Below are 143,419 nucleotides of genomic sequence, written 5' to 3'. Positions count from 1 at the left end.
TTATTTCAATTTCCTGACTACGTAGGGCTCGGCATATTCAAAAGAACAAAAACTAGAGCTCCATGAAAATAAAATCGTTTGCTGAAACTTCTCTACTTTTCAAACAAAGAAATGCTCTAGCAAACACAAATCTTATTTATTGAAGAACTAACATGTGATAGGATCTGCAGTTTGGTTAAGTGGCATCTAACAATTTTATTTTGAGAAAGATAGAATTTTGACATGTCTATGTATTTTTACGTATGTTGCACAGAAATACGTTTGCGTTAATTTTAACGTTATTTACGATGATGACGATGACCATCTTCATCAAATGGTTGCCTTGAGCAAGAAATAACCACTTTACACATGTTACATTAACCCCAGTGTAATCGATTTTCACGCTGACTGTGATTTACGTGGTTTCCAATACCAATTATCAAAACAAAAAACCAATTAAATGGTCGTAGATGTATCCATTTCTAATAGGTATGCAGCTTTCAATAGATAGGTTGTGTCGAACAAATCTTTACTTATGGATTTTACTTTTAGTAATCATAGAAAAATCGGGTAAGTTTTTATTTATTGATCTCAAGAAATAACCAATTGGTATATCTACCTCATCCAAATACGGTTCGCATAGCAAAATAATTTATCCGTATCCTAACCTTCCTGTCCTATCCCGAGGCGCTAGTCGTAGTGTAAGTAATACGATTTGCATCAGTTAGGAATCCTCCTTCTCGCCTCGATTACTCTGCCATCTTGTCAAAGGTTAAAGGTCGCGATTGCGTTCATATCACATAACGTTTGTACCTTTGTCTGCAACCAAGCAGAGCACTGAAGGCTGGCAAGTTAGCTCAGCGATGAGTGTACGCGCCAAGAGTCGTGCTTCTTCTTTTCAGTCAGACAGAAGTTGAAAAAATTTCCAATGTATTTGTGGACATTCCAAATCTTCGGGTACTTAGTACTAGCTGTACCTACAATTAAAAGTTCTCCAGGCCTATAAGGAGAAACATGTCTGAAAGTCTTAGTTTTAAGTTCCAGAATCTAACACCACTTCATTCTTTCATGTTTTCTACTCGTAATCATCTATGTATTTTTAATAGCCATTACTCCAATTTGTTGTATTTATTATTCAAAGAATACTCTTCTTCCCAGTCGTTACACTCTTAACTTGTCTCACTATCTTTGCCGCCATCTACATCTAGTATTCTTTGATATGACGTACTAATGTGCTTACCATTCCAGATCAAAGCCACTTAACTGGGTACATACTGAACGGCGTGGATGTACCAATATCGATGTACCCGTACATGGCGCTGATCGGCAGGTTCGGGCGCGTCCACTGCGGCGGCTCCGTCGTCAGCGACCGGGTGATCCTCACAGCAGCACACTGCCTCTGCTCATCTACAGGGCACATATTACCAGCCAAGACCTTTGACGTCTATTTGGGTAAATTAAACTTCATTAGTAGTAACTAAAAACGACAGCTAAGGAGGCAGAGGGAATAGTAGACCGAAGACAGACCGAAGAAATCGCCAGATTCGCGTCCAGTGCAGCGACTCCGTCATCAGCGACCAGTAATCCTCACAGCAGCACCTGTCTCTGCTCATTTACAGGGTGCATACCTCCCGAGACTTTTGAAGTCTATTTGGGTAAGTTAAACTTTGTTAGTAATAACTAAAAACGTCATCTACGTGTGAATAAATGGGGAAATGTTAGCAAGTGACATCCGTCACGTAGAGTAGCCTGCTTCATCCTAGGATTCCTCTACCCTGCCCTCGCCGAAGTATTAAATAACAATACCAAAAAAAAACACTAAACAATAACAACTAAAGAACTGAATACTAAATCAGTTCTCTTCCTTAATTTGAATATAGTTTTCACGGTTCAAGATCTATTTCTACACATTAGATAATTAAGATATTAGAGATTATTAGATAGTAGCAATCACGCATTTTTCGCAGGTTCAGCAAAAGCATTGGATGGCACAAAATATAAGGTGTGCAAAACCCTTCCGCATGCACGCTACGGCACAGTTTTATATGGATACGACTTAGGATTAATGTTACTCAACAAAAACATAAAATTTGGAGCAACTGTACAAAAAATCGCGCCCGTCTCTAACAGCCAATGGAAAAAGAAAGCCAGCATGTTGACTGTCATAGGATTTGGTGTAACATCGGTCAGTAATAATTAGATTTTCATTTTTATTTTACCACTTATTAATATAATCCCTACTATCTCTTTACTTCAATAAAATTAATATTATAAATGCGAAAGTAACTCTGCCTTTCTGTTACGCTTTCACGCCTAAGCCACTGAACCGATTTTGATGAAATTTGGTTTTTATCCCGGTTTTTTAAACAGGTAATACGCATGTGATAAAGTTTTTCTATGACTGACAAAAAATTCGCGTGTTAGTAATAAACCAAGCAATTAGCTGCTTAATTAGAGCATCTTCTATGTGGCTGAGAGAGCGACCTGTCAATGAGATCATTGTTTCAGAACGCAGGAAAATTGCCGGAGACTCTTCAGATGACTAAAATGTATTACATCAACGAAACGGAATGCTTTAACTCACAGCACGGCATGCCGTTCCCCATAGTTCTACCTTCGCATATGTTCTGCATGATTGGTGAAAGGTGGACAAGCGATTGCTTTGGGGACTCTGGTTCCCCAGTTATTTGGAAAAGGTATGTCCTGATATATTACATAACTGACTTTTGTGGACAAGATAGAAGTACATAAATAATCCAAAGACGCAGTAGGGCTAATGTCATTACATATTTTCGAACCCACTTGTCTATGGTCACCTCACATTCAAAGCTAATATCTGGCATGAATAGATACCTAGAAACATGGAAAAGGCATTAGGACCCTGCAAGAGGATTGGCCACTCTTGATACTTGCTTACTATCTAATTGAGATCATATTTGTGTAAAAGGTACATAACTTAATGACAGTATAAGACACGAACTAGGCGATAATAATTTATTTACAATTACACGCAAAAATAATAATCACAAGCTTAAAACTTTACAGGAACATCGTGGGTCTTGTATCTTCCGGCAGAGATAATTTTTGTGGTTCAGACATGATGCCATCCATGTATACAGATGTGCGACATTTCAACAAATGGTTAGACGACAATGTCAAAGATTTGGAAGAAAACACAGCATGTAATATTGAAGAAAAGCAAGACCCTCAACCTAAGGATATTAGAACGTATGCAAACGACAGATATGGAGAGAAACTAGCAGCTACACGTACAAAACAAACCATTGAATTAGTATTGAATTTTGATTAGAGATGCTAACATGTGATAACTGTATAAATATGTTTTCAACTTTCCTACATAATGGTCTCCTGAAATATTGCTGTGATCTTGATAGCTAGACAAATAGAAGTCATACCTATGTAATTTAAACAAAAAATAAAGAAAGATATTAAGGTATATAAAATTTCATAAAGTAAGGACCTATATTATTGAAAAATATTTTACATGTATTGAAGATTTGCTGAAAAAGTGTTAAACGGCAAAAAAGTTATTTATCTGTCTTACCCGGCTTCCATTTTCCGGTTAACCAGGTGGATGATGCGGCTCGCCCAGATTATTATAATCCCCGGTTATCAAAAACAACCCTCATAAATACCATTACTCTTAATATTTTGGATGAATAAATAAATACGGTACGCTAACGGACCCAAATAATTTTGACTGGATTTAAGTAATATGGAATTTTTGATGCGTTAATATTTATGATAGCAAAGTTATTGCTTAAACATTAACCTGTTAGAGCCAGGATCATAATTTTAGTGAAGTCACGTATCTAATCTATTCAGTGTTATACAAAACTTGTACGAGTATAAGAAAAAATTAGGCTCACATGAACACAAAAGGAAGCTTACAGAAATTCTAGAAACGTTAAAATTAGAATGACAAAGACAACGCGTATGAGCTTACAACAGTTACTGTGTGTAAAGTACCCTCGTTTCTGTCATGTGGCAAATTGAACTCTATTGCCACTGCACCAAGACTGTAGTTTCGTAGTGTCCTGTATATTTCTCGAATGAGACATCATTTCTTGGCGGAGAGGTGCCATTATTACAGTTATTCGCACGACTCATTGTTATTCTCTGCACTGTGCAGGAAAAATGTCTGCCACCGAGGAGTTTACCGAGGAGTTATTTTCATTACCCTTAACAAATTGTACCTTTCCACTCGTAATAAATTCAAATTGGGGTTAAATCGTGCTTAAGTGGCAGGTACTTTGCTTACTTCCCTTCTAGCTAGAGTTGTGCCTATTGATTTTCAATGCAGCTTGTCGTAATTTATAATGTAGAGTAAGCTTTGGAAAACACGTCATAATTTGTAGTTGGGGTGGTATGCTTTTAAAATTTCAAATAATAATATATTCGCTATGTTAAGGATATAGGTACTCCCACTAAAGAATCCAATCACTTCGTAACTCTCTTATCTTTGTAATTATAATCGCTAACAATAAACGAGTAACTAATGTACGAGTATATTAAGGCTTGTTCTCATCTATATAATAGCAGCACATTATGCCATCCAGAAGGCACGTTCCGTCCGTCCACTAAGGGAAATCGCCGGCGTTCTCCAGGGGACGCGGTAAGTGCAACACATGCGTTATACCACGCTATCACAGAGGTAACAAGCCGAGCGCTTACGCGTCTGACGACCACTTAGACAAAGTGGCCCCAGAGCGCTGGAAGCGCTTGGATAAATAACGCTTTGTGACCGACTGACAATGGCTTATGCTGTCCAAAGCGTGTTCTCGTCACGACACTTTGCTTCACAAGGGTATCGGAACTTGTTCATTCAATACTCGTACCCATTTGCTTTATAAGGATGCACATGGAGTTGAAACGGTTAACATGCTTTTCAGTTTTGTAGCATACAAAAATATTGTTTCTCTAAAATACCATGATGTAAACAATTAAAACATATTACTCGTATAAGTACCTCATCACCGTCGCTTTGAACATATTTAGATCTACAAAGGATATATAATAAGGTTTAATTAAACCCTTTTCTAGCTACTATTACTGCTACTATTTTCTTGGCAGATATTCTAAATAAGAATACTTACCATTATGGTTGTTGTGAAGCAAAGTCCACCTTTGATAGATAAGATTAGATATTAGATAGGTACCTACGTCATAAGTTTTATAGACCAACACAGGAGTTACTAAGCAGTCAAAAAACATTAAACTGTCAATTCATCATATTGATAGAGATAAATGCCTCTCAAAAATGTAAATAAATAGTTACTATCCACTTCAGATAAACGAAATAAAAATAAGATAAAAAGTCTCTTCTTAAAACAGTCGTATTTGTATAATAAATACAAATGTTTGCGTAAACAATAAGCCTGATCGTTCAAACATTCACAATTATTTTCCAATTACAAATAGCAGCTTGTAATTACACAAAAATACGCCGTGTTTAACGTTAAAGGTTGAACGAAATGCACGTGCGATGGAAATTCAACATGCTAACGTGCAATTAACTTGTTGGCGCATCAAAAGTAGCGTTAATAATGGCCGCTGTGTCGTTGTGAATTAAAAATATTGTTTTAGTAGAGCTGTAGCAAATCGTTTGTTCATCGAATGCCCTCAAAATAAAGAAAGGTTACTTAGAAATTAATTTGTGTTTCGACCGCAATCACACCAGTTACATTGGTGTGATTGCGGTCGAAACCTACCTTTTGTTGTTAAAAAGCGGCCATTATTAGCGCTTCTTTTTTATGACAGAACATCAAGCTTTAAACAATGTGCCATATTATGTATCTTAAAACAAAAATGTAGTCTAGTGTGCTCGACTGTACGTACATTTCTCATTTTTTCAAAATACAAACATTATTCTCTCACAACTCGAAGTGATGCTCCATTGTGATTGTAACGAGAACACAATATCTCGCTATGAGTACTTAGCGCTCCTGCACACGCGCGACGCCGCCACCGCGCCGCCATTGCGCCTTTGCCGCGCCGCCGCCGCGCCGCTACACTGTTCATACGCGCCGCGTGAAGCCCGCTGCCGCGCCGCCGCCGCGCCCTGGCAAAATTATGTTTTAATGGCGCGGTTGCGGCGCGGCAACAGCGCGCGGCGGCGGGCTTTACTCGGTGCGTATGAACAGTGTAGCGGCGCGGCGACGGTGCGGCGGCGGCGCGGTAGCGGCGTCGTGTGCAGGAGCCCTTATTATACAGATCTAGTTCGGAGCCCGGACTCACTTTTTGTTTCCATGGCAGTGAGCAATTACAGAATTTTGAATAGAGCTGGCGGATCCGGTCCGGTTGTTCAAACAACTTGTTAGGCCGAGCCCTTTCTATGCTATTCACCTCCAGTATTTAACGCTTCTACAAGCATGATTAAATTAAGTACCACTTAAAAAATACGCGACCCTCCGTTGAGAACTGAATCCAACATTGCGAAAATTTTGTTAGGAGTTCTGAAAGGAATTTGCTCAGATTCAGATGGGCTTTAAACTTTTCATTTACAGATAATAATTCTGACGAATTCAATGTTACATTGTGTGATAATTAAGACTATTTCAGTAATACATTAGTTAGATTATTACTTACATCATGAATGCTAAGAACATATTCACAGAGGAATGCTACTATTAATTAAAATTAGTTTTGTGTGAGACGGTGCAAACTTAACCCGTATCATCCCAGTGATCCATTTTTGGATCGGTTAATTAAATATTTTTTAATTAAAGTTGCATTAACGCAGCCATTGTTTTTTCTTTATATTGGCAGCACTGACAGTTCTACCGCTCTAATCAATCTGTCAAATTTTTGTTCACGCGCGCAAATAATTCATTTTTATGAGCTTAATTTTTTGGTTTTTCGTGAAAAAATGTCTCATCGACAAATGTTAGTATTTTATAATTTCTAATATGTTGACAGCTTTTGTTTAATCGAGATTTTATCAAATATAGGTTCAGATACCATATAATAATGCAGTGAAATATAAACATAGGGTATTCGCCAATGATATTAAAGAACTATAGATATGTTACGTTAATAGTCACATTATTTTTATTTTTGTTTAGATGTTGATAGTTAGATTTTGTTTGTAATTAGTTGTACACTCATTATGTTTAAATAATTTAAATTGAAATGTTTCTCAGGAAGTGAATTATTGTTAATTCTTATGAGAAATAAAGTTCTTAAACCGTATAGAAATTACGATTTGAATCCGTGCCGAGCTATTCCAAATCGCACACATTGACAAATGTAACTGATAAGTGAAACAAAAGATACGAAATAGCACGCAAATGAAAGAGATAGCTATAGTTTTAACGATTCTGCACTAACTAATCTATGTCCGCAGCGCACGCATCCTTATCGCTCTAACGTCAAAACAAGATCGCTTTCTCTTTCTTAACTTGAACATGGCGCATGGCGTCTTGATTGTTTGCATAAATAATTGAAAATATAAATACTAAATAATTTTGCATAATCACATGTGGTAAGAGATCCCTTGTATTTTGTTTACTTTAGAGTCATAATTGGTACACTTTCGAAACACACACGATGGCATTTTTTATTTATTTTGGTAAGAACAGGAACTTACGGTGTGGTATGCACGCGATTGCGCACGACGCAGGCCTCTCGAAGACTAAACACAAGACGTCCCAATTGGGACGTATTTGAGTATTCACAGCGCGAGCGCTTATAACATATCTGCTTTTGTTTTTATATAATATCATTGGTATTCGCATATAATTTTTACATTTTACTATACCGATCCATTTTTGGATCAGTAGGATAATATGGAGATGGGACATTCTATAAACTTATGTAATTGTTAGTAATAATTTTTCATTTATTTTGTTGTAGATTGTCGGTAAATGAGATCGTATCATATCTAGAGAAAGTCGATGATGTGTTGTCAGCGAATGTTTACATAACACCCCCAGATCATCTATCTAGACATAAACTTTTAGCACAGGCTGAATTTAGGGCTATTGTGTCATCCCAAAACGATTTAGATGCCATAGAAGTCGTTCCGAATGAGCTATTATCAGATACACCACTACAACCACCTCCACCGAAAAAGAAATGTCCTGCTTCCCGAAAATGGAGGAAAACAGATGTCCCTGAAAAGGCAAAGTGTCAGGTGGCTCTGACTTTTAGAACATCTTGATAGTCCGGTACAATTTTTTGATCATTTTTTTGACGCGGAAGTGTTTGAACTGATTCGCTCTGAAACTGAAAATAATGCAATTCAAAAAGGGTATCATCGTTTCAAAGTTACAACTGAAGAAATAAAGCGTTTTATTGGGATTCTTCTGCTGTCGGGATACAATAGTGTTGCAAGATATCGCATGTACCTACTGGGAGCAAAGTGTCGATTGCAATTTTCAAGGTGTGGCAGCTGCTATGCCTAGAAACAGATTTGAAGAACTGCTGCGATTCTTTCACGTTGCTGATAACACTAACTTGGCCCCACAGGATAAGTTCGCAAAAATTTGTCCTTTATGGAATTTACTCAACAAATAGATGGCTAAAATATTACCCTGGTGATAGAAATCTAAACAAGTATTGATGAGTCGATGATTCTATATTTTGGAAAACATGGAACAAAACAACATATTCATGGAAAACCCATTAGATTCGGTTATAAGAACTGGTCTCTTTGTACTCGTCTTGGATACTTGATTTATCAAGGGGCAAGCACAGGAAATATCCACCCAGAACTCGGTGTAGGTGCTTCTGTAGTTTTAGATCTCATATCTAAATGGCCACCTGTAACTTACAGCTTTTACATGGACAATTACTTTACGTCTTTACCATTGCTGGATAAAATGAAGGCATTAGGACACGATGCGACAGGAACCATAAGTGTTCTTCTGCTTTTCACTCAAAATAATGTATAATAATATATTATTTTGATATGTATCTTACTTATAATATGTAATTTTATTGTTTAATAAAAATATACGATTATAATAATACGATTTTTTATAAAAACCTTGTATTATTTACAATCATCTTCCTAACTAATGCAAAATTAATACAGTGGCATATCTTCCTACTGTTCCATTTTTGGATCGGTACTGAAACTGAAAGACAGAAAGCTGATTATTTTTTTCTTATACATATTATTGTTCAGTAGGTTACTAACATGTAGTACTATGAATTTCGTTAAAATCGAATCAGCTTTTAGGTGCTTGGGAAGATACGGGTTAATACGCGCATTATTAACAAAACTCCTAACATGATCTTTGTGTGCATTATGTTTGCATAACTAATCGTATTATTCGAGGTAAATACCTATTTATTCGAATATTAAATTGGATGATGAACTATTTACATTAAAATTTCTGTTTTTATACTTCTGACAACCCCTAATCCACAGGAACTATGCAGATATAAAAATTGGCACATTTCTAACGAATCCAAATCTCAAGTAAACCTCGGCTGAACATTGGCAACTTGCAAAAGAAACTCCCAAATTCTCGATTTTATTGGATACTCTCAACATGCACGCCTCATCAGGCCCCAATGTATTTCCAACTTGAGATGGAACATCCACTCTAATATAAGTTCTATCACGTGGTCGTAAGGTGCAATAGGTTATGTCTACTCAGGGCTGCCAGATAAGTCCCAATATTTTATGAACTTGCGGCTCTGGCTACCTACAAAATGCACGTCGAACGTTCTCCTACCTACCTGTTTAGTATTTTCTAAAGCAAGGTAAACCAAAAATTGATCTTAGCTTTAAGATACTTTAAGATACAGCTTAACTAAACATGCGCATAGCCAAAAAATGATCGCTTGTCCAGGCATAAACCTTCTGCTTCATGTTACTTTAAAAGTTAAACACAGAGAAGATAGTATAGGAAAATAAGAAACTACAAAATCACAGCTAGTAAAATAAAACGTGTTTAATAAAAAAAAAAAGAATTAAAGAGCATAATTCGTCATTTTTCCTCAACGCCCCTAAAGTAACAAAAACCTGTCATGATGTCCAAATGACTGACAACCCTATAATGTATCCTGTACGTGTAAAGAAACCGAGATCTTGGACGAGCAGTACAGGTCCCTAGAGAACCGCTCGTTCGTAAATCCAGAACGAATGTTTGTTTATGCCCGATGCGGACCAACAGGATTCGATTCACGCGCCATTTGCGAAAAGTGAAAATTATGGGTCCATCCTCTAGCCTACGGGCATCGAAAGGGTTAAAATACAGATGCAAAGAGCGCACGTAACAAACCCTATTGTTCTTTAAATAGGTCCCGAGGTCCGAACATATTGGTGTAGTATTTTCGGAGACAAAAATCTATAACTACCTAATAGAACTCTGTCTCTTTTGTTGATTACATTTTCATACATAAATGTCATAATTAAGGCTTCTAGGTTATGTAAGGTTTTCTAAAGACTGATCCGTTGAGATTAATACGAAAAACAAACAAAACATTATGAACACTTATGTAACACACTACATCATGATACGATTATCTTGACATCTACTCGACTGACGTAATGGAAATACTGTTTTCCCAAATTGTTATGATGATGGTAAACGATATTTGTATAAACACTGTGAAACGTGGCTGGGTAAATTAAGCCGGTCACTCCCGGCGCTCCCATGAATCAAAGCAGGCACAATTTATAGCTTTCGCCCGACGCACTGTGCCGACGAAAACATATTTTATTATATCATCATTCGCTTCGTGTGTGACCCGCAGCCTTAACGCGATATATTACCAACACCGCTTTTATTTCTTATTTATTTACTCGTACTATTGATATAATAGCCATTTAACGCTTCTATGGTTTAGTGGTCTGAGAATTGGACCCTCTGGACTCGTAGATTCTGAGTTCGATTCAGCTGTAACCGACCTAGTTTTATTTATTATAATTCGCCTTTAGTAAATAGAGATAGCCGTACTGCTGCTGAGGATACCTGATAATGAATGAATCTGGCTTTCTGCAAATATTCCTTTTTTTGTGTGCTTAAAAACTACATTCACGCATAATGTTAGGACGCAATTCCGGTGCTGGAGCTATTTATGCAGAGGTAGATAGGTTCTGTGTGGTACATACCTATACAATAACGATAACGCTGTCTGTAATGCCTAGTTACAAGAAAAACTAGAAATTTGCAAAATCTGTTTTTCAAAAATTTTATTCCAATACTCGCGAGTACCTACATTGTTTGCTTAATTCAAAACTGAATAGAGAAATTGTTTAGAATCGGCTAACCCTAATGGGTACCCTTGGTTCGGATAATTATTCTTCAGCTCAATTTTAAGCTAGATTAATGCGACATTTGCAAAGACAGATCGCATTCATCGAGTTAGGTCCTCTTTTGATAGATAACGTCAGATTAAGCTCTAAATATCCATATTACTTTTCAGTCTATTATGGCGAGGTTCAAAAGTAATTTTAGGGTTTTGTCTTTGTTTCTTCTCTCTGTCCTTTTTTGAACAACAGTTTTGGGATAATTAAACCACTGTTGATCGTTGTGAACCGATGGAAACCGCACAACTTTTCTTTTCTTACACTAGCTATAGTAGTAATGTGTAGTTATTATTAGATATTAAAATAGACTAGATAGGTACGTGGAATATAAATAAAATAAAATATTCCTTCCATATATTACAACGCTAACAAAACTTCGTCATTCAACGGCTTTACATGGCGTTGGGTTTGAATTTCGCTATACCTGAGGGGATCGTTGCCATTCACCAACTTTAGCCGCTCAAAAGGCTAAACAGAAACAACCATACCTGCACCAATGCAACTATTCCTTTCAAACTTTGTGGAAGCCCAAACTTCAATTCCGTCCGGACACTAAACACTAACATTGAAAGGAAATACAAAAGTATTGCTTGTATTCAAAATAACCGATCAACTGCGAGTTACACTCGCATGCACAGGATTCCGTAGATTTTCATCAGTGATTTCAAGTATGTAGTTCAAAATACTTATCATGAGAAAATTCTGAAATTTCTCTTGTCTCATGCTGTATCCTCACATGTAGCGGCGACCAATCTCTAGTTGTCGAGTACAGATACCACGAAAAAGCGCGAGTTTCGTGTAGGTAGACTGTTTTCATTGACCAAGTCTCTGGAAAACCCAAGCGATACATTAATTTTGTCTAGCAGCCATATTAGTAAAGGGCAAATTGCCCGTGTCTGGTCTACAATAGCCCAAAGGACTAAGCCTAAATATTCGTAACTATAAGTAGGTGGTAGGTAACCTTCGCGTCTGGTGCAAAACTCAGAGCACACTATCAAGCAGATGCTCTTGAGATAAAGGCAAGATTGTCTGGTACAGGTAAACAAAAGTATATAAACGATGGGGCTAATATCTATCTATATCCGTATGTTTGAGAAGCTGGATCGAAGTACTTTAAAATGTTGCTTCTAAGGAGATTTCCGTAAGTATCCTAGCTGTTAATATGGTAACTAAATTAACTGTAATGGGTTGCTTGAAGTTATAACCACTAAATACAAGACTATCTGATTCTACATTACATGACTTATTTGTTGTTTTTTTGGTTTGTTGCAGTACTTTCACACTAACGTTGTTTTCGTGTATATTGTTATGCGAAAGCAATACCCTCAAAGCCAGACAAACTGTGAGAAATTTCCCTGATGGATTTTTGTTTGGTACAGCTACTGCTTCCTACCAAATCGAAGGTGGTTGGAATGCAGACGGTAGGTATAATTTAGGTTTATTGTTAATATTTTTAATCTGACATGCTCATTGTAATGATGACGATTTTTATTTATTTTTTCACAGGAAAGTCCGAAAACATTTGGGATCATATGACTCACAATAACCCCTGCGTAACAGATGATTGTCTGAACGGAGACGTCGCCGACGACTCGTACAACCTCTACAAGAGAGACGTAGAGATGGCAAGAGAACTTGGCCTCGACTTTTACAGATTCTCTATCTCTTGGTCAAGAGTCCTACCAACTAGTTTCCCAGACAAAATGAATGAAGCAGGAGTACAATATTACAATAATTTGATTAACGAATTGTTGAAGTATAACATCGAACCAATGGTTACAATTTATCACTGGGATTTGCCCCAGAAACTACAAGAAATGAGTGGCTGGACTAATCCTCACATTGTGGACTGGTTTTCTGACTACTCTCGTGTACTATTTGAACAGTTTGGAGATAGAGTTAAATATTGGATAACCTTGAACGAACCCCGTGAAATTTGTTATCAAGGATATGGGTCAGTCACTATGGCACCGCAGTTAAACATTCAAGGTACGGCAGAGTATATGTGTGCTAAGAACCTGTTAGTTGCTCATGCAAAAGCGTATCATATTTACGACAAAGAGTTTAGAGCAACACAGGGAGGCACCATCGGTATCACTATCAGTGCATCGTGGATGGAACCTGAAACTGAAGATCACGCCGAGGCAGCGGAAGTAATGAGGCAATTTGAGGTAATAACTTAATTTTTTGCTTACTCCTTATTTTTTTCTCGGCTTTGATTTTAATAACATTATAATTATTACAGTGGGGACAGTATGCTCATCCAATATTCTCAAAAGCTGGAGATTTCCCCCCTGTGATGAAGGAAAGAATAGCAGCAAAAAGCGCAGCGCAAGGTTTCCAAAGATCAAGACTGCCTGAATTTACTGCCGAGGAAGTAGAGATGGTTCGAGGATCATCAGATTTCTTCGGGCTTAATCATTACTCGTCAGTTATCGTTTTCAAAAACGAATCATCACTGACCTATGACGTTCCATCGTACTATGATGATATCGAAGCCAATGGCTATCAACCTAGTGATTGGAGTGGAGCAGCCTCAAGTTGGTTGAAGGTAATAAAACCTGAAAAAAATATGTTGTTGTTGCTTTTTTCAGTTTGGTCACTTTTCTCATCTCAAGTTAAATCCTATTTCAATCTCTTATTAATTCTTCAAATAAGCTCACATAAAACAAAGCTACAAACACACATTTATATTGGAAGTTGTACTTCCGAATCCGTTAAAAATTGTGTAATGATATGAATATTTTTCAGGATGTTCCTTGGGGATTCTACAAACTTCTTACGGCGATTAGGGAAAATTATGATAACCCTGTAGTATTTATCACTGAAAATGGTTACTCAACTTACGGTGGGCTCGAGGATGAAGATCGTATCACCTACTACAGGGGTTACCTCAACGCAATGCTGGACGCCATGGAAGATGGATCTGACGTCAGAGTGTACACTGCCTGGAGTCTCATGGATAACTTTGAATGGATGCGTGGTTACACGTAAGTTTTCTTAAGTTATTCATTAATCACACGCTTAATACTGACCGGTACTCAAATATCTGTTGAAATTTAGATTCTAGATAATAGCTATGACACTAGTTAAAACAAACTCGTACATATACCGCGCCGTCCAGTCCCATATCCAATCAAACAGCTACTTACTTTTGATGAATACTTTTTGTTACAAATAATACACACAGAAAATATCGGAAATAAAGCGTAATAAAATGTACTTACTTTTTCAAAATCTTTTGTTGTAGATCTTGCATGTAGTCCAAATCTTCATTGTCGATTTTTATACTTACAGTGAACGTTTTGGACTCTACGAAGTGGACTACGAGAGCCCAGAACGCACGCGCACGCCGCGCAAGTCCGCCTTCGTGTACAAGGAGATCGTGCGCACGCGCGCCCTCGACTTCAACTACGAGCCCAACACCACCATCATGACCATCGATGAAGGACATTGAACTCACGCTTGTTTTTTAAGTTTAATAAAGAAAATCTAAAATCACACCTTACCTTATTTGACTATTCTGTACACGTATTACCTGCCTGAATTTACAATTTGACTAAGTAACACTTAAAAACAGCAATGGTAGCTCACCTACCAAATTTTGAAGCATCTTACTGAACGTGTTAGATGTTAGATATCGGATAAATATAGTACGAGTATTTGATTTATCTATGAAATTTCCATGACGTCTTTTATGCCAAGTTAAGGTAATTCAAAAATAATACAATCTGATTCTTGTTAACTCTTTGACGCAAAGAGTTATTTTTCTCCAAACTTGGCTTGACGTATTGCTGTGTGGTAAGATAAAGCTCGTCAGTTCAAGAGCCTACACAAGATAAGATCAAAGAGATTTATCTCCGCGATACAGCAACTGATATTTACAAGTATATAAAGAAAACTTTGTTTTGTTTTAGTGGTGTATAAGCCAACGATCCAAACAATGTTGCGTAAAGCTCCGTAAGTAAATATTTTTACTAATATTATAAGGAGAGTAAAATATGTATAATATGAATATCCTTTGAAATTTTATCCATCTATGTCCCAAACTGATAAATTTGCCTCGAAGGGTCAATTAATAGTCATAACATGTTATTATGAATGAAGGAGGGTTAATGTCTTGATAAAATATTCTAAACGTATTATTTCAGGACACTGTTTCTAGCCCTTCTATCATGCCTGCTATTGGCTGAAACCAAGGTACTAAATGGAGCCAAACAAGACGTGAGGAAATTCCCTGATGGATTCTTATTCAGCACATCAACAGCTTCGTATCAAATAGAAGGTGCCTGGGACGCTGATGGTAAGTGTGTAATATAAGGTGTAAATTCCGAGTGTACTGCAGTGAAAATTTCGAAGTCTTCTTATTCCGTTTATATTTCAGGAAAGACCCCTAGCATTTGGGATCACGTAGCCCACGCTAGGCCCTGCTTAATTGACGAATGTCACGATGGAGATATTGCCAATGACTCTTACAACCAATACGAACGAGATGTGGAGATGATGAGGGAACTCGGACTTGATTACTACAGGTTTTCACTGTCCTGGTCTAGAATTCTACCAACAAGTTTCCCTGACAAAATCAACGAAGCTGGAGTACAGTATTATAACAATTTAATAAACGAGATGTTGATAGTGTCCGACCGAATGTTCGGTTTCGGTTTCGTTTTCGGTTGAGTTTCGGTAAAAACACGAGTTTCGGTTTAGTTTCGTTTTCGGCGGTAAACTTGCCGAAACTACGACCGAAACCGAATGTGCATTCGGGAGTTTCCGCGCTGTTATCGGTCATGTTCGGCGCGTTGAATGAGTGAATGAATCCGATCAGAGCCAATGTCGTGATTCGCTCGCTTGTTTGTTTGCTGTTAGTTTTGTTTTGTTGTGGTGGCGAGTTTTCGAGTGATTTATTTTGAATTTGGTAAGTTTTATCTCGTTTTATGTCGTTATAACATAAGAGCGGGTGTAAACATAAAAAAAATGGTATTCAATATGACTGATAAAAGTATAATCAAGTTATACATATAAACCTATAATTTTTTTTTTTTGGTTCGCAAATGCTATTCGTAAAGAAACATTAGTTAAGTAGTTGGTAATGAGTGCATTTCATGGTGATAATATTATGGATTCAGAGTTTAAAAGTTCATTTTAGTATTTATCACCAAGTTATCCAAGTGGCAAGTACATAGATACTAACTTACGTACTACCAATTATATTTTGAGAAATTATTAAGGTAAAAGACCAGACCATGGGACGGGTTATGTAGATGTCCTGAATATTGCGAGTAATTAAAAGAAAATCTAGACTATAAATCCTTCTTTTTCTTTTTAATACATAATTTGATACATAATTAGAGTAAAAGGGCACTTTATAAGTTCAATTTTAATGCAATTTAAAGAGAAAACAATAAAGACTGACTGATTATAATAACGTTTTCTTTATTTTTCCCTCAAAATATGAGCCTTGTAAGGAAGTTTAGGTTTCGGTTTCGGTTTCGGCCGAAATAGACACCGTTGCCGAAATTCGTTTTCGGTTTCGGTTTCGGTCGTAAAACTAGTTTCGGTCGGACACTAGATGTTGAAGTACAATATTAAACCAATGATCACACTTTTCCATTGGGATTTACCGCAAAAACTGCAAGAAATGGGTGGATGGACCAACCCCGCCGTTATTGAATGGTTCACTGACTACGCACGCGTGGCATTTGAGCAGTTTGGAGACAGAGTAGACATGTGGATCACCTTCAATGAACCCCGAGAGGTTTGTTACTTAGGATATGGTAGTGCTGGACTAGCACCTCTGCTAACGATAAGTGGCGTAGCAGATTATATGTGCGCCAGACATTTGCTGTTAGCCCATGCCAAAACATATCACATGTACGACAAGGAATTCAGAGGCGAAAAAGGAGAGCTTGGTATTACACTGAGTGCAAAATGGATCGAACCTGAAACTGAAGCTGATGCTGCAGCTGCTGAAGAGACGATGCAATTTGAGGTTTGCATTATTTTAGTAATCTATCATAAAATAAATCATTTTAAATGTTACTCAAAAATCAATACCGATTAGATCAATAATTCATTAATGTTGAAGTCCCATGAAGGTCATTATAAAGATAAAAGCCAAGAGCAAAGCCATAGCTAAATCCTCAAAGAATAAAAATATAGGCAAAGCTTGATACGAAAATTATTATATTAGGTATTTATGACAGCCTCTTTTTTCAGTATTTCCAATACGCTCACCCAATATTCTCCAAGACTGGAGACTGGCCTCCCATCATGAAAGAAAGGGTTGCAGCTAAGAGTGTTGCACAAGGCTTTAAGAGATCAAGACTGCCAGAGTTCTCCCCTGAAGAAGTAGAATTAATGAAAGGAACTGCTGATTTCTTCGGATTGAACACTTACACCACCGAAATAGCCTATAGAAACGCGTCGGTAACGGATTATCATCCTGTTCCGTCCATCCATGATGATATAGAAGTCATTTTATACCAACCTATCGAATGGGTTGGCTCAGCGTCGTCATGGTTGAAGGTTGGTATTAGTGTTGCTCTAAATATTTCCATACATAAAAGGACTGTGTATTTTGGTTTACAGATGTAGGTATACATATGAGTATATAAAAAATTGATATATTTCCAGAACGTTCCCTGGGGATTCTACAAATTGCTCACAAAAATTCGTGAGGACTACGATAACCCTCTAGTCTACATTACTGAAAATGGAATGTCAACCCGCGGTGGACTGGAAGATGATGACCGCATCAGCTACATCAGGTCATATATGGATGTCATGCTGGACGCCATAGAAGAAGGCTCCGACATCGGAATGTATTCTCTGTGGAGTCTTATGGACAACTTTGAGTGGATGAGGGGATACACGTAAGTTCATTGATTTTCACGGGTGTCTTTGCTTAATCTATTCATTAAAGCTTTTGCCCGCGGCTTCACCCGCGTGAAATTTCGTTTGTCACAAATCGTCATAAATTATAGCCTGTATGTTATTCTGGGTTATAAACAATAATACTGTAAAGTTTCATCAAAATCCGTTCAGTAGTTTTTGCGTGAAAGAGTAACAAACAAGTATTAAGTAGGTAATATTAGTAGGATTTGCCAAACATTGATGTGATGAGCAAATAAATAATGAAAATGCACAAATATTAGAGGAGCGGAATGTCTAACCGATAACCTTTTCCATTACAAATTAGGTACCTATATCGTATTTACTTTACTAGATTGAACAAGAAGCTAGGAAAAAAAATATTTCGAATAATTATTCATTATCTTTTTCTACAGCGAGCGTTTCGGTATCTACGAAGTAGACTACGAGAGCCCGGAGCGAACGCGCACGCCGCGCAAGTCCGCCTTCGTGTACAAGGAGATCGTGCGCACGCGCGCCCTCGACTTCAACTACGAGCCCGACACCACCATCATGACCATCGATGAAGGACACTGATGCTCTTACAAACTGAAACTTGACTGAAATAAACAATAAAATCGCTTAAAAACTTAAATATATGTTTTTATTACAAACCATTATTCAACTTTGATGTCAAAACCCAAATAACGCACAAAAATCACAACTTATTGTAAAATCAAAATTAGATTCTATTTTATTGATTTTTTAAACAAAATAAACGTCATAAGTGGTATGAGTGGCATAGGTAAATGCATAATACTGCTGATATTCTAATTACAACTTACTCATGATGCACCTACTGTTAGATGGACCAAAAATTTGGCCGTTTGAAGTCGATAAATTATAAAATTGGTATTTGGGCATTATGGCATGGGTGACATTACGAATTAGTTCGGTTCAGCGCGAGTAGAAACTATCTAACTGAAAGCTAATTCTATTCCAAAGTTAAAGAAACATGGCATACTTATCTATCCCTCATCTTGTCTCCCGATCCTATCATTCATCATAATGACAGTTTGCTCACAGCTGAAAAATATTATTTTCTTCTTAGGCAATTATGACTAGACATGAATCTACACTTTCATAAGAAGTTAATAACACCCTAGTCCCTACATGTAGACAGTTTGTGCACTTTACGACCACCTACCACAAATACTTTTAAAATAAATAAAATTTTCTAATAATTTTGTCGAAAAAAAGGTATAATCTTCACTCAAGGGGGTAAATTGCCTTAAAAAGATAAAAATAGAACGTAGGTAATTTATCATACTTATATCATTGCAATATTTTGTACGGTGTCATATTATTATTATGATTATCCGTCAAGTTAGATTGTGTTCAGATAAAGATGAAGTGACATATACTCGTGTCGGTGAATTTACCAAAGCAATCATAGAAAAGCATATCATAATATTAAGTGGCGTAGGATTTTTTTTAACGCATGATACTTATAGGTACAATATACAAATACCAACTCGTATTAATTTACTGGTTGTTGCCAACTGAAATCTGCATCTACACTTAAAATTTTATAAGATTTTTACTATACACAATATTCTGCCTTTAAAAAATAAAAAAAAACGTCCGTGCTGAATATTTGCCAATTAGGTATACCAACTCTCACGTCCGAAATACCGCAGTTCAGTGTGTGTTGCCAGTGATAAGTACGGATCCGAGAGGTGGTCGCTTACTATGGGCCTCATAAGAAGCCTCAAGGTCACCCAAAGGGCGATGGAGCGTGCTATGCTCTTAGTTTCCATGCGTGATCGAATCAGAAATGAGGAGATCCGTAGGAGAACCAAAATGACTGACATAGCCCGCAGAATCGCTAAAATCAATCAATCAGTGGCAGTGGGCGGGGCACATAGCTCGTAGAGCCGCTGGCCGCTGGGGCAGGAAAGTTCTTTAGGGGCGACCACGAGCCGGAAATCGTAGCGTAGGCAGGCCTCCCACTAGATGGACCGACGATCTGGTGAAGGTCGCGGGATGTGCCTGGATGCGAGCGGCGTATGGTTCGATCTTTGTGGAAATCCTTGGAGGAGGCCTTTGTCCAGCAGTGGACGTCTTTCGGCTGAAACCAATAAACGAATACCAACTCTCTAATAGCTCTCTTTTTGTAGCACAAACTATGAATTATTGGCTGTCTGGTTAAAGATTGTCTGTATTTTCATTTGACTACGAGTAAAGAGAGGTCGTATCTTAATTTTCAACGGCGTTAATTTAGCTTTCATAGAATGTATTTATCATCTTCAAGGATAAATGTAGAATTCTAATGGTGAAAGAATTTTTCAATTCGATCCAGTAGTTTCGGAGCCTATTCAATACAAATAAACAATAAAATCTTTCCTCTTTAAATAATATCAGTGAAGATAGTGTAGACAATAGAAATTACTTTTAAACACTGTCATGGTTTTGGATTCGGCCTATAGAAAAATAGTGTCTTAATTGTTATTACGAGAGCTAAACAACAACAACAAACGTGTGGCAAATTGGACCGAACAGATGACAATATCCGATGACATTATCTCTTTAAGATATTCCTTTGCCGATACAAGTAGATAGGTACTTGAGATAAACACAATAGATAGAATATTCACGTTAAACTGGACGAGCTATATAAATGATTAGAATACCGTTACTACAACTCGCAGTGTTGCCGACACTGAGCGAAAGAAGGCCAAAATGCTCCTACTGAGGAGAGCTCCGTGAGTACTAAGTAGCTGCTAAAATATCATAGCGCATACACTCCGAAATCACATTTTATGTACCTATCAATTTGATAATTATGTAACTTTTTGATATTATTATTGTTTTTTTTGGGCCTTCATTTACGCCAGCTCGACCAGGTTTGATCTATTGTGGCAACCCTTGTGTTTAGAGTTCACTGCTTAGTCCCGTTGAGTCTATAAAGGACATTGTCAGAAACCGCCTAAAAAACCGCCCAAAAACATTAACCCATCATAATTATTTTCTATTTTTTTTAATACATTAAGCACCCTTTCATTCTAATGGACACTTAAGCATTGAAAAATTAAATAAATAAGTCTTTTAACGTTTATTCTATAATACTATTACAACTTCCGGACGTTTTGGTGCGTGGCATGGTCTAAAACCTATCAAGTTCCATAATTTTTGCCGATAAAATCTGTACGAGGCATTACCGTACTTTATTGCTGGGAGTCCATGTATAGTGATGTTCCTGCGGCCATCATAGACAATAAAATATCGATTTTGAAAATAAAATAAATCGATTAAACTGCTTTGAAGAGTAGATTTGCGTTAAAAGCTAAAAAGATATTGACAGTTTGACACTATTACAAGAAGATAATTATCTAAAGTGTCCAACTGGTCGAAGGTCGTAAATAAAATAAAAATAATTAGGACCATAAACTGATATTCATGGTATCATAACTGTAAAAGTGTCAGAATCCGATGTTGAATCCAATGCCAGTTGAAGTGTGAGAAACATATATATTTTTTTTTTATGTGACAGGAGGCAAATGAGCAGACGGATCACCTGATATCAACCTAGTATAGTTGCCAGTCTCTCATAATCTATGCCAATGAGGGTTTTCGCGATTGAAAAATCCGCCAGATGGCAATACGTAGACGTGAGGTCCAAATGCTGCATGATTGGTTATTTTTGACATGACATTGACAGATATCCACCAATCATGCAGCATTTGGACCTCGCGTCTACGTATTGCCATCTCGCGGATTTTTCAATCGCGAAAACCCTCATTCATAGCACATGTATAATAATAGACCAAATGAACTTTTATAGATTGTGAAAGAGAAGATAAAGATTTTATTATTTTATTAAAATCTTGCCACGAGGTAGTTTTTCAGTAGAAACCAGGATTGGATAATCGCTACAGGCAAGTATCAGAACATTTTATAAATATTTTTAATCGATTATATCCATGTGAATCGTTTTAATAAATTGTCATTTTACTTTTTCAATTAAAACTTTTTCAATCCCTAGTCTTGTCAAACTGTCATAATGTCAACAAATTATAAATGTCACGTCAGTTGACTCAATTTCAGTCTTCTGTGCGTTTATTGTATTTTTATTTCAATGAAATAGTGCTAAAGGGTTAGTACTAAAACTGAAAGCCTTTTTTCAGAAAGAAAACCAATGTGGTGCCCTTATTATTCATGCTGTTTGAAAGTTACAAGTCAGTGATACAGAGTTGCCGACATTATAACTCCGTAGTGATACCATACCAAAGAAGAAGTTTTCCTAAACACTTGTGTTGTTTTTATATGTGATCGAATAAAAAGGATTAATTCTACTGCTCAAATGGAATAACTTATCCCAAGAGACCGAATATAAAAAAAACCTCTCCATAGAAATTATCACCATCACGAGGATGTGAATTTTTTTGAGAATTTGATATTGGTCCTGTAAGAAAAGTAGTTGTATTTCAGTAGTAGAATCAACCCTTCTTGTTTCATCAGCAAGAGTAACTATAAAAACGCCCTGTAGGTAGGTATTATTAAGCTGAAGAGTTTGTTTAGTGTCAAAGACTGTCACACAGTGTAACTTAAATTGGCATATTATGATAATGAACATAAAAACTTAAATAAATATTTATGTTAATATTTTTTCTATTTATTTATTTTCCCAAAGCTTCACAGTGACAGCTGAAACAGCAATACTGTTGTAAAACTAAACTTGGAACAAACTGTTACAAATATTTTACAAATTAAAATAAAACCGCATGTTGCTTTACTTTCTCGTATCCCAACTAATATTATAAATGCGAAAGTAACTCTGTCTGTCTGTCTGTCTGTCTGTCTGTCTGTCTGTCTGTCTGTCTGTCTGTCTGTTACGCTTTCCCGCTTAAACCTCGCAACCGATTTTGATGAAATTTGGCATAGAGATAGTTTGAGTCCCGGGAAAGAACATAGGATAGTTTTTATCCCGGTTTTTGAAACAGGGACGCGCGCGATAAAGTTTTTCTGTGACAGACAAAATTCCACGCGGGCGAAGCCGCGGGCGGAAAGCTAGTAGGTAATAAATGTAATTAATGGCTAGATTATTAATGTTACTTTGTTACCCTCAATAGTGAGGAAATCTTATAAAATGGTAACCCTGATTTTTATTGTCATTCAAGTGCTCTTTCTTCGCATAGGCTTCTGTGATTTGGCCAAGGGCCACACACATTGCGATAACATTATGCGACATTGATTTGACAGCAGCGGAGTGAAGTCTTGCGACTATGCAAAATGATACCCTGTAATCGTAGCGCATACAGACATAGACGGGGCGGGGCACATAGCTCGTAGAGCTGATGGCCGCTGGGGCAGGAAAGTTCTTGAGTGGCGACCACGAGCCGAAAGACGTAGCGTGGGCAGGCCTCCCACTAGGTGGACCGACGATCTGGTGAAGGTCGCGGGAGGTGCCTGTATGCGAGCGGTGCAGGATCGGTCTTCGTGGAAATCCTTGGGGGAGGCCTTTGTCCAGCAGTGGACGTCTTTTCGGCTGAAACGAACGAACGAACGATACGTATTACCACTATTTACCAGACATTACTATTTATTGCATACTCGCCGGATTACACGTAGGAGCACGCGCGTAACAGCTTCGGCCTTGCATTATTATAAGATCTTGTTCCGCCCTTTTACGAACTTCCTCCGTGAGGATATCCCCGCCGAATTCTATGATGAACCTATCAAAAGTCATATTCTGCAATGTCAACCCACCACAAGGTGGACCGACGACCTGATAAAGGTAGCGGGAAGGCGCTGGATGCAGGCCGCTACCAACCGTGCGATGTGGAAGTCATTGGGGGAGGCCTATGTTCAGTAGTGGACGTCCTGTGGCTGAAATGATGATGATGATGAAGAAATGAATGAAAATGACAAATCTTCGAACGTGTATAATACCGTGCCAAAGTAATCATATAATTTTGGCACCTTAATAACTATTGCCGTTTTTGTTGTAAAGATCATGCAGCGCTACTTGCGGATATTATTGGAAAGAAAACTATGTGGGCTCTAGATCTGAAGCCGCTTTAACGAACACGAAGTGCTCATACAATGCGGCGTATTTTCTTCCAGTCTTTAGTCAGGACTTTAGTCGAATTAAAACCCCGGTTGAACGTGATATAGCCGCACTAGAATACGATGCTTTTTTGCATAATCGCAAGACTTCGTTCCGGTGTCGACCGAATGTTATCATGATGTATGTGGCCCAGGGGTTACCGTAGCCGCTAAGGTTTGAAACTTCTTGCTTAAAATATTGTAGTCTTTGGCATAGACTACGATGGTAGTCATGGAGATAGGAGTTTGTTATCTCGTGTCAGATGTAAATGGTGAAAAGAAAACTCATGATTCGTGGTATTTTTATGTAATATGTAGGTATTTTATAAAAGTGGAACCCCGAGTGATCTCCAAAACCCATTCTATTATTATATACGATTCGGCTTCGATATCTATAATACAATAGGAGTTTATTTCATGTGTCAGATGACAAGGGTGGAAACAACCTACGATTCATGTTGTTTATTTACGTGCAATATGTGGGCATATTGTAAAAGTGGAATGCCGAGTTGTATTTCTAAAACTTGTTCTATTATTTTATACTATTTGGCTGCGACTCGGCGTGACGACAATACAAAACATTTTTCGCGAATCGGTGTTCATACATTCACACAATAGGTACATTAGACGCCATGTTGTCATAAACGACATATTATAAAATCGCTGTGATTTAATATTCTTAATCATTAATTTTATGGCAAGTGTCCATCAGGAATCATTGTTCTTACACACAGAATCGTATTATTTCGCTTTCGGGTAGTAATATGTCAAAATTGTTGGTTCTTTAGGCGAACAATGTATGGAGAACGAACATTGTCCTTTGATAACTATGTACATATGTATACTTAAGTTTAGAACTTTCTAGTCAGTTTTGGTTTTGTTCCGATGACTTGCTTAATGGTATTAAATCTCTCTCATTATCCGACATTTCGAATTTTCGATCGGTCACCTACAAAACAGGTTGGATAACTAAGTAGTATTAGCTAGAATTATAATTACTAACATAGTTGTACGAGTATAAGGCAATACAAACCATGTGGATCATCGTTATCTTTAAATAATAAAATTTATATAAAAATCGTACAGTTGACAATATGATCACTTATGGATAACGTTACTTTACGAGATTTTGTAGTGGGTAGTGTTTTATGAATGCGGGGATCAAAACATTATTATCACGACAAATAAGTATCACAACAATTCACCAGCTTATATCTGAAACTGTTTGCAAACTAACCAAATTTCGGTGCAATAGTAACGTAGATCGAAAGCTCCTGCTCATTAAGCACAGCCGTCCCGTGCTACGAGCTTAGTGCGTGCAATGCTACAACGCTCAGGGGCGTTTGTTAGGCTTTGCATTGTTTGCAATTCGGAATCGCACCCTAATTGCGGATGCATTGGACTACGTTTACTCATACAAAGTTTGGTAGCATTAAATAAAATAAGGTTACATAAATAATAAATAGAAAACGATTCGTTTTTGTTTATTTACCAAAGCTGTTTGTTTCTTTTAACTCGTTTTTGCTCGCTCAGTGATATAATGTTGTTTCTATCTGTTGCAGGACCGTGATACTAGTCTTATATTCATGTATATTACTTTGTGAAAGTAAAACTGTAAATGAAGTCAGACATCATGGGAGAAAGTTCCCCGATGGCTTCCTGTTTGGAGCAGCCACCGCCTCCTACCAAATTGAAGGCGCTTGGGACGCAGATGGTTGGTACACTTCAAGAAACCTTACAAAAGAGAAATATTATTAAAATTTATATTATGTATAATTTTTAAAATTATATGATATAAAAATAATGTATTCTTTCGCAGGAAAGACCGAAAATATTTGGGATCATATGACTCATAACGACCCCTGCTCAACTGATGATTGTCTAAACGGAGATATCGCCGATAACTCGTACAACCTCTACAAGAGAGACGTAGAGATGGCAAGAGAACTTGGACTCGACTTCTACAGATTTTCTATCTCTTGGGCGAGAATTCTTCCAACCAGTTTCCCAGATAAAATAAATGAAGCTGGAGTACAATATTACAACAATTTGATTGACGAATTGCTGAAGTACAACATCGAACCTGTGGTAACAATTTATCACTGGGATTTACCCCAGAAACTGCAAGAAATGGGTGGCTGGACTAATTCCTTCATTGGGGACTGGTTTGCTGACTACTCCCGAGTATTATTTGAGAAATTTGGAGATAGAGTTAAATATTGGATCACTATTAATGAGCCCCGCGAGATTTGCTATCAAGGATACGGAACAAACACAAAAGCTCCACGATTGAACATAACCGGCATGGCCGAATATATGTGTGCCAAGAACCTGTTAGTTGCTCATGCCAAAGCATATCACATTTACGACCAAGAGTTTAGAGCAACACAGGGAGGTACTATTGGTATCACTCTCAGTGCACAATGGTATGAACCTGAAAATGAAAATCATGCCGAAGCTGCAGAGACACTCCTACAGTTTGAGGTGATTGAAGTTTTTTTTAATTTTATTCATAATCTTTCTTATGTTCTTATGCATATGCATAAGGCCAGAGTTGACAAATTATCCAATTTGCTTCAAGTCAACTAAATTCTGTAACGATTATAATTTTTCGAATGGTTGAAGTGAAGACCCAAGCTGAAGTCCCAATATTCCTTCTACATACCTATATTAGCTTGTTAATAGTAAAATATTCAATTTCAGTGGGGAGAGTACGCTCATCCAATATTCTCCAAAACCGGAGACTTCCCTTCAGTAATGAAAGAGAAGGTAGCGGCAAAGAGTGCAGCGCAAGGTTTCCCAAGATCAAGACTGCCCGAATTCACTGCTGAAGAAGTAAAGATGGTTCGTGGATCGTCAGATTTCTTCGGACTAAATCATTACACAACGTACTTGGTATACTCAAACGAATCGTTGGAATATGACGCACCATCATACTACGATGACATTGAAGCTAAATCGTATCATCCTAGCCATTGGAGCGGAGGAGCATCGGTTTGGTTGAAGGTAAAAAATATTTTATTTAATCACTCGCACTGTGCTAAATATTCAAATTCAAAAGCTAATCATGCATCTTACTTACTGCAGAATATTCCCTGGGGATTCTATAAACTGCTGATGAAGATTAGGGAGGACTATGACAACCCTCCAGTTTACATCACTGAAAACGGCTTTTCAACTCGAGGGGGCCTTGATGATGATGATCGTATTATTTACTATAGAGGTTACCTGAATGAAATGCTGAACGCTATTGAAGAAGGATCTGACATTAGAATGTACACTGCCTGGAGTCTCATGGATAACTTTGAATGGATGCGTGGATACACGTAAGTCTCGTTGTTTATAAACACTTTGAAAAACTTGTATGCTATCTAAGCTTCACTTAGAACCTTACCGCAAATCAAATCGTTAGTTATTTATAATACTACCGAAAAAACTTATACAATTTTATTTATACTTTTTGGGAAAACATCTGTACAAATCTACTCTGGAAATGGTACTCTTTATTGCCGTGTTTAGGCTCAAGCCAAGGCCAAGCTTTACAGCTTCAAGTTTGAAGTGTAGGTAACTTCGATAAAACATATTTGCTCCGTCATGACATGATGATGATGAATATATCTTGATGGGTTCGTTGGTGGTTTAGAGTATTGCCAAAATATGCCCATCAAAATTTTGTGCCGTGCCTTCTGCCTATCTTATCGTTTATCTGAACAAGTAGAACTTAAACGTCATTTAAAAGCCAGATAAAGATATTTTTATGTAAGATTTTGACAACTTTGGTGAAGCAAAGTGAAGTGCCTAAAATAAATAAACTAGCAGCTGTTACCAATCTGATATAGGCAGATCTCACTTGACATACCTATTCGTGAGCCGAACGGAGCACATAATAGATTCAAAGTAGATTTACTTATTATCTATACTTATAATAAATCTGTAGAGAGGTCAATTCTGTACATGAAATATATTTTCAAAATAACTATCAGGGGGTGATTAGTGATCGATACTGATGCCAAAAATGCAATCAGTAAAATTTTTGTCTGTCTGTCTGTCTGTCTGTCTGTCTGTATGTTCCTTATAGAAACAAAAACTACTCGACGGATTTTAACGAAACTTGGTACAATTATTCTTCATACTCCTGGGCAGGTTATAGGATACTTAGGAATTCCCACGGGAACGGGAATTAGCGGGAAAATCCTTAAGTATGAAAAATCTAAACCGCTTAAGCTAGACGCTTGAAATTTGGCATGGTGGTACCTTAGTAAACTTTAAGGTTAGTTACAACAGGATATTGGAAAATTCCCACGGAAACGGGAGTTAGTGGGAAAAACATTTGTATGAAAAAATCTAAACCGCGTAAGATAGACTCTTGAAATTTGGCATGCAGGTACCTTAGTAAACTTAAAGCTTAGTTACAACAGGATATTGCACAATTCCCACGGGAACGGGAGTTAGCGGGAAAAAACATTTGTATGAAAAATCTAAATCGCTTAAGATAGACTCTTGAAATTTGGCATGCAGGTATCTTAGTAAACTTAAAGCTTAGTTACAACAGGATATTGCAAAATTCCCACGGAAACGGGAGTTAGTGGGAAAAAACATTTGTATGAAAAAATCTAAACCGCGTAAGATAGACTCTTGAAATTTGGCATGCAGGTACCTTAGTAAACTTAAAGCTTAGTTACAACAGGATATTGCAAAATTCCCACGGGAACGGGAGTTAGCGGAAAAAAATATTTGTATGAAAAAATCTGAACCGCGTAAGATAGATGAAGGGGGGGGAAAACGAGATTCACGCGTACGAAGTCGCGGGCGGCCGCTAGTTTGATATAAATTACGATACAAGTTTCACATGCAATCAAAATTGAATCTACTTATACTTAGTTCTACAGTTTTCATTCCCAATCTCTGTGTAAGGTGACAGTTTTCCCTACTTTCAGAATAAACTAATTTACTGTACTCTATTGGTGCTGTCACTTCACCAAACCATAATTTTTGGTTATAAGTATATGTAATCTGGTTATTTTAATTACTTTCAATACTTGCAGCGAACGTTTCGGACTCTACGAAGTGGACTACGAGTGCCCAGAACGCACGCGCACGCCGCGCAAGTCCGCCTTCGTGTACAAGGAGATCGTGCGCACGCGCACCCTCGACTTCAACTACGAGCCCGACACCACCGTCATGACCATCGATGAAGGACACTGATTAATACAAAAAGACTTGTAAATACAACTTAATATTAGTTAAATTTTCTGATTAGGAAATAAAAACAATGCTCACTTTTAATTTCTATTTACTTTCATTCGTTCGTTCGTTTCAGCCAAATGACGTCCACTGCTGGACAAAGGCCTCTCCCAAGGCTTTCCACAATGAACGGTCCTGCGCTGCCCGCATGGGCAGGCCTCCTACTAGGTGGAGCGACTATCTATTTACTTTTAGACAATTTTTGGAACAAAGAACAACTAGATGATTTAGAAAGCTAAAGCTTCACTATCTATTAAAAACCAAAGCTTATAGGGACACAAACACACATTGGTCACCCACGTAATGAACCCACGAAAAAAACGTAACTTTCGATTAAAACTTAAAACCAGACCTTAGAAAACAGCCACAAAGCCGGTTTTTATGACCTAGTTTGTCAAGAGCGATAAGAGAGTAATAAAAATAAGATTATACCAAAGGGCATACTCCGTACAAAGTAAATAAGCAAGTTCCGAAAATTGACAATGTTTCAAAAGTTATACGCGCATTATCCCTCCAGTCGGGCGAGGACGAAAAATCGAATGTCAAAGTATGATTGATAGACTGTGCGTCCCCTGGCTAGGGTTGCCAAGTGTCTTTTTCGTCGTTTGTCTTTTTACGGATGTGTCCCGCCAAATATTTTTTTGTTCGTCTTTTGGTTTTTATGGGGTTTTTATGTGGCTGCCGCGCTAGTCGAAAGTCCAGCGCACAAGTAAAGCCATGAGACGCGAGTTTCTACAAGCTTTATTTATTATATGTTTCGCCTTTTAGTACATAATATCAGGACGTTTAAAAAGCTATGATTAGCAATAAAAAAGTATATCCGGCTTTTAGGGTTAAATTTTCGGGCAAATTAAGCACCGAGTCCGGCTTTTGTGTTTTTGGACTTGGCAACCCTACCCCTGGCGCTCCGGAATTTACGCGTCCGGGAAACAAAGGACACCATGTCACTTTGCTTTTCCATATCCATACATTTACGCCAGGTTATCGATATTCGTGAAATATCCTCTTCGTGTCTGATGTCTACTTCGATTATTAAATTCTTGGAGTAATTACGCTGCAATATTTATGCTGTTCCATTATTTTCTGAATTTAAAGTTATGAAACAGATTTTTAGTAGTGCCAGTGAGTGAGTTCAATATTGGGTAGTTAGTGAAGTCTACTTACCCATGATTATTTGAGTTACTTACAAGTCTTAATAATTTTCATCACAAAATATAATTTTCTTCTACGTGTAGACACTTTTCAGAACACAAAAATATATTTACTATGTATTCCCTTTTTTCGAATAGTAAATAATATAGGTAGAATCGCGATCAAAGCCTTCAAAAACACGTACACCTAGGAGGTGTCGATTACCTCAATAATTCTCGCCGCCTCAGTAAAATGTCGCAATAAAAGGGATGCCTATTCTGGATATCAACGACTTTACGTAAGTCCGAACTATGTATTCATTTGTTTTTTGTAACCTTAGCGACGTTCATTTCCTTTCATTAATTATGTTCAGTTAGGCCTTTTGTTTTATTTTTATTTAGTTTAGGAATTATTTTACTTACATGACCTGAAAAGATCTTGAGGTATAACGGTCTAGGTACGTAACAATGATACCAAAGAATACTTAACTCATTGCAATTTTGTGTCGCTAATCACCGATATTATTTTACCTAATACCTATAATATTAGTCTATGCAATCTCGTACAGAGTTTATTAACATTGCATCAAATTTACGTTCAAATAAAAGTTAGTACATACTTGTAAAATAAATTCAATAAAAATATTATATTTGACACGTCACTGTCGAGCGATGCAAAGATAGCGATTCGGTAACTTCGGCGCGTGTCCCCCGATCTCTTTGTGATTTCGCCCTTTGATCTCGCCTATGAGGCACTCTCGCGTATTCCAAATACCTTCCACCTTTGCTTTGACCAATCGTTTCCATAGATCGGGATTTTTACTCACGACTTATACTTTTCGTTCGATTTCAGAGTGTTACATTTCGCTCTTATATTTATTTCAGCCTCCATTTTGCCGACTGTGAAACGGATTATGGTTTCTTTTGTACGAAAGGTACTTAATGTATTGATGAAAATATTCTTTTGGAATTTTTACGAATGTCTGGAACTGTTTTTGTGGATTTGGATTTGACAAATATGATTTTTAAGTTTAATTTACATGTGCAGACATGATACAAAGATTGTGACTTTGTGACATTCCAACGCCGCGACGGTTCACCTTACTAACGAATGGAATGTCACCTTACATTACTTGCGATGTTACATTACATTTACTTGTGATGTTCAAAGAAATACCATATGTAGCAAGAAATGATCCGCAAACCCAGCTTGAAGTCAAATTACATGAGCACAGCGCATGACTATAACAATTTCCACTTCGGAACAGTTTGCGGCTATCATGAGTCGGGTTACCAAGATATCTTACTTGCTTGGGATATTTAAATGAACATAAACTTTCCCACTAGGTTCTCACTCAATCAAGGCAAAATAAACGACGTTTTGAACAAAAAATATCTATTACGTAATGTATTTTCCTAAGATTTGATTTTATTCTTATGGTGTTTTTTAAGTACCTAGTTAAAAAATTGAAATCATTCCGAAGGCATGGTAAAAACTGCTCATCCATTGCCGTAGCATCGCAAATGAACAGACCACTGTATCTGTTGTTGTTGTTGTTGTTAATTTTGGTTATTTTTTGTTTCAATTTCAAATCAAAACCTAATTCATTTCACTGAAATATAAAGTTTACAGCTGTCTCCAATATTTCTCATCTTCAATTTCGTTTTTGGTGATCCTAGCGTAGAATTGCGGGATGCGTCAGCTAAGACGATGTGGTGCAGACAATACCTACCTCCGTGCTCGTTCCAGTGACAGCGCGATCTGCTGAAGTGCTGAAATAGAAGCGCTATTCCGATAACGACGCCGATGTATTCGTCAGTCATCCATCTCTCTCACTTACCTTGAGATAAAGGTATGCGTGACAGTGATAGATGTACGCGTTTTGCGAAGTAGATTCATAGTTTTGTGATAGTGGTAAATAAGAACAAATATAACCCATTATAATAATAGTATGGTTCATATACTTAATTATCAGTATAAAGCAATATTGGTAAGCACACAATTACAGGCATAAAGACCATAGCTTACCAAAATATTCGGCCCAAACTTTCGTAGTCAGCCACAGTCGCTACGAACGGAGAAGTGCTACGAGACCACAAACTATTGCTACGAGATACTTCGTAGAACTACGAAAGCTACGATACCGTTAATCGAGCTATTACCGAAATAGAAGTTTTAATAGTTCCCGTTATGCAAGAGCAGTAGTTTGTTTAATAACGGTGGGGGGTTCAGAAGCGCATTTGGGAGGCTGCCACGTGCCGCAAAGCGGACTTGAAGACCGCTACACTATTCCTGCTCTGACTTCGCAAATAATCATTTTACTATGCACGTCTGTACTTACAACTTTCGTGTTTATTTTCAAGAATTTACTACATTTTTTTTATGATATGATATCATTGGACAGCTGAAAAAATACAGATCTAATCTATTAAGACCGCTATAAACCCGAAGCTTTGTGTCTAGTTTATGTACAAGAGTAATAAAACATACACATTTAACAGCAGTGAAGATATCTTACACCGCATATTCTTGTTTTATTTTCGTGTTTATGGATAAGCCTATCAAAACCCTTATTATTTCGACCTACTAATCTACCCAGAAAATAATGAGTTTTTGCAACACAACATGATCAAGTTTCACAAAGGATCGGCCTTTCAAATCACACTGCCCCGCATCATCACTCGATCTAGTGGCGTATAGCCACTTTGTGTGTACTGTGTACAGACGACAGCAGAATACAAATTGTTGTTGCAAATTCGCTCCTATTCCAACTGCATAAGACCCCACATGGTTTACCTTGACGTGCTGTCGTCTGTGCATTGCCTGGAGTCACCTTTATTACGTTTTTCCACTAGTTTTAAAACTGAGCGCACACGAACGCCGCTAAATCAACTTTATACGCGGGCCAGAGTGCAGCATTATTTTTAAAGTGAAATTAAGTTTTGGCCTCTGTAACTTATTGTCCTTGGAACGTGTTCGTTTTTTAGGGTATTTGTTAAACTAGGTACTACTTTAAAAGCAAATGGTAAATATTAATTTACTTAGTAAACAAAGTTTAAGGTAACATATTCGAGATACCTATTTGAACGAAAACTTTTAATTTAGTTTGCAAAGAGTAAAAAACACTTCTAATACGGATCTTAAACCTTTAAATTCCTTCTAGAAATGAGGTCAAAACTCACATTAGAGAGGCATTATCGTCTTGTCCTTGTTTTTTTAACAGATTTTCGCGTTTTACGATCGAAATAAAACAGTTATACACCTTTAACATTGACTGTAAAACAGCCCAAATGCCCCAATTCGCCATTTTAGTATCCAGATAAAGTCATTGCGGTTATATGGTATATAAATCCGTTTTATTTCCCGCCCTAGTGTGATTTAAGCGCACTCAGATATTTTTCTAATAATAATAAAGTAGCTATAAAACTCGCCCATACCAGAATTTCAATCTAATAAGTAGTTTGGGTTATTTACTAGTAAAAGGACGCTACGAATTCGTGTCGTAGTCACCCCTATGACGTTCGTTGCACCTATGTGTTGCTTGTTTTTGGAATTCAGGCAACGATGCTGAATAATATATTGTTACCTGGTGTTACCCACTAGCACTTGAAAACGTGGCTGCGCAAAAAGTAACTTTGGTGTCGATGCACCACACCGTAAATTAAGCATTACAACCAGACAACTTAGTCCCTCTTGCTGCATAATATAGGTACGCTTTACCGAGACAAAAGCTGAAGTTTGTCAAAGACCACCTCTTGTGTATTATTTAAAGACAAAGAACCTTGAAAGAGTGATGAATATTGAAGCGGCTATGATGCTAAATAAAACATTGCGGCCTGAATATTACAACAACAGCGCCGGACCCCTCGCCGGAACAATATGCGGTCTGTGAATAAAATTAAAAATATTACAATAATAGGATTTTTTCGTGAAAGGGGTCGTCATTCGGGGATTCTTTTGTAACAGCATTAATGTGTTGAGCCATTATGAATACAGACTATGAGCTATTCATCATGGCGTTTACTTTGAAAGGCGCTTACGATAGAGTACACATCAAAATTTTAAGCCGGAAAATGTTATTTTAGCACTATTTAAGTATCGTTAATTTTTTTACGGCGTTTGAAAGATGTTACATAATATCAATCAAATGTACCTGATTAAAATAAAATTTGACACGAAGTTAGAAATAGTTTAATCTAATAGTACCTTACCTAAATGCACTCTCACGAATACGACCCTGTCAATAGTAAATAGACTGTGTACTAGATAGTCAATAAGTCAGTCTCTGTCAAGATAGTCAAACACATTATTGATATAATTTCCCCACAGTTAGCGATAATATTCAATAATTGCATAGAGAAGGGAATCTTCCCCGACCTCATGAAACATAGTAGACTAATGCCATTATTTAAGTCTGGTAGTAAAACCGACCCTGGCAATTATAGACCCATTTCTATCTTGCCCGCTCTGAGCAAGATTTTTGAAAAAATCATACAGGAGCAACTTATGATTCACTTTGGCTCTAATAAACTATTTCATAGTGAACAATATGGTTTTACCAAGGGTCGTTCCACCACCGATGCCGGGGTTGCACTACTTAAACATATCTTCGAGGCTTGGGAGAATTCTCAAAATGCACTAGGGGTCTTCTGTGATCTCTCAAAAGCTTTTGACTGCGTAGAACATCAAACGCTAATTCGCAAACTGCACTTTTATGGGGTGAAGGACTCGGCTTTGGATTTAATACAATCCTATTTAAACTTTAGAGTTCAAAAAGTTGACATAAATGGTGTTTTGTCTTCTGGGTCACCTGTGAAAATGGGAGTTCCGCAGGGGTCAATTCTGGGTCCATTCTTGTTTCTTATATACATTAATGATCTACCATATTTTGTTAAGGACTCTTGCGAAATCGTGTTATTTGCTGATGACACATCTTTGATTTTTAATATTGATAGAAGTAAAAATAACTTTGACGATGTAAATAATGCACTAACAAGAGTTTTAAGTTGGTTCACTACAAATAATTTACAACTTAATGCAAAGAAAACAAAATGTATAAAATTCTCTTTGCCTAACGTAAAAACAGTTAGTACCCAAATAGAACTTAATAATAATGCCATCGATCTGGTAGACTCTACTGTTTTTCTGGGAATTACCCTGGATTCAAAACTCCAGTGGGGCCCCCATATAGAAACTCTGGCGGGAAAGCTCAGCTCAGCGGCTTTTGCAATAAAAAGGATACGGTCATTAACCGATGTTTCAACAGCTCGCTTAGTTTACTTTAGCTACTTTCATAGCCTAATGTCATATGGAATCATGCTATGGGGCAAAGCTGCAGATTTTGAAACAATATTTATTTTGCAAAAACGTGCGATAAGATACTTGTATAAAATAAAAGCAAGAGCGTCCCTTAGAGAATTGTTTAAAGAAATTGGCATTCTCACGGCCGCTTCACAATACATCTTAAACTGTATTCTATTTATTCAACAAAATATTAATGAATTCAAAAAGAAAAGTGATATTCACCAAATTAACACTAGAAATAAAAATAAATTGGCTATACCCGCTTTTAGACTTAATAAAGTGTTTGCCACTTTTATGGGACAAGGTATCCATTTTTATAACAAAGTCCCTGATAAATATAAAGAGCTACCGTATAATAAATTTAAAGGTATAGTTAAAGATCACATGCTTAAAAAAGCCTATTATACAACTCGAGATTTTCTTAATGATAAGTCATCCTGGGAGTAGGATTATGGTCCTCTCATGCTCGCACTAAAAATAATTAAAATGGAAAGTAAATTATAAACTAATAATAATTTCTCAAATGTTATAGTGTCATGCTTCTCAATCTGGACTGTTACTTAGCTTTATTATTAGTTTTTTTTAAAGAGATAACTTGGAATTGTCATTCTCACTAAAATGTCTCTGGGGTGGTGGCGTAGTGAGGCGGGTCGTTACATTCCCTCCAATATGGTCGAGTGAAGCGATGGCTGGTTCACTCGTCATGTCTGTGAACAGGCGCTGCTTTCGGGGACTGGTCAATCCAAGTTATTCAAATTTATGTATGCGAGTCATTTCTACTAGTATCTTAATATGTAAGTCTAGATATTAGCACGTCACTACCTTGTTTAATATACCACGCAATCTTGTATACCCATTCTTATAAGATACACCATACAAGAATGCATGGTAAATTCAGTGAACTGCTCCTGAATCGAATGTACCTACTACTACTATTTCTATTTATTTATATTAACCGGCAGACAGTGGTGACTGAGTTTGTTGCGGCGCTTCTTCTCAGCACTTGCCAAATGTTGGTCTCGAAGCGCTGGTAGGGTAAAAAGATTATGAGACATGTAGAGGCTCCTTAAGAGCAAAATGACGATTTGTAAGAACTATTTATTAGTCTAAACAAATAAAGAAATTTTGACTTTGACTTTGACTTTTGACTTTGACAAAATACATTCAATAAAGTTTAAAAATATCTTAGTCAATATGTGATCTGCGACCGACTCAATGAACCGCGGATTTTCAAAGGCACTCCACCTTTGAGATCGCTTCACTTGGAGCCCTACAAGTGCTGTTACCAGCCGTGTTCTGGAACGAATAAATCGCGCAGTGAAGTGTGCGTGATGTAGAAATCGCAATATCCAGGCTGTCTATAGAGTTTTAACAAGACAAGTCAAAAACGTCAAATTAATGATACCAGCCATGTTCTGTACCTCTAGCATGAACAACTTTCGTCTTCGAATCGTTTGCGTATTCGATTAAATTCGATACTCAATCTTCGAATTAAACGATAACGTGACAATTTTGATTCTCAAAATAAGTTTCGTGCAACCACATCTCATACTAAGTTCACTTTACAACACGTTCACAAGGGCGCTGTTGTAGTTTTCTTCCTAAATCTTTTGATGGCAATTCGAGTACGCAAACGATTTGAACTCGAAAGTTTTTCGTGCTAGCCGTACTGGTACGAATAAAACACTCAGTGAAGTGTATTCCTATCTCAGTATACGGGTCTATCATGTTTCAAACCCCTATTGAGAGACACGTTGAGAGATTAATTGAGTCTACAAAATCTAGTCTACAGATTAGAAATCTGTAAAATGTCTAGATGTCACTGAAGAAATACCTACGCTTCTTATAAATTTCCCTTTATTAGAAACGAGGTTTTATTTCAGTGGCACTGATTTTAATGCTGGAGGTATGATTGCCGATCGAAATCTTAAATATGATTGCTTAATGAAAAATTCTAAAGGCCAGCTCCCTTAAACTTCATTATAAAATTAAACGTTTTTCATATTTTAATTGGCGTCATTTATACTAAAAGTTATAAGTCGTCATCAAATTTCAAAGTTCTGATATACTCGTATCTACATCACGGGCTTAGATACTTTATATATTTTCTAAACCGGTGTATGGGACACATCTTGATTAATTAGTTAATTGCTACCCAAACGGCAAAATGTTACTTGGGTTACTTTGCATAAATGAAAGCAACGTAGAATCCACCTATTTGGAGAATGCTTGATGGAAGTAGAGATTAAGGAATGGTACGCAATGAGCGTAAGCTAGATGGAAATTGCAATATCCCTAAGTCGAATTTAGGCAACAGACATAATATAGCCCTGGATATGACGACGAAGAGACAAACAATGTGTTTTTTTAATTTTATTACAAAATATAAATATAATATGGTTAATATGTTTTATTAGCTCAGATGCATGAAACAAGGCAAATAATGGGTGGTATGAGAGGCTGCTGAATTTTTTTTGTGGGGTAATTGAGAAAAATATTCCCTCAGATTGGTCAAGCTATTTTGAATTCTTCTTTATTAATTTCTTAGATATGTCACTGTAAAAATGGCTAGATAAGTATTGTAAACAGAGAAACCCGCGTCCTTTTCTGCGTTAATAAACGTAACTTCAATAAGTAATATAGTACATCAACAGTAAATAAGCTTTAGTGTCGCTTTCAGTAAACACATACATCCTTGTGTCGAGCGGTCGGGAGATTGGATCGCACGAGCCGGCCTAACTAAACTTCATTAGTCAAGTTTGGGTAACAGCGCCGTGATCGCGCTAAGTGTAGCGTAAGCTGCGCTTGACACGGTAATAAATGCAGCTTGGTTAGCATGCAGCTAGTAAACTTTAATGCTTATGTAAACGAAGTAATTATAGAATGTGTACATAATATGTATTTATTTTCAGAAGCTTCTTGCTGAAGGATAATACACTATCGGGACTAATCCCGCCTCTCTCATTACTTAGCTTTCGTGTACTTATGTTTATTCCACCTGGGATTTAAACCCCATTTCTCTAACCACTGCACCAAGGAGTTATTTAGTTACTATAATGATAACACGTTACTTTACTCCAACTTATATATTTTTCTATTTTATTTAGTGGAATCTTAAATTCGATATGAGTCAGCAACAATAATGGTCGTCACATGCACGTGCATGTTTCTCGCGTGTACCTACAGACGCTATAAAAAAAACAGTTTTTCTGCTTTATTTGTTTCGTACCTACTTATTCTTAGGCCCAGAACAGACGGTGAAACGCAACTGCAACGATACTGCAACTGCTAGTTACTTTTGAATTGCATCTAAGTTTCTGCCATAGCGTCCGTTGAGAGACCACACATGACGCGACCAGTTTGAAACTTTCAGTTTCAGTTTCATTCATCAGAATCATCACAAAGTTGCAGTTGCGTTTCACCGTCTGTTCTGGGCCTTAGAAACAGATATTCTAACTCTACTTTTTACACTTTATTTATCAAACTCAAAATAAATGTTTGTTTTTCCGTTTATCAAAGCAAAATCACTTTGTATGCTTGAAACTCGAATGCACGAGGCTGCAGGCTGATGCAAATTGTATTCCTCGATGCACAGATTCAAATAGCATCGAGATTAAAAATTGAAGTGGCAATCATTGAATCCTTCGCAAAAAACTCTACAAAATCAACGTGGAAATTAAATCGCACATCACGAGGATAGTAATTTTACGATAGGTCTCGTTGATTTATTTTTTGAATAAATAAACACCTGAACATGATCACTCGTTTTAATGTTTATTGGATTTCAAACTTTAGTTATATGTTTATTCATTATTAATTCGTTCGCTAATATTAGCCTAAATCTAGATTCCCATCGGATGGTCGTGATCATCGTGCTCTGCATTTACGGAGTACATCTGGACTCTTTACAGTGCTGTTCTGTTCTGTGTCTGTGAACTGCAGAAACTAATAAGTCGATTGATGGGACCAGCCCTTTTAATTAAGCCCTACAGTCCGCTGCTCTCCAAGTTAATATTCTGTCATCATTAGGTGTTTGAGATTGCGTCTGTCATAGTTTAGAAAATAGTTATGGAAAATGTCAAAAGTCATAGGTTCTTAAATTGCGTAGCTAGATGGCGATGTGCTTCGTTAAATCGCGATATCATTTGATTTTTTCCTGACTATTTAAGTTAAAACATTAAGGTTCAATATACTTCACTTTACTTGGATCAGTGTTTTATTTTACAACCACGGTCCGAGCTTTTTGGGACACTGTACATTGTTGTGGTCCTTCGGTACGCCGGATATAAGGGCTACGTGGAGGTTTGTACAGCTGGCCACTCTCTCGTCACACCGACCAAGCGGTGGACTGCCGCTTATGGTGTGCTTTGCGGAAGCGGAAAGCGGATTCTGCTGTGATGACGTCAGCGCAAAGCAGTTGGGTTGGATTTTCCACCAGGCGGCGCTAAAAGCAGTGCCACCCACAAGGATCCTCCAGATGGCGCTAAAAGCAGTGCCATAGACAAGGATTCTCCAGAGGGCGCTAAAAGCGGTGCGAGTTTATGGAGTTCACGAGGAGCAACCAGATGGCGGTAAAAGCAGTGCAAATCGGAAAAGTCGTGAGTCACAGTGATCAGAGACAAAATCAAAATTGACAGTTTGGACTTTGAATTTTTTATGTAGTTAGCAGTTGTCAAACACTTGTAATTTATTTAGTTTCGTAGCTAGGACTTAGAATAATCGGCGAAAAAGTGAACAGACGGGGAACCTATGCCCGATTTTTTATAAGTTCTATTTTTTCAAACACTTAGAAAATTTTGCATCTCAGGACTTATAATTTTTTTGCTATTTTGGACTTGGTATTTTCAAAGTGTAATGTTAATGATTTTTTAATTAACTGTGCGGAATTAACTAACTTTAATTTAATTGCGATCTTGATCTAGGTAGGTAATTAACTGTTGATCTAATATTTCCATGCCTAGTGATTTTGAAAAGTCTTTTCACTCAATGGATCACTCCTCAGAGGTCAATATGGAAGCTTTAGTTAAGTTACAGGAGGATGTGAGGGTTTCGATTAGCAAGGGTCATGTAAACTTTAAAAAGTCCCCTAAATCCCGAATTTCCCAAGCGTACATAGAGACACGGCTGGAAACATTAGAGGAACAATGGAGGTTGTTTACTGATACGCACCGAACTATTATTTCAGATATTGAGACTGACGAGTACAGGAGCTCTAGCTATTTCACAGATGACGTTATAAGACCAACTTAAAAGAGAGCTTGAGTGAAGTTGTTGCTGTAGCCTCGAGCAGTAAGTCTCCCATCCCGCAGTCCGGTACGTCAGTTAGTATGCCACAGGTTAAGCTACCCAAAATTAGTATTCCCACCTTCAGTGGAAAGTACACTGAGTGGACCACTTTTAAAGATTTGTTTGAGTCCCTGGTCCATAGAAATGATAGTCTCGAAAATGTTCACAAGTTGCATTATCTTAAAGCCCACTTAACAGGAGAGGCAGAGCAGCTTTTGCGTCACATCCCTGTTACCGATGCAAACTATACTGAGTCTTGGTCTCTGTTGAATAAAAGGTTCAGCAATAAAAAGTACTTATCCCACTGTTTATTAAAGCGCTTGATTAGCCAGACAAATGTTAGTTTCGACTCATCTGAGCTAATTAAATCTTTACTAGATACAACTTGCGATTGCCTAAACGGGTTGAAGAATTTGGGTTTAGAAACAGATTCATGGGATGTTATCGTAATTTATTTGATTAGCGCAAAATTAGATCCAGAATCTCGCAAGTTGTGGGAGGCAGAAATAAGCACCACTGACGACCATCCTACAATGAGCCAATTTAAGAACTTTTTAGAACATAGGTTCCGGTCGCTAGAGTTTTTGCCTTCCCGATCAGTAAAGCCAAATAATGTAGTCCGCAATAACATTTCTGTCCATCACACTGCTGAAATTTCGTGTCCATTCTGTTCAGAGAGTCATAGGTTATACATTTGCAAGAATTTTGCAAAAGAACAGGTGGACGCACGACGTAGTTTTGTTCAGTCCAACGGATTATGCTATAATTGTATGTGTTCCGGTCACTCCGTATTTGCTTGCCGTCAAACTTCCAGGTGCCGAGTTTGTAAAAGGAAGCATCATTCTCTTTTGCATGTCAGTAGTCCCAAATCAACTGATCAAAATGTTGAGAGCTCATCAGTTGATAATAGTGAAGTCATTGTAGCCACTTCGTTGCCTAGTAACTCCAGTGTTCATAGTGAAGTCCTTCTGGCCACTGCACGTGTTAGGGTAGAATCGCAGTCCGGAAAAATGCGAACTTTTAGGTCTCTGTTGGACCAAGGTTCTCAGGCTTCATTTATCTCGGAGTCAGCAGCACGATCACTAGGTCTAAAACGAGTTTCATGTGATGTAAATGTGTCAGGTGTAGGTGATAGAGTTCAACCTGTAGTATCGAAATCATTGGTAAGCTTTAAGCTCCAATCGACTCTTGATCCCACTTTTGCCACTCCAGTTAAAGCTTACGTATTAAAGAAACTGACATCAGTCATCCCAAAGCGGAAGGTCAAGATTCAACTGAGTCAGAGCTTGATACAACTCAAATTAGCCGATCCCAAATTTCACACTCCTCATAAAATTGATTTGATTCTAGGAGCCGACATTTACAGCCAGATTTTAGTTGAAGGAATAATCAAGGGTTCTCCAGGCTCTCCTCTAGCGCAGAATACAAGGCTTGGATGGATCCTATCTGGCCAGGTTCACTCAGAACCTGTAGACGGTTCGCCGTTATGTCATAGTAGGAGAATCATCAGTTCGCACGCCCACAACTACAAGTGAGCCGTTGTTGAGGAATGGTCTCTCTTGGTTGACAAAAGAGCTATCGAATACAGTCCACTAGGTTGTAACCAAGATACCAATTTAGGAAAACATAAGCATCAATTGTGGTTTGCAGGGTTTAAGTAGTCTTCGGCGATGGCAACTCTCTCAGAAAATACTCAGCTCAGTTTCTACAGAGACATCACAGGTAGGTCTCCACAGGTACCCAAAATAGGTAACGTAGGGCTAGTGAAAGAGAATGATCTTCCCCGGCTCGTTAGCTTTATGACATCTTTGTTGACAACCATCCCTTCGCTGGACAAATATTACACGTGTTTCCGTAGGCTAATGTGTGCAAAAGCTCTAACAAAAAATGACCTGTTTCGAAATTGTGTCTTACCTGTGGCAGCCTAATTGAGTCTCGTTTATTATTGTAGGTTTTGAATATTAGGATTTGTTGAAGCCATAAGCAACTGTACTCGTACAAGTCTCACATAGCATAATTATTAGATGTGTTATGTTTTAAGTATTGAAGTGTCAACTATGTTTTGTTAGTGTCAACTCTTAAGTTATTTTAATTGTTTTGATAGTTTTATACAAGCGAATGTTATTTTAACGTACAGTCCAATCAGGTATCAAGTACACTACTTTATAACTTAACTAATAACTAAGTTATAGGTATTTTGTCGAAGTCTCATGTACGCGATACTGATGTTAATGATGAACACCGCACGGGGTTCATGGTGGGCGGTTATGTTTGAGATTGCGTCTGTCATAGTTTAGAAAATAGTTATGGAAAATGTCAAAAGTCATAGGTTCTGAAATTGCGTAGCTAGATGGCGATGTGCTTCGTTAAATCGCGATATCATTTGATTTTTTCCTGACTATTTAAGTTAAAACATTAAGGTTCAATATACTTCACTTTACTTGGATCAGTGTTTTATTTTACAACCACGGTCCGAGCTTTTTGGGACACTGTACATTAGGTGTCAGGCTTATTTATTCACAACCAATTCTAAATTACCAAAGTCAAATGGAATATTTGGATACACTCCTCTGGCCAGACCAGAGTTACGCTTCAACCACACCAACGCGTGCAGATCGCAATCCCGGTGCGATCATAGGCCAATGACAGGTCGCGCGGATTGTCATGGATCGCGCGAACTGTCATTGGCCTATGATCGCGCCGGCGATGGCGATCTGCATGCGTAGGGAGGCAACAAATATTATCTAGTAAACAGAGAATATATCGATCGGCATGCGAGCTCGTGCCACCTGGCAGCAAACAGAGGCGTCCTGTACCTCTAGTACGAAAAACTTTCGAGTTCGTTTCGTTGCGTATTCAAAGTGTCATCGAAAAATTTTGTATGAAAAATTAAACAGCGCCCCCTAGGGCGGCTATAATATAGGGGGCGCTGTTTAATTTTTCATACAAAATTTTTCGATGACACTTTGAATACGCAACGAAACGAACTCGAAAGTTTTTCCTACTAGAGGTACTGGTCGAGGCAGTCCTGTGCCCGCGGCTGCACCACCTTGTCCCAGGGACACGCCGAGCTTTGGATGCACACGCCTTGGGAGTTCTCGCAGTTCTTCAGTAGTTCTGAAAACAAAACCCATTCTATCCATTTTTATCGAGTAAAATAAAGAAGGTCCAGCTTTACCATGAGTTTACACCCAACGCACGAGTGCGTGAAAAAAATCTATAACGATTTTAGTTCTTGAAAATACACAAGCTGCTTAAATTTCCAATAGGTAAAGCCTTTCAGAAGCAGAATAAAGCTAGCTTTTATTTCAGTTGTTTGCAAAACCAATACTAAGAATAGGCGATTCAGATTCAGTTCTCTTAGACTCTTCAGTTGTCGACGTTAATAAAAGGATCCCGTACTGAGTACCTAATTGAAAGCAAATAAAAATCCTTTATAAGTATGAAAATTCAATAAAATGTCGAACATGAATCATATTTTTGTCCAATTTCTACGAATACGAGCACAAGGTATTTCAGCCGCGCTTAGCAGGAATCTGAACGGCCAATCTTCCTCTTTTTGAACGTTTTTTACTTGCCTTTGAATTAATACATGTTGGTTTATCGTCCAGGTTGTATGTAATTATAAGAGGAAATTAAACTGAAAGGATTCAGATAAATTAACAATTTACGGGTTATCATCAAAAGTTGTGAAATAATTTTTGAACTCAACCTAATATTTACCATTTGGGTATTTTACAGACTTTACAACAAGGATTGCTTGTCTACCAGTTACTAAAATAATGGTAACTTTTACGTTATAATACCTACCTCTTTTACGCAAACACTTCCAGTAATCTCTCTTTCTATATTGAACACAACATTTATGTTTTCTTATAGTACAGGGGTGGCCAACCGGTCGATCGCGATAGATCAGTCTATTAGTCCAGTCGACCGTGGCAAGGCAAAAAATACTACATGATTGTGTACTAAACTATGCTGTTTCATTTAAGATTTCAAGAAGTACCTATGTAAGTGGTAGATCGCCCAGGGTTTCGTTAGTAAACAGTTGATCTTATGTCTAATCAAGTTGGCCACCCCTGTATAGTATATTAACGTAACAAAGTTTACGTCGATGGTAATGAGTGTAATGTAGGTAACATCACATTAATTCATCTTACTTAGAGTTTCTATTCAAGGTCGCTCACCAAACACGTGTAGGTTGGATTTCGAATAGACAAAACAAAGCCGTAATAAAAATAAATGCAGTTGCCGCATGCATGAATAAAAAGCGTAGGGAATGCAGTATTGCAGCGCGCCGAAAATAAAAAACACGAAAAATTAACGGATATTTCCGTGCATTATGAATGCAGCCGGCCGGCACTAATTACCGACCCGTAATTAGCGAGTTGGACCAACATCTTTATTCTGGACAGGACACAGTGGTGAAGAAGCTGGAGTAGGCTTACTCCAAAAATAGGTGATACTCAACACAATACACCATCTTTTTCTTATTTCTCCATGAGAAAATGTTGATAAGGCCAAAGATTGTGACTATTCAGAATTCACAAATGAAACCTTTGATGATCACGCTCAAGGAAATTTAGATACTGAACCGCTAGAGTTTCAAACGTAAACTCTAAATATCAATACCATCGACTTTGCCCCGTGTAGGTTTCATCCTAAAGAAAGCAGAATTATTTTTACGTTTACTATCCTTCACGCTCAATGAAAGCAAGCCCACTATTTTATGGCCACTGTGACTTAAGACCTGCTGTCTGTAGAATTACCCCTCTTCCCTCAAGTATGAATTAAGCATCAGCTTCCTTTTTCATACATTGAGGGAGTCTGGCTTAAAATGGTGAAATATTACGAAACCAACCGCATTCAGTTCGAACAAAAGCGCATCTATTTAAACAATACACAAAACTTAAAAAGCTCTATATTGTATCAATTTAAACTCACTTTTATAATATGTACTTCTAATATTAAAGCAGCAAATGGGCAAGACACCAAAACAATACAGCAACGTTATAACCAACTGACTAATAATGCACCACTTCATTTTACCGACTGATTAAATTACTACTGGCTAATACTGAAACTGAATGGACTAAAAACAATTAAAAAGGCAATGACTTATCCGTGAATTAACCGATAAGAAACAATCTTTACGCACTTTACTCATATAGGTACATAGTACTACTATACTTACATAGATTATGTACGTACAACTACATTATGTAGGTAGTAGTAGGTTTCTTATTTCAGGAACGCATCTAAATAAAAAGGTTTTTCAAGAAAACAAAAAACTTGGATCATGAAGAGTCGATTTGCTAACATTATTCCAATGGAGCACCCATTTGCATAGATTAGATTAGCATACCAAGCAGCCTAATCTGAATCTAACTATTCTTAGGTATACCACTGTATCTTCAATCAATGTTAACGGCTACTAAAAACTCATTTATTTTTGCAAATAGCCTTTTAAAAAGCACTTTTACACGTCCCAGTATTAGATAACCCTACCACTGCTTCGGGGCAATAAACGGGGCTAGTGCTGAGAAGAAGCAGCGCAAGAAACGTCTACTAATTGAACCCGTTTGCAATTCCCGTTATTTTAACAAATTCTGAAATGTTGTATATTATATCTGAAACCCATAATTTCGGATTCACTGAGCAGAGAATTAAATAGAATAATATAGTCCTACTTTATCAGAGGAACGGTCGTGATTAATAAATACCTATTTAATTAATTTAAACTGTGTGCTGACTGTCGCACGTGACATCGGGATTTAAAAGCGATTATAAATCACATCCAACGATAATTAGAACTCGCTCCCGGAAAAACGAATCGCTTCCCAAAATATTCAATTAACGGGCTAACAAATGCATTGGGGCTTTATTTCATTGGATCTGTTAAATACAATTTGGGAATAGCGACATCGACATGCAATGGACGTAAGGGATCACACTGAAAATAACATAATACGCGATAATGTGCCCTAAATATAAAGAATATGTACTAAAGGTGAGAAATATAATTCCTTACACTTCACTACAGTTAAAAGGAAATCGATTGTGTGGCCACCTATTCTTGTTCTTTGACAAGATGTTCAATGTTGATTTAAGTGTGACATACTTACGAAGAAAAATACGGAACCATTAAGCATTAGTAAATTAAGTTTCCGATGTTGAATCTACATATTAAGAGTGAGAGGTAGAGAAAAATGTTTCCTGTATAAATATTCCATGCAATATTTTATAAGATTATATTATTTTTGTAGTAAGTAGGTATTCTCACTGCAACTTCAGAGTTGACCTCCATTTCACTTCGCGATTAACGAGAGGTTTTGTCGCCATGTCAGTTGGCCATATTTGTTTACGTTTCTGCTGAATTCTAAAGAATTCGACTTTAATTAGGTATTTGGTTGGTTTATTTTATAATAAAAATCAACTCAGATTCGCATTGATCCGTCCGTTGATTGACGTCATTATACTCGTACCTGTAATTCCATTAGCTCATAACTAAATGTTGGGCATCGCAACAGCGTATGACAGAATTTTCCTAAACGAAACCAGAATCTCGTTAATTCAACGCTTATACTTCACCATGTTTTCCCCCGCCAGAAAGTTGCTAGGCGTAAAGTTTCCGTATTAAATTGTGGTTAACACCGCGCTCCAAATCTAAGTTTAGGCAAGTTCATCGAGCTTTTGATACGCTTCGATGAGTAGTTTTATCATACTGAATACTAATGAATCGATAACGTAGTCCTCCAACCTTGTTGTATAAAACTCCGTATAATATGAAAGCCTCTAAGTTGAGTTTGATGTTGGTTTTAGAATATTTTATATAAATTTTGCGAATAAAGCTACCTACCTATCTAAAATGTTTTCGTTATAAAGCGTGGTTAGTGGTATCTCCCATGCTGTATGTATAATTATGTAGGTACTTTTAAATGAGGCCTATAAAAAATTAACATTAAGAAGTAGGCGAACATACCTTTATGCCATTAATTTATTAGGATTAAATAATTAATAGTTGCAGATCTTTATTTTAGTGTAATCTCAAAATTATCCAAGAGAAACTTACGAGTACTTATCTTGAAGTCCTAGCTAAAAACGAAAACAAAGATTTGATTTCGTATTTCACATTTGTTATGAATGTTCAAAACTATAGAGATGAGATACCTACACCCGAGTAATGTTGAATGTTACTTATAAATTAAAACTTAGCCCATTAGTAAAGTTAAACACGATAATACATAAGCAAGATCTACACAAATTACAAATGTTGCCTTCCAGAATAACAAACTACTGACTATTATTCATAATACAACATAATCTCTTGGAATATTCAAGCTAGCTTTGTAAAAGAGAACAGAATAAAAATGCCTCAATTTTTACTAAAATATAAAGTATCTTGGTGCTCGCAGTAATATTACTTATACTACGACTTCTACGAAAAGTTTTATATCTATAGGTAGGTACCTACCTAGCACTGAAATTCTATCAGCGTATCTCTTTAGTTGTATATAATACTCAGTCCAAGTATCATCATCATCAACATCATCTCAGCCAGAGGACGTCCACTGCTGAACATAGGCCTCCCCCAATGCTTTCCATGTTACCCGGTTGAGTCCAAGTATACCTGCATAATATTAGGTTTGATCTTAAAGTCATTTGATACGTTAAAACGCGTCTTGCACCGTTCAATAGGTCTCCCATTCACATATTCCATTTCGAAGCGACTTAAGCCTGAGGTACTTCTCGCTAAGAGGCGCCACCTAGTGGCAAGCGAAGCAGATGGAAAGCAGCGGAGCGTTTTTTAGATTTTCCAGCGCCAGGAAACGAAGGCTCACGAGATCGGCGAGCGACGTTAAATAGCAAAAAAAATATGACAAGTGCGAGTCGATTAAAATGTTTAATAGTACCTATTTGAAGTGAAACTTAGGCGCATCGAGGATTCGAGATGCGGGTTTAAAAAATTGAAGTAGATACTTCTCAAAAATAAAATACCTACCTACATACTACATGTGACTTCTATGATTTATGTTCATATAATGTTAACTATGCATGTGAAATGATGTTATTAAATTGTTGGTGAATCTCAATAAATACTTAATATGTTACAGGTATGTTTAGTGCGTATTGTACTACCTACTTTACGATTGATTTATATTTTAGGTATATTGCATGGTACCTCCTCGAAGAAGTCTTAGAAGGATATCCGTAAGAAAAATTGGTCAAAAGATTTAAGTTTTTGACTACGGAACCCCAAACTTCGTTTATCGCTCAGCTGGACTTGCTCAATGCAGGGCGAGCTATGTTCGTTAGACACCTAAATGTAGAGCTTTTATTCTGCATCGTGTGTTTGAACCTTAGATTTAGTCTTGATTTCTTGGTGAAGGAAATCTACGGACAATACCATTTAAAGTTTGAAAGAACATTTTAAGTAGTCAATCAAAAATGATTTTGAAAATCCACATAATCTATTAACATTGAGGTGCTATCGTCATTTAATTTGCTCATTAATGCTTTCTTTTAATGTTATCACATGCTTTAACACTTGTATGCCGACAAGGCTGTAACTGAAAGTACACCATACTCCTTACCTGGGTTTCACAAATAAATTATTTGTAACTATTTGTATTTGTATTGCCCTTACAAATTCTCTCTGACAGATTCTTATTTATTTATTTATTATTTTTACTAGTAGTTTCATAGCTCGCTAACATTTTAAACATTGTAAAATGCTTATGAAACACTGTAAGAAAAATAATTGTACGGACGAGAGCCCATCAAGCTGAACACAGTAGCGTCTTATCACGTTGTAAAACAGGCTATTTCGCAACAAAAATGTAAAGTGTGATATGCTGTCGCCTCTACCCAAAATCATAACATCTTTTCCTTCAGTCATTGAAATAATTATGGAGGAGAAAATTTTGCCGCGTCCATTGTCCTATATTAAAACAAGGTCAAAGAAAATCGTCGTCTCAAAAAGCAAATGTTATTAGAGACAAAAAGAATTCTTGAGACTCAAATTACTTAAAACTGTGACAGGAAAAAGAAACCGCATGAGAACAAAGGTCATGATTAAAAGAATAGACATTAATGTCAATAATTTAACTTTGACCGTGTTTACATTTTAAATAATTGTCGTAAGCCGTTTTTTTAAACCGTAGGAAGTTTATTTTGGACTTATAAAACTTCTTTGGACATCTCTACAACTTTGAAGAAGTAGGTATAAGTGAGGACATGGTGCTACAAGAGCCGTAGTATCGTAGTCGTCAGAATAATTTGTGTTATTGTATACAGCCAATTGTTAAAAGGATAAATGTGTATTACTCGTAGGTAGGTACCGTTTTATAACATTTTGACATTTGAAAGTAAAAAACGAATGAACACTGTTTGGTTCATCTCCGCCCAGCCAATGATTTTATTATATGATAGCGTGTTTTAAAATTCAGACGGTGTTTCAAAGTGAAAATAAAATCAAGCGTGAACGTGGCATTTAAATAGCCCGTAATTTTGGTAGGTCGCTCTTTGTTCTAACTTCGCCGAAATAATGCAAATCACCTTCTGGCTATCTCAAACCTGCTGCACATGTAAAGTTAAAAGCAAAATTTTGTTGGTCATTTAAAAATACCTACTTGAAGATAATGTTTAAAATTAATGTAGGATATAGCTAATCTATGTTTGACTTGCTTGGTTGACTGGCCGAGAATGCCCGACAACATTCGGTCAAATATCTATCTTATGCTGTAGGTATTGTCAAATAAAATGTTTAAATTCAATTTTTAAAATGGATTAACATCGACGCGTTTTAAAATTGTATTTAAGTACCTATGTCAAATATTATTCTTCTGTGTGGTTCTCCGCGTTAACCATTGTTAAAGACAACATAAAGACAGTCTGTCATTTGTGATTTGTTAATTGATACTAATCTTTTCAGGTAGTCTCAGCAGAGGCACATAAAGTGAGCCTCTAAGGACGGGGGCCACAGTGAGCGTGAAAAATTCACTTTGGTAGGTACGTAGCCATGTTTTATTTAAGGCTCAGCGCACTGCGGCCTTCTCAAATATTTAGCGGCGACCATTGAGACGGTTACCTTCGCAGACACATAGCGCTATTTTGTCTCAGACACACGCATCTATTTACTTTCCACCTATGAAATAAAAATAATACAAAGCCAGAGAAAAAACTCTCTAAAGAAGAGCAAGAAGAGAGGACACGAATGGAAGATTGTTTGGCTAACTAAAGAAAAGTCTTTTTCAATTATTGGCAGAGTAAACTCATCGTTCCGTGTATTTCTACAAAATAGGGCATCAAAATAACTTCAGCTTTTTCGGGCTGAAAGTACAAAGTAACAGACAGACTAAGTACTTAGTCACTCCCATAGTTATTAAAATTTTCTAGGGTTACTAAGAGTCGCACCTCAAACTAAATTTTATAGTCACTTTTACATTATAGGTAATATTCATATCAATAGGTGTGGATTTCATGACTAAACAAAGGATCCCTAGTTCCTATCAATATATTGGATAGATTCATTACTTTTTCAAAACACTTAATAGTTCCTCAAGTCCTTGATAGAAAACGTTACAAAACATCTTCCCCAAAAAGCATTTACGGTAAACGCGCGCTATCTGAAAGGTGGGTAATAAATATCGCACTTTACGAATCCGCTAAAGGGTGTAAACGAATGATAAAACGACAGTCTGCGGCTGCCATCTGACTTTTATGGCGCGTGTATAAAATGCCAATGACATATACAAATGGTAACACTGGCGCTGAGCGGTAAAAGCTCCATGGGAATATTTTGCAGGTAAAAAGTTGTGTACAGAAAACTATTGTAACACATTTACAAACAGAATGACAAGTCATGTTTTCCTATGTTGTGTATGTGATCAACATTTTCAAAAAATTGCTGGGGCATGGATCCAAGTTACCTTCCGAAGTTCGAAGATCCTAAGCGTGATGATCGGTACACTTAAAGGAAGATAATTTGGTGATCTCAACTAAACATACCACCACTGCATCAAGCTCAGCAAAAAATATTCAAATATGATACCATAGCTCGCATAATTTTAAAACTTTTTCTTATCATAGTCCATTCCCGTGACTAATTGGCGTAAGTTATGTGCATGGCTGGGTAGCCAGGCTAAGCTCCGTGCGGGTTACAAAAATATCTCGGGAGTGAGGCAAATCTACGCTCTAGCGTACTCCAAAACCAATCATGCGAGTTATTGGGCACCGACCTGTGCCATAACGCGGTATCGCCACACCGAATCAACAACGTGAGGTAGGATACTGCCTGCATTCTATTAAATAAGTTTGGTTCTCTTTACTCGAAATTGGTAGAGTACTTTACTTACCTACCTAAGTGTCTTTAGGTAGGTAAGTACATTAAGCTCGAAGTACCTACTTTACGTCTGTTAAATTAGGTAATTAAGTCTTAAATACTAACTAGGTATTTAGCTTCCAGGCAGCGCTCTGCGGTGTTGTAGCCTACCAATCGAATGGATGAGATCATCATGTTCTACCACCAGGCAACTCATTGTTGATCGTTCGTACCTAGTATAAGTAGTCTTTCTTTTCTTATAATATGTATAACATTTCTGTCCATACAATTAGCCCCTCTTACTTACCTATAAAGTTACTTTTGGCAGTTTAGTGCAATAAGTTTCCTACTTTCCCCACTTGGCAATGAGCCCAATCTTGCAAAAATGAAAATGTTAGGTACTTACATCAGCGTAATTTATTCCGCAACATTGAAAAATGTATGGAGTGAACTGTGGAGTGAACACACTGTAGGTAATCGCCGGGAAAAACAATCACATTCCACTCAATTTGAGAGCATGCAGAGTTAACGTACCTAAGTGTAGAGGTCCACTCATAAACGCTTTTTATGAGAAAACTCAATGCATTTCCTATATCAATATTGCATTCATAATGCTGTCAAACTTTATTTTAGCTCTTGATAAGCCAATAGTTTACTTAAAGTTACAAACAAACAACCCGAAGGCTAAGAAAGCTTCTACTAAGAGTTTAGCTTATCTCTACGTGTCTTATCTCTACTAGTTACACATTAGGTGATATAAGCTAATGCTCATCTAAATGAAGGTAATTTTATCCGGAATAGAGAAAAAAATTGCTAAGGTTGCTAATTATTACTTTTTACATTTCAAGTTTTTAAATTAAGACATTTTTCTATTACACGCTAGACTCTAGCGTTAGAGAGGGTTCTAGAGGGTGTTGGATAGATCCAACGAGCTTTTGAGTGTGAGCTTTAGGCCATTAAAATCTATCATTTGATCTTAAAAATCCGGCTTTAGGTAGGTAGGTATTCTAAGTTAGGTAGGTACGCAAAAAATGTGCCTGATCTACTAGGAGCTGAAGAAAGTTTACCGAGTCACTTGACGATACCTACACGTGGAAAAGTGACAGTTTCGTACCATGCGAGCGGGTTGATTAAATAACGCGTTGCAGCGCTGGCCGGCTGATGACCGGCGAGCGAGGGTTATTGCATTTAGCGCGCCCGCCCGGCTAATTCGTCCACCCTGCGCCACGAAGATACGGTCGCTTGCCGTCATTTGTTGCTCATGGCTCGATGTTCGTAACGACGTTACAAAGGTCTGACGGGCTTTTTGCAACGTGCGCGAAATAACGGATCATTTCCGTTCTCCTACAACCTGCTGGTTTTAGTGTCACGCGACTGTCAGTGCGGATCGCTCCGCACAGCCGATCTGTATGAACTGCTAGAGAGCGAGCGGTTCCTCCGGACCGCATTACTCTAAAACTCTCCCTAGAAGTTCATACAGATTGGCCGCGCGGAGCGGTTAATTTATAAGGGATAGTAAATAAAACATAAGTGGATTACTTGTTATTTATTTTATATCTATTTTGTAATAAAATAATTCAGTTTATATTGAAAATAATATACACGCTCTCCAGGATGGATGGACCTGGCCATCCAGGTTTAGGATAGAGCTTTATTTACCAGAAAATAATTAGTTAGCAAGTATGACGATTTGTCAATACAGCATTTATTGTTAAAGAAATTAATCCAGACTTGGGAAAAATATACACCCAGCAAAAAAAAACAGAAAACTTGACTTAATTGAAATAAACAACAACAATTATTTCTAACATTCATCACTCGATTTTTTATTCGAATCAGGATATTCAATTCATAATAAAAAAATGTTTGTGGCTAAATGATGCTTTCTCGCTTAATATGAATCAAGGAGTTAACTGCTCGATTTGACTATGCTTTTGCTAAAAATCCAAATCGAATAAAAAATCCACAACTATTTCCCAATACAATAAGGTTAATATTACACTATTTACAGTAAAACTTAGGCGCGTATTAATGAAACGACTCGAACAGTTCAAAACTCTATTAAATCTAATCTAAATGTATTATAAACTAACTAAACAATCGAATCGAGTTTTGACTTTGAGTTGATCATTTTGTGATAAGGGCCTTATACACTCGTCAAACCATAACATCACTGAGGGTATGTGACTGAGGAAATACAAATATACCTAATTCTATATTGTCGGTAAATGAAATATTAAAATTATGTTTCAGAAAAGGCACAGGTCTGGCAGCATTTATGTTTATAAAAGTAAGTAAGGCGCTAAAAGCTTACAAGCTTTTGAGCAAGTCAAGTATTAAACCAATAGTCAGGAAAATATTTACTAAATAATGGTTTAATTAATTTACATAGGTACCTCTTAATATCTGACTTCATAATAAAATTCATATTACAACTTAGCCTTCTTTACCTCTTGTCCATTTGTGCAAAAACAAATATACAATGGACTTATACTTAATCATAAGTCAGTTTTCACAATTCCAAACTATTAACTCTTCAAAAAATTAATAAACATGAGATTTCAAACTCAAATTATATTTTTGTCTGTTATAAATACTAAGTATACATACTATAATTATATTATATTATAATATAAATACTATAATAATACAGGACAGACAGACAATTTCTTATGAAAATAATTAATATTTTGGAATTGAGCTGTGTGTTGTACTTCATTATACCAAGAGATGAAGATCTCTATGAGCCCGATTTCTTCTTAGCTAATTCTTCTAATGCTGTTGCAATCCTGAAACATTGTAAAATTAGTGGTTACTATAAGTTATATAGACAAGACAAGACACAAGCATAGCAAAGACTTTAATATCAAAGTTGTAATAGGTACCACTGTAACAAAATGTAGTTACATGTTTGATGTGTTGTTATTTTTACTGTCTTAATGATATTATGAACAGACCATTGCTTACTTTAACAATAACAAATTAACATCAAGTCTGTCAAACTTCATACAAAAACACCAATTATTTATAGTTACAGTTGAAATTAAGGTGGTGCAACTGAGAACTTATATCAATCTAAAATAATCATAATGATATAGGTATTATGTGAGAATGATGTAAGTTCTTAGTTTCTTTCTTTTCTCTTCCTAGATAATTTTAGATATTCATAGCTTAGATTATGACTGTGTACTGTAGAACTCACCTTGATAGAACTTCAATTTTCTGCACTTTATAATCTCTGTCCAGCTCTAATTTATCTCTTTCAATTCTTATTAGTTCTTCATCGAATGATGCTGTAACATTTAAAAACAATCAATTAAATAAGCTTGAATTTTGCATAGAAAATTTGTATCAGGAACAGGCTAATAGTTCTAACACAACTGAAGAATGATTTTAGTCTGTATTTTTGCTTTAAGTGCCAGGAAAATACTTTTAAAATACTAAATTTTACTAGGAAAAGGGATGTAACATTACCAAATTTTTTCTTGGGTGGTCCATAATGATTCATTGAAATGTCACTCTCTAGAGACATGTCTGTGCTGGGTCCAACACTAGTGTCACAAGACTGATGTTGTTTCAATGCCCGTTTCTTGTTATTTGATTTTAAGTCACGCCAAGTCTGAAAAAAGTATTAATAACATTTTTAATCATTCACAACCAATTATTTAGTACCAGCTACCACAAATGTTTTTGAGTAGTATAAAGCTACCCAGACTAATAAAATTGGTATTATCACATCAAGAACCTAAACTAAAATTGAAAATTTCACCCAATGTTAAAATAGCTCAGATGGGGCAGCAGCCACCTGGCAAGCAAAAGGTCGTGGGTTCGAAATTTTTAAAAAGCTTATAAACTATATCTAAAACTTAACACTTACTTGTTTCCATTTCTCTACAGATTTCACAGCTCCTCCCATGGAATTAAGTGTATTCGTAAGTTCCTTCCATTGAGCTTCTAAATCTTCTTTTTCGAGTCCAGAATTAATCAGACCTTTGGCAAAGTCCGAGTGCTCCTGCATAAAGTCAACCAAAGCGGCTACCTGTGCTGCGGTTGCATGCTTCTTAGAATTGTCCATTTCAAAATTGAAAATAATACGCACTATGTGCTAAGAACAATATTCTGGACAAAAGTACAACTCTTGTAATCCTTGCTGATCAATTTGGACTCCAAACTACTGGATAATCACAAGTTATTTAACTTTACTGGGTATGTCAAATATGTTGTTGATTGCTTCACAACAGTCTTTTAAAGATATTCTTTTCATTTTTATTACATTTATGGGACCAGAACATAGAACAATACTTTATTTAGCAAATAAAGCTGTGATAAAGCCTAAAATGTTTACAACCAATTTATTACACACACAAGCACAGCTAATAATGTGACAGCTGACAGCTACTGTCAATCCAATGACACAGATTATACAGATCAATCACAGAGAATAGTCACCATAGATAGAGCATCCTAATAATTTTACAACCGTAGCAGCACCGTTTGGCGTCCCGCCCAGTGCCCCGATTGTGATATAGCCTGACCAGGAACATAAAAACCCTGGCATAGAGGCGCGTCAATTGCATTTGATAGTGCAACACTGAGTACAGTCGTACATGTGTTAAATTAATAGGCTAAATTTATGTATCAGGATTCAGGATTACGGGCTAATTTGATATTTTCATATATTAACGAAAAAATATTATTAAAGGTAACCTGGTTTAAATAAATTAAATGAAACCATCAATCGAGCTAGTAGGATTTATTTTATTATTCATCAATAATCAAATTCAGAACTTGAATATTCAACTGCAATGTCTGCTCATGAACGCTTCAAACTCGGTACTTCTTTCCCAATTCCATAAAATTCAAAACTTAGAAAGTGACAAAAATCTTTAAAATAGGTAGTTGAAACAGACTACAGTTACCTAATTTTCATAGTGGACTGTACTATACGATAAACATGTCAGTCAATTTGACAACCTTTGTCGGAAACATTATTCAATGAAAATATTGTCCGAACCCTTAGTATTTCTCTTCGACAAATACATTAACACATTGTGAACCACTTTTCTTTCACGACTATAAAGATATTTTAGCAATTTAATTCACAAAATCAATTGCACACATTTAAAATAAAGTTTGTTTACACTTTGACAACAATAGACTGACATGCAAGGTGACATGTCATTGAAGTTTCCAGTTACTGTTGCCATTAAAAGAAATTAGTACCATTAGTTTTCCGCAACATGGCGAGGGTTTTTATGTTCCTGGTCAGGCTATAAAAATGTTTATCTTCAACGCGCTCGGACGACGAACGAACATCAGCTGTTTTGACAAATCCGCATCGCGATGTCGTTTTGACAGCTAGTTGAAACGAAGCATAGACGTAAACAGACTGTGCCTTCAGTAAATTCTTTAAAACAAAGTAAACGTCATTATGTGCCTTAAGAAATAATCGAGTGAGATCACTTATCGTTTCCTTCCATCCACCCTGTATAGTTGAACGATGGTGGCGCCCTCCTGTCAACGAGTTTGGTGGGACAGTTCAGTGTAGGTCATCTATATCACAAATTCACAACTCATTGGTCAGTTACCACAAACAGATTAAAAAACAACAAAGCATGTCAATTCATTGTCAAAATGTCAATGTCACTCGTCTGCCAAGTGTCAATTCAATGATATTCACAGATAATGATAATATTTTGTATTTTGTAAACAAAAGGCAAATTACGATTTTAAAAGAACTATTGTAAAACTAAAACAAACGTTAAATATGTGTATTATATTAAATACGTATTAAATAAGGTGCCTCAAAATTATAATTTGAAGCTATTTCTTTACAGCACCTTTTGAGGTTATATTGATAAAACTGAAAAGAAAATGATATTTTCATGGGTACGTTCCTTTTTCTTTGAAAATAGTATACAATAAACATTATTGTATTTCACAACATATTTTGCAGGGTGCTAATTCACACGGTCAACTTGGCCTTAGTACTGTAAACGAACAAGTAGAAAAGGCTCACCAGGTTCTAATAGATTCTGCTTTAAACGCAGTAGAAGTTAAACAAGTAGCTTGTGGCGGTGGACATACGCTCCTGTTGGATATCGAAGGTAAACTGTTTTCTTGTGGTTGGAATCATAAACTACAATTGGGAACAGATAAGGAATGCAGTTCCTTTGAAAGAGTATGGAACTTGGGAGGTATAGTTTTTACCAATATAGCATGCGGCTGGGACTTCAGCTGTGGAGTGACAGATGACAACTTCCTTTTTGTATGGGGTTCAAATAGTAATGGCGAACTGGGACTGCCAAAAGACCATTTCCCAGAAGTAGTCAAACCATTCAGACTGCAGGTCAATGCATGTGAAGTATCAATGGGTTTACGACATACAGCCATAATAAACTCAAAGGGTGAAGTTTGGATTACTGGGTGTGGAAGGCATGGACAGCTTGGACTAGGAGATGAGTTGAAGTCATCTGACAGATTCCAACAAGTACCAAAACTTGGCATAATATCTCACATAGCATGTGGTCAGAACCATACAACTGCATGGTGTTCAGATGAAAAAGCACTGTATGTATGGGGGGACAATAGACATGGACAACTTCTACTGGACAAAGAAAAATATAAAAAAGTTTTCACTGCACAAAAAATTGACATTGGTGTAAAGCAAGGTGTGAAAAAGCTGCTTAGTGGCTGGACTAACAGCTTGTTGTGGCTTGAGAATGGCACTCTTATAACATGGGGACGAAACAATTATGGACAACTTGGTACTGATGAAAATATCTGTGGTAAATTAGTACATGTAAAAATACCAGGTAAGTCTTAGTCTAATCTTACCATAGCCTCTACTATTTTATTATTGTAACCCTTTATAATAATACTAATATAACTTATTTTACAGATGGTAAAGAAATTAAAGATATTGCATTGGGTTCAGAACACACTATTTGCTTGATGACTGACAACAGCCTTTGGGCTTGGGGTTGGAATGAGCATGCCAATACAGCTACTAAATTGGCAGAACCATTTATTTCAAACCCAACTCTGGTTGATTTAGACATAGATCCAAGTTTGTGCATTACCCAAATTTATGCTGGTAGTGCTCATAACTTCATTGTGACCAAACAAAGCGAAACTTCAAAAAAAGAAAGTGAAAAAACTGAAAATAAAGCTTCATAATCAAATACTCAAACTAATCTAGTCAGTTCAGTGATTTTAAAATGGTCAGATGACCTTAACCAATTTTATAAGGTGCTTTATATTGTATTATTATAATTAAAATGATTTTAATCTGAATAAAAATTGTTACACGTTACTTTGGATTTAATTCATTAAAATACCTTATCCTTAATTTTCAATAAAACATCACTGTTTTTATCACATACAAAATATTTTAATTCTAATTGTATTAAGCTTTTATTAACTACTATTACATACATCCCATGCTGTAATAATGGGGTCGAACAGGACAGTTATTGGCATCTGCTGCTGTATTAAGTAGTCCTATGTATAACTGCACGACTTAAAAATACTTATTTTCAATTTGTAATGCTGTTTAACATTGAACTGTATATGAAAAATACTTTCTAAACTGAAGTGAATACTTATATTAGTGCCACATTTTAAAACAACACACTTAACTTGATCTTGATCTTCAAGGCATGGATATGTCTAACTAAAAATTAAACTTAATAGGTACTTCAATCAATAATCAAACAGAGTACTATTTTAGAAATGGACCTCAAAATGACACTGAAAAATCCTTATGGATTAAATTCGGTCTAAAAATATACTGTGATGAAAACATATTAATGCATTTTGGAAAAGGCATTGACAAATCTGAAATATTAAGTAATTGAAACGATATGTCAAAATAAATAGTTTAAAAATGTTGTATGTATTACAGTATATGCTTGAGGTACATTCAATTTTATCACTACAGACAAACATTCTTAACACAGATAAAAATATGATGAGATTATTTAACCTTGCTGACAATGTGCTGCTAAAATGTGGTCTCAAAATTAGAACTTAATTTATAGAAGTTTTCTGTTTACTTTTCCATTACAAGCAGTGTGTAATAATGTAAGATATAAGCATAATATGGGGCCTTTATATTGATAAATAAGTATTATAATACTTAAGGTATGTACCTACTATACAAAAGTTGAAAACAAGTGTTGACAGTTTTGACTGAGCAATAAATATAAAGAAAACAATTATGAAATCAAATCAAATGTAAATCAACTCTGAAACTTATGATTTTAACCCATTATGTTGAAGCTTAACAACAAAGTATTCAATTTATTTCATTTAATAGGAAATCAACTCATTTAAAACAACGTTAAAATCTATGTTTTTGTAAATAATAATATGAATGGTGCTAAAATTAAAAACAAGTTTAGCTGTTTGATGTTTTACTGAGCTATCTCTTTCTCTCCCCTTTTTGTGTTTTGCGTTTTTCCTTTTTCTCTTCTTTCATTTGTTTTTGCTTCTCCCTGAAATAAATTTAACATTTTATAAAATAAATAATTAAATATTTTTTTACTTCTGAAATTAAAGATGTTGAAATCAAATGAAAGACTTTTGTTTAAATTAACCTGAAGTTTATTGTAACAAGAGAGTGGCGGAGGACAGAAGGCAATGGAAGGAGTTGGAGGAGGCCTTTGCCAGTAGGCACACCGAAAGTTTAGACATTTTGTGAAAGTTTTTTTAAGTGAAGTACCTATTTGTTTATATCGGTGCTAATCCTAAATTCAGAAAGTGTTAAATGTAAAATGTACATATTTTCGGAAATAAAAGGCTTGTTATTATTATTGTAACAAGCCAACTTATTGCAGTAGTAGAATAATACATACCTATCTTCTTTATCTTTCTCCTTTTTCTTTTGAGCTTCTAAGCGCGCCTGCTCTCGCCGCTCGCGGGCAGCCGCTGCAACGTCCGCTGCATTTGTATTTTTTACTAAATCCCCACTTTCGGGTTCTTCAACATTTTCCTCATCATGCTAAAAAAACATAAGAAAACAAAATTAAATATACAAATCATACTTGTATAGATTATTATTGTTATAAATGTAATTGGTATAGGTTATAATGTATGTTTGGAAGTAAACTATGCATTGCAAAAATAGTAACCTCATTATCAGACAGCTGGCTATATTGCGATAATATTGCATCACGTATTTTCTTTTCCTCATCAGTATATTCACGTCTTGCAGTAGCCGCAGGTGCTTGGGATTCCATCAACTTGGCTAGCTGCGCGTCGACATCTTTAGTCGGCTTAGGAGCTTCTCCCTTTGGTTTGCTTGCCTCCCATTTATCTAATATTTCAGTTACGTGTGTACTCGTATCATTATCCTGCAAAATTATCCTTTAATAACTGATAAAAAATCACAAATAAAAAGTGCAGATGAAAAATTTGCACACTTACCACAATCTCAGCCAGTAAGCCTTCCAAGGCATCTTTTTTTTCATCGGCAGTTTCGTCACTTTCCAAAATGCCTGTTATGTATGATCCGAAAACATTTTCATCAGTTTTTAATGATTTTAATTTATCAATAAGCCACGGCTCAAAATCGCTCATTGCAGCCGCCATTTTTTTTTTTTTTTTTTGAACAGATTTAACGGCTTCGGATAGTGTCCTTACGGCCAATTCTTTAGTGAGTTATTTCTTTCTTTGTATATTTTCATTCATGAGTACTTTCTGAGTGTTTTCAATGGATTTCTGTTCTGTATCTTAGTTGAAATGTCTTCATAAATTTATATGTGTATTTACAATGTACTGGTAAATATGTGGGTACGTCTTTTCATTCGCTAGTATGGATGGCAAGAGGCGGGGAATATTTTCATCTTCTTGATAGATCTTCAGTAAGCCATCCACTAGCAGAAGCCTTTCCAAATTAAAGGCTGGGCACTGAAGATGATGGTCTAAGTCTGCCGCATCTGCCTGGCAAAATTCACATTTATCTGTAGTGACCATTTTAATCCGTTTAAGGTGGGTTGGAAATTTTGCGTGTCCAAGTCGTAAGCGATTCATTGTAGTGATGAAACTTCTTGAGGTAGAACTTTGCGACTTGCAGTACCATGGTTTTCTTGGAAGTTTCTGTTGTATTTGTCCATACCATTTTCCTTTGGTTAATTTAGTGATATTCCACTCTTCATGCCAATTATCGAACATACGGGTTTTCAAGATGGAGTCATAGTCTGAGATGGGTACAGGGGGCGCTGGATACCGTGAATCGCCACTATATGGACTTTCTATCTTCATCAATCTGTCCACTATTTCATTGCCAGTAATCCCAGAATGCGAGGGGACCCACATAAACTCTATTTGCTTGCAATCATTATTCAATAATATTTCTCTTATTTTCGTTATGTAGATGTTGGTCTTGTAATGAATATGAGTGTTTTGAAGACAAGTGAGGACACTCAAGGAGTCGGTAACAATCAAGAAAGTATTCTCATCTCTTATTCCTCCAATATATTGCAATGCAGTATATATTGCATAGGCTTCCGCTGTGAAAATTGATGCGTTCTTATCAAGTGTAAAACATCTCCCAAACTTAACTCTTGAATCATAATACGCTGCTTTAGTGTTTTCCTCAGTTTTAGAACCGTCTGTGTATATCTTCCGATGCCGAACCTTTTCGCTATTTACAAATTGGACAAACTCATAGTTGTTATTAACTTTCTTCAAGCAAACCATTGGTATCTTAGTCTGAATTTCTAATGTACTTAGATCCCAATTTACCCTATGGTCTATGCATTTACAAATTTCTTTTAGTTCATTTAAATGCTCACATTGCAAAAGACAATTGTTGTAATACAAATTAAAGTACATTTTATTACTTAAAATCTTAACATAAAACTTTTCTGTTAAATATCTAAGTCTAACTAAGATTGGTGGAATCCCGGACTCTATTTCTAAGGAATTTATTGGAGTTGAACAAAAAGCTCCAGTTATAATTCTTAATCCCTTGTTTTGAATGACTTCTAGCTTACGATACAAAAAATTACTTAGATATCTCCCATAAACAATAAGTCCATAGTCATAATGAGATCTAACTATAGCCTTAAAGACCATATTTAAAATTTTTGGGTCCATTCCCCACGTAACACTTGCTAAGTGTCTCATGATATTTACAGTTTTTTGCATTTTATCTACAATTTTAAGCACATGAGAATGAAAAATTAATTGAGAGTCAAAAATAATACCTAAAAATCTCTTTTCTTCCACTAATTGAATATTTACAGAATTATATACAATATTTACATGATCACGAGACTGAGAATCATTTTTCTTAGTGAAAATCATGCCCGAGCTTTTAGTGGGATTTACATCTAGTTTCAACTTAACATTATAATACAAATATAATTGACGTAAAGCTTCATTAATAGTAAATTCGGCAAGTGATACATTTCTATTAGTAGTGTACAACACAATATCATCTGCATATTGCAAAACCGATAATCTAGGAACTGAAATAAACCTATGTATTTGAGATGTGTACAGCAAGTAAATCAAGGGAGATAAGGTGGCCCCCTGAGGAACCCCTTTATAAACTAATTTTGGACCATGAAGGACATTGTTGAACTTTAAATAAACGGTACGCGAATAAAAAAAATCAAAAATCCATTTGCACACTTTACCTGGGATATTGAAGCTATGTAGAATCTCAACAAGGGTTAAAAGATTGACGTTATCAAACGCTCCACTCACATCTAAGAAGGTACATAATAAATAGCTGTGATCACAAAAAGATTCTTGAATATCACCTGTGAACTTTACAAGACTATCTAATGTAGAACGGCCTTTACGAAACCCAAATTGATCGTGAGGGATAATTAATCTAGATTCCACAAAAAGTTCTAATCTAGTCTTTAACATATTTTCAAAAATTTTCCCTACACAAGAAGATAAAGAAATAGGTCTGTAAGAATCAGCATATTTAGGATCCTTATCCGGTTTGAGAATAGGAACTACAGCGATAGTTTTCCATGACTTTGGTATTAAGCCAGCGGACCACAAATTGTTGAAAATATTAAGCAAAATTAATTTAGCTGAAGGGTCTAAGCGTTTAATCAAAATATACGGAATATCATCAAGTCCTGGAGAAGTGTCTTTTTTAGAATTTAAAGATAAATTAAACTCTGTTTCAGTAAAAAGTGAATTCAAATGTATATTAAAATCATTAAAAACAAATAAATTGTTGAGGTGGTCAGTATCTACAGAATCATGATTAGGAGCTAGTTTATCAAAAAAATCTTGTAAAAATTCTTCATCTTTGCTATCAGGCTTTGAAGCTTTTCTATTAAAAACTTTAATGAACTTCCATATTTTGCTGATTGGTGTACAACGATCAAAGCTAGAACACAATTTTTTCCAACTGATTATCTTTTGTTCTTTAATAATCAATCTTTTAGATGCTTCAAGTTTTTTATAAATAATGTAATTTTCTATTGTTGGATGACGTCTATACATATGAAGAGCTAATTTAGTTTCCTTAACTGCATTGGAACAAGTTTCATTCCACCATGGCATAGGCTTATAAACTTTGCGTCTATTATTACTATCATAAGTGTGTATCGGTATAAAATCTTTTCTCAAAGCATTTAATAAGTCACAAAATTCTGCATAAGCAAAGAGCGGGTCTGGATAATCAAGAAGATGATTAAAAATCGTTCTAGATTTGATTGTATAGCCTAACCAGTCAGCTTTTTTGTAAATAAACTTTTCAAAACTACAGGAATCTTGGTATATTTCACAATCATAATTTAAGTTAACTAAAGTAGGAAAATGATAGCTACCTAAGGTATCCTCTGTATAAACTGACCACTCTGCTGAAGCTGCTAATGAAGGAGATACGAATGCAATGTCGATTGCTGATGCCGAATGATTGGGACGGCTTAGTGTGGTAGGCTGACCATCGTTTAATATATACAAATTAATTTCATCAAGCATATCATAAATCTGAATACCTCTTGGCTTGTTTGTAGAAGACCCAAATGCTGTATGATGGGCATTGAAGTCGCCCATTACTAGAACTGGAGAAGGTAAAGAACTAATAATATTTTTTAAATTATTTACTGGAAAACGACCAGGACGTGGAGGACAATACGCACCCAAAACTGTTATTGAACTATTACGATTTACTTTTACACTAATGGCTAATGTTTGGATTCTATCATTATAGCCTGACCAGGAACATAAAAACCCTGGCATAGAGGCGCTTCAATTGCATTTGATAGTGCAACACTGAGTACAGTCGTACATGTGTTAAATTAATAGGCTAAAGGACATCATCCACGTTTCATATATTTTTGGTCCAAAATCAAAAGTGCCGGCCAACAAAAAAAAGTGCTGTATTCTGACAGAATACGTCTGCCTTAGCATTTGTTACTATGGCACCAAAGCCGTAGATCCACTGTGCGTCGAGTATTTGAGATCTAAAAGTCATCGACTATTCATACATTTTTTGTTCAAAATCAAAAGTGTCGGCCAATAAAAAAAAAAGTGCTGTATTCTGACAGAATACGTCCGCCTTATCATTTGTTACTATGGCACCAAAGCTGTAGCACCACTATGCGTCGAGTATTTGAGATCTAAAATTCATCGACGATTCATACATTTTTTGTTCAAAATCAAAAGTGTCGGCCAATAAAAAAAAGTGCTGTCTTCTGACAGAATACGTCCGCCTTAGCATTTGTTACTATGGCACCAAAGCTGTAGCACCACTGTGCGTCGAGTATTTGAGATCTAAAATTCATCGACGATTCATACATTTTTTGTTCAAAATCAAAAATGTCGGCCAATAAAAAAAAAGTGCTGTATTCTGACAGAATACGTCCGCCTTAGCATTTGTTACTATGACACCAAAGCTGTAGCACCACTGTGCGTCGTAGTATTTGAGATCAAAGTCAGTCGTTTCATATATTTTTAGAACTCAAATACTACGATGCACAGTGGTGCTACAGCTTTGGTGCCATAGTAATAAATGCTAAGGCGGACGTATTCTATCAGAATACAGCACTTTTATTTTTTGGCCGGCACTTTTGATTTTGGACCAAAATGGATGATGTCCTTTATGTATCAGGATTCAGGATTACGGGCTAATTTGATATTTTCATAAATGAACGAAAAATATTATTAAAGGTAACCTGGTTTAAATAAATTAAATGAAACCATCAATCGAGCTAGTAGGATTTATTTTATTATTCATCAATAATCAAATTCAGAACTTGAATATTCAACTGCAATGTCTGCTCATGAACGCTTCAAACTCGGTACTTCTTTCCCAATTCCATAAAATTCAAAACTTAGAAAGTGACAAAAAACTTTAAAATAGGTAGTTGAAACAGACTACAGCAAATTTTCATAGTGGACTGTATACTATACGATAAACATGTCAGTCAATTTGAAAACCATTGTCGGAACATTATTCAATGAAAATATTGTCCGAACCCTTAGTATTTCTCTTCGACAAATACATTAACACATCGTGAACCACTTTTCTTTCACGACTATAAAAATATTTTAGCAATTTAATTCACAAAATCAATTGCACACATTTAAAATAAAGTTTGTTTACACTTTGACAACAATAGACTGACACAGGGTATGGAAACTTCCATACAACGGTCATCGAAGTGAAACTTGCTTCCAAACAGCGACATCGGTGAATAAATTCAAATACTTTTTAACTACCCTAAAACGCTCTAGATGTCGCTGCTCCTGTTTCCTTCATATTTTCATTTTTTTCTTAATTAAAATATATTTGAGAATATTGTTAATTACAATGTGAAAACTTTTTTTGAATGAAATTAATTTGTTTTAATTTAAAACTGAACATTGACATTTTTGTTAAAATTTACATAATAGAGTAGTAGAAATTACTATTTAACATATGGCAACTTTGTTTTTCCTCCAAAATGGCCGGTGTTGTTTTTGTTAGGTTGAATTGAATGCATTATTTATTGTTTTCTTAGCCATCGTTTATGAGTTCTGTGGCCCTATTAAAGTATTGAAGAGTCGAGTCAAATTCAAGTTCATTCCTTCGTACCTGCTGCTGTTCTGGTTCATCGGAGTTTTGTTCGTTCCTGCGTGAATCGCGAAGAAACTTTCTGTTATGTTCACAAGTGATCTGAGTTTTCTCAATGTGCAAATGCTTTTTAGTGTTGTTGAAAACTTTGCGAAAAGACGCTTTTGGTGTATAATATTATGTGTGTTCATAAATAAAGTAAAATTATTAAATACAAAAGTTTTTGATTACTTATTTGCATTTTCATGTGCAATGTAGAATTTTTCCATATCCATTGTTTTGAAAATAATACAATACGTACACCATAAAGATAAATATTTTCAAAATAATGGATTTGAAAAAATTCTACATTGTACATCATAAAAACAATAATTCTTTGAAGGTTATGAGGGCCTATGTGTGCGTGAACTGTGTGTATGTGTGCGTGGACTTTATGTATGTATGTGTGCGTGTACTATGTATGTATGTGAGCGTTACGTACGTAGGTTAAGTACAAGGAATTTAACACCAGGCTGTCAATTAGTAGGCTCAAAAATTTGACAGAGAGGGTTCTCTATTTCCTATGTATTACTTTTCTCTATGGACTGACATGCAAGGTGACATGTCAATGAAGTTTTCAGTTACTGTTGCCATTAAAAGAAATTAGTACCATTAGTTTTCCGCAACATGGCGAGGGTTTTTATGTTCCTGGTCAGGCTTATACTTGCTGTAACAATTTCTGATGTTAAAAGAGAGTTTTTACAAATAATGGCAACACCACCGTAACCAGTGTCACCAAAGAGCATAAAAGAGTAAGAGACGGCACTCCATAGATATTTTTTGAGCTCACGCACACATATGCATTTTAGAGAACGACCCGCAAATCTTTACCAACCGCACAAACTACAGGCGGAGCTACCAACATAATGCCTTATTTTCTGACAGTATTAGTGACGTTCGTAATAACTTATCGATTATCGATACTTTGCTAGGGTTGTAATTGCATATCGATATCTAGTATAGGAACCTTCAATATTTTAATGATTACTATTTTTATTTTATACTATGTGTAAGTAAAACGAAGTTTTGTAACGTAAATTATTTATTTCGAAATAAAATAGGTATATTACAATAAGTATTGAACATGACATAGCAGTTGTAGGCATGAGGAATTATTGAAAATTATAACAAAGTACAGAAATGATAATTTTGTAAACTTTTATTTTCACAACTTTTTCTAAGAAAAAATAGGATTTTTATTTATAAACATCTTTAATTTTCTTATCTGCTGATCGAACCTCAGCCTCAAGATTACTTTTCAATGCTTTGTTGCTGTGCTTTTTTACTTTTGTCAGCAAAATTGTTTTCACTTTTTATGAAGCTGTCATTAATGATTTTACAACTTTTTCTTAGAAAAAGGTAACTTAATATTTTAAACATCTTATCATAAATTTCTTTATTATGTTGTTGACATTTAAACCAACTAAAATTACAATTTGTACTCAACATTAAGAAAATGAATTTTCCAACATTTTCCATATATATCTGGTCGGCAATATGGTCATGATAAAATTGTTTAGCTTCATTTACGGTGGTACATAATTGAATTGTTGGATAAACGAGACTTTTTTTATCATGCCACCATTCGCGAAGAGATATATATGCATACAAATCATTGTCAACAGGAGTTTTCACGCTCAAACACTCTTCACAAATTAAACAAGAACTGTTCTGTAATAGTTTGGCAGCTAAATACCCGCTTACATATACTACTGGTTGGTTTTCAAGGCTACACAAATTTTCAATGGGCTGTTCTAAGTTTTCAGGGTCCGGGATAGACAACACAGGATAAAATTCAGTGTCTGTGGAATCTTGAACATTAATTTTTATTTCTGTTGTTTTTAAATTAGTTTTTAAAATGTCTTTATATTCCAGCATATGTTTATTGTTGTCTGCTTCACAATTAGCACTTCTGCTATGAGGCACTTTCAGCCCAGTAACCATGCTTGTTTTAAGCGCTGCAGTAAAGTGCGTGATAGTGGGATTTCTATTGGTTACACTGTGTTGCCTAATGATTCCAAATAAGTTTTCCAGAGAGTCTTGGTTAAACTGTCTAAGGTTCATATATTTAAACCCTTCATTCTTTAACTTTTCCCAAATATCGTTTAAGGATTTGATAGATATTTGATATCCCTTTACGCATTTAACATTTTTTAGTATCGTGTTTTCTGCTGTTATAAATTTTATGGTTTTTAACTTATCAGTATAAAAGGTCCAAGACTCAATGTGATTACTTGATGTGGAAACATTTTCCCGGATCCCTTTCTTTACGTCATTTAAAGATGATGGACCATTTGTACAATCAAATAGTTTATCTAACTGTTCAATCACAAATGCTGTATCATTGCAATCAGAAACTTCTTTCCATGCCATCATTTTTAAAATAGCTGCCACGGTATTACTCAGAGCATGCGCAGCATACTTCACCCTCATCTTAGTTTTGAATGTTGGATTTACAATGGTATAGGTGTACCAGAATCTCATGGCAAATGGGGAAAATAAACTTTGTTGAGTGCAATACTGGGGAAATTGGATTAAACGATCTTGATACTGTTTATTTTTTTATTTATGACTTTAATATTAATGAACATGAAGTACGAATGCCTACCTATACATTTTAGGTATGTGTATGAAGAATGTTGTTATACATCGGGTTTTTAACATAGAAACAAGACGTCTTGAAAAATAAGTAAACCGTATATTACTGTAAATAATTTTATTATGTATCATACTTATAACTTATCACTTCATTCTGAACTAGAAAACGATTCTAAGAACTCCATTTGCAATTCTTGTTCTTCAATAGATGATCAAGTTAAAGAGGTATACAGGATGGAATTTTGTAATGCCACCTGGAGGGAAAGTACTCTTAATACTGTAGATAGAAAATTTTGCTGAAAGAAAACATTCCTTTATTTTTGAAAAAAAAAAGAGAACTGCATTCAAAGATTTTCGAATTTTTTTCGAAAATTCACTACTATACCATACAATTTTCTGTAACATTATTAGAATAATTTAAGATTTCATGGTTTTCCTTTCATTAGATTTATCAAGTTTGTTAGAGAGATTTCATCATTATACTATAACCATAACTATCGATGTAATAGAAATACAGGATGTCATTTTTAACAGAATTTGTTGGTTCGATTCCCGGGCGTGGCAAGCAAATTTTTGGAAAACTTTGAATGCAGTTCTATTTCTTTTCAAAAATAAAGGAATGTTTTCTTTGAGATAAAATTTCTATCTACCATATTAAGAGTACTTTCCCTAAAGGTGGCATTACAAAATTCGACCCTGTATCATAAATCGCTCTTTCAGCATTTCAATTACTCAAACTTGCTTGATGAAATCTTTTTCAATTTTCTTTACATGGTCATAACTTTTTCACTATTCCTCTGCACCAATGTATGAAATACACCTGAAAACCCCGATAAAGCAGCTATTAGGTAAGAATAATATAAAAATAAACATAACCCTCTTTCTGACGCAGTTAGGTAATAAACTAAATGTATCAAAACATTTCACTCCAACTTACTGTCAACTCAACGACGTGCTTTAAAATCAAAGATTGACTTTGAATTATGCCTTATTTTACAATACACATTGAAAACAATATGATTTGCTTGAGCTTTTTCGACTTTTTCACAAAAATAACAAATAGGCATGAAGAGATTACAAAATTTCTGCAGCGGCTGACAGATCTCTTGATTTACTTTGACAGGTGACAATAGAGCCATAGACAATGGCCATATGAAAAACACACTTTTCCAATATTTTTATTTGCCATGAGATTCTGGTACACCTATACTATTCAGTTTTTTAAAATTTAAAAAATTTCTGTTGTGTTCTTCTGCAACTACCAAATGCCTCCATTGTGCAATTTTTCCATCGAAAGACATATTTCCACTTTTAAAGAAATTGTTTCGTAATGATTTGAACAAGTGAGGGATGTCATAGATTATAAAAATTTTGTCATTATTTACAGAGAAAAAGTTGCTATCTATGCCTTGTCCACAGTTTCTTTTTAACATGTTAAGAGCTCCTATATTTGTAGATCCCTGATCACAAACTGTTGTTAGAACCATAAATCCGATTTCTTTTAATTTTTTGATGATGTCCGATATAATTTTTGCCAGTTTTGCTGTTGATATTGTGCCTTCCACAAAATAGTGCGCAATATATTGTTTGTATTTATGTTTAGCACCCTGTATCATAAACACTAACGCATGGTCTGCAATTTTCTTTTCTCGTCCCATGTTCTCGCCCTCTCCATAATCCACGTAGCCATCCACTTTATCAGCAATTTCGTTATAAATTATCCGTTTCTTTAACGCCATCTCGTCAAATATTAACGAGCAATATTTATTTTCCTTTGGCATACTTGATGCTTTTGCCTCTAACATATCAATTATATTTTTATTTATACCAGGCTCCATTGGTATATTTTTTAAAATCCTTTGGAGCGTTTTAGTGCTTGGTAGCGTAAACAGCTTTTGCATATAGCGGTATGCTTTAGGGGACCGTTTAAATATAGCCAAAGCATATATTTTGTTGGCTAAAGTCCACCTTTTTCCTTGTGACTTTTTTTTGTTATTCTGCACTACATCCTTTACTAACGATGTCAGCACTTCCGAATCTAACTTGTCTAAATTCACTCTTGACTTCGCTATATTCCTTATTGTTTTTTTTTGCATTTTGTAACTGTCGCCAAAGCCTCTTCTCTTTAATTGTAAATGTTGATGAAGTGTCTGTAATAAAAACATTTCCATTAGTAAAAAAAACAACATTAAAGCAAATTGAATTGAATATTGGTTAATTAATCAGCAATTTTACTTAGTTTTTTAAATTAGGTATGTTTTATCTTACCTTTCATTTCAATGTTTTTCTTAGGTCTTTTATAACTGTGGACTAATATTTCTGCCTGTGCATCTTGATGGCAAATGTTTTTATCATCTGAAATATTATAAATATGCAAATAAGTTTAAAATTTATTTTGTTGTTTTATGAAACATATTATTTCCAAATCAATCAATCATTATCAAGTTTTAAAAAAATGCAAAGACAGGATAATGATAGCTCTTCTCATAAAATATGAAGCGTGGGCCCACCTTCAATAACAATGACATAATATTAAATTAAAGGCATTTAGAGGTTTTAATGTTCTGCATTCTGGATGCGGTCTGCGGGTATGTCAAGACAATCTGTAAGTGGTCGTGATAAGGCAATCAGTCACGTGTGCTTTGCGTTCTTTGTTCGTATCCGCACGGTCAAATCGCATTAATATAAAATGTACAGAAACCTAGAATGTTGTACATATAAGTTCATTTTGACCTGACTGCAGACTGCAGAACGCATCCAGGGTGGCATTCTTTAGTTTGAGGGAAGGCATATTTTAGAAGGTAAATAATTAGTTTGTACACTTACCATGAGTAATGGGTTTATAGGTCATATGTTCTGGTGCATTGGAAGTAGAAGGAAGAGGTTCAAAAGTTGTTTTCGCAGAAATACCAGAATCTGGTATATCCACAGCTCCCAAACATGTTGAATTTAGTTGTTTGGTTGTAGTTGTAAGGGGAACTGAAAGCAGATAATGAAATGTGAATTGGGTAATAAAATGTCATGTTCTTAACCAACTTTAGGGTACAATCAGTCTAGTACATGTCTTGCTCACATTAAAAATTACTAGCTTATAAATATTATTAAACTAGCTGACCTGGCTAATTAATGTAGATTGCCTAAAATTTTTCAAATTGGTCCGGTACTTTTTTTGAAGAATTTGTATTACACAAATTACTAAAGTCCCTCTAACTCAACACACATTCTAAGCTAAATTGTGTTACGAGTGGGTTTACTACAATATTCAAGCTGTGGGGTTCTAACCCGCACTTTAGGCTATCTTGGCTTCGAGTTACGGAGCCGATCAAATACAAACAAACAATTAAATATTTCCTTTTTATATTATTAGTATAATTTTAGATAAACATACCTCGTTCAACTGGATTTGACTTCTTTGGAATGCAATATGAATGATCATAAAGAACTGTAACAAAGTATAGATATAATTAATAATTGAAATTATATATTATTTACTGATAAGCATACAACACATGTTTGTGGTTACAAAGAAAGAACCTTGTTAAATTGCATTCGGTTGGTTTGTTTTGGAAACCAAAGAAAATTAATTAAGACATCTAAATAATTCAGAAAAATTGATAGATAGTAAATTAAATTTTAAAAAAATAATTGAATTCATCATCATACCTGTCTTGAGGTTTTCTTTATTGGAGTCTTTTACATGAAGAGGAAACTCTGTCAAAACTTCATCTGGCAAGATGGGATTGCTCAATTCCAGTGTTGGAATAGCTGAGTTCTTCAGCCGAGTTCCTTTGGCATTGAAGGATTCAGGAGTGAAGTGCCCACCACAAACAAACTTCAGTTGGTGTAACTTTTCAATAGGTACATATGCTAAGTCTTCTATGCCAGCATTTTTAACCCACATTCGACAACTGAAATAAGAAATACCTATTAGAAAAGAACAAGAATAACGCCTTCGCCTTCGCCTCTTATTACAAATAACGCACTTCTTGTTGTTTCTACTCTCCATTATCAGTAGAAGCCTAAAATGAAATAGGTATTAATTAAACAAAGCCTATAATTTCTCTCCAACCAGTGTCAATGCCCTGGTTCATGCATTTACCAGTTTTGAAAGTACATTTACATTTTCATCACATAGGGTTGTTTATAATGAAAAATAGATTTGTAATAGATCTAATATTTCAAGTAAGTAGATAACATACCCATTAAACAGAAAAGTAAATAAGAGTTTAAACTTCTGTAGAAGTTGAAACACAGCTTATTTAAAAGAGTCTCTATCTCACAAAAAACATAACACTGAACAGCAAACTTTATCACGCCCGATACGGAGGAACTTAATCAACTCAACGTAAACGACAGAAAAGTTTATTTACAGTAATATTGCACCAAATCTGAGAAAATAACTTCACACGAATCAATTCGCCGGTTTAAAACTCAAACTCAATTGACAGACATTTTTTTTCATTTGTCAAACTAACAATACTATCAACATAAGGACACTAACAATTATTTTTAGTATGGTGGTATTGATCCGCGGGTTCCCCTGCTATAGTGAAATCAATCCAAAATGCACTTTATTACTTAAGGGGTAAGGTTGTATATCAATTGCTACATATAGAGACTAATTTTTGTATGAGAAGTGTCTACCCACTGAGTGTCACTGTCATTTCTAAATATTTTATAACCTCTAAATTTTACTGAATCTGATGAATTTAACCAAGTTTCATTGAGAATTAAAATATCAATATTGAGTGTAATTAAAAGCTCACTTACGAAGGGAGTCTTAGGCTTAAGACTCTGAATATTGTGTTGAACAATAACTAAAGATTTACTATCCATTTTGAGAAACTTTCTTTAAAAACATTTCTTTAATATTAGAGGAATTAATTGGCAAGCTGTTTTCTTTGTCACAAAAAGTTAATAAAGTATCAACAATAGCTTTAATAATTAGATCATTATTGATAACATCAGTCAACAAGTTTTTATTTTTAATCTCTTTCGTGTCTTTAACATTTTGTTGTTGAGGTCGGGAACCTACTGCTTTGGCAAAAGATTTGTTTAAAGTTGGGAAGAAAGAACCCAAAGTAGTTTTGTTCATTATTTTATATTTGTTTTCTTCAATTTTCTGTTGTTTAACTGGACAAATCCTTGCCACAGCAATATGCTCGCCTTTACAATTGACACATAGAGGTTTGTTTGCGTTAGTACATTCTTTGTATGAGTGAGGTTGTGAACATATGGAGCATACGATGTTCCTTTTACAAAATTTTGTAGTATGACCAAATGCCATACATTTATAACACTGCATTACAGGCTTAATGTATTCAGTTACAGGTACAATGCTTAGACCATAGTTAACATGCTCGGGGAGTACATTACCTGCAAAGGTCAGAGATACAGTTTGCAATGGGATGATACCTTCAGGAGTGCGCTTCGTGAACCTTCTGACTGCCAGGATCTCCTGTGAACTGAGAAGTTTGTCAAATAGATGTTTGCAGCTAAGATCTGTGGGAATGTATCGTATAACTCCTATGCATTCTGATGTTGCCGCAGGGATGAAGGCTTTGATGTCATGAGAAGACAAGAATGTTGAGTTAAACAGTAACGCATTAGCATTCTTTGCATTATCAAAAATAACAGCATACCGCATTGCATTCACTCGTTTTATTTCTTTGACTCCCTTGTTGTACCGACTAAAAATGCTATTTAGGTAGATAGGGTCCTTGTTTCCAAACTTTACAGTGTCATTTGTGCTTTGTATGTATACAGGAAATATACAACCTGGAGAATTATCAGGATAACAACGTATATGGTTCTTCTTGTAGTATGGTGCATGTATACTCATCATCTTGTACTTCATCTACTTTTCTCTTCTTAGTATTATGCTTGGGGTCTTTACCCCCACTGTCAGAACTCATCTCGCCACTATAGCCGCTAATTTACTGTTAGATTAACTATTTAATTAAATTTTATTAAACTCGCAAAGAAAAAGTTGAACCTCCCGCCTCGAGAGCTTCCCGCCAAAAGCTTGCAGCCGCCATATTTTCAGACTGACGTTTTATTTTTTAAATAATTAGAGCCAAACAAATAAAGATTCAACTTCACGGTTTATCATCAAGGTGAAACCAAAAGATAATGTATTCAATTTGATAAAGATTGTATTAAATCAATTAATTATGCATTAGTTCGGTGATCAATCGAATAATTTACAAATCAATTGAGTCTGATCGTCGTAGATTTTTTTGTTTCTGAACGTAAATATTTGAAAATTGAATTGTCATCGTGTGTTGGTGATGAACCATCATGGTGGTATTCAATTAGTAAATCGATTCCTATTTATACCAGCATGTTATTTGATGTTAGAAGATTTATCAGTAATTCAAGAATATAAAAATGTTCTTAGGTTGATATATTTTATTAATTAGGTACTACCTATTTGAAATTAGCAAAAAATATATTTATAATAAAGATAATATTTCATTGAATACTACGTGTTGTTCAATTGAGTTCTCGCTTATGCACATCACTAGCAAAAAAAACGCAAAGTCGGCGTTCGTTCATGACAATCATTTTCAACAAGAAATTATTTTCCAAGATTTCTCAGCAAAAATAGAAAAATGTCGGCCCGGTATGATAGAGCTATCACTGTATTCTCGCCTGACGGCCATTTGCTGCAAGTAGAGTACGCTCAAGAAGCTGTTCGTAAGGGGTCTACTGCAGTAAGTACTGTGCATTGAAATTGGTTATAAGTTCATCTTTGTACTGAATTTATAGAAATGCTATTTACATTTCAGGTCGGCGTTAGAGGAAACGATGTTGTGGTCTTAGGAGTTGAGAAAAAGTCGGTGGCAAAGTTACAAGAAGAGAGAACAGTGAGGAAAATATGTTTGTTGGACGATCACGTCGTAATGGCATTCGCCGGATTGACCGCTGATGCTCGAATCCTCATTAACAGAGCCCAAATTGAATGCCAATCTCACAAACTCACTGTGGAAGATCCTGTGACCTTAGAGTATATCACGAGATACATTGCCGGCTTGAAGCAGAAATATACTCAGAGCAATGGTCGCCGTCCCTTCGGTATATCATGTCTGATTGGTGGGTTTGACTATGATGGTCATCCCCACTTGTTCCAGACTGAACCATCAGGTATATACTATGAGTGGAAAGCTAATGCCACAGGGAGATCAGCAAAAACTGTAAGAGAATTTCTTGAGAAGAACTATACCCCAGAAGAAGTGGCTTCAGAAAAAGGTGCAGTGAAGGTAAGCATCTCTTTACAAGTTATGTATCAAGAAAAGAGTTCCCTGTTTATAACTTATTAGTAAAATTTATTACAATTGAATGAGATACTTCTGTACAGTGTTACATTGCATGTTATCCCAACTAATATTATAAATGCGAAAGTAACTCTGTCTGTCTGTCTGTCTGTTACGCTTTCCCGCTTAAACCTCGCAACCGATTTTGATGAAATTTGGCATAGAGATAGTTTGAGTCCCGGGAAAGAACATAGGATAGTTTTTATCCCGGTTTTTGAAACAGGGACGCGCGCGATAAAGTTTTTCTGTGACAGACAAAATTCCACGCGGGCGAAGCCGCGGGCGGAAAGCTAGTTATTAATATTTACACTAAACTTCTCTATATCTTGCTTCAGCTGGCCATTCGTGCACTTCTTGAAGTGGTTCAATCTGGACAAAAGAATTTGGAAATAGCTGTGATGAGACGCGGGCAACCTATGCAAATGCTAGACTTGGAAACTATCAACTCGTATGTATCAGTGATTGAAAAGGAGAAGGAAGAAGAGGCGGAAAAGAAAAAGCAGAAGAAGTAATAAATAAACTAATGTTATTATTTACTTTAACATCTTTTTAACATTAAATTTGTAAAAATTAACCATGTTTGTTTTATAAGCAGTTACCTAATCATTTAGCAAGTCAATGGTCCTGGAAATTTGTGAGTAAAGTTCCTTCAAATCAGAACCACATTCTTGGTTATTTCCTCTGTTTATCATTATATCACTAAACATTTGGTCCCACTCTCCATTGTACTGGTCTAAATTTTCATTCTCCTTCTGAAATGACAATAGAAATATAAAAGACACAAACAACAGTGACAAGGCAAGAATATACATTATACATGACACAACAGAAACAAACACATCAAAATCAGTCCAGCATTAAGTAAACACACAAATATGAATCTACCTCAGTCATAGTGACATCATCATTAGGGTCACTGCTAATGGATGGTAGAACACAATTCAATGAGCCATGCTCATTTTCTTTATCATCTCTCCCCATTCCTTCATGGGCATCTATATTGAATTCAGCAAGCAGCTCATCACCAGTTTTGTCATTTGGCTCTGGGTCTAAATCCGGCATGCTCAAGAACTGCACCGGAAAATCATTGTTCTGTTGGTTTGAGTCGTCCTTGAAAGAAATAAAATTATCCTCCTGACTGGGATTCCTGAAATAAGGGGGGTAAAAAAATAAATCACAGTTATAAATTAAGAATTCTGGTATTCAAATCCTCTACTTTACCCAAAATTGGCAGTATCCCCAGTTTGAATAATTTGGGACTTGTCCTTTGATTCAATCTTCTTGGCTAAAGAGGAGAAAGAAATTATAGGCTTAGGAACTAAGGAATTAGGAAAAGGAAAAATCGGATGCGGAGTAAAGAACCTGGTAGTTGAGGCTGTTCTGTTGTTTTATCAAAATTTTTTGCTATCAGCCAATCAAGTTCAATATTTTCCTCATTATCACAGAAATCTTCTTGAGGATCTGATGGAAAAAAAAAGTTACTTTATTAGGAGTAGATTAAATAAATATGTATCAGTAACTTGGTATTAAGTGATCTCCCATGAAGTCAATTTACCTTCGCATTCGAAATTAATATTGTATAGAGGTTTTGGTGAATTCTGGACAAATAATTCTTGAGCAGCCTTCTTTAGCGCTTCACGTAAGGCTCTTCGCGCTTTTTGTAGAGGAGAAAGGTAAAGCAGTGGGTCTGTGTTGCTGTAAATACTCTGTAAGATTTTAAATATTAAGTACCATTTGATTTAATAATTCAGTTTTAAATGAACTAAGAAGAAACTTGCACAAACCTTAGGCTTAAAGTTTTTTCTCATTGCTAGGGCTTTTCTTGTTATTTTATTTAACAATTCTGGTCTGCCGTATTGAAAATAATCATGAACATATTCATGCATGTACGGGTTACAAGAATTACATAGTGGGTCTTGTAAATGGGACGTAACTTTACGAAAACCATATAAATTCAATTGCCTTACAAAGCTAGAAATATTTGTTGTTTTGAAAATAGAGTGATCACATTGCAAGTAATTATGAAGAACGCGATAATTTAGAAGAATTGTACGACCAGTACCGCCCCATAAAATAGCATCAGTTCGCATATTTAGTAGATACCACAACTTTTGTGGGAATCGCATTTGAAAAATTGCATTTTTGTCTTCTTGCATTATTAGTAATTTTAATAAAATTTAGAGAGTACACTTTCTTCTTAACTTCCTTTCAGTAGACTTCCCAAGTTGATGAACAATTTGAAAATGGCGCCTACTGATATGACAAATATTCAAGTTTTTTTTCTTCTATATTCCCATAGAGTATAATTATTCCTTTTTGCTTTTTTGAGCTTAGTTTAAAGCTATTATTAGATGCAGGTCATGTCGTGCCTCAATAAATGAAGAAGTAAGCTTGTTCTACGTAATCTGTGAAGTAAGCTCAAAAGAAGTAAAAAAAAAAAGTAAAATGTCATTCATTTTGACTGACAGCTGTTTTTGTTTGTTTATTTTCAATCAAAGGGATTAAGGGAATTTGCGACAAAAATAAAAATAATTTGTACCTAATGCAGTTTTCTAAATGAAATCTATTGATTTATAACATTAATACAAGGTAATTTTCTTATGGCATACTTATTCGTCTGTATTAGTACATGCATTGTTTTCTAAAATGGAGAGACGCAAAGCCAGCCCGGAGCAGCTAAATATGTTGTTACATTTTTTGGAAGAAGATAAAGAACTAGCTATTGGTAAATTTACGGGTTTGGAGGGAAGAATTCGTCAGACCAATGCTTGGATAAAAATTACTGAAAAGTTAAATGCCAATTCTGGATTTGGTTCCGGCGCTATAAAAACCCCCGATAAATGGCAACAGGTAGGTAATTTCATGTTTTCAAGCCTCACCATTATTAAAATATTATCTACTACACTATACGATACACTGATATGCATTTTAAAATTATTTATCATTGTTTTTGCAGACTTGGCGTGACTGGAAATCAAATGTTAAGAAGAAAGCATTTAAAATTCGTAAAAGTCGCTTCACTCCTGGTTGCAATACAAACACCCAATTAACGGAGGCTGAAGAAAAGATATTGAGGCTCATATGCACCAACACATCAGTCTTTGGACTTGCTGGAGTTCCTGAGACTTCTGCATTACCTGATAACACTATTGTAAGTCTGCTTTTTACAGATCAAATTCAAAACGTTTATTGCATGCAGATAGCTCTACCTTCCAAGGGATAGCCTATTTAAAAGAGCTTTAAGGACATGAAAGTTAAAAAATGATTTTTTTTTTGTCTTAAAAAATCATTGTTAAAAATAAAATAAATTTTTATGATTATGAAATTTAATTTGTGTTTAATATTTATTTCAGATACCTTCACATTCACAAGCCAACTCTAGTGAGGTTTTATGTAATGATGACCCAAGTACTAGCACTATGGTATGGTAATTATTAATAAATAGCCTCATATTATTAACAAGATCTTGTTTGTAACATGATGTTTTTTTTGTAGAAATGGCCGACTGAACCACAGCATTATACACCAGCTGATATAGATCTCAATTTGGGGGATGGAGTACCAACTGATACTGACACAAGCATGGGACCTAATGAAGTTTTGTCTGCACCAATTACATCAAAACCTATTTGGAAGAGGGGAAGACCAGTCAGTAAGTATGAGACCTGACTAGTCTCTCAAACAGTCAGCACAAAAAATATTTATGAAACATAACATAACAAGCTTAGTATAGTATGGTATAGATAGATAGCTTAATTGAATTTCCATTGTCATGATAGAACACCTTTATCTTCACAGGACTTGTTCATGACAGACTTTTAAGTTTGGAAGAAGAAAGGATAAGAATTGAGAAACAGAAACTCTTGGAAAAGAAAAGATGTAATAATATAAGATTAAAAATGGAAAGAGATAGACTTGAAATTGAAAGACAAAGAAACCTTATATTAGAAAAGTAAGTAACTTAGCTACACACAGGTAGCAGCACAGGTTCAATCAGTAATAAAAATACTAGACTAGATCTAATAGTGTTTTTTTTTTTATTTCAGAATTTTGATTGCTGTTGAAAGTGTGGCCCATCGTTAACTTATGATAATTTATAAAGAAACTAGTATCGTTAAGCATATTGTTAGTTGTAAGTATGTGATATTACAAAATTAAAATATATTTTCTGATATTTATTCTTGCTTTCTGTTACTATTGTACTTGTGTTCTAAAAACTCGATCATGCTCCAATGTTCCAAACTATAAATACCTACGGTCTTATTCATAATCATTTTTCACATTTTATCAAATGCTTAATAAAGGTTTATAAAACGTTTGATAAAAATTGTTATTCATAATCGTCATTTAGCGCTAAAATCCTCTTTTATCTGTGTGATAAGTTATCGAGAGCTCGGGCCTTGTTTAAAGCTCTAATAAACCTATTTTAACCTAACTTTTATAAATGTCATTTCATATGAATGTCACTTCGTTGGTTTATTTATTCAAAATATCCTTGCTGTGATCCTTGCTTGTGAAAATGAATGCTATAAATGCAATTGTGCATTTAGCCAATAATGCCGACCCAGCGCGACGTAGAAAGCTCTACCGCCAACGAAGCAACCCATTCGATTTGCGGGACCTAAATTTTAAAATAAAATATAGGTTCAATAAGGACACAGTGCGCACCATCATAGATTTGGTGGAAGATGATCTGGTTCAGAGCGCTAGAGGTGGTGGCACGTGTCCTGAACTGCAAGTTTTAGTGGCCATAAGATGTTGGGGACGTCGTGAGGTAAGCACAAAAAAGTGTTTTATTTTATCCCTTTGTCGTGGCTGCTATAATTATTTTCATACATTTTCAGGTACAAGATGATGCTGGTGACCTCCATGGCCTAAGTCAGCCGACAGTGAGCCGGATATGCGCCAGAGTCGCGCATGCAATCGCGAATAAGGCAAATTCCTTCATCAAAATGCCTATCACTATAGGAGAGCAGGAAAGAATTAGTGCCAAATTTAGAGCAATTAAAAATTTTCCTGGGGTGATAGGAGCCATAGATTGCACCCACATTAAAATTAAAAAAACCGGAGGTGACATGGCCCAGTACTATATTAATAGAAAAGGCTATTATTCCCTGAATGTTCAGGTAAAATATATTTTGATTTTATACAGTTTACAACAGAGAAAGATTTGTTTTAATAATGTCTATAATTTTTACTTTGTATGATCTAAATTTTAGCAACATTCAACACTATATTATTGGATGGATTACCTACAGGATACTGTTTTTTTTATTTTAGGTTGTCTGTGATGCTGACCTCAAAATAATGGATATAGTGGCTAGATGGCGAGGCAGTACACATGACAGTCGAATTTTTATGGAGAGCAATATAAAACAACGATTTGAGGATAGGCAGTTTAGAGGACGCCTTATTGGCGATTCGGGCTACCCTCTTCTGCCATATCTATTTACACCTATTTTAAGGCCTAGTCGTCCAGAAGAAGAAGCATACAATAATGCTCACATCTCAACTAGGAACACTGTTGAAAGGTGTTTTGGGGTGTGGAAGCAGCGGTTCCAATGCCTACTCCATGGCTTACCAGTAAGCCTCCAAAATGGAAAAGCTGTGATCATAGCATTGGCTGTATTACATAATATAGCCATTGATATGAATGACACATTGTTAGGTAAATGTTATCAATTTGACTGTACATAAGGAATACAAATCTTTATGACAAAATGTTGACAAATTCATAATATTTTTCAGAACAACATATGGAGCAGGTCCCTGTAACTCCGCAACTTTCGACGGAGAACAGTGTTCACGACAACCGACCTTCATTGTTGAGGCGTAGGTCGCAGTTGATACTACAAAATTTTATAAATCAACATTTTTGAATGGTACTAAAATACATTTTGATAAATTCCAACGATTTACTTTTATGTAATGTCATTTGAGTTCATGAAAATGTTGTATTTTAATTTTTCAGATACTGTTCCTGGCATCTTAATGAAAATAAAAAGAATATTTGATTGAAAAATACCTGTATTTCAATTTTCAGTCCAATTTGTTACTATCACAAAAACAAAACCTGTAGTTCTCTTTAAAAAAGCAATTATTCTGCAAAAATTCAAAACAAATTACTTTATATCACTAATTTAAGTACAATTAGTTTCAACAAACTTACTTATTAAAAATCACAGTTCAATTCTTTAAAACAAAGAAATTGCTTAAGTATAAACGTTTCTATTCGGAGGTTATCAACCTTCTACATTTAAAACAAAATAACCATAATTTACACTATTATTATAAAGGCGAATGTTTGTGACTAGGCATATGTGTATTTACTTTATATCACTAATTTAAGTACAATTATTAAACTTACTTACTAAAAATCACAGTTCAATTCTTATAAACAAATAAATTGCTAAAACAGATAGATTATATAGTCTCGAATAACATATAGGCTTCTTTTTATCCTGGAAAAATGCACAGATCCTGTAGGTTACAGAAATAGTAGTCTACGCAGGCGGAGTCGTGGGCAACAGCTAGTTAATAGTAATCTCAAACTCTTATTAAGTTATGACTAGTAAACATATTCATAGCCGTCTAAATATATTGCAGAAACACAATCAAAATGCGGATTGGAACTGCATAAAATACAAATTAAAAACAAACAGAAGTAAGGGAGGAACTAACTTATTATTTAGAATCTGTTAGTACTTGAAAAACTTTAACATCAAAAGACTTATTATTCTTTATTAATGTGAGTGTAATATTTAAGTTTTTCCTGTAATAATTGATGCTCAAGATCCAAGTTTCTCCCTTTCTTCCGTTCGTTTTCCATTTGAACTTCATGCAGTTCAATCCGGCATTTTGATTCTGTTTCTGCAATTTCGGAAATCCTAACTTTGCTTAAATCAATTAAGCCTTCTTTGTTTAACAGTTTCCTTTTTTTTTTGATTGCTGGTGCTTTAAAATTAGGTTTTGCTTTATTTTCTTTTGCCTCTACTTTTTTATTTTCATTATCTTCCAATATGCCTCTAGTAGTACAAGCATGTGTATCTTCTATTTCTTCATCAAGTACCACCAATTCATATTGGATTTCTTCATTATTTATCAATTCCTGATCTTGCGTATTTTGAGTTGATTCCTCCTCTTGAATGTTAATTAATTCACTTTTATTTGAGTCCGAGTCAAATCTGTTAACATCGACTACAAATTCATTGGGCAACCAAGATGCTATATCATCAGCCCTATCGTCAGGCACTGATAATGGTGGACCACCGCCAGTTTTAATTTGAGCCTGCCTAGCAATGGTCTTGTCTTTCTTCGCACTGATTTTTATGAGGCTCCATTGCGATTTTAACTGGGTAATGGAGCGGTTCATACCAGCGCACATTGAATTAAACCTGAAAAAGAAATGACAGGATTTTGAATTACAGGTAAAGGCAAAATTTTATATTGAAGGCAGAAATCAAAAGATGTACCAACGTTGTTTGTAAATCAGCCCAAGCCGCAACCTTCCGTTTATTCGTGTTAGTGTCTGTATTTTTATTTTCGATTGCATTTACTCTTTCTTTCACCAACTCTTTCAGCAAATACTGAAAAGCAAACACTAGGCGTCAAACATAAATAAAACCATGCTACAAAAATTAGTAGGCACTTTATCAGGCTAAAAATAAGTACTACCTTATCTTCCTCCAACCAGTTTTCTGATCGTTGCCTTTTAGGCGGTCTGTTCTCCTTCGTCATGGACATAATTAGTATCCGATGTAACTAGCCGGGTCGTCGTAAGAGCTTATTGCAGAGTACAGGGTAAGAGGTACAGAATCCAGAACATACAATCCCAAGTTTTATAAAAGTTTGATAAAACTTGGGAGTTGATCGAAAAAACCGAAAACTTTATTAAATTTTCGTGCCAAATGTCAATGTCAGTAAGTAAAACGTCACAGCTGCCAATTTTTTGTTTTTTTTTTCTGCGATTTGTCTATGATTTTACATGGTCCATCAAGTTAAATCACCAAAAAAGCTGTTTTCGTTCATTCTTTTTGTATAGTCTGTGGAAAGAAAATATTAAACTCTGTTTTAGCTATCAAAGGTTTATAAACGATTATGAATAACGTTTTTTATCAGAGGTTTATAAGAGTGTTTTAAGCCTATCAAACGTTTTAGCTAATGTAGGTTTTAAACCTATATTAGCATTTTATTATGAATAAGACCGCTAGACTATTAAGTAAGTTGGTGGGACTGAAAACCACAAATTTTAATGATTTTATGAAATACCAATTCCATTCATTCGCTATACATTTCTGTATGAAATCTAGCAAGCGATTATTATGGAACTTTATAAAAATAAAATGTCTATAACTCTAAATGTTATCTGTTTTAATAAATTATTCTCAAAAACATCCATAAACAAGATTTCGTTCATAGAAATTGTAGAAAGATTATGTATGTACGAGGATCAAGTAATAAACTATCCGATTCTGCGCTGGTAGCAGTTCTCAATATTCATTTCAGTGCCTGTACTGCCTCTAGAATCTACAGTGTAGATGAACACAGTAATGCATGTAATAAAAATGAACTTTTGTGCTCATCTGTGCATTTGTGAGGATCTGAGCCCCGATTACGGTAACTTTTAGCGTTTCCAATCCAGACGCGCTTCTGATTCTGCGATACGATTGGTCAAAACAGCTGACGTACGCTGTTGAACGACCAATCGTATCGCAGAATCGAGAAGCGTGTCTGGATTGGAGACGTTAAAAATTACCGTAATCGGGGCTCTGAACAAGTGGGAACAAGTCTATGAGAAAACGGAAGGACCCCACGTGATGGTTTCCGTTGTGGCCAAAAGCAAACCGCGAAAGCCAGGAAAGAAAATAAGTTATTGTCTTTGTGCTGTCACTGTCAAAAGTGACATTTAAAAGTCAAAACAAAGAACATGTGTTGTTTGTTGTTTGAATTGTGATAAAATATTAAATACCTTATTTATAAATAATGGCTGAAATAAATGATCAAGAACGAAAGTTAACTTGTGTGCTGTTCCCTGGAGTGGTAAAAAATGATGCAAGAGCCATAGAATGTTTGGGGGGAATTAGAACGATTTCGCAGGCAAGTTTGTAGTTTGTAACCTATGTATTTCCTAAATTACATTAAATAATCTGATGTATTTACATAAAATATAATGCATTTATTTGCAGATCTACTCACAAACTGCCAAAAAACGATTAGGACTCAGCTACCAACCGGAAAATCCTTTCGTGAAGCGAATATTTGGTGAATGCCGCAAAACAGCTGGTATACTTCTAAAAGTACGAGTCAAGAAGACCAAAAGTGGAGAAGAAATAAAAAAAGAAGTTCTCTCGACTACTATAGTGGGCCGAGTGAGCAGTATTTATAAATTTGAAAGTATGTATTTTAAAAGAATCATTGTAAAAATACACAGAATTTCATAAACATCATTATTTCAGAAATTTTGTAAATTACAATCTATGACTACAATCTTTTTAAAAATATCACTAACACAACGAACATGAATGTTTTTTTAGATATGTGTGACTTCCAATACATGCCAGCACACAGTGATGGACAGGGTGGCATGGTATGTCATAGGGAGAATATAATTCCATCAGGGCTTGATTCTTTTGATTTTCTACAGTAAGTTCATTATATTTAATAAGCTTGATTCTACCTTCAATGTTTTTTGAACCATAATTATTTAGTCTTATGTAATAATTAATCATTTACATAACTTTTTCAGTCAATCAAGTCCATTATTCATCTTGCCAGCGTATTTTACAAGAACTGATAAGCCTAACAGCTACGGTTATACAGATAAGAGATATTACTCAGATAAGACAGACACAGTGGATGCAGATGACAATGTTCACAATAGGACACGGCAAGAGAGAAAGGGACAGTTTAGCTCTTATGTCTTCAGTCTAACAAATGAACTGCCTACAGAACCTCATGAGGCAAATGTCAAACAGAAAGATGCACGGCTTGTTCAGTATCCACAGCTTGAAGAGGAGTATGAAGCTGTGAAAAAGGTTATACTGCTTTTCATCCAAGAATGTAAAATCTGGAAATCATTGGAGGATATAGGCCATATTTAGTGGATGTCCTGTGGCTGAAATGATGGTGAAAAGTTTCACTTGATATTTTTGATTGCCAGTATTTCTCTTTTGTTTCTTCTTTCTTCTGGACTATCTTTATAAATGCTTTTGTTTACTGTTTTTTTATTGCAGTTGTTTGATGAGAGACCAGTCTGGTCTTTCAACTTGATCAAGTATGTGACCAAAATCAGGTCCACATCATTAAAGTTGATTCTGCCGTGTCTTGCAATCTACCTTAGGAAAGGTCCGTGGAAAATGGTTTGGCTGAGATTTGGATATGACCCACGAAAAGATCCAGCTTCTAGAATTTACCAGACCTTAGATTTTCGAGTCAGGAGCTTGGGTAATTATGAATTTTTTTTATAAAAATTTAGTAGGTACTTATACACTTATAATTTTATTCTAATAAGGCGATTGTAAAGCTCTAAGCTATTTCTAATAAATCTAAATTAAACTTAATTTATTTGCAGACAGTTTTGTTTAATTTTTTTTAAACTTAGCTAATCCAAGATTTTGCTTGTTTTAGCTGGCATCAGCTCTATGGTTACAACAAGGGGAGAGTATCATTACAAGAAAATAGTCCACGAAAACCAGGGAACGAGATATTCGGAGGATTATAAGGAAGTTCCTGAAGCAGCAGTAATGTTTAAGCCAGGCCTGGTGCCCACACAAAGACAAGTTTATTATCAGGTATGTACTGCATTGATTTCTATTTCAATTGATTACTAAGAGTTTTGATATTGAAAATAGTAGTAACCCTCAAACTAAACTGCTGTTTTTTTTTATCATTTCAAAACTGTATTGTTTCCAGACCATTATTTGGCCCCCTTACACTACATGCCAGATTAAGTTAGACAACATTCTTGTAACTGATTAAAAGGTTGATTAATATACTGTAATATTCAATGGACTTTGTCTATAGTAATGAAAGTTAAAGTAGCACTAGGCCAGCCACATTTCTCTAATAACCGACTGAAGAAAGACTGAATGAGCTCGCGTATTGTGACCGCATCTCGGCCAGCGTACACGCACGCCTCGTTGGACCTAGAACAGGGGTCTCCAAACTACGGCCCGCGGGCCATATCCAGCTCGCAACTGCCACCGATTCGGCCCGTGACAGCTTAAGATTAAGCCTATGTTTGGTGTTAGGTGGGCAGAAAAACTAAAATTGTTAAGGCCCGTGTAACATACCGAAAAAAATTATTATGGCCAAAACTTCAAAGTTTGGAGACCCCTGACCTAGAAGATCACAAGCGTTCCTTTAAGAAGCTTACGTACTGCTTACATTCATTAACAGAAATGATGTTATTTTCCAGTACTGCGACATAAAACTTCCAGAAGTAGAGGAGATGTTAGCAGCGGAGCCGGCGCCAGGCTACCTGTGCCACCAGACGCGCGGCTGGCTGCCTCCCAACGCGGACCAGCACTGCCGCGACCTCATATTCAGATATGTCAAGCAGACGCTGCTGTCTTCGCACAACGCTGACTTCAAGTTAGAGGTGAATATTACTTCAGTACTGTGGCGTAAAGCTGCCAGTAGAGATGTTGGCAGCGGAGCCGGCGCCAGGCTACCAGTGCCACCAGACGCGCGGCTGGCTGCCTCCCAACGCGGACCAGCACTGCCGCGACCTCATATTCAGATATGTCAAGCAGACGCTGCTGTCTTCGCACAACGCTGACTTCAAGTTAGAGGTGAATAATTACTTCAGTACTGTAATATAAAACTGCCAGAAGTAGAAGAGATGTTAGCAGCGGAGCCGGCGCCAGGCTGCCTGTGCCATCAGACGCGCGGCTGGCTGAGCTGGGCTACGTCAAGCAAACGCTGCTATCTTCGCACAACGCTGACTTCAAGTTAGAGGTAAATAAGAGGGAGGAGAGAGGAAGAATATGCTTCTTCCTTCACCGAACTGAAGTTGAACTGTCGTTCAATAGTCTTAATTTAAAGTGTTTCACAAAAACTGTATGAATAACACTGTAACTACATACTTGTGTTACGAGTGGGTTTACCTCAACATACAGAATGTTAGGTAAATGGGTATATGAGCCGATACTAGCCCATGTTAACATATGCATATAAATGGTATAGTGAAGTCAGGATATCATCATTTTAATTTTTTAAATGTTCATACAAAATAAAATTTATAAAATCAGATTTGTATGAAAATTAAAATAATTAAAATGATGATATCAATTTTCTGACTTCACCATACCATTTATATGCATATGTTAACATGGGCTAGTGTCGGCTCATATACCCATTTACCTAACACCCTGTATAATGTTGTCCCGAAGTGGTGGTAGGGCAAGCTATATTTGGGACGTGTATAAGTGCCCTGGAAAGGGCATATGTACCTACTGAATAAACTATTTGAATTTGAATAGTGCAGTGGCGGCGTGTTTCGAGCCGACATCTCGAGTCGGCCAGTCCGACACCTTCACCGTTCGGCTATTGTCGCTTATACCATTAGTCTATTGTTGATTAAAAGATGTATCTCTTCTTTCCGAAAACGAATGTGTTAAAATAGTAAGACACGGGTCTTAACGCAGACAATCTGCTTGTGACCACGGCTGCAGCATCGCAACCGAAACGTCAAGCCGTAAGTACATAATGTAACTCATTAATAAATGTCGCGTTAAGACCCGTGTCTTACTATTTTAATTGAAATGGAACGCGAAAGTTTAAAATCTTATATAACGAATGTGTTATTTAAATGTATCTTTAATGTTTGTCTCAGGAAGGAAGCAGCGACGACGAGGGCAACTCTGAAGATGACGACGCGATCCCATCCGCTGCGGGCGACGAGGCGGTGTAAACCTTACTCATTTGTAATGTATTATATTCAAATTTTGACACGCTAAATAAACAATGAAGGTAACTCGCCATTTTGTTTGCGTCAATGGTTAATTATTTAAAGTTACACACGTAATAATTTATTACGTTTGTAAGCAGGTAGTCATAAAAAGTAGATTTTTTCCTTTTTATGACTAGTTCTTATACCTATTTGTGTGTATATTTTGAAAAATACGTCATTATATTTTATAACCTACTTTTACACAGTTCGAAGTACATACTTAAGTAAATCTTCCAATGAAATACAATACATTATACAGCTTATAAATAGTTTTAGGATGACTTTTGTTACTTGGAGGTATTGGGTTCGATGCTCAGGTAGGCTTTGAAGGTCATAGGATGCATGGCTAGACTAGACACAAAGTGACCTTTACACCAAGTAAAATTATGTTTTCTAGAAACATTAAAAGTTTGTGTTTTCCGTTTTGAAAAGTATCTACCTACCGACACAACCATTACTCATTATTATTTTTACTAATCACTATGTTTCTGTAGTTGTGAGTAGAAAAACAGCAGTCGCAACCCGGGTGTCGGACTTTTTGAGTCACGATTGGCTTCCCATAATAATTGCTCAACACTGAAGAAATATGATGTAATAGTATAAATTCTTTTCTGGACACTTATATCCATAACTTTAGTTGAAGTCCGGTTTCCACCAAGGCAGAGCGGAACGGAGAAATGCTTTGAATAACCAATCAGATTTCATTTTGTCAATTTCAGTCCATCTGAAATCTGATTGGTTATTCCAATAATTTCTCCGCTCCGCTCCACCTTGTGGTGAGCCCCCTTGTAACACAAGCATATTTAGCTTAGTACGAGGGGCTAACGCGACTTTATTTATTTATTTATATTAGGGAAACAAACAATTTTTTTTTTGTTAAAATTATGATACACAGACAAATAATCGCACAAAAAATAGGACAGAAATCAGCAGTTTCCTCAATTAAAATGAATACAGAATGTAGACTAAAAATTAGTTATGTAATACAGTAATTTCAAATGTCAAATAAATACAGTGTTAATTTTACAAAATGTCAAAAAGTTAAGTAAAATTAAATAAATTAAATGTCAGCAAAATTTAAAAAAAAAATGTTAAACCAAACTTGGAATAAATAGTTTCAACTTAATGCTGTCCACTGCTAGACAAAGGCTTCCCCCACAACGACCGAACTGCTCTGCCCGCATTCAGTGTACCATTCGGGAATCATACCTCCGAGTTTATGCATAGCTTCTGTGTAAAATGTTCCCAAGGACAGTACGAACACGGTAAAAAGTTGCATCATTCAGTTAAAAATTCATGAATATTAAAGTTTTGCCATTTTTTTTGTAAAGCAATGTTTTCTAAGTATACTCGTAAAAGTCGTCATTGTGCAAAAAAAAAAAAACAAACGCTTATATTTTTTGCAAACAAAACACAACATTATACGTGTGTATAAATGTCTTATTGATTTTTTTATATTTTTGTAACGTATACGTTAACAGATGAAAGTGAACGCACATACAATGGTGACGATGGGCCATATTTTATTGATAAACACAATCCGTGTAGGTACTTTGTCATCTAATTAACTGTACTAAATGATAGATAACATTTACTAATTCCGAGTAATAATTAGTTATAACATCATAAGAAATAGTATAATTCAATACATACTGAACTATCATCAATAACAATAGTAAATATTTGTTATCTCATCATCGTTTGAACTGTGTTACTGTGTACTTTGTTCCCGTTTCCTTTAAAAACAATGGATGACTAATTTATACGTAACTTATGTGTTATAAAAATAATTTGTGTCAAGAAAAATATGACTTGGCCAATAGCCAGCAATCACCACTAAGGAACAAAGATTAAAAACTTTTAATTTTAAAGTAAAGCACGTACAGCGATTTGGCTAATTGATTTTTTTAACAACAAAAGGTTCTGCTTTGTAGTCTGCTGTACTTAATTTGATCCTGGCTTAATGAGCGCTGAGCTGTATTTTTTATCTGATATATGTATGGGGTAAACTTCCAGTCATCGGACTCTACCGGTTATTGGACAAAACACCCCTTGAACCCAACGTCCATAATTAATATTACTCTAAATGCAAAATGCAACATCTCATCCTTTTATCTCCATCAGTCGCAATATCTTAGTTGTGTATGATAGAAATACTATTTTAATGCAATAAAGATCTGTCCAATAAATAACTCAACGCTTAAGTGTGCAATGACTAGAAGTTTACCCTAGGTAGGTAAGAGATTCCACAAAGATGTAGCAAGATTATATCTAGCAAGGTTTTAACTGTGGCGCGCGATTTTTATTTTTTCTTTGATATCAACAGGCTTTTCAAGGGTCAAAGAAACTCATATAGTTTCGCTACGTCGGATGACTCTTTGTACTAGTGTCCTTGTACAGTTGACAGCACGTCAAAGTAAACACTGTAGCATCTTATATCTTTGCAATAAGTGCTATTATGTATAGTCTGATTCGCTGTGGTCTGTACCTACGATGCTGTTTTACAAGAGCCCTCACCAGTTTCACTGGATATACTCCTGCCTTAACCTTTTTTTTAGTTGGATAGCATTTACGATACATTGACTTTGATGTGTGGAGCTAAGGAGGAGTATTTTGGAAGCATTCGAATTTCATTCGCATACGAAATCGATAATATAGACATAGGTAAACGAGTAGAGGGTAGGGTAGCTGGGGATGGCATAAGTGTAGGATTTAAGCAAGGAGCAGAAAATGGATTTTTTGGAAAATGCTTATGACTTTAGTGTTTAGTGTTGGAACTCCAAATACAAAAGTTTTCTTTAGACTAAAATTTCGCACGGGATCGGCAAAAATCTGTCTGCTACTTAAACCCGTTAAGTGTCAGCCGTTTTGTGGCTTAAATTAACAACTTGTGGCCGCGATTAGTGGTGTGGTGGCTACTTGTGGCCAAGTGTAGGCACGGCAGAGCAACATTATCATAATTGTGGTAAGCAAATACCAGAAGAGATCTCAAAGTGGGGCAATTACTTAACAACGTGCATGTAATAAGTAAAGCGTGATTTTGTCAAAATATTCACAGAAATGTCACATTTCAAAGTCCCGATAGGTAGGTAACAATCGGATTCATGGCTACAACTTAAAAGTAAGTTATTAATCATTTAATTGCTTGTTTTTAATAATGAACACGATGCATTTTTTCGAATAGCTACTTAATATTTAAACACTTTACAAATGTAGTGATGAATATCCTTTACTTTACAGGGTAAAGTCTTTTTGACCGAACTGGGTCCTTACAAGAATGAGTCATATCGCTGTCGCGGTGCCTTCATTACCCACTTGGTGAGTGTTTTCATTATATTTTATTTTTATTTATAGCTAAAATGTCGAATAACCTCGATCAAGTTATTCCTTGAGCTCCGCTAACGACTGTTCAAATAGATAACAATGTTTTTGTCTGCGCTTCAAGTCCAACCCTTAGCGATCTTTGTCGAGCGGCGCTAGGGACAAAGCAAACGCGTTATCGAGTGTATAAAACCGGCGGGGCAATGCGCGCGCGCACACTCGTCTGCGCCTCTCACCGCCGCACGATCGATTTCCCGCCCTTTGCCATTTTCACCGGCGCGTGAGTTTCCACAACGCGAGTGAGGTTAGCGCATGAATTTCACAATTTATCATAATTTTATTTTCGTTAGTGCCTACAACTGGAGCGAAATAACTAGTTCGCGATCGACTGTGTCGTGTGTTGTACTTATTGTTTAGTGTGCATGTGTCCGCAATTAACGTTCGGCAATCGGCAATTTAATTGCTAAATTAAATACGTCGCATTCACGCCGTTATTGAAATATCGAGCAAACTCTGAATATTCTGGTAAGGAAAGACTGTAGTTGCATTACTTAATGTGCATGAGAAAGAAAGATAAAGCATTTTAGCGAAATAAAATAAAGCAAAGTTTTAAAAAAATGTTTGAAAAAAATATTGATTGAAGTTGCAAGCAGATAATTAAATGCAGATAAGTAAATTATTTCAGTAAATAAGTATGTGGTACCTTCGCTTTACACGGAGACGGTCTGTTTATGTTTTTTTTGTTCTAATAAAATCTGAATTGTGTGTGATAGGGTTTTAGGACATTTGAAGCATAATAGATAACGTCACTTATTTTATTATGAATATTAATGTACTACATGATGCAATGAATAAATGAATTTGAATTTGAATTAACGAGCGACTCTACACTCGTGTTGATTTGACCTATTCCCAGGGTAGAAAGGGAATGTCTGGAAAGAGTTTAATTTTCTTTTGTACTATAGAAGTATTGGAGTCCAAAAGTAAAGTTATTAGAATTTAGCTCGTAATTTTTTTACACGGAGATTAATTTCCTATAGACTTAACATTTGCGTTTAATTTTATTCACACCAATGTGCTAGCACACTTATTGCATTTAAAATACATTTTGATTCCATTAGTTAAGTAACCGTGACATGTAGCTTGACTCCTATAATGGACTCGGTCCCATAAAAGGAGAGGTCTAGGCTGGCATCCTAATGTAGGTAACTGGGTGAATCCTGAGCCCCTACTCTGGAAAGTGTTTTCGATATTCGATTCAATTATTATAATCTCTGTTAATCTTGGCATGAGACAGGATTAACAATTTTTTTTAATTAATTAGTAAAATATAGGTAAAAGTAGGTAGCGATTTATATGATAATATTTATTGACTGTTTTTTTTACTGTTTATTAATTATTTCTTAAAAACTTTAGTGTTCAAGTTTTGACTGGAGAAAATGCCATACGAAATTAAGTCCGCCTTTTGCACTCTGTATTATTATGTGGAATAAAGTTTTAAATAATAAAAAATTTAAAAATAACAAACTTGTAATTACGAAGTCGTAAATTACAGCAGTACATACATAAAAAAATTGCCCGCATGACAAAATATTTTCGGCCTAAACTAAGAACGTTTTAATTTTTAGTGAATCTATACTAATAGATAAAGTTTGCTGTCGTAGCAATAGTACATATTTCATAATCATCAATGCAATTTTTGTAAACGCAATTAGGCATATTTTATTTAGATCAATAGAAGCACGATCACGCCTCGTGCTGAGGTTGAGTGAACGCAGATAACTACATAAAACAAATACACCTTTGCTAATGCTAACAATTTATTTCAATTCACTTCTCGGTGCAACATATTGAAGGCATCGACTTAGGCATAGATAAGTTGATCTAGAATTAACAAGTAAGATAACATCGTCTGGTTTTAAAAGATGAGATTGATTTATCTCAAAAACATACGTGCATGTCATTCTTCCAAACAAATCTCTCTATTTTTAGAAATGTTTTGGCAAGGTCAATTTCACAAATCTTTAGGATGTTTCGCATAGTTTTCAAAATATAGCTTCAATACAACTAAATAAGATTCATCATTTATCCTCGATTATGCAATTATTAACTTATTAAGTATATCAATTAGAATCATATTAGCATTGCTAAAAATTATTTGTTTTTAAACGTTCATTCGCCGCGCGCAGACGTGCGAGGAATCCACAACAAGTCCTTGCGTTGCGGCCGGTGCCATGGCTGCCTCTACTGACAGTCAGTAGGAAACGTGATACTCTGAACATAAGGAAGTCCAGATTTATCGTCAGTTTACAAGTCACTTACGACATGCTGTCCCGATAAGTACTTTCCGAACGCCCTTTGATAACCCCCGATAGATAGAAAGGAATATTTAGTTATATTTAGTTACCTTGTTGCTACCTACGTTCCCCCTTCAATATCATTGATGGTGCTGCAACGCTTGCAACAGTCGCCCGCCAATTACACGGCTTATGTAATGAGAGCTTACTTAGTATTTATTGGAAGTGTGGACTCGTGTTGCAAACATTTCGGTACTTGTATCTGTAGATGACATAATTGCTTTATAGGTCGAGAATATGCCGATTGAAATTGTAAACTAGAAGAACTCCGTAGTAAGTTTTATTTTTCAAAAAGTGCGGGTATTTGTCGCAAAAATAATATGTAGAGTCAATGTCAAGTACAAAATCGATTTAGACACTGGTTTGCACTTGAGTAAGGTAGACAGGACATTTCCTTTTGCGTTAATAACAATTTTGTTTTTCCCAAAGTAACAAAAAAAATTTTTGTTTGTGCATTATTAATAGACATTCGTCAGCAGCTATGACATGTGCGTCAACTAAATGATCTTTTTTTGCAGGTCTCGTGAACAAAGATGAGTTCCCGGAGTGGTTTGAAGATAGAAAGGGGCATTGAGCTCACGCCCGTGCTGAAGGAGGTGGCTGAGAGAGAGCTAAGAGAGACTCCAGAGAGGGTTCGGGAGGCCCTGGAGAGACTGAGGGAACTGCTGAAGGACAACAAAGACCTGTACTTTGGAGACGACGATGAGCTCCTGACCATATTCCTACGCCCTTGCAAATGGTACCCGGAGAGCGCATTGGCATTGGTAAGTGACATTTCAATTATAATTTCAAGTTAATTATTTTGTTCTATTCTGATTCCATTGATGATTTGTGTAGATAGCTGATATAGAGCGTAGAAAACTATATCATATATTTAATTATTATGGTCTCTATGATAAATCTTTATTCCTACTCATATTGATCGGTAGTGTTTCGTACTATTTAGAAAATGTAGTAAATACTTATAACATCAATAATACATTTATATTTGCTTATCTTCGTTCATACATGAATTCGAGATACGTCCGTATTTATCTGGTTAGGCTTATGATTGCGGTTAAAGTAGTGTTGTGTGTTTAAATATTTATATTCGAAGCTCCAAAAACTGATTAAAGAATGGCGTTTAAAATAATAATGCCGCATTACACGAGTTGTGTATGAATAAACGCATTGATAACTGTTATCGTGTTCCATCCATTAATTGTTATGATTAATATTCATTACCGAATCTTTATTTGCTCTGAGTAACGAATATCTGTGGCAAAATATGTTTATTTGTTTTACGCATCGATACTGCGACTTTCAAACTTGTCATGGAATAAATATTTTTGTAATGATAATCATTGCTCTATAATTTAATTTCATAGGTTTAATCTTCAAAAACAAGTACCCACCTAAATAATCTTTAAATATGTCGATTTTTAAAATAACGAGTAGGTAGGTATTTCAGAAATTGAGTTGTACCTACATTACATTAAAATTCATTTAATAATCAAAGGTTACATACATATAGGATTATAGGTACAGGCTTTCAAATATGACAATACAGATATTAATTATTCTTTATAGTCAGATAAATCATGTGTCCATAATTAAGTGTTGTCTTTAACTATAAAGGAGTGCTTTATTATTGGTTTTAAATTTTCTTATGTCTCTATTAAGCTATAAACGGTTGCAATATATCGGTTTATATTTTTATGTCTGTTAATCATAGGATCAAGGTAACAGAATGGATAGAGTAAACAGTAGGTGTATGAAAATAGATTTGTTGGTAGATCTCTTATCTTATAGTTTTAATGACTACTAGCTGACCCGGCGAACTTTTAATGGCAATAAATAAGCAGACTTTTTTTTTATTTCGAACGGGATTAATTTATAAGTATCCTATGTCCTTCTCCTGGCTCTAAACTACCTCCCTGACAATTTTCAGCTAAATCGGTTCAGCCGTTTTTGAGTTATAAGTGGAGTAACTAACACGTCTTTCTTTTATATATATAGATTCTTTTATATATATAGATAATATTGTGTTCTGTAAGCCATTGTCTTAGATTTCTTATAATTTTTATTTTTACCACTGTGTGACTTAAGCGTTATACACACGGGGTCACTCACGGGCGCGCTTGCATCAACCGCCACTGCGTTACAACACGGTTGTAACGTAACTAACTTATTCTATTCTTAGAAAGTCAACGAAATGACATTTCAAATCATCACAAATAGGTTTCTGCGAGGTGCCTAGTCAGGTAAATTATTATGTCACGTAGTCTGGCGACTTTCACACGTTTAAAAATAACTCAAACCAAAAAAATACAAAAGCTAGCAGCAGTAAATGTTAGGTTCGATAAATGTGTGGAATCAATATTGATGTGGAAACGACTTGGATCATTTACGATACAAAATCATAGCTGTAACAGTAACTGACTGTATAGTATGACTACTTATTTGTTATTGTTGATGAGCACCTTCATGCTGTATAACGTAGAGCTGGCTAGCTGGAACCGCTATGATAGAACTGTCATTTATATTCAAATGTGATGTTGTCTTTAGCTGTGTAATGGCTGTGCCGAACTCTCTATTGTAAATATTCTACGTGTGCTTTGATACCAATATATTTATTATGTTACTACCAACCACTGTGTTTATTGCTCTGTAGCGGACTTAATATATCCCTAACAAGGGTTATGGGTTGGTTTTAGTAACCAACAATTGAAATTAGCCACTGATTCTTTGACAACCGTGCAAGGTAAGGGTACTGTCAAGATATTAGCATGTAACGATGATATTACGCGAAAAATCCAATTTGAAGATACGTTGTTAGTTCCTGATCTACGTAGTAACTTAATTTCGATTTCTAAACTTACTGATCGAGGTTGTATAGTCACTTTTAAACGTGATGTAGCATATGCAACTAAGGATGGTGAAGTTAAGTTGACTGCTGATCGTAGAGGTAATTTGTATTACCTGAGAGAGCAGGATGCTTCGGCATCTGTAGTATCAGATAAGGATGTGGATTTGTGTAGATGGCATGAGCGTATGGGACATTTGAATGCTAGGGATCTTATGAAAGTACTGAAGAAATCGGGTATAGACGCCACCAAGTCTGATACTGAATTGCGCGATTGTGATGTGTGTGCTAAGGGAAAGATGGTTGCGTTGCCTTTTGTGAAGTCCAGTCAGCCATGTGACGAAAAGTTAAAAATAATTTATTCTGATGTGGTAGGCCCAATGAGAGTTCAATCAAATGCGGGAAACAAATATTTTGTTACATTTATTGATGATTGTACTCGTTGGTGTGAAGTTTTTATGTTGAAAAATAAAAGTGACGTCTTGTCAAAGTTTAAAATATTTAAATGTCAGATCGAAAATTTGACAGGTAAACAAATAAAATATTTCCATTCCGATAATGGCAAGGAATTTGTGAATAGTGATTTTTCGAAATTTTTACAAGAAAATGGAATAAAAAGGAGGTTGACTACGCCGTATTCACCGCAGAGTAATGGAATTGCAGAACGGATGAATCGCACCTTACTGGAGAAGGCAAGATGTATGTTATTATCCTCTGGTCTACCAGCAAGTTTTTGGGCGGAAACTATTGCAACCGCGTGTTATTTGCGTAACAGATGTCCGACTAGCAGCTTGAATGGAGAAATTCCATATGAAAAATTGTTTAATAAACCTGTAAATATTGGTTATTTCAGAACATTCGGTGCGAAAGTTCATGTTTTGGAAAAGGAGCCAGGAAAGGATAAGTTCGCAGCACGAAGTTCTCCCGGCATTTTTGTGGGCTACCCGGCTGAATCTGGTGGCTATAGGGTGTGGATATCCGAGAAAAGAAAAATAGTGGTGTCAAGAGACGTCAAGTTTCAGGAAGATAAGAAAACTGAAAGTGAAGTTTTGAAAGAACCATCTATTGAGCTGCAATGTGAACAAGATAGTGTTGATAAAAGGAAGACTATCGAGTTTGAATTGTCCAACAGACAATGTAGTTCACACTTTAGTGATCAACCTTCGAATATTCAAGTTCCAATAGATCGATCTCAAGATGTACCGTTCAGAAACGAACTAAACACAGAAGATACGGAAGTTACTAGTACTACTGATAGAAATGAGACATTTGACTGGAATATCACTTTGAAAAGAGGCCCTGGAAGACCTAGGATTGAGAGAGGACACGTTGGGCGCCCCCGAAAAATCTTTAATATGGTTGAAGTTAGAGAAACAGAGAATAGTGACAGTGAGTCACAGAAAGAAGAATATGGTGACTGTGATGATTTTGCTGGAGCTATTGAGACAACTTTGAAGGAAGCTTTGGGAAGTGATGAAAAAGTCAAATGGGAAGAAGCAATTTTATCAGAGTTAAGAAGTTTAGTGAAGAATGATACATGGAAAATAGTAAAGAAACCACCTGATCGAAATGTCATTGGATGTCGATATGTGTTAACAACGAAGGTAAATGTTGATTTAACAGAAAAGAAGAAGGCCAGGCTTGTCGCGAAAGGATATAGTCAACAACATGGTCTGGATTACTTCAAGACATTCGCCCCAGTTGCTAGGATAGCAACGGTTCGTCTATTGATTGCTTTAGCAGCTGAAATGGGCATGGACATAGATCAGATAGATATAAATACTGCTTATTTAAATGGAGATCTTGATGAGAATATTTATATGAGAATTCCAGAACTGCTGAAAGAAAGTTTAGAAAAGCTGATAAGCTTGGATGGCAGAAAAAGCGAAATAGGCAAAAGAGCTGTGAAAATGCTTGAGAATATGAAAGCAGGGGGTGACACCTGTCTTTTGAAGAAGTCGTTATATGGTCTCAAGCAAGCTGGAAGACAGTGGAATATGAAGCTGGACATGAAACTTAGAGAAATGGGTTTGAGACCAACAGTGAGTGAACCTTGTATGTATCATAAATGTGACAATAATGGAGCAGACCTATTTGTCGTTATCTATGTTGATGATATATTAATTGCTTCACGCAAGAGAGAAACCATAAATAAATTCAAGCAGGAACTGGCAAAGAGGTTTGAACTAAAGGACTTTGGCCAAGCAACCTTTTGTCTAGGGATCGACATAAAGAAAAATGGTAATGAATATCACATGTCACAGGAGAGATATGTAAAGACCATTTTGAAGAGATTTAACATGGAGGACTGTAATCCTGTACAAACTCCAATGGAGATGGGAAAGATAGCTATGAGTGGCAAAGAGAAGGATGAAGGAGGAAAGTCTTTTCCGTTCCGAGAACTCATAGGGGCACTTATGTTCTTGAGCGTAGAGACTAGACCAGATATCGCGAACGCGACGGCAAAACTCGCACAATTTTCAGAGAATCCTCAGGAAACTCATTGGAGAGCTGCAAAGCGGATCCTTAGGTACCTAAAAGGTACGATTACTCAGGGTTTAACATTTAAACCGATGGGTAAGTGCATTCAAGGTTATGCGGATGCAGATTGGGGTAACTGTGAAACAGATAGACGATCTTTTACCGGCTATGTTTTCATTTTAGGCGGAGCAGGTATCTCATGGGCATCACAAAAGCAACGCATCGTTGCGACGTCGACTTGTGAGGCTGAATTTGTAAGTTTAGCGGAAGCTATGAAAGAAGCAGTGTATTTGAATGGCTTACTGAAGGAACTTGGTCTTCACCATTGGTCTAAGGTAAGCATGCATGCTGATAACTTGGCTGCTATCTGTCTAGCTGAAGATCACGGTGTTTATCACGCGAAAAGTAAGCACATCGACATTAGGCATTTCTTTATAAGGGATGTGCTGCGTGACAATAAGTCGATAACTTTAGAACATTTGGCAACTGAAAATATGCTGGCAGATATTTTCACCAAACCTTTGCCTCGTATAAGGCATCACTTGCTGAGTAAAGGGTTAGGGTTGCGCGTACTCTAGTGCCTTGTATAAAGCATGAGTTGAGGGGGTGTGTTGATGAGCACCTTCATGCTGTATAACGTAGAGCTGGCTAGCTGGAACCGCTATGATAGAACTGTCATTTATATTCAAATGTGATGTTGTCTTTAGCTGTGTAATGGCTGTGCCGAACTCTCTATTGTAAATATTCTACGTGTGCTTTGATACCAATATATTTATTATGTTACTACCAACCACTGTGTTTATTACTCTGTAGCGGACTTAATATATCCCTAACAGTTATGAGCAACATTTGTCATTTGTTAAAAAGGTATCTAATTTATCGGTGATTCGGTTTATCGAAAGGAAAACTATTCAGCCCACAGTAAGACCAACATGGGTATTCTATAAAATCATAATCGTTGAAGCATTGAAATAATTTTCTAACTCCAAATAAGTAGAGTCCTCCTACAAGCATATTTCAGTCATACTTACATTACATTAAAGTTAATCTGTTGCCGTTGTTTGCTTTATCTCCCAATCGTAAGCGTGCTCGCGTGCTGCAGAATGCTTAATTTGCGTAATCTGCAATTTACTTCCTAAGTATGCAGTTGGCCAACTGGATTGGGAGCATTATAGTCGGCCTAGACCTCCAGCTCCTCAAGGACCATGATTACTCCCACGGCGCACTTTGTTCGTGATTCTTTGTATTTTGAAATTGTAAGTTAGAACGCGGTTAATGGTCTATTACTTACTTTTAATGTAATTATGACATCGTTAAGTTTGTATTATAAGCTTTTATGTTCGGGTCGTTGGTTGAACTTGAGATAGGAATAGAAGAATAGGTTTAGTTAGTTGCTTATAACTGGTATATCATCATTCGTCTTAACTCTATCAGTTCTTATGATTAAATAATTTTCAACAACCATTTTACTTTCAAACGAAAAATTAACCTCTTTAGCTATGTAAAAAAGTAAAAAAAAATTAAAAAAGTATTTATTTCTCAAAGATGTCACATGTACAATTTATCCTGGCGGTCTCTGCACTAAGCTAGAAAGCTTGTATCGCAGCGGCCAATTCAAACAATTACCTTTGTATTGACATCGGTCTAATAGGACGGACGTGTTAAAACTAGTTATAGGCTTTTAATGTGTTAAATATAGTTTATATAAATCTAGTTAAAATAGTATTAATAACATAACATAACTTTGGTTTCAGAAAATCGACTAACAATAGGATAGAAATTGTATTATTATTTAATTATAATTATAAAATACAACATGGTAGTAAGAATAACGAACGAACGTGTGTGTGTGTATGTGTGTGTGTGTGTGTGTGTGTATGAATAATGTGTGTTAGATTATTAGTTAGTATGACGCGTTTATGATTTCTTCTGTTTGATCATTGTTTAGATGTCCAAATCTAAAAGCCAGGATTCTATTAACCGTTTAGCTTTGCTTGTTACTGTGTTTCTGATATCTACTTGGTGGCAAATGGTGTTATATATGTGGGGAAAGAGGAACAGTGGTTGGCGTTTTACAAAAGAAGTATGGATGGTGGGGGTTGGAACTTTAAAAACTCGTTGTTTGTTGAGGATTTCATACTTGTCAGAGTTCAAGGTTGTGCTGTGCATGGATGTTGCAGTGCGCAGGATATATAGTTGACGAATTCGGAGGACTTTACATTCTTTATACAGCTGGTCGGTTCGGTATCTAAAAGGCTTATGAAGCATTACTCTTAGTACTGCACGTTGGGCTCTTTCGAGTTCGATCATAACAGTTTTTGCAGCTCCTCCCCAGGCTCGTAATGCAGTATATCATCAGAGATTGACATAGAGACTTGTAGACAAGGAATATGATTTTTCTTGGTGCTGAGTGTCGTAGAGTTTTCATTATAAAGAGGCATGGGTAGAGCTGTTGCCTTTTCGCAGAACGATATTCTATAAACATTGATTGGTATATTACTCTGACAAATAATTAACGATTACATGTCTATAGTCCAGTTTGGGGTATAAGACCAGTCTGTGTCATTCAGGAAACCTAAAAGCTACTTATTTTTCAAAAAACTTGTTACATTGCCCGACTTCCACATTAATAAATCATTGTCAATAAGTGAGTGGCTCAAAAAAATAAAGATATAAACCAGAATGCCACCATTCCCACGTCTCTTGTGGATTCGGAGTGGAACAGAAATGCCGATGCGACGTACAATCGGCTTGAATGATGCTTCCTGGCGTTTATTCTATTGTTTTGATTGATGTTAGTCAATACAAAGTGATTTGTGTTAACATGTGGCTTTTTAGATCTTTCATTATGTAGAGCGGATGTAATATATTTGAATTTATTTTATTTTCAGCGCAAAATAACGTTTACAACTAAAAACACAACTATAATTAAAGTAAATTCACTGCATCTACATCACTTTCAGGACCAGTAACTAGTTAATTGATATCTTGTATAGTTTAGAAATAATCGAGTGGGATCACTTAACGTTTCCACCCTGTATACTTAACACCACGTTAGAGAAATACTTGCTTTTATGGTTAAAAAAACTAAGCGTTTGTGTGCCCTTAATTTTATTATAGCAGTTTCCTCTTCGAGTTTCCTTTCATATTTAACTAAACAATAGTGATGTTTTGTCAGTATATTAGCTAACAATACCTAAAGATTTCCTTCTTATTAAAAATAACGAATCACTTGTGGTTTTCTTCATCAACTCTATTAATACTTCGCTTAAGTAATAACTATTGAGCTTTAACGTTATGTTCTCTCGCTTATTAGTATTAGTAGCCCTTAACCACGCCTTAACAATGTTATTTAATATGCCATATGATAAGTAAACGCGACACTTATTCCAAACGATTGTTTGTTCTTATTGCTTGGCAGATAATGCACAATGTTATCAGTTATTGGCATAAGACGGCTTTTGTTTCGATGCTCTTAATACAGTTATCTTGTTAGCCCATTTAAACGATTTCAAGAGTTATGTAAGAAGTATTTAAGTAAGTATTAATCCAAGTGTTTTTGGAGACTACATCTAAATTACCTAAGAAGCAATTACATTATCAGATACAGATATGTAGAATAGGAAATTTAATAGGTAGTGGAATAGGTAAAGGCTAAAAATACAGTTTATAAGGCTCAGGCCTGAAATATCCGTTTTCCTAAAATGTATTTTTCGCAAAATGTCTGACTCTGCTATTCAGAATGTGAGCACGTCTTTTGCATAATGTCAGCTTCTCAAATTGTCAACTATTTAAAAAATTTTTGTCTTCAAGAAGGACAGTTTTTGTACAATTTTCGCTTTTCAGATTATATAAATTATAGAAATAATAATAATATATTTATTTGCATAAAACAGGGTTACAATAGGTCTTTGAAACTTTGACATTTTAGGAAAACAGTTATTTCAGGCCTGAGCCGTTTATAAAGATATAAGCAACTTTTATAAACAGTTTCGGTTGTTTTAAAACAAAGAAAAGACCATATTATGGAAACACTACGTCAATACTGACCCCGTGTTGGTATTATGAAATGAGATCAGACGCACATTATTTGATTTATTCAAATGTCAATTTTGCATACGAATCTGGTCCAAATTTTAGACATATATTTGTTATCTACACGTTTTAATACCAATATAATAAACTAGGCACCGTCCAAGTTTGACATGAAAAAGTAGCTGTTAATGAAGAAAATTTTCATTATTTGAGTTATATATTTTCGTAGAGTCTACTGTAGCTGATAGTGTCGCTATAGCAACGTCAGAAGCATTCCCGCTAAATTACATGTAAACAAATAAATTAGTAATTAAATGCACCGATAAAGCTATCGTATCTTAAGTTTCGCGTTCTCACATTATGTAGCCATTGAATTCTGTTATGGCATTTAATATTGAGATAGTCATATCGTAAACAAAGTAAGTCATTTAATGTCGGAAGAGAGATGATAGAGGGCGTGTCAAAGTTCAGCACTTATCGAGGATATGCGTTATCAGGACATTTCACAGCCTGTCGCTATCAATGACGTACATACCAACTGTAACTAAAGCTGTTTACATTATATTATGTTTAATTACATTTGAAAATTACTTACGATTTCAGTGAATATTACATTAAATCACAATTATTATGGATACTGAAAAAAATAAGTTTGGTTCTTACACAAATGAGTGGCTTGCGAACTGGAGGTTATTACTAACTAGGTAGTGTGATTATACGGAATAAAATTTTGTGTAAATTAAACAAACTATTTTGTAGTGAGCTAAACCTGGTTATAGTTTATCACTCAGTTCGCAAGTCACTCATTTGTGTAAGCAGTAACGAAACATTTTGTAAGCAGTAAATAAACATTTTTTTTCAGTGTAGTTACAGTCGTAATTGATTTATAAACAATTTAGAACTTAAATTACCTATATTCAAGATTTCATAGTCTTTTCTTTCCTTGAATTGTTTTTACTTCAGTTTGAACTGTGAATAATTTTTGAAATACGTGTTTCATGGTGCTTTATTAAGTCGAGATTAAAATAGCCTAACTTATTTCATAAATATACGGTGAAGTAAGTAAGTATTCCATAACAGTGTTATTATGAAATGTTGTCTTTTATTATTAAAATATTTATTCGAATAGTTTAGTATACTCGTCTTAGCGAAAATTAATAACTTTTTTACGGAACCCTAAAGAACATGAAAAAAAGCTTACGAAATTATAATAACTAGTGTCAAAACGTACGTAATTACGAGATTAGAATCTCCCTGTGGTTAAATTACCACTAAAAGAGGCAATATTACATTTTTAGTCACGTAGTAAGTGATACAGTAACAGCATATTATACACTCGCGAGCAAAAGTATGGAATCACTTACATCAAGTTGTTTCCACGCGATCTTGTGTACTAACGAATTTGTTAGGAACAAAAAAAGTGGCACCATTTTAAAGATTAAACTTTTATCTTTAAATTGATACCAAATTCATTTAAATCACACCAGTATTTAAAAAGATATCCCGGCTTATGTGAAGAAGTAACGAAAAAGACATGTATGAACTGTTTGATACGTCGCGAGTTGCGGCCTATTTACCCCCTATAAAAGCACGCGTTTTCGGATTTTTGCTTTCACACGTTGATTAATACACATCTCCGCTTCTTTTGACACTTTACCTGGGATTCTACACCTTCAGAAGCAGCACAAATCGTTGCACTATTGCAAGAAGGGCTCAGCCAGCGGGCTGTCGCACGTCAGCGCCACATAAGCCAGTCCTGGGTTTTGAAAGTTTTAAGACGCTTTCGGGAGACTGGTGGCTTTATCCCGAGACCAAGTTCTGAACAGCGCCGGCGCACATCGCAGAGGGAAGACCGTTTTTAGGGTTCCGTACCTCAAAAGGAAAAAACGGAACCCTTATAGGATCACTTTGTTGTCCGTCCGTCCGTCTGTCAAGACCCTTTATCTCAAGAACGCGTGAACGTATCAAGCTGAAATTCACATGAAATACTCAGGTCTATTGTCCCTTTAAGCTGTGAAAATATCAAACTTCTAAGCCAAGCCAATCAAAAGATACAGCCGATTATGTCGATATTTTCAACAAATTTTCGACACTCGCAAAGGAATCAAAACCTACAGGATACTTCCCGTAAACTCAGAATCTTGAAATTTGGCATAAAGCATTGTCATATAATGCAAATATAGGAAAAATTGCGAAAATTACATTATTTTAGTTATATAATATAATAAAAATATTTTAATAAAATGAAACTTACTACCTTATTTCTCACGAACAAATAAAGGTATCAAATTGAAATCTATACCAAATACCTAGATCTATTGTCCCTTTAAGAAGTAAAAAAATCAAACTTCTAAGTTAACGCGATCAAAAGATACAGCAGTTTATACCGACACCTTAGACGAATTTCCGTCACACGCTAGGGAATCAAAACCTACAGGTACTTCCTGTGAACTCAGAATCTTGAAATTCGGCACGAAGCAACGTTATATAGTACAGATAAAGGAAAAATTGCGAAAATGATAAATTTGAAGTTATATAAAATTTAAAATATTATTTTTGCTTACATGACATAAAATATTTTTTTAATAATTATAAACTTACTACCTACCCTTTTTCACATGAACGCGTAGAGATATTAAAGTTGAAATTCATATCAAACACTTCTTAAATCTAATTGCCTCTAAACTGTGAGAAATTCTAAATCAACGCAAAAATTCAAAACGCTGAGGTAGGTACCTACCTATAATGCAAATATAGGAAAAATAAATAAATAAAAAATAATCATACCGCATATTTTGAAATTCGCCACTACTCGCAACGGAATCAAGTAAGTAATTTGATTTAATACGTCATAAATTGTAAACCGCTACGTTTGTACGGCGGAACCCTCGGTGTGCGAGCCCGACTCGCACTTGGCCGGTTTTTTCATGTCAACCTCTCTATGAAATCGTCATTTGACTGGAATCGACGTCCAGCAAGAGCTCAGAAATGTTCAAAGGATAGCTGTTAGCGAGTAGACAGTTTGTCTAAGACATAAGCAATAGAATTTAACTCCAAAAAGGCATGCCACAGGCTCGAAACTGACGGCAGGTCACCGATAAGCACGCTTTCAATTTGCTCGTACACATCTCGATGTTAAGTCGAGCAAGCCACCCCCATACGCCACTGTTTCAGCGAACCAGCAGTGCACAAATCGCTCCTCAGGCCGCCTATAAACCCGACCTCTTCGACTGCTACCCTGCAAACACAGTTTGCATTCATCGGAGAACAGAACTCGCCTCCATTACTCGCCTTACCATCGAGATGTGTACGAGCAAATTGAAAGGATGCTTATCGGTGACCTGCCGTCAGTTTCGACCCTGTGGCAGGCCTTTTTGGAGTTAAATTCTATTGCTTATGTCTTAGACAAACTGTCTACTCGCTAACAGCTATCCTATGAACATTTCTGAGCTCTTGCTGGACGTCGATTCCAGTCAAATGACGATTTCATAGAGAGGTTGACATGAAAAAACGGTCTTCCCTCTGCGATGTGCACCGGCGCTGTTCAGAACTTGGTCTCGGGATAAAGCCACTAGTCTCCCGAAAGCGTCTTGAAACTTTCGAAACCCAGGACTGGCTTATGTGGCGCTGACGTGCGCAGCCCGCTGGCTGAGCCTTTCTTGCAATAGTGCAACGATTTGTGCTGCTTCTGAAGGTGTAGAATCCCAGGTAAAGTGTCAAAAGAAGCGGAGATGTGTATGAATCAACGTTTGAAAGCAAAAATCTAAAAACGCGTGCTTTTATAGGGGGTAAATAGGCCGCAACTCGCGACGTATCAAACAGTTCATACATGTCTTTTTCGTTACTTCTTCACATCAGCCGGGATATCTTTTTAAATACTGGTGTAAATTTAAATGAATTTGGTATCAATTTAAAGATAAAAGTTTAATCTTTAAAATGGTGCCACTTTTTTTGTTACTAACAAATTCGTTAGTACACAAGTTCGCGTGGAAACAACTTCATGTAAGTGATTCCATAGTTTTGCTCGCGAGTGTACTTTACATTTTTGTTCCAAAATATCACCTTCTACAACGACATAAAATATAGTATCTTTAGTACAGCGTTTACCTGCTGTCGTCCGTACCAACTTAATAAATTGAAGTCGTAAATAAATGCGTTAGAGCATTGGTTCCCAAACTTATTTGAGATACGCCCCCTTTCGACTATACAAAAAATTCCGCGCCCCCCCTCCTCCAGTCAAGATTATTATTATTATCGGTCCCTACCATGGCACAGTCGTATCGAGCAGTCTGGAATGCATTCTCAGCGGTCGCAGGTTTTGTATACTTAAGTACACAGATGGCTCGCGCCCCCCTTTAAAGTCTTTGCGCCTCTCCTGGGGGGCGCGCCCCCCACTTTGGTAACCAATGCGTTATAGCGTATAGCACAGTAGCACTACAGTCGCTTTACTGCCTTGATCAAGTATTCCTTTTTTATTGTGGCTAACAGAGCTGGATTGCATAAATTGTTTTGCAAAACATGTTATGCTACCGAGTTATTTGTTTGTCTATAGCTTTTATAACACAATGTTGACTTTTATTAATATTTGTATCCAGTATACGGTTACGATCATCATCTCAATAAAAATACGTTTAAATATTGTCTAAATCTCGTTTAGTTAAATTAAATATCGAATGTTCTTCAAACATACAAATAATGGGCATGGCAATGGGCCTACCAAAACAACAAGTTAGAAGTGTTTAAATAAAGATTAGATTTGAATTCAAATACAAGTATATTTTGGCTTGATATAGGATAAGAATAAAAGATTGAACTAAATAAAGTAACCAACAAGATGGTACAGTTCATTTTGTTTCATTTGTTCAATTCACAGTCAACTTTCGATCGAGTTACCGGCTTGGCATTTAAAATAATAAAAATACTTGACTCTACATTAAGAATACATTAACGATGTATTCTATCCTCAGTATTAAATGTCGACAAAAATAAACTAGATTTGTACATGTAGAGCAATGTATTCACTTTAACTGAAACATATTGTGCCTTTTGGTCGATTTGTAGTGCAATAGACGATGTTGATAATGTAAATGTTGCGTAATTCTATTGATTGGATTAACCTGCTCGTGGTCAACGCAAAACAAGTCATATGAATTAACTCGGACTTTGTTTACAAATGTAAATTAGCGCCGGGTCGCGCAGACACCGCGCGTGCAATGTCAACCGCTAACGTATAATAATTACTAACTTTTGCCTGCGGTTTTGCGCGCTCGATCGTTATAAATTATAACATATTTGTTATTCTGTTGTATAATCAATAATACTGTCAAGTTTCATCAAAATTTATTTAGTAGTTTTTGCGTAAGTTACAAACATCCATACAAACTTTCACGTATTATTAGTAGGGCTGGCTTTTTTATGTGGCTTTGTCTGTGGAAATGGAAGACCCTCGCATCTGTATGATAAGACGTTGAGGGTTCGAGTTGTGGAAGTAAATCATGTTATTATTTAGAAAAAGTGAAACAAACGTTTAGGAGAAGAAATTAAGCAATAAACATGTGGGAAAACTTAGCAGACATACACGTGTTACTATAGTATGTAATATAACCCTATACTATTAGGTATTCTGTGGTATAACACTGTTGCACTGTTACTAAGACCGCAGTAAGGAGCAAGGATTACTACGCGGATACAGCCAAGGCGCCGGCGCCGCTTATACATTCCACTAACGTCCGATGGCGAAATATGGCCCTTTAGCTGTATAAGAAAATCAGCTGTAAAAAAAGCTTCGTATCTTCTCTACCTCATACACTCTTGTAATACAATCAACTTTTTATTTTTATTCTGCCTGCCCTTTAGTAGGTACCTGTATGTGCACGGTCTTATACACTTCGAAAAGGTTGTCCTTTTGCACCCGTGCCGTCTGCAAACATAAACGATTTATACAGGGTGTCACTTTAAGAATGGATCAAACAAAAAGGATTGAACGGCTCATAATTTCTTTGGTTTTGAGACTAACGTGGTGGTAGCGCCTCTTTTATATTGAAAACCTCTGACATTTATAGTTGCGACTGATAGAGTGTTGCTATGCCCGTGTTTTCTGGATCATTCTGTAACTCTTTAAGTTATAAAGTTTAAAACCGTTCTACTATGAGTCATTATTATAGGTACTGCATTAATTGAGGAAGTCAAAGTAGCAAGCAATGCTGGAATATTTAACAAGTTAATGTCAGCATGATGCAAACACCGCATGTCTAAATTGACCTACTATTTTCTTTTGTTTTTATCACAATACAAGTGATTACAACGTTGCTGTGTAAGCAGTTTTAGTGCACACTTAAATGTGTAGGTATCGTGTAAAGAAAATGAAATTCAATGTAATGATAATTGATGTTAAGCAGATAGTACCGTCACGATGGTTACAACTTTTTAAACTGAACAATGTGAATTGTATTACGTCTCAAATGAATTCACTCGTAGCCACATAATTATCTTTCATTTAAAAATATTTTAACTGTTATTTTTAATAATTTAATGGCTGAATGAACTTCATATGTACCAGTCAGTATAGAAAGCAGAATGCAGAAGCAAATAATACAGATTACAGACAATTTTATGGCATCATGGTATTATTTGATCAGGACTGAAGATAGAGCGCAAACTTGTTTTTTTGTAATTCACTTGTTTTTATTACTTTCCTTTTCTTGTCAACCTTCATTGAAATGAAATTATTGGAAGTATTCGATTAGACTGGCTCTCCGGATGGCAACTCTTTTTGCAAAACAATTAACAATATTAATAAGCGCCAATATTGAATGAGTTGAAGATTAATTTCCAAGTAGGTAGTAAGTAGGTAGTACCACAGGTAGTACTTAAAACTTAATTGTTGTTTGATCAAACATAACACCTATTTACATTATTGATTGTGTTCATTTGTGTATTTGCCCTCTTTAATGTTGATCAATTAAGTAAATATTACTCACTCAGATGATTTTATTCTTGAGTTTGATTTACAAATTATATTTAGTCACTCCATTCTTCAGATATAGTAGAACCTGGTAGTTCCCCTAGCCTATTATGGCAACGACGCACTTAAATTTTTAGAGATAGTCGAATTTTTTCGACAGAAAATATGGTTGTCCTGGCTGTGACCATCTGGTTTAGACTTCTGCCACAGAATAATATGTATAATAAATAGTACTGGACAAGAAGAAGCAAATTCTAAAATTCTGAACATTTCCATTTGGGTCTTGAATGAAAATTTCCAATGAAATCTAAGTGACATATAATACATGATGCTAGTCGTGGAAAGTTAAACCCGATCGAAATATTACATGGTGCCTTAATACGTAGTAAAGGTCTGACTCTGACCCCAACTGAATGCATATGATGCCCTAGTAGAAGTTGAATGTGTGGAGTAACACGCACCACACGGAAGATTCGCAATAGGAGCCCGTATACTAGTGCAGGAGAAAACCGCCGCTCAAGGCTGCGCGGTACTAGCGACTGGTTGTTGCTTTGTTCTAGCCATTCGTTCTCGAAACAACGGTCGTGTATTCATGTATATTATGTTTATGAGCTAATTCATGATCATACAAGGTATAAAGATTAATTAAGTTGCGATTAAACTCATAATCAGATCACTAAGATATAACGATTGTAGTGTTAGGTACTCCTATATTAAAAACGGCTGTACTTCGTTTGTTTCACTCGAATGATGTCCACTTTTGGATAAAAGCCTCCCCCAAGGATTTCCACAAAGACCGGTCCCGATATTGTACTTACCTACCTAATATCCGAAATTGTATTGTTGCTTAAATAGGAAGTTTAAGTAAAGCCGTCAATTATGAGGTTTCTTTTTGTTAAAATAATTATAATGTCATTAGGCTAATAAAATATTCATAAAAATTATGCCAATTTAATTACGCGACAGTTATTACAGACTAATTAGTGCATAAGAATTACAAATGGATTTATTTATTGTTAAACAACTTAGTTCATCATTATCTGATTGTTTTGGTATTTTGTGTTATTAAATTCTCATTTATTCAATGTGCAATGTCATTTAGTGAACACCCTTTAGAAGCGAATGCGAACCGATGTTATTTTAAAACAACGGTTAAAATTCCATTTGTTTTGAATTTGAAATCTAAACTCAGCCTATCAGTTTCAGTCCCAAATTGTAAACCGGACTATTAAGTTTACAGTTTGCTATTACGGAATTACTAACCACATCAACCAAGCACAGCAATTAATGAAGTGTTAACAATGCTTTAATAAGATTTATTTTATCTTAAACTCGTTAATTATACCTTGTACCTACTAAAAATGTAATTCTGTAATTAATAAAAAATACTGATAGGCATTACCAAAATTAAAGTAAAATGAAAAAGCGTCTTTATCCTACATTAACTGAGTGTTTTAGAGTTGCATTGTAAATCAAGGAGCCCTTCCATCTCGCGAGAGTGAATACCTAGGTACTTACAAGGTACTTAAAAACTAAACTTAAAACTTACATATATCCATGATAGGTGCCCTACTCGTAGGTATTCTATGATGGTACTCGTATGTACTAAAACTTATTATTATGGCATGCATAGTTATAAGTATCGTTATTTATACGGAACTCTAGATTGCGTGAAGCCCGACACACATTCGGCTAGTTTTATAACATTTGATGCTGTTCCATGTCATAGGTTTTATTTTTACGAGGTGTTCTAGAAACCGGGGGTCAATGTAGTAGACTGACCTTAGTTCGTGTAATTATGACGGCACCGGCTTGATTCGTTTGAATTAGCGATGCAGGCCTTCGGCTAGACAATGAAACAGATTTCGAAATTGTGGAGACCTTCTTGGGTCCAGTGGGGTTAAGTACTCAGACGGGCTATCTGAAGTTTCGAATGTAGCCATCCCTCTCTCGCAAAGGAGATGCTAGCATGAGTAACGGTGATAGAGAGATCTGGAACTACGTAAACAGCGTTTCGGAGTAGTCCTGCAGTGGGCGGTGGTGATGATGCGTCGGCGCATTATCGGGCGAGATACGACCCAGATGCGTAGCGATGGGCTGGACTATCTGTAAACAAAGCTCGATTATAATGCCTACATACAACAAATAAGCATTAAAGTGGCAATTAGAAACCCGTTATTATTTCCGCGACATGACTAATGTGTAACTAAAGACGAATTGTTTGATTTAATTATGTCAGTTATCTAGTTATATGATGTTCTCTCATCATCATCACCATTTCAGCTATACAGCGTGCACTGCTGAAAATCTACCCCGAAATCCTGAGGCTCTTTTCTATTTTTTTAAACAGAATCATCTGAAAATAATGATTACCTACTTAGGTATCTCTCTTTGTTTTTCGGTGTAAGTAGGCACAGATTTAAAATTGATTAAACTTATCAATCACAACTCGATAAAAATAATATCGTCACCTATTGTTTATGTAGGTAGGTATGTGTCATAAATAAGATTCGGGAGCAATGCGGTGTCTTTTTCTGTGTGATATTGATAAAAATTTAAAATATTCCATTTTTAGATATGGTCATATCTTCGTTTACATAATTAGGATAAACATAATTATTTAGAGCAGTCTGTAACGTCTTTAACGGTCTTTCTTGATAAGCAATGTAAGTTATCGAAATTGGTAGAGCCTCGGCTGTCGCCATAATATCTACGAGTATTGCAAGCAAATGTAAAGCCGTAGGGCTTCAACTTTTGGTACGCATCTCTACATTCAACCTACAATTAGTATTCCGTGACGCATTATCAATAGTTCGTCGCTGTCAAGTTAACGTCGCCTATAAATCTGACCGCAGCGCCGTCTGTAACGAACGCGACAATACGTGCTCTTTTGTACATTCGACAGCACGTCAAGTTTAACACCGTGGCCTCTTATCTAGTTGTAATAGGAGCTATTTTGAAACAAAAATGTATAGTCTAATGTGCTGTCGTCTGTACATTCGCAATCAGTCGTTAACCCGCCACTCACCACTTGTGCAACTCGCCCAATTAATGCCGACCGAGTCCCTCACCGGACGACGGCTGCATCACACGATTGTGACCTCTACTCCATAAGAAACAAAGCACCCCAAATATGAGGGTACACGCAACCTAACATAATTATGAAATATAACATAGAGAGGTCAAGATGATAATGCGCCGACAATGGAATGAAAATAATTGTCGTTATCATATGGAAGCGGTTTTTGTAATAACGACATGATTACAATGATTAGTCTCTTACAAAATTCTTTAAATCTTTGAAGGTATCTTGGTACATTTATATGCAGTGCAGACATTTTTCAATGTTACGCAGAGGTCTAGTTTTTATAGGTGCTAGAATAATAAACACTAGTTAACTATTCGACCTTTAAATTTCTTAGAACATGAAATGTTTTTTTATTCCATTGGTCAAATAATAACACATTATGGGCTATTTATAAAATAATTGCGATAATAGATACCTTATTAATAGGTACTACTTACTCTACACCTGATAGCAATGACCGTAATGTTCTCATTTGTTTTAGGAGCTTAGGAGAGACACAATAGAGGCGATATTTCCTACCCTTATTATATTCTCCTGAAATTGACCTGACCTCTGATTTTTGTCATAAAAGGAACATTAATTGCGACGTCACAAATACAGCGATGGCGCGTTTCAAATCGTAAGGTCGGAAAATTCTTCCGCTGCTGAGTTGAAATCAGAAAATGTGACTACTTGTTTTGTGCGATCCGAAGTTTGACCGATTTGTAAAGCTTTGGCAGTTATTAATAATAGAATATGAAGGCAAGAGAAAACAAAAAAAAAATGGCTTTAATTAATATTTTGTTAGTATTGACTTAAGTGAAATTATTTTCAGTAATGAGTCATTTCCTCCTTGACATGTACAATTAGTTTACCACGTCGCTAGTTGACAACAAATTCTGAATTGTATTTATGCGATGTTTGTAGACGTATGAGCTACGTGTTGTGCGAGGAAACATATTACGCAAATGGACTTGAGACATGGTTTTTTTGTTTGTTTTTTAGAAAGACCTTTATTGTTAAAAAGTTCAGGAACAATCTCTGCGTTGTGACTATGTTTAGGTAAACGTAAACATAAACGTTAACGTAGTGTTTTAACTAACTACATAGAACATTTAATTAGGCGTTATGTAACTTCATATAATAATATACAACAATAAAATTCTTATTTATGATATAATTTGTGAATCAGTAGTAATATTTATTATATCAATATTAATTAACGTTGAGTAATTTTTGTTTCTACATTACAAGTAGGTACGAGTTGCGATACTAAGTAGGTACGAGTACCTACTTGTATCGCAAAATAATGCACATTATTGCTCTATGAAGGAACAAAACTTTTTATCAAATTCCAGCATAGAGTCTGTCATATCTGCATAAGCTCGAATCTGCATAAGTTTAATCAAAAATTTAACGGAATTTAATGATTAAATGACAGGTAGGTACAGGGTATGTTGATGTCTGGCTCGTGTTGCCATCTTTCGTGCCACATGACCTGGGTTGCTCAATTACTCACCGTTTGTTTTCATTACAGTAATGTGGCAATATGTCGTATTATCGAAACTGCCCAGTAAAGGACGCCATTGTGTTCCGCGGACTATTATGATAACAATCCACTTTAGGCACGTCGGGGATGCCCACTTGTTTTCACGGCGTACATCTTCCGTACGATGAGAAGAAAGTATACGAAAAGTATAGTATTATCCATTATGTAGAGTTGGACACAGTGGGTGGGCGGGGCACATAGCTCGTAGAGATGATGGCCGTTGGGGCAGAAAAGTTCTCGAGTAGCGACCACGGGCTGGAAGACGTAGCCTGGGCAGGCCTCCTACTAGGTGGACCGACGATCTGGTAAAGGTCGCGGGAAGAGCCTGGATGCGGGCAGCGCAGGACCGTGCATTGTGGAAAACCTTGGAGGAGGCCTTTGTCCAGCAGTGGACGTCATTTGGCTGAAACGAACGAACGAGAGTTAGACAAAAATTATGATTTTGGTACGAACGATGGCATATCGAGACCAAACTCGTACTTATTTCACTACAAAAATATATATATAATAGTCTAATGCTGGTTGTGTACAGCTTTCAGGATATTAGAGCCTTTATAATCAGTATAATAAGCTTAAAGAAAGCAGTATTTAAAATAAATCACGATACACGATAGTACAACCTCCCAACGTCGACGTATGCTTTCTAGAGAAAAATAACTGATATGGACCACTATGGTAATTTCTAAAGCGAGGCTAGTTTCACACCCTACAGTCTCCTAGAAAGCAAAACCTAGACAGGCTATATTCTATCTATAGCCTGCAATTATCTAATTATCCTAACGCTCCCTAGTGAAACTGTAATTGCCATTTCAAGAAGAAAATTTGATGAATATTTTATGAGTACATTTTCATAATCGCTGTTTGATTATAGTACTTATACTAACGAATGCCCGCAACTACGTTCGCGGTAAGACGTAAGACATTAATTTGGGTAATGGGTACATTTCTAGTTGTTTTTAGAGAGGCCTTTCCACCACTCATGACTTAATTGTTACTTTGCTACTACTACGTAGATAGTTACCTAATTTAATACATTTTCACTAACTTTACAACAAATATTTTATTTAAAAAAGTTCACTTTTATCTAATTGACTCAATATGAAAAGGGTTTGTCTATGAAAGGATTAAAGTAAATCTACCTTTCTCTCTACCTCTAGAGATGAATACAGCTGCTCTATTTTGCAAAAAATCTCCATAGTAGCTTTGTGATAAAACAAAATTAAACTTTATGAATATATCCTGTGATCATAAAATGCTTTACACAATATATTTTTTGTCTACAGATGCGTCGGGTTGCCGAATTCAAGCGCGACAACGCGAATCTACTGGCAGGGCTGCTCCCTGAGCACGAGGAGATCGGATTCATCAACCACAGAATCGCCAATGTCCTTGTAAATCGAGACCACAAAGGCAGGAGGGTGCTCATCGTTAATTGCGGAAGTATGTGTAAAATTTAACACAATTTAACAACTTTACCCTTTTGACCTTGTACAGCTTAATAGTTAACAGTATTTAACAACTTCTCCCGCTTGGCTCAAACAAAACTATCTTAAGAAATACTTCCATAGTACCAATGCTGAATACCAGCAAAATGCATAGTCACAATTTGTTTATGATTCGTGTTTACATTCCTCAATAACACTTTATACCTTACCATTCAGCATTGCTTCAGAAGTTCAGCAGAATAACATAGTGAGCTATTCACTGTTTTCTTTCTTTTTGAATGTTGTTAACATTAATTGTTTTCTAACTTTTTGAAAGCTTTAAGTTAGTTACCATAAAGTACTCATCGCGATCTTTTAACTATTCCTACCTTTTAAATTCGCAGGTTTATGGGACCCAAAGAAGATCACCGTGGACCAAGTGTTCCGGATCTTCTACCTGATCCACGTGGCGTCTGTACTGGAGACGGAGTCGCAGATCATGGGCTGCATCATCATCATGGACTTCAGCAATATGGGATGGGCACAGGTCAGTTTTACTTTACAAAATCAAAAATTCAAATCAAATTGTCAATCGTTTATTTCAAGTAGGCTCCCTCCCAAAGAGCACTTTTTTATGAGTACACGTCCCAACCCTACCACTGCTTCGGGACAGTAATACTAACTGCTTACACTAAGTTACGTAAGATATATTTTGAAGGCACTGCACTGATCCAGTCCATCGAGACCTCTACTTTATACCTACTTGATTGCATTTTGTAGAAGAGTCAAGCTCAAGTTAGGTAGGTATATCATATTTTTAATTTTAAGTTACTGCATTACCAATGAGAAATATCTACCTATGTTCTTAAGACAGACGGCTCTCCTTTTCAACTGGTTAGCATTTTCCCTGCGGGAAAGTTAGTGTATCTACAATCTACATGGTTATTTTTCCGTTATGAAAAATAAAATGGTAGGGGCCGGAAGAATAAAAAAAATGAAAATTACACACTGCAAAAAAGGTACAGATATGAGAGTGGAATGAAATCGTGCCAGCTGTCATCGCTCCTCACTTGATATTATTTGTAGAGCGCGAAATGTTGTCATTATCTTGAAACAAATGTTTTAGTGCAAATCATCATGCATTTACCTGTATATTTTGCTCTCTACTCGTCTGGTGTCATCACGTATGAAAGATCTTCAGAATTAATTGTCAGTGCCGGTTCTAAATAACCACGTAAATAATAGTTATTATTTTAATAGTCACCTTTTTAACATTGTCGGCTCATTACGACTCATTTGATGAGTGTGTTTTTTTAAAATTGACTGTCACGTTCCTTTCAATTAAAATCTTTGATGAGAATAATTATAAACGCCTGTGACTGCACAACGTAAGGCAGATCAAAAATACCAAGTTTTCAGTTAGTATTAAAGTATTTTCAGGATTTCATTGGTATTATTTCTATTTAAAAGATGCATTTTCACTGATACACGTATAATGAAAACAAAATTGCGTTGTGTTTACTGTGAAAACTGGTACAATACATATCAATGTGGTCACGCATCAGTGAACTCTTCGTGCTTAGCTATAAAGGCCATAGCCGCTTGCACAAATGCTTTGGCACGTGCTCTTGCCGATAAACTCTTTACAGTAAATTGTTCTGTACAAAGTGCCACTTGTAGGTGCTAGGTCATTGTTCTACACTCGACATCAAATAAATCGCACCTCCCGCGACAAGCATTTTCAAACGTATGCATCCCCACTTCCCACCAATATTGGCACCATTTAAAAGCCTAGTTCTAACCTTCATTTCATTAAAGGAAAGGTTTTTACCCCAAAAATGTGTCTAGGGAAGGATCCAGAGTCACTTCTTCAAAAAATAGGTAGTTACGCTAAAGCCAACTTTTATGGCTATAAAACTGTTAAGTTGGGATTAATCGCTATCCATCTGTTAAAGAGGACACGTGAGATCATTATTTGGTTTTATAACCATAAAAATTGGTCTAATTGATCCCATAGGTGGGCCCAAAGTGAGGTATTTTTTTAAGTCACATTTATGGTATATGTTAATCATTTATTAAGAAATTAAATGTGTTTTTCTTTAAGGATATTTATTGGGCTTTCAAATAACACCAATATTGTTGGGGCACCATGATTGTGTCAGAAGAAAATCGTTTAAGTTCCCGTCGCGGAAGGTGCGGTTTATTTGATGTTGAGTATAGTATCAAAACAATACAAGTTCCGCCTTTGTATCTATTTTGGGTATCATATCTACGGCTAATACTGATAAATTAATTATTATTGATTAACGTCCTGATTTTGTATAAAAATGCGATAATTATCTATTTCTTAAAGGATATAATTCACATAATGTTATTGGCTGGACATTCACACAGTCATGCCAAAAAATGAAAATTCCGATTCCAGAAATAGGAAAAAAAAGTTATATTTTTGTGTTGGCATAGAAATTGCATACAGTATTTTTGTTTGCGGTTTCCGATCATTCTTATATGACAACATTTTATTTTCATACAAATAGCATTTGAATAAAATTATGTGGCGGTTGCGCACTGAGTCATTGCTTGCATTTATTTAGGTACAATCCAAAGTACAATAAAATAAGTGACAAAGTGCGGTATGTCGACAAAGAACGCCTGGCGCGGCCGCGGGTATCATCGCCCTCTCATTGTCCCTTTATCTTTGTTTATATGCGTTACGAAACGCAATTTGTCATTCCTCATCACTATCTAAACAAAGATGGTTCGTCCGGGTGTGCATACAGTCCAGAGTGCAATAGATTAAAGTCCTATTGTATTACTTACTTATTATTTATCATAGAAAAGTTATCGCCACATTACTTCCTGCAAGAGTTCACCAACTAAGTCCACAATGAGGTCATATTATTTTTTTAAATACATTGAAATTGTTGGATGTACCTACCTATTATATGGTTAAATTTTATTTTCATTCATAATGTAGATTCTGAATTATTCCTGACACATATCGCAAACCCATATAACAGACGGGACGCTTCGTGGGTACATATTAGGTATGCAACATAAATTCTGAAATCAGCTGATTTTCGTGAAACACGTTAGTGAGGCATTTTAACCGGTTCTATATTGGCTCACATAAAATTCTAAATCCTATTCTTTGTCTTACTACCGATTTGTGTTCATAATAATCTCTCTTCATAATTTTATTTTTCATACTTTTTTTATTCATACATTTTTATTACTACCAACGGAGCTCATAACAGTTAGTAATCATAATTTTTTTATCAATACTGTTACTGCCAAGAACCATTTAAAATACATAATTTTTATTTTCAGATCTTTTTTCTTCATAACATTCATTGATCATATTGTTATAATTAATAATGTTGTTGCTAAGAACATACTTCAACTCATAATGTTGTTGTTCAGAATAATTTACTTTATAACAGACATACCTACTCGTATCTTTAAAAAAATCATATATAATTTAATTAAGTAAATAAGCATGAAGAGCATGCAGCATGACAGCAAGCATGCAGCATGCATTGGTATCTCCTCGTCTCCGGCGCTGCGGGATGTGCAGCCCTTCCGCCCTTGCGTAACGAGGCTCAGGCACCCACGCTTGCTTCCGCAGCTTCGGCTTTTTGGATCGCCATCGGCACCTTCGGCGCCTCGACGACCAGCCTCAGCCGCTCCAGCTCACCCGGGCGCCTGAGCCTCGTTACAGCGGGCGAGGGCTGCCCTCCCTCCGCGCCTCCGGCTTTTAAATTACACTCTAGGGGTAGGGCAGACAAGACTACGTGTCACGTTAGTTTTGTGGCACAAAATATTGCCTGTTTTGGACCATTTCAAATTAATTTAATGTTAAAATACGATTTAATACGAATATAGACATCATGATTTTCAATAATATGGATAAATACACTTATGAGTAATAAAGGACAATGTTCGTTCTCCATACATTGTTCGCCTAAGAACCAACAATTTTGACATATTACTACCCGAAAGCGAAATAATACGATTCTGTGTGTAAGAACAATGATTCCTGATGGACACTTGCCATAAAATTAATGATTAAGAATATTAAATCACAGCGATTTTATAATATGTCGTTTATGACAACATGGCGTCTAATGTATTGTGTGAATGTATGAACACCGATTCGCGAAAAATGTTTTGTATTGTCGTCACGCCGAGTCGCAGCCAGATAGTATAAAATAATAGAACAAGTTTTAGAAATACAACTCGGCATTCCACTTTTATAATATGCCCACATATTGCACGTAAATAAACAACATGAATCGTAGGTTGTTTCCACCCTTGTTATCTGACACATGAAATAAACTCCTATTGTATTATAGATATCGAAGCCGAATCGTATATAATAATAGAATGGGTTTTGGAGATCACTCGGGGTTCCACTTTTATAAAATACCTACATATTGCATAAAAATAACACGAATCATGAGTTTTCTTTTCACCATTTACATCTGACACGAGATAACAAACTCCTATCTCCATGACTACCGTCGTAGTCTATGCCAAAGACTACAATATTTTAAGCAAGAAGTTTCAAACCTTAGCGGCTACAGTAACCCCTGGGCCACATACATCATGATAACATTCGGTCGACACCGGAACGAAGTCTTGCGATTATGCAAAAAAGCATCGTATTGTAGTGCGACTATATCACGTTCAACCGGGGTTTTAATTCGACTAAATTCCTGACTAAAGACTGGAAGAAAATACGCCGCATTGTATGAGCACTTCGTGTTCGTTAAAGCGGCTTCAGATCTAGAGCCCACATAGTTTTCTTTCCAATAATATCCACAAGTAGCGCTGCATGATCTTTACAACAAAAACGGCAATAGTTATTAAGGTGCCAAAATTATATGATTACTCTGGCACGGTATTATACACGTTCGAAGATTTGTCATTTTCATTCATTTCATCATCATCATCATCATTTCAGCCACAGGACGTCCACTACTGAACATAGGCCTCCCCCAATGACTTCCACATCGCACGGTTGGTAGCGGCCTGCATCCAGCGCCTTCCCGCTACCTTTATCAGGTCGTCGGTCCACCTTGTGGTGGGTTGACATTGCAGAATATGACTTTTTATAGGTTCATCATAGAATTCGGCGGGGATATCCTCACGGAGGAAGTTCGAAAAAGGGCGGAACAAGATCTTATAATAATGCAAGGCCGAAGCTGTAACGCGCGTGCTCCTACGTGTAATCCGGCGAGTATGCAATAAATAGTAATGTCTGGTAAATAGCGGTAATACGTATCGTTCGTTCGTTCGTTTCAGCCGAAAAGACGTCCACTGCTGGACAAAGGCCTCCCCCAAGGATTTCCACGAAGACCGATCCTGCACCGCTCGCATACAGGCACCTCCCGCGACTTTGACCAGATCGTCGGTCCACCTAGTGGGAGGCCTGCCGTCTTTCGGCTCGTGGTCGCCACTCAAGAACTTTCCTGCCCCAGCGGCCATCAGCTCTACGAGCTATGTGCCCCGCCCCGTCTATGTCTATATGCGCTACGATTACAGGGTATCATTTTGCATAGTCGCAAGACTTCACTCCGCTGCTGTCAAATCAATGTCGCATAATGTTATCGCAATGTGTGTGGCCCTTGGCCAAATCACAGAAGCCTATGCGAAGAAAGAGCACTTGAATGACAATGAAAATCAGGGTTACCATTTTATAAGATCTCCTCACTATTGAGGGTAACAAAGTAACATTAATAATCTAGCCATTAATTACATTTATTACCTATACGAGAAAGTAAAGCAACATGCGGTTTTATTTTAATTTGTAAAATATTTGTAACAGTTTGTTCTAAGTTTAGTTTTACAACAGTATTGCTGTTTCAGCTGTCACTGTGAAGCTTTGGGATAATAAATAAATAGAAAAAATATTAACATAAATATTTATTTAAGTTTTTATGTTCATTATCATAATATGCCAATTTAAGTTACACTGTGTGACAGTCTTTGACACTAAACAAACTCTTCAGCTTAATAATACCTACCTACAGGGCGTTTTTATAGTTACTCTTGCTGATGAAACAAGAAGGGTTGATTCTACTACTGAAATACAACTACTTTTCTTACAGGACCAATATCAAATTCTCAAAAAAATTCACATTCTCGTGATGGTGATAATTTCTATGGAGAGGTTTTTTTTTATATTCGGTCTCTTGGGATAAGTTATTCCATTTGAGCAGTAGAATTAATCCTTTTTATTTGATCACATATAAAAATAACACAAGTGTTTAGGAAAACTTCTTCTTTGGTATGGTATCACTACGGAGTTATAATGGCGGCAACTCTGTATCACTGACTTGTAACTTTCAAACAGTATGAATAATAAGGGCACCACATTGGTTTTCTTTTTGAAAAAAGGCTGTGGCGGTCATCCGCCATATTCCTAACTTGGACCACCGCCTTAGATTTCGGAGCGATCCGCTTCCGCCTATGAGATTGGGCCAACCCCGACTTGACTGAACGTGACCGAATGGTTGGCGCATGCGTGCTGCGGCCATCACAATACGTCTGCGTCGCTCGCACACCCGTGAAGACGTATGCTGCCGTCTCGCTTCAACGCCGGTCACCGATCTCCGCTCACTCATCGCCGTTGATGAGTTTTGAAATATGTCGTCGTGACACTTCTTCCGCGATCGCTTTGCTCTTAAGATTTAAATAATTTTATTGCTATTGTATCCTAATCAATCCCTTGCTATTCCTGTTGTTAAATATAATTTCCAATCCGCTAATAACATTCTTCCTTCCACCGTGTTCTTCCTACCTTCATTTCCTGCCTCGAACTGCCTAACAATAATCTTAACGATTAAGAATCGGAATAGGATTCCGAGTAAAACATATGGTGGGTTGTTGGCAAATAACCCCCATATCTGGTGACCCCGACGACGGAGAAGGAGAATTTCCGAAGCAGTCGAAGTTTGGAAAAAACCTACAAAAGGATAAGGCCGCGGTGTGGTCATAAGCGGTGAGCGATTTTTCGAATTGTAACAATGGGCAATGAGGAAATTTTAAAAGTCAGCGTAAGAGTCCCGCAAGTCGCCAGCACTTCCTCTGCTGCAGTTCCCTACAGCGACATGAAACACCGGATTGCAGAGTTAACCAAGCAAGTGGCTATGCTGACTAGCAGGATTGAGGAGTCGGAGAACCGATCGCGTGCGAGATCTCAAAATAACAACCGGTACAATCGCTCACGCAGCCGCTCTAGACCAAGACAACCACCGCCTGACCATCCACACTGCTTCTACCACTACACCTACGGTACGAAGGCGAAGAAGTGTAAGCAGCCTTGCAGCTTCCCCTCGGAAAACTTCAAGGGCGGTCGGAAGTAGCGGCCCACGACTGCCCCTCTGCAACAGGCCGTCTTTTCGTTACGGATCGCACATCGAAAATGCAGTTCCTCGTGGACACTGGCTCAGACCTGTGTGTTTTCCCGCGATCTGCTATCAAGACGCCCTGTACTAAGACCAAGTATGATCTCGTCGCAGCGAACAATTCTGTCATTCACACTTATGGACCTGCACTGTTGCATCTGAACTTGGGACTCAGGCGAGATTTTACTTGGAACTTCATCATAGCAGACGTTTCAAAGCCAATCATCGGTGTGGACTTCCTGAGCCACTACAATTTGCTCGTGGACTGCAGAAATCAACGTTTGGTCGATGGAATCACAACCCTGTCCGTAGCAGCTGTTACTTCTGGAACCTCAGACGACATCGCTTCTGTCAAAGCCGTCACTGGTGAGACCGAGTTTCACGCACTTCTGCGCGAGTTCCCAGAAATTACCAGGCCAGCAGGCGTTCGTTCTCCACCCAAGCACAACACACTGCACCACATTAGAGTCAGCCCTGGTCCACCGGTATCTTGCAAGCCTCGACGTCTTGATCCAGTTCGCTTCCAAGCGGCGAAGAAGGAGTTTGAGGACATGCTTGCGTGTGGTACGGCTCGACGTTCAGAGAGTCCATGGTCTTCTGCTCTGCACATGGTGAGAAAGAAGGACGATGGATGGAGACCATGCGGCGACTACCGTGCGCTTAATGCCAGGACTATTCCAGATCGGTATCCCATCCGTCACATACATGACTTCTCCTACCAGCTCTCAGGATGTACCATCTTCTCCACCATCGACCTGGTGAAGGCATACAACCAGATTCCGGTAAATCCAACTGATATCCCCAAGACTGCCATCACCACGCCGTTTGGTCTGTATGAATTCCCATACATGACGTTTGGGTTAAGGAACGCTGCGCAGACCTTTCAGCGGTTCGTCGATGAAGTTCTTCTGGGTCTTGACTTCTGTTTCGGGTATCTCGACGATATCCTGGTATTCTCCAGCAGCCCAAAAGTCCACCTGGATCACCTGCGTCAGCTGTTTGAACGTCTGAAAGAGTACGGGTTACTAGTTAACACTTCGAAGTGCAATCTTGGCCAGTCAGAGATTACATTCCTTGGCTATCAAGTCTCTGCAGCTGGAACTAAGCCTCTGGGGACTAAAGTAGAAGCCATACAGAACTTCACACCACCGAAGACCATCAAGGAGCTTCAGCGTTTCCTCGGTATGCTCAACTTCTACCGACGCTTCATACCGAATGCTGCTAAGATCCAAGCACCGCTCACCAGTATTCTTGCTGGCCCTCGGATCAAAGGTTCACAGCCTATTACTTTGACGCCGGAAATGCTGAAGTCGTTTGAAGACTGTAAGACTTCTTTGTCGCAAGCCACACAACTCAATCATCTAGACCCTTCTGCTGAACTTGCCATAGTCACGGACGCTTCGGACGTAGCTATAGGAGCCGTGCTACAGCAACTCAAGGATCAAGTCTGGCAACCCTTGGCTTTCTTCTCTCACAAACTGAGCGCCTCCCAGAAGAAGTACAGCCCGTATGATCGAGAGTTACTTGCAGTATACGAAGCCATCAAGTACTTCAGACATATGGTTGAAGCCAGAACCTTCACTGTGTTTACGGATCACAAGCCACTGACATTCGCATTCTCGCTTAACAGAGACAAGTGTTCGCCTAGACAATTCAGATACCTTGACTTCATCTCACAGTTCACCACCGACATAAGGTTCATTCCTGGACTCGACAACATCGTCGCCGACGCCTTATCACGGATCGAAGAAGTAGCTTGCGTCGTGGACTACGAGTCTCTTGCACGTTCTCAGGAGAGTGATCCAGAGCTGCAAGAGCTTCTCAAGCATGGAACAGCCTTGAGACTCCAAAAAGTTGCCACTGAGGTGAGCAACACGCCTGTCTACTGCGACACGTCTCTGCCATCTCTTCGTCCGTACATTACGCCCGAGTTCCGCAAGCAAGTCTTTGATGTGCTACACGACTTACACCACCCAGGAAGATCAGCTACTGTGCGACTGGTGACACAAAGATTTGTTTGGCCAGGGATTCGCAGGGACTGTAGAGAATGGTCTAGGCAATGCCTAAAATGCCAGAAAAGCAAAGTTGCCCGGCACACTACCTCTCCTCTATCCTGTTTTCTTCCACCTTCCTCGAGGTTCTCTCATATTCACCTCGACATCGTAGGGCCATTACCTTTGTCATGTGATTACAGGTACCTCCTCACTGTCATAGACAGGTTTACTCGGTGGCCTGAAGCGTATCTGCTGAAGGACATCACTGCGGAGACCTGTGCTGCTGCCCTCGTGTCTGGCTGGATTGCCAGATTCGGTTGTCCTGAGCGGGTAACCACAGACCGTGGTCGCCAATTTGAGAGCCACCTGTTCCAGGCCCTCACTTCTTTGGTTGGTGCGCGCCATCTACGCACCACAGCCTACCACCCAGCGGCCAACGGTATCGTTGAGCGACTCCACCGCCAGCTCAAGGCAGCGATCATGTGCCACGCTCCAGCTTCACAGTGGACTGAAGCACTACCACTGGTTCTTCTAGGCATGCGTAGTGCCTGGAAGGAAGACCTCCAGTCTTCCCCTGCCGAACTGGTGTACGGCGAAGCACTTCGCCTACCCGGTCAGTTTCTGTGCCCCAAGGACGACTACCTCACAGCTGACGTCACCCAGTACGCGACTCGTCTTCGCGCGTGCATGGCGAAGCTTGCTCCTCGTCCTACCACCTGGCACTCCACTTCGGCCTTCTACGTTCCACGCGATCTCCACACCTCTTCCCACGTCTTCGTTCGTCAAGATCGCGTGAGAGGCGCCCTGGAGCCACCGTACGCTGGACCCTACAAGGTTCTCAGCCGACAACCTAAATACTTCACCTTGGACGTCAACGCCAAGAATGTCAATGTCTCCATTGACCGGCTCAAGGCAGCGTATGAGTCCAAAGAAGTTCAGAGGACGGCTCAACCTGCCGAAGAAGACGTCATGCGGACTTCCCGTGGTCGAAGAGTCCGGCTGCCTGATTTTTATCGACCGTAGTCACGGTCTGCGGAGGGGAGTACTGTGGCGGTCATCCGCCATATTCCTAACTTGGACCACCGCCTTAGATTTCGGAGCGATCCGCTTCCGCCTATGAGATTGGGCCAACCCCGACTTGACTGAACGTGACCGAATGGTTGGCGCATGCGTGCTGCGTAGGGGTCGCAAACCGGGATACCGAATTTCGAAAATACCGGAATACCGGGCCAAATTTAGGTCTAATTAATACCGGTATTCATTTCACAAAAACCGGGATATTCGGTATTTTCGGTTTTAGTAAAATAAATAAAAAACAAATACAAATAGAAACATTTACGCGCCATTTTATTTAAAATACGCGCGGCCGAGTTAATTAAAGTATTTGAACTAGTTAACCCAAGTTATTTTAATAAAGGATTATGATTATGCCAAATCCATTCCAGTCCAGAAGCTTGAAGACATCTTCCAGGGCGGTGGTAAACAGTTTTGATAGATAGGTTTCGAGTCCCGATCCTGGAGGCGGACCCACATCGTGGTGTTTTAACACTTCGATATATCGATAGTCAATTTGGCACCTTTGGAGAGACTGTAGCACTGCCCAGGTCTCGACCGAATCGAAGGCTTTCTCATAATCCACAAACGCCAGGCAAAGTACTCCTCGGTCTTCTGTATAATCTGCCTTAGCGTATGTATGTGGTCTATGGTACTAAAGCCTTTTCGAAAACCGGCTTGTTCGGGAGGCTGGAAGTCGTCGAGCCTGCGAGCGAGACGATTCGTAATGACTCTTGAAAACAGCTTGTAGACATAGCTCAGAAGTGAGATGGGCCTATAATTCTTCAACAAGGTTTTGTCGCCTTTTTTGAAGAAGAGTATCACCACACTTCTGTGCCATGTCGTAGGCGTTTTTCCTTCGAGGATGACGGAATTGAACAGCTTCTTAAGAGCCCTTAGCACCGGCGTTCCGCCTGCCTTCAAAAGTTCAGCCGTAATTCCATCATCACCCGGTGCCTTGTTGTTCTTCAGCTGTTTGAGAGCCATTCTAATCTCGTACAGACTGACGTCCGGGATATCTTCGGTATAGTGTTGGGTCAATCTAGCTCTTTGGTCTTCGGCTAGATTTGTGACAGGTGTGCGTACACTACACTCGTGTATAATTGTCCGTAGAACTTCTCAACCTCTTCCAATATCTCCGGCTCCGACGAAATGGCTCTGCCATCCTCTGTCTTCAGCTTGGTCAGTTGATCAACAGACAGATCTCTTGCGAACACTTTAGAGCCCTTGTTTTACTCAATCGCCTATTTAATACGGTCTGTATTAAATTGGCGTAGGTCGCGAGTCAAAGACTTGGAGATCTGTCTGTTAAAACGCCGATACTGAGCAGCATCTTCAGAGGACAGCAGAACCAAGTTCCGTCTCTCTTCCATGAGTTTATTGGTGAGGTCAGAGATCTTTTTGGTTCCTTTTGAACGGCGGGTTTTAGAGAACTTAGACCCAGTCGTTTGGGAAATTTCCACGAACCTGTCATTGTATTCGTCCACATTTCCGCAGTCTCCTAGGCATTCGAAACGATTTTGCAATTCGAGCTGAAAGCTTTCGGGGTTTTTGACTTGGATAGGATAGGTGCTGGGCGGAGCGTAGACTTCATCAGTCGACATCTTTTGAGCTTGGGTCTGATATTCAATGTGCCTCACCATTCGGTGATCGCTTCCTGTTTTGACCGAGTTGATCACAGAGACATCGTTGAATTAGTAAATTATTGCAAAGAACTAACTGATTGATTACCAACATATCAAACAACAAACCTTGTGTCAATGAGTATTTTGTTTTATTTAGAGCTGATTTTTCAATCGTTGGATAACTCTTAACTGAAGAGTAATTTTGGCATATTGATAGTTTCAGTATGGGAAATAATATCAAAATGACAAATTTATTCGTCAGTTAAAAGTTATTTGATGATTGAAAAATCAGCCCTTAGAAGATAAATTCATTTAGGTTAGGTACCTACTTACTATTCCTCCGCAAAATAACTTTATTATTTGCTAACTTTAGCTTAATCCCGGAAATATCGAAAATACCGGATTACCGGTATTGATTTAGAGCCAATACCGAAAATACCGGTTTTGCTGAAATGATTCGGTATTGCGACCCCTGCTGCGGCCATCACAATACGTCTGCGTCGCTCGCACACCCGTGAAGACGTATGCTGCCGTCTCGCTTCAACGCCGGTCACCGATCTCCGCTCACTCATCGCCGTTGATGAGTTTTGAAATATGTCGTCGTGACACTTCTTCCGCGATCGCTTTGCTCTTAAGATTTAAATAATTTTATTGCTATTGTATCCTAATCAATCCCTTGCTATTCCTGTTGTTAAATATAATTTCCAATCCGCTAATAACATTCTTCCTTCCACCGTGTTCTTCCTACCTTCATTTCCTGCCTCGAACTGCCTAACAATAATCTTAACGATTAAGAATCGGAATAGGATTCCGAGTAAAACATATGGTGGGTTGTTGGCAAATAACCCCCATAAGGCTTTCACTTTTAGTACTAACCCTTTAGCACTATTTCATTGAAATAAAAATACAATAAACGCACAGAAGACTGAAATTGAGTCAACTGACGTGACATTTATAATTTGTTGACATTATGACAGTTTGACAAGACTAGGGATTGAAAAAGTTTTAATTGAAAAAGTAAAATGACAATTTATTAAAACGATTCACAAGGATATAATCGATTAAAAATATTTATAAAATGTTCTGATACTTGCCTGTAGCGATTATCCAATCCTGGTTTCTACTGAAAAACTACCTCGTGGCAATTTTAATAAAATAATAAAATCTTTATCTTCTCTTTCACAATCTATAAAAGTTCATTTGGTCTATTATTATACATGCGCTATGAATGAGGGTTTTCGCGATTGAAAAATCCGCGAGATGGCAATACGTAGACGTGAGGTCCAAATGCTGCATGATTGGTTATTTTTGACATGACATTGACAGATATGTCAAAATCCACCAATCATGCAGCATTTGGACCTCGCGTATACGTATTGCCATCTCGCGGATTTTTCAATCGCGAAAACCCTCATTGGCATAGATTATAAGAGACTGGCAACTATACTAGGTTGATATATGTTTCTCTCACTTCAACTGGCATTGGATTCAACATCGGATTCTGACACTTTTACAGTTATGATACCATGAATATCAGTTTATGGTCCTAATTATTTTCATTTTATTTACGACCTTCGACCAGTTGGACACTTTAGATAGCTTCTTGTAATAGTGTCAATATCTTTTTAGCTTTTAACGCAAATCTAGTCTTCTAATCGATTTATTTTATTTTCAAAATCGATATTTTATTGTCTATGATGGCCGCAGGAACATCACTATACATGGACTCCCAGCAATAAAGTACGGTAATGCCTCGTACAGATTTTATCGGCAAAAATAATGGAACTTGATAGGTTTTAGACCATGCCACGCACCAAAACGTCCGGAAGTTGTAATAGTATTATAGAATAAACGTTAAAAGACTTATTTATTTAATTTTTCAATGCTTAAGTGTCCATTAGAATGAAAGGGTGCTTAATGTATTAAAAAAAATAGAAAATAATTATGATGGGTTAATGTTTTTGGGCGGTTTTTTAGGCGGTTTCTGACAATGTCCTTTATGAAAACAAATATTAGGATATATCACATTTATGAATGTTATAGTCTTAGATTAATAAAACCTAGATAGATAGTCAGTGCACGAAAGGTGAGGCAGTTTTTAGGGAGCCGGCACGGCTTACCCGTAAACGTCACATGAACTGTCAAAGTGAAAAATTGGTAAACACGTCCGACGAATTTTAATTATTAAAACGGTTTATGCTGTGAAAGGGTGTCTAAAATACATCAGAAAAACAAAAGAAAGTGACCAGTGTTACATTTCATAAGTAAGTACTACGATTCGACGCGTATTTTGCTTGAATTTGGCTTTCAAAAATTAAATACGGGAATGATACCAGTAACAAGAAAATTTATTTCCCAATTGTTCGCCGTACAAATACACTTCCTTTTTTATGAAATCGAGACTTTTAAGTCGATTTATCTTATTGTTATTAGGTAGGTACTTTGAATTCAATAAATAAGTAAGTACATGATGCGTTTTGTTTTTGTTAATTATAAAATTATTAAAAACGTATTAAAAATTTCCCTACTTTCGGGAAAATCGCCTTCACTGTCTACACTCCCCAACAAAATTGACACTAATGACATAAGGTTTTTGCCTCACTCTTGACGAAGCGTTTGTATGAAGACTATCCATCTAAACTCTGATTTTTAATTCGACGGAATTTTGACATTTCAGAAGTGTTGTCAACATTGAAACATTCCCACTAAGAATGGAGAGCATTTTCATAAATTAAAAAATAATCCTTTCTTGAATTTAAGGTTTCACTTGAAAAACTAAGGCTTAAAAATGTACCGATCATTTCAAAATGGTTATTTGAATTTTTATTATCATACTTTTGAAGTTACAAAAAAAATTGGGAAATTATTTTTCTATTACTGGACTCCCTGGCCAATAATCCATGGGTTACAAACCTTTTTTATGAAAATCCTTTTGTTAATAAAATCTTAGCTTCATAAAATAATCAATTTAACAAGATGCCAATTTTATAATCCAAGTTGATTACGATGACGATAATGATGATTGATGATCAATACATATTTTCGTTTATGATAATATGTTGTTTTACCGTGTTAAAAACACGTTTTTTTCTATTTAATCTTTAAAATGTACATAATAATTAGGGTACATTAAATTCACAAAACAAACAATAGTTCATTCTTGTAAGTTGTACTTGATGAAATTTCATTTCATATTATTTATTAATAATTCAAAGCAAAAAAGGCTTATTACATCTGAATTGTCAAAAAATGACAGCTGTCAGAATTCCGTCGAATTAAAAATCGGACTATAGGTTTTATTAATCTAAGGTTATAGTTATTTATTCAAATGATTATGAGTTTCGATCATTAGTATAGAAAAATATATGAAAACAAATATTAGTAAAAACTAAGTGTATGATTAGTGATATTATGAATATCAATGATTATGTTTTTAAATATGTACCTAGGTTTTAATTTTTTTATGAAGAATGATCATTATGGTATCAAATTGTATGAGAAATATTTTCGGACCTCCAATGATAGGAATTGAAAAGTTATGTAAGAAAATGCGCTACCATTTTAACCTCTTTAAGTATGCCGCATATTTTGCAACGTCGTCACACAGCTGTTGTTTGCCTCTAGTGTTATTTCAGAAATAGCGTGTTACTGTATAATATTGCAATTAAAACTGTTCATTTACACTTTGAAAGTAATAAACAACATATTGAAGAAATCCGTCGGGCATATCCTGGCTCCGTGTATTTTTAATTAAAAATGATGTAAAAAGTTACATTCCTGTGTCGTGCTATACCTTGTTTTGTAGACTTTGAGACAAGTTTTGTGGTGGTGAAAACAGTGTCAAGAAATACGAACTGGATCTAAAGGTACAAGCATATTCACTTCAAAATAGCATATTTATCCAACGAACGTTAGTACCTACACGCATCGAGCTCGCTCCGGTGCTAACGCCGGCCGGCACACGCTGAGTCATCCGCTTGAGTGGTCGGGCGGCCCATTGACGCGAGCGTAAAACGGACACATTCACACGGTAACTGACCGGACATCATACTAACTTGGAAATTTGTGACTGCCAAAAAAAAAATGCCTTTGAAACGCACACCTACCAAATCACCTGGAAAAAAACAACACTCATCATCGACTACAAAAGCTGACGCCCCACAGATGCCCCAGTCTAAGGGGACTGCCGACCCCAAGGATAACCCCCAATCAAAAGCTTCAACACTGCAGCAGATCAGAACCTCCGAGACCTCCGATAGGGACACTGACGCGTCTTTACCAACATACGGTAAGCGAAAGTCTGACGGCCCTGATCACAGTGACTTGCGCTCATTTATGGCCGAGATGAGGATGCACTTTTCAAACTTTACAACCAATCAGGATAGAAGGCTTTTAGACCTACAGGAATCTATTACGAATATTAAGACTCAAAATGCAGAAATACTGAAATCAATCGAATTTATGTCCCAAAAATACGATGACCTATCGCACAAACTCTGTCTGCTGGAAGAAGAAAAGAAGGAGAATCAGAAGCAAATAGCCGCCCTGGAAGAAAAGTTGGATTATCTAGATAAAAAATCTCGTTCGACACACGTTGAGATCAGAAATATACCCAGGTCACCCAGTGAAACCAAGGAGACTCTAACCTCAATCTTCGAGAGGGTGGGAAAAATCCTAAACACGCCCGTAGATAGCAGAGATATAAAAGATATTTATAGAATTAACTCCAAATCAGAAGACAACAAGCCTATAGTCATAGAGTTAACTACCGTTGCTCTCAAGCATAAACTAATTGCCTCAGCCAAGAAATTTAATAAGGTTGAAGGTGCGGAGAAACTTAACACCCAGCACCTACAAATATATGGCCCTCCAAAACATGTTTATGTTGCTGATTCTCTGTCCCCAAAACTGAAACGACTGTTTTATCTGACACGTGAATTCGCTAAGGCAAATGACTTTAAATTCTGTTGGACATCTAGTGGAAGCATTTTTCTTCGCAAGAAGGAAGGGTCATCTCATATTCGCGTATCTACGGAAGCAGACCTGGAGAAACTCAAAGAAAAAATATGACTAGAGCATTCACTCATATCACTTACTTTTTCTAGCATACTATTATTTTCATTACTTCTACTAATTATTATACAAATTACTGCAACTTGCTGTACACAAATACTACACACTCATATAACACTACTGTCATACACAACAACACACATACATACCGGCTTAAATGGAAAGAACCCTCTATACCACTCTAATACTGTATCTCGTACTATGTATCGTATCGTACAACATTATCAAATGAATGTAACTGTACTATCAATTGGACTCTCGCCATTCCTGTCTTAGGTAATATTTGTCACTTTCTGTAAAAAAAATTATAAATTAATTATACACTATTTATTTTATTTGTATTGTATTCTTTTTTTTTTTTTTTTTCTTTTTTTTTTCTATTTGCAATGAATAATAATTGTACCTTCGCTGATGATATTGACAATTTCAATGTCTCTAAATCGTTCAACTGTTCACCAGAACAATGTGAAACATTGCTAAGAAACATTAGCAAGTCACTTAAAATTTTTCATGTAAATATTAGAAGCATAGGCAACACCCCCAACTTCAACAATCTTCTTGTCTTATTGGACAGAGTCAAAGTTCAACTAGACATAATAGTTTTGTCCGAGTGCTGGCTAAGTAAGTGTCCTTTCATCCCAAATATACCGGACTTCGAATATTTTAAATCAGATTTTTCCAATCAAAATGATGGTGTAGTGGTCTATATTCGACGCAACTTAAATTGTACTGTGGAGTCTCCGGTTATGGTGGATGCCAATTGTCTTTTGCTTAAAATCCACAACGAACTTGCACTACTAGCAATATATCGCTCCCCGTCGCAACGTAAAATTGATAACTTTGTGAACGCACTAGACAGTACGTTAAGCTCACTTAAATCATTTAAAACTATCATCATAACCGGTGATATTAATATCGACATTTCGCATGGCAGCACGGACCTGAACTCTGATACATACCTCACCACAGTTGCGTCCCACGCAATGCTACCAGGTCACCTCTTGCCAACACGTGGTAATAGTTGTTTGGATCACGCTATCATCAAATCCAATAAACCGGCTGTTACACTTATCCTTGACTCATTTATAACTGACCACGCTCCAATGCTCATGGCTTGTAATATTGAATCAGTAACCTCAAGGACCCAAAGAGTTGCTACGCGTACTGACATCCCTGCATGTGTAACAGACCTCGAAACAACTGATTTCTCACCAGTCCTAGCCACCAACACTGCAACTGAAGCAGCTACTCTTTTGGTTGGTATTTTATCCGAAGTGGTCAGAAATAACACTCGTACACATAGGACTTCAAGTAGAAACCTTATCATCAAACCCTGGATTACGCCGGGACTGTTACGTTGTATACGAAATCGAGATAGACTTCACCATCAATCTAAGAGGGACCCCTATAACGACAACCTGAAAATCACCTACAGACGATATAGAAACTTTTGCAACAATTTACTTAAAAAAATTAAACGAGAGTTTGAAAGTGCAGAATTCAAGAAATACAGCAAAAATCCCAAAGCCACTTGGAATCTAATTAAATCAATCGCCAATTTGAAACAGACATCGTCAACTGCCACTAAACTGTTATCCGTAAACGAAAGTCCATCTCGCTCGGTAGATTTTGTAAACTCCTTTTTCGCTAATGTGGGAAAAAACCTGGCGTCCAGAATCGTGGCCACCAGACGTTGCCCTACTGTACCTGAACCGTCTTCACTAGCCTCACCCTCTGACTCCATGGCTGTTTTCACAACGGATAATAACGAAATTGAGTGTTTGATTCTTGGACTTAACCTAGATTGTGCTACGGGGTGGGACGGGATCCCTTCTAAACTCATCAGGGCCGCTAGACACATCCTGGTGCCTGTTATATGCCATGTTTTTAATCTTTGCCTCTTGACCGGTACTTTTCCTTCAGTTTTTAAAAAAGCACTTGTACATCCGATACACAAAAGTGGAGATGCGTCATGTGTTAATAATTACAGACCCATATCTGTGCTTACTATTTTGTCTAAACTTTTAGAGAAAATCATCAACAAAAGACTCGTTGCTTTTCTAACTTCACATAATATCCTAGCAGATAATCAATTTGGTTTCAGGTCCGGCAAAAGTACTGAAGACGCAGTACTGGCGTTAGTTGACGATGTGGCATCAAATTTAAATAAAAAATTAAAGACTATTGCTATCTTCCTTGACCTGTCAAAAGCTTTTGACACTGTTTCGGTCCCGATTTTGATTCAAAAGCTGGAGAGGATAGGTGTTAGAGGTTTGGCTCTTGACATCTTCGTGAGTTATCTAAGTGAACGCTCTCAGGTAGTAAAAATTGATAACTTTACCAGTCAAGATGTATGTATCACTTATGGTGTTCCTCAGGGTAGTGTTCTTGGCCCTACTCTGTTTTTAATTTACATTAACGACCTTTGTATGATGTCACTGGATCACTCCAGAATCATTACGTATGCTGACGATACTGCGATTTTGGTTCAGGGATCTAATTGGTCAGAAACGCGTACTCGTGCGGAATCTGCTTTGAAGACAGTCATGGAATGGTTATCAGTAAATTTGCTTACCCTCAATACTGACAAAACCAAATTTATAACCTTTGCTCCTAGACTTGCTTCCCAACCTGATTCTTTGTTTGATATAACTGCACACAAGTGTGGAATATCTGCTGTAAATGCGAGCTGCAACTGTGTAAGTATCTCCAGAACTAATAGCATTAAATACCTAGGCGTAATGATAGATAGTACGTTGTCCTGGAACTGTCAGATCACATCACTAGTTGCAAGGGTTCGAAAGCTGATTTTTGTTTTTAGAAACTTACGAACCTCAGCCAACTTCACCACCCTCAGGACTGTTTACTATGCTCTTGCCCACTCAGTACTGACCTACTGTATCACAGCATGGGGTAACGCTTGTAAGACCTCTTTCCTACGTCTGGAAAGGGCACAAAGAGCTGTCTTAAAAGTCATGACTCACAACCCCATTCGTTTTCCAACCGACGAACTATATGCTTTGTGTAGGTTACCAAGAGTAAGACACTCTTTTATCATGCAAACTGTACTCCGCAAACACGCTGGTCTGGTATTCGAACCTAACCGGGAAGAAAAGACCCGAAGACATGACAAAGTGTGCAGATTGGAGTCCTGCGTACTTGGAGTGGCGAGTCGACAATATCGGTTCCTGAGTCCTAAATTATATAATAAAATTAATAGACTTCTCAACATCTACAAACTTACCTTGCGTGAATGTAAAATTGTGATTGATAAATGGCTTCATACGCTCACTTATCAGGAGATTGAAAATTTCTTAAACGGGTAACTTGGGTTCCTTCTATTCTATATTATTAAAGCCAACACACTCTTACAACACACAAATACACACACCACACACATACACACACCACACACATACACACATCACACACATACATACAGCACGCCTAAAGTAGTATGTTTATGGAATATTTTTTACGGAAGTGGGCGTTAGTAGTCGCACCACAGTTCTCTGAAACTATTGCGGCTATTATCGTACACGCTTTTTCATGTACAAATTTTCTTGTTTCCAATAAATAAATTTTGAATTTTGAATTTTGAATTTTGAATATCCGTTTTAAAAAAAATAGTTAGCTGGCTAGTGCTAATGTAAAATATGTAATTAGAAATAGTAGCTAAGTCAAATCACGAGTGTCATTAGAGGTCAAAGTTAGAGACGCTAAATCGGGCATTTGTCTTTCCAATCACGCATGAGGTTTATTGTAGAGCCATTATCGAATTCCTAGAGGTTGTATGAACATTCACTTCTTCCTGATCTTGTTTATCTGGTATCGGGAAACTGTAAAGGAAAATGAGACCGCCTTGGTTCCAGTTCAAGGGGCGTCACGTCCGAGGCTGGTGTTGTTTATTCACGAGGTGCAAGCGTGAATAATCCGTAACAAGTGCAGTAGGTAAAGTGCCCGGAACATAAGGTTCAGGAGGTCTTTTTTTAATAAGACGAGTCATCTTCTTTTTGACTACGGCGCTTTAATAACAATATTTCAGCTGGCCTGGTGGTTTGTGAATCTGACAAATCAGGTAATGGTTGCATGTTCGTATCACACTGAATGTAAATATAAATGTGAGCAAGAGCATTTATAATAATAACATAGCCTTATGGATGGTTTATTTAGGACACACGTTATCTAGTCACCATACTACAGATTCTGCTCAATTTGGGGCTAAGTGGAAAACCTAGGTATTTATTTAATAAAAAAATTGTCTTAAACATAAGTTTACCTACAAAATACCCGAGCGTCTTCAAAGAGCCGCACTCCCTTATTATATTTCGTAATCTCATTTACCTATTGTAGTTCAATATTTTAGTCAAACATCCGCTCACGTCGGAGGAAGTTGGTTCCCACCTGTATAAGGACATAGCTGGCCAATGTCAATAAACAAACGCCAAGTCTAGCGATATGGTAATCAGGATAAGTGCTTCGTCAAACACTAAATTATGTTTTTCGATGCTTCGTGCATATCCAGTTATGATCGATATACAACACATGTGTGTGATTGATGCACTCATTGCAGTTGGACTAACTCCTAAGATGTTTATACAATTATAGTTACCTATGTGCAACCCAGACTTATCATATTTCACAGTTCGTATCGTTCATACCACCGTTCATATTTCTTAATTACTCTGGTAGGAGCTGTCCTACGAAAAACAACGTTTGTTGTTTCAATTTCTGCAGCCTTGGTACCTTTTTGTCACGACTAATGACAATAAATAATATTTACCTGGAAGCTTCGTCCTTGGCCTTTCCACCTGTCTGATCGTATTTGATCTCGGCTTTGACCCGTGCTTGCGGTTAACGACAAGCCACAATTGGGTTAAACCGAGGATTTTAGATTAAAGTTTCAGCTAACACTTTATCACGTTCATTATATTTAATATCTGTGAGCCGTAACTTCTGAGATAAAATTTGAGCACTAAACTGTTACGGGTGATTGGTTAATCCTTGAACGATCACAACATAACCATTAGAATGTCTTATTATAGCATACAGTCAAGATTTGTCACGCGTAATCGATACGCTCTTTACGTTTATTAATTTAGTTACGTGTGAATACGAGTTAACCTGTCTGGCCAGCGTGGAGAGTGTGACCGAAACCTTCCTTTTGCCTCTGGTAAATTAGAAAGGGTCATTCTCCTGCCATGGAGACTAAATAACCTGATGTTTTTCCAGTCAGACCAGGCCTGGGCTAAACAGATTTCGAATAGAAAAGGGAAAAGCAAGAGAGAAAATATAACCACGTAGGTATGTAGTATGAAAACCTAAGGGTATTTTCTTTTATTTCAGGCTATGGCGTTTACACCGTCTTCATCGAAGCGTCTACTGACGTTCATCCAGGAAGCCATGCCCACGCGCCTTAAGGAGGTGCACTTCATCAACCAGCCGATGGTCTTCAACGTCGTCTGGAACATGTTCAAGCCTTTCATCAGGGAAAAGCTGCGGAATAGAGTAAGTAGCCTCAATTTTCTATCACCGTTGTTTGCCCTTAATTATGATGATCCATAATTTTACATTTCAATTGGTATGCTCTACGATTGTGTTATCATGCTGAGTATTATAGTGGCTATAAAACGTTTGAACGTCAAATTACTTGGCTCCAATTTGCGACCCTATTAAGTAAGAAAAAAAAATGCTAGGTTTAAACGAAGACTTAAAGAAACTCTCTTGCATAAAGTAGCGTTTAGCAGCGTATCATTTTCAGCCATAGGACATCCACTGCTGAACATAGGCCTCCCCCAATGATTTCCACAATGGCCGGTTGGTGGCGGCCGTTACATGTTAGCAGCGTATCCCAGGAACAAGAGCGAAGTAGAACACGTTATAGGGAGAAAAAAAGGCGAAGCGTAGCGACATCAGAATTTAAACTGTCGCGATATTTAGAGGGATGGACAGTAATATCGAAATCGATTGTAACGAGCATCGTTCAATTCCAGATCTTCTTCCACGGCTCGAAGATGGCGTCTCTCCACAAGCATGTCCCAGCCTCCCACCTGCCCAGCAACTACGGTGGGGAACTCCCAGCAGTGGACTACTCCTCCGCGGAATGGTACCCCGTACTGCGCGACGTAGAGCCCTTCATCAAGACCTATGACAGCTACGGATTCGCCAAGAAGACGTAACGCTCACAACTAGTAGACTGGACCTCACACTGCAGATGACATGTTGACATCAGCCATGACGTGGCAGCATATCAGGTTATACATTTTTGTTGAAAAACCTATGACAACTAATATAAAATACCACAGTGTGTGACTTGATGTGCCGTCGTCTGTACTATTTGAAGGCTTTATGAAAAGTTGTTATCGAATGGGTTTTTAGACAAGTGTTCACTAAATCAACTTGTGTGATACCGTTTACGCCCATTACCTAAAGAGTGAGGTTCATAAAATTTAATATTCTGATACAAATATTGCAAGTGTTTGTAAAGGAATAGATTATTTAGGTAAATATTTATATTTAGTGTAATCTGAGCACCAGTAGTATAACAATGATTACTAAAATCTAAAAGTTCGATATTCCAAATATCCGTTAAGAGTAGAGCAATATTTAGAGAGTATTTCTTTAAGATGCTAAAATGCAAATATTTTTATATTGTTTATGAACTGTGTGAATAGGTCTGAATAATACAACATAAGATAGCTGTGTTATCATTGTATAAGTTGTTGTAGCGTATTTTGTAAGTTTAGAGTAAACAGTTGTTTGAGTAGTATAAGGGATGTGATTTTGAGCGGAACTCATGACATGTTTGTAGAAGAATATTTAGAATCAATAGAGGACATGTTTTTTTTACATTTTTATTGTACCAGGAGACGTATTTACCTATAAAGCATCAAAATTCATATTATAATAAATCACATACGACCTTTTGTACGATTTAAAATATCAAAAAATACTGTATGACAAACATAGCTGGGCATTAACTCGTTAATCCGTTAATCGTTAATTAACGAAGTTAACATTTCTATTAACGGATTAACTTTTAAGTTAACTTTAAAAAATGTTAACGGACTCGTTAACTTCCGTTAAATTATCCTAAGTCCGTTAATCGTTAATCCAGTACCTACTATTTACCAAAAAGATACAGCAGGCACGCTGAAAAACGCTAGAAAAACGCGTTCTGACAAGTACGTTCGGGCTTCCAGAACTTCCAGAACCCAAAACAACAGTTTTTGTAACCAGATCACTAACGACACTTATCTTGTTAGTATGTGTGGGACAACTCTTGCAACTGAATTTAAGACCAGTTTTCCTCAACCGATTGAGCTGAAATTTGGTATATTTATGTAAGTACCTACGATGACAATGCAATGTTATGGTATCATTGAGCTGGTCTGATGATGGAGTCATGAGGTGGCCATAGGAACTCCTAAATGAAACGGCGGCATCGCATCGAATTTGGGTCCGTTAGATTTGTCTTTTTGAGCAATTTAGTACTAGATGATGTCCAGGGTCCTGATGATGGAGTCAGGAGGTGGCCATAGGAATTCCAAAACGACAAGGTGGAAACTTATCGAGTTTGGGTTTGCTGGATTTGTCTTTTCGAGCACTTTGGTGCTAAATTGTATTGTAATTGAACTAAGGCTCTGAGATTGAGATACTACTAAAAAGTGTAAAATAAAATTATAGTAATTAACCCTTAATTCGACGACGTGCGATATACTTCCCATTGAACGAAATAAAATCTATATAAAAAAATTGACCGTATA

At 36.6% G+C, this 143,419-nt stretch overlaps 13 protein-coding genes and 1 long non-coding RNA gene across 21 annotated transcripts; 10 read left to right on the top strand and 4 right to left on the bottom strand.

Annotated features, from left to right (window-relative positions):
• The first annotated feature begins 12,090 nt into the window (after positions 1–12,090).
• On the top strand, positions 12,091–14,767 carry LOC135087693 (myrosinase 1-like). Of its 2 annotated transcripts, none has more exons than XM_063982444.1 (6): positions 12,091–12,407; positions 12,539–12,687; positions 12,773–13,437; positions 13,521–13,817; positions 14,018–14,256; positions 14,564–14,767. In XM_063982444.1, the coding sequence occupies exons 1-6, from the start codon at positions 12,385–12,387 to the stop codon at positions 14,721–14,723; spliced, it is 1,533 nt and encodes a 510-aa protein (XP_063838514.1). In that variant the 5' UTR covers positions 12,091–12,384; the 3' UTR covers positions 14,724–14,767. The 2 variants fall into 2 exon arrangements, with proteins under 2 accessions (XP_063838514.1, XP_063838513.1); XM_063982443.1 differs by having other exon boundaries at positions 13,512–13,817.
• A 425-nt stretch (positions 14,768–15,192) lies between these two features.
• LOC135087698 (uncharacterized) lies at positions 15,193–16,243 on the top strand. The gene is made up of 3 exons (XM_063982451.1): positions 15,193–15,226; positions 15,418–15,569; positions 15,651–16,243. The coding sequence occupies exons 1-3, from the start codon at positions 15,210–15,212 to the stop codon at positions 15,941–15,943; spliced, it is 462 nt and encodes a 153-aa protein (XP_063838521.1). The 5' UTR covers positions 15,193–15,209; the 3' UTR covers positions 15,944–16,243.
• A 394-nt stretch (positions 16,244–16,637) lies between these two features.
• LOC135087368 (myrosinase 1-like) lies at positions 16,638–29,509 on the top strand. Its single transcript, XM_063982147.1, has 9 exons — positions 16,638–17,255; positions 17,483–17,791; positions 17,900–18,138; positions 18,553–18,711; positions 25,786–25,937; positions 26,043–26,707; positions 26,927–27,229; positions 27,311–27,549; positions 29,269–29,509. The coding sequence occupies exons 1-9, from the start codon at positions 16,836–16,838 to the stop codon at positions 29,426–29,428; spliced, it is 2,646 nt and encodes an 881-aa protein (XP_063838217.1). The 5' UTR covers positions 16,638–16,835; the 3' UTR covers positions 29,429–29,509.
• Positions 29,510–54,042: 24,533 nt separating this feature from the next.
• Positions 54,043–56,899, bottom strand: LOC135088246 (uncharacterized). The gene is made up of 4 exons (XM_063983127.1): positions 56,389–56,899; positions 55,986–56,130; positions 55,714–55,804; positions 54,043–55,300 (listed from the first exon to the last, which is right to left on the bottom strand). The coding sequence occupies exons 1-4, from the start codon at positions 56,584–56,586 to the stop codon at positions 55,252–55,254; spliced, it is 483 nt and encodes a 160-aa protein (XP_063839197.1). The 5' UTR covers positions 56,587–56,899; the 3' UTR covers positions 54,043–55,251.
• Positions 56,900–58,164: 1,265 nt separating this feature from the next.
• LOC135087678 (uncharacterized) lies at positions 58,165–59,826 on the top strand. Its single transcript, XM_063982425.1, has 3 exons — positions 58,165–58,400; positions 58,468–59,326; positions 59,413–59,826. Exons 1-3 carry the CDS (start codon positions 58,386–58,388, stop codon positions 59,688–59,690), a joined length of 1,152 nt encoding a protein of 383 aa, XP_063838495.1. The 5' UTR covers positions 58,165–58,385; the 3' UTR covers positions 59,691–59,826.
• A 56-nt stretch (positions 59,827–59,882) lies between these two features.
• LOC135087681 (coiled-coil domain-containing protein 43) lies at positions 59,883–62,109 on the bottom strand. The gene is made up of 4 exons (XM_063982426.1): positions 61,941–62,109; positions 61,646–61,867; positions 61,370–61,515; positions 59,883–61,009 (listed from the first exon to the last, which is right to left on the bottom strand). The coding sequence occupies exons 1-4, from the start codon at positions 62,103–62,105 to the stop codon at positions 60,937–60,939; spliced, it is 606 nt and encodes a 201-aa protein (XP_063838496.1). The 5' UTR covers positions 62,106–62,109; the 3' UTR covers positions 59,883–60,936.
• Positions 62,110–70,897: 8,788 nt separating this feature from the next.
• On the bottom strand, positions 70,898–74,770 carry LOC135087676 (uncharacterized). 2 transcript variants are annotated; one of them, XR_010260904.1, is made up of 6 exons: positions 73,849–74,770; positions 73,574–73,627; positions 73,012–73,164; positions 72,454–72,540; positions 71,123–72,335; positions 70,898–71,005 (listed from the first exon to the last, which is right to left on the bottom strand). XR_010260904.1 is itself a non-coding variant. In XM_063982424.1 (5 exons), the coding sequence occupies exons 1-5, from the start codon at positions 74,189–74,191 to the stop codon at positions 72,178–72,180; spliced, it is 795 nt and encodes a 264-aa protein (XP_063838494.1). In that variant the 5' UTR covers positions 74,192–74,770; the 3' UTR covers positions 70,898–72,177. The 2 variants fall into 2 exon arrangements, 1 of the variants encoding a protein (XP_063838494.1); XM_063982424.1 differs by having other exon boundaries at positions 70,898–72,335.
• A 115-nt stretch (positions 74,771–74,885) lies between these two features.
• LOC135087677 (uncharacterized) lies at positions 74,886–75,836 on the top strand. 2 transcript variants are annotated; one of them, XR_010260906.1, is made up of 2 exons: positions 74,886–75,072; positions 75,511–75,836. It is a non-coding gene; the product is annotated as an uncharacterized LOC135087677 (long non-coding RNA). The 2 variants fall into 2 exon arrangements; XR_010260905.1 differs by having other exon boundaries at positions 74,886–75,098.
• An 867-nt stretch (positions 75,837–76,703) lies between these two features.
• On the top strand, positions 76,704–78,075 carry LOC135087697 (proteasome subunit alpha type-7-1). Its single transcript, XM_063982450.1, has 3 exons — positions 76,704–76,901; positions 76,977–77,447; positions 77,837–78,075. The coding sequence occupies exons 1-3, from the start codon at positions 76,800–76,802 to the stop codon at positions 78,011–78,013; spliced, it is 750 nt and encodes a 249-aa protein (XP_063838520.1). The 5' UTR covers positions 76,704–76,799; the 3' UTR covers positions 78,014–78,075.
• On the bottom strand, positions 78,011–79,724 carry LOC135087695 (uncharacterized). Of its 2 annotated transcripts, XM_063982447.1 has the most exons (7): positions 79,564–79,575; positions 79,286–79,472; positions 79,057–79,207; positions 78,864–78,962; positions 78,723–78,786; positions 78,387–78,648; positions 78,011–78,253 (listed from the first exon to the last, which is right to left on the bottom strand). In XM_063982447.1, exons 1-7 carry the CDS (start codon positions 79,569–79,571, stop codon positions 78,101–78,103), a joined length of 924 nt encoding a protein of 307 aa, XP_063838517.1. In that variant the 5' UTR covers positions 79,572–79,575; the 3' UTR covers positions 78,011–78,100. The 2 variants fall into 2 exon arrangements, with proteins under 2 accessions (XP_063838517.1, XP_063838516.1); XM_063982446.1 differs by having other exon boundaries at positions 79,286–79,724.
• A 264-nt stretch (positions 79,725–79,988) lies between these two features.
• LOC135088245 (uncharacterized) lies at positions 79,989–81,936 on the top strand. The gene is made up of 6 exons (XM_063983126.1): positions 79,989–80,351; positions 80,458–80,652; positions 80,855–80,923; positions 80,997–81,153; positions 81,300–81,453; positions 81,548–81,936. The coding sequence occupies exons 1-6, from the start codon at positions 80,148–80,150 to the stop codon at positions 81,582–81,584; spliced, it is 816 nt and encodes a 271-aa protein (XP_063839196.1). The 5' UTR covers positions 79,989–80,147; the 3' UTR covers positions 81,585–81,936.
• An 84-nt stretch (positions 81,937–82,020) lies between these two features.
• LOC135088244 (putative nuclease HARBI1) lies at positions 82,021–83,497 on the top strand. 2 transcript variants are annotated; one of them, XM_063983124.1, is made up of 5 exons: positions 82,021–82,275; positions 82,346–82,627; positions 82,782–83,169; positions 83,250–83,383; positions 83,473–83,497. In XM_063983124.1, exons 1-4 carry the CDS (start codon positions 82,021–82,023, stop codon positions 83,378–83,380), a joined length of 1,056 nt encoding a protein of 351 aa, XP_063839194.1. In that variant the 3' UTR covers positions 83,381–83,383; positions 83,473–83,497. The 2 variants fall into 2 exon arrangements, with proteins under 2 accessions (XP_063839194.1, XP_063839193.1); XM_063983123.1 differs by having other exon boundaries at positions 83,250–83,480.
• Positions 83,498–86,398: 2,901 nt separating this feature from the next.
• Positions 86,399–90,482, top strand: LOC135087674 (general transcription factor 3C polypeptide 5). The gene is made up of 8 exons (XM_063982420.1): positions 86,399–86,597; positions 86,687–86,894; positions 87,035–87,143; positions 87,247–87,535; positions 87,734–87,944; positions 88,128–88,291; positions 88,918–89,293; positions 90,337–90,482. The coding sequence occupies exons 1-7, from the start codon at positions 86,484–86,486 to the stop codon at positions 89,278–89,280; spliced, it is 1,458 nt and encodes a 485-aa protein (XP_063838490.1). The 5' UTR covers positions 86,399–86,483; the 3' UTR covers positions 89,281–89,293; positions 90,337–90,482.
• A 3,267-nt stretch (positions 90,483–93,749) lies between these two features.
• Positions 93,750–142,409, top strand: LOC135087675 (clavesin-1). 3 transcript variants are annotated; one of them, XM_063982423.1, is made up of 6 exons: positions 93,750–93,771; positions 96,650–96,895; positions 118,356–118,512; positions 118,901–119,043; positions 141,000–141,161; positions 141,647–142,409. In XM_063982423.1, exons 2-6 carry the CDS (start codon positions 96,665–96,667, stop codon positions 141,830–141,832), a joined length of 879 nt encoding a protein of 292 aa, XP_063838493.1. In that variant the 5' UTR covers positions 93,750–93,771; positions 96,650–96,664; the 3' UTR covers positions 141,833–142,409. The 3 variants fall into 3 exon arrangements, with proteins under 3 accessions (XP_063838493.1, XP_063838491.1, XP_063838492.1); XM_063982421.1 differs by lacking the exon at positions 93,750–93,771 and adding an exon at positions 93,972–94,078; XM_063982422.1 differs by lacking the exon at positions 93,750–93,771 and adding an exon at positions 94,085–94,299.
• The last annotated feature ends 1,010 nt before the right edge of the window (positions 142,410–143,419 follow it).

This window comes from Ostrinia nubilalis, chromosome 3, assembly GCF_963855985.1.
Source record: "Ostrinia nubilalis chromosome 3, ilOstNubi1.1, whole genome shotgun sequence".
Taxonomy (NCBI): Eukaryota; Metazoa; Arthropoda; class Insecta; order Lepidoptera; family Crambidae; genus Ostrinia; species Ostrinia nubilalis.
Note: the sequence above shows the minus strand (reverse complement) of the source record. Positions and strands in the feature narration are given on the sequence as shown.

Coding starts and splice junctions, on each gene's coding strand:
- LOC135087675 (XM_063982423.1), top strand. CDS start 96,665: ATGAGTTCCCGGAGTGGTTTGAAGATAGAAAGGGGCATTGAGCTCACG. Junction 118,513..118,900: donor GCTCATCGTTAATTGCGGAA/GTATGTGTAAAA, acceptor TTAAATTCGCAG/GTTTATGGGACCCAAAGAAG. Junction 141,162..141,646: donor GGGAAAAGCTGCGGAATAGA/GTAAGTAGCCTC, acceptor GTTCAATTCCAG/ATCTTCTTCCACGGCTCGAA.
- LOC135087676 (XM_063982424.1), bottom strand. CDS start 74,191: ATGGAGAGTAGAAACAACAAGAAGTGCGTTATTTGTAATAAGAGGCGA. Junction 73,628..73,848: donor TAAAGAAAACCTCAAGACAG/GTATGATGATGA, acceptor ACTTTGTTACAG/TTCTTTATGATCATTCATAT. Junction 72,336..72,453: donor GAAAAACATTGAAATGAAAG/GTAAGATAAAAC, acceptor TTTTTATTACAG/ACACTTCATCAACATTTACA.
- LOC135087698 (XM_063982451.1), top strand. Junction 15,570..15,650: donor AGGTGCCTGGGACGCTGATG/GTAAGTGTGTAA, acceptor TTTATATTTCAG/GAAAGACCCCTAGCATTTGG.
- LOC135087368 (XM_063982147.1), top strand. CDS start 16,836: ATGTTGAAGTACAATATTAAACCAATGATCACACTTTTCCATTGGGAT. Junction 18,139..18,552: donor GAGTGGATGAGGGGATACAC/GTAAGTTCATTG, acceptor CTTTTTCTACAG/CGAGCGTTTCGGTATCTACG. Junction 27,550..29,268: donor GAATGGATGCGTGGATACAC/GTAAGTCTCGTT, acceptor CAATACTTGCAG/CGAACGTTTCGGACTCTACG.
- LOC135087693 (XM_063982443.1), top strand. CDS start 12,385: ATGTTGCTTCTAAGGAGATTTCC. Junction 12,408..12,538: donor TTGCTTCTAAGGAGATTTCC/GTAAGTATCCTA, acceptor GGTTTGTTGCAG/TACTTTCACACTAACGTTGT. Junction 14,257..14,563: donor GAATGGATGCGTGGTTACAC/GTAAGTTTTCTT, acceptor TTATACTTACAG/TGAACGTTTTGGACTCTACG.
- LOC135088246 (XM_063983127.1), bottom strand. CDS start 56,586: ATGGACAATTCTAAGAAGCATGCAACCGCAGCACAGGTAGCCGCTTTG. Junction 56,131..56,388: donor CTGTAGAGAAATGGAAACAA/GTAAGTGTTAAG, acceptor TACTTTTTTCAG/ACTTGGCGTGACTTAAAATC. Junction 55,805..55,985: donor ACCACCCAAGAAAAAATTTG/GTAATGTTACAT, acceptor TAAATGTTACAG/CATCATTCGATGAAGAACTA.
- LOC135087697 (XM_063982450.1), top strand. CDS start 76,800: ATGTCGGCCCGGTATGATAGAGCTATCACTGTATTCTCGCCTGACGGC. Junction 76,902..76,976: donor TTCGTAAGGGGTCTACTGCA/GTAAGTACTGTG, acceptor TTTACATTTCAG/GTCGGCGTTAGAGGAAACGA. Junction 77,448..77,836: donor CAGAAAAAGGTGCAGTGAAG/GTAAGCATCTCT, acceptor ATCTTGCTTCAG/CTGGCCATTCGTGCACTTCT.
- LOC135088244 (XM_063983124.1), top strand. CDS start 82,021: ATGAATGCTATAAATGCAATTGTGCATTTAGCCAATAATGCCGACCCA. Junction 82,276..82,345: donor GATGTTGGGGACGTCGTGAG/GTAAGCACAAAA, acceptor ATACATTTTCAG/GTACAAGATGATGCTGGTGA. Junction 82,628..82,781: donor ATTATTCCCTGAATGTTCAG/GTAAAATATATT, acceptor TTTTTATTTTAG/GTTGTCTGTGATGCTGACCT.
- LOC135087681 (XM_063982426.1), bottom strand. CDS start 62,105: ATGGCGGCTGCAATGAGCGATTTTGAGCCGTGGCTTATTGATAAATTA. Junction 61,516..61,645: donor GCCAGCTGTCTGATAATGAG/GTTACTATTTTT, acceptor ATGTTTTTTTAG/CATGATGAGGAAAATGTTGA. Junction 61,010..61,369: donor GAGAAAGATAAAGAAGATAG/GTATGTATTATT, acceptor AATTTATTTCAG/GGAGAAGCAAAAACAAATGA.
- LOC135087674 (XM_063982420.1), top strand. CDS start 86,484: ATGGCTGAAATAAATGATCAAGAACGAAAGTTAACTTGTGTGCTGTTC. Junction 86,598..86,686: donor GAATTAGAACGATTTCGCAG/GCAAGTTTGTAG, acceptor ATTTATTTGCAG/ATCTACTCACAAACTGCCAA. Junction 86,895..87,034: donor CAGTATTTATAAATTTGAAA/GTATGTATTTTA, acceptor ATGTTTTTTTAG/ATATGTGTGACTTCCAATAC.
- LOC135088245 (XM_063983126.1), top strand. CDS start 80,148: ATGGAGAGACGCAAAGCCAGCCCGGAGCAGCTAAATATGTTGTTACAT. Junction 80,924..80,996: donor ACCCAAGTACTAGCACTATG/GTATGGTAATTA, acceptor TTTTTTTTGTAG/AAATGGCCGACTGAACCACA. Junction 81,454..81,547: donor AGAAACCTTATATTAGAAAA/GTAAGTAACTTA, acceptor TTTTTATTTCAG/AATTTTGATTGCTGTTGAAA.
- LOC135087695 (XM_063982446.1), bottom strand. CDS start 79,657: ATGCAAGAAGACAAAAATGCAATTTTTCAAATGCGATTCCCACAAAAG. Junction 79,208..79,285: donor GAAAAAACTTTAAGCCTAAG/GTTTGTGCAAGT, acceptor AAAATCTTACAG/AGTATTTACAGCAACACAGA. Junction 78,963..79,056: donor TATTAATTTCGAATGCGAAG/GTAAATTGACTT, acceptor TTTTTCCATCAG/ATCCTCAAGAAGATTTCTGT.
- LOC135087678 (XM_063982425.1), top strand. Junction 59,327..59,412: donor AGTACATGTAAAAATACCAG/GTAAGTCTTAGT, acceptor CTTATTTTACAG/ATGGTAAAGAAATTAAAGAT.